The 117702-nt window shown below is 44.7% G+C and overlaps 3 protein-coding genes and 1 pseudogene across 5 annotated transcripts; 2 read left to right on the forward strand and 2 right to left on the reverse strand.

Moving 5' to 3' along the window:
- Positions 1 to 1379: 1379 nt before the first annotated feature.
- Positions 1380 to 12904, forward strand: LOC311138483 (troponin I, slow skeletal muscle-like; the record flags this gene model as incomplete). The annotated part of the gene is made up of 5 exons (XM_084173178.1): positions 1380 to 1415; positions 1521 to 1652; positions 1747 to 1836; positions 4272 to 4448; positions 12800 to 12904. Exons 1-5 carry the CDS (start codon positions 1407 to 1409, stop codon positions 12902 to 12904), a joined length of 513 nt encoding a protein of 170 aa, XP_084029304.1. The 5' UTR covers positions 1380 to 1406.
- A 12158-nt stretch (positions 12905 to 25062) lies between these two features.
- On the forward strand, positions 25063 to 46253 carry LOC311138323 (troponin T, cardiac muscle-like; the record flags this gene model as incomplete). Its single annotated transcript, XM_084173006.1, has 7 exons — positions 25063 to 25173; positions 25363 to 25440; positions 25964 to 26065; positions 26141 to 26253; positions 26539 to 26629; positions 45991 to 46008; positions 46218 to 46253. Exons 1-7 carry the CDS (start codon positions 25075 to 25077, stop codon positions 46251 to 46253), a joined length of 537 nt encoding a protein of 178 aa, XP_084029132.1. The 5' UTR covers positions 25063 to 25074.
- Positions 46254 to 62082: 15829 nt separating this feature from the next.
- LOC311138120 (plakophilin-1-like) lies at positions 62083 to 77799 on the reverse strand. 2 transcript variants are annotated; one of them, XM_084172784.1, is made up of 13 exons: positions 77437 to 77799; positions 73662 to 73753; positions 71609 to 72063; positions 70133 to 70274; positions 69840 to 70047; positions 68375 to 68540; positions 67882 to 67999; positions 67435 to 67614; positions 65440 to 65610; positions 65100 to 65253; positions 64753 to 64939; positions 64473 to 64560; positions 62083 to 63666 (listed from the first exon to the last, which is right to left on the reverse strand). In XM_084172784.1, exons 1-13 carry the CDS (start codon positions 77627 to 77629, stop codon positions 63592 to 63594), a joined length of 2229 nt encoding a protein of 742 aa, XP_084028910.1. In that variant the 5' UTR covers positions 77630 to 77799; the 3' UTR covers positions 62083 to 63591. The 2 variants fall into 2 exon arrangements, with proteins under 2 accessions (XP_084028910.1, XP_084028911.1); XM_084172785.1 differs by having other exon boundaries at positions 65440 to 65580; positions 77437 to 77687.
- Positions 77800 to 107176: 29377 nt separating this feature from the next.
- On the reverse strand, positions 107177 to 113964 carry LOC311138324 (sphingomyelin phosphodiesterase 2-like; annotated as a pseudogene). Its single transcript has 9 exons — positions 113846 to 113964; positions 111823 to 111916; positions 111617 to 111710; positions 110642 to 110720; positions 110434 to 110549; positions 110146 to 110250; positions 109753 to 109953; positions 109483 to 109579; positions 107177 to 107489 (listed from the first exon to the last, which is right to left on the reverse strand). The product of its transcript is annotated as a sphingomyelin phosphodiesterase 2-like (transcript).
- Positions 113965 to 117702: the final 3738 nt, after the last annotated feature.

The raw sequence follows: 117702 nt of genomic DNA on the forward strand, positions 1-117702 counted from the left end.
GGAGGATAACAACCATGATAATGTACTGTAGTAGGTGGAGGATAACAACCATGATAATGTACTGTAGTAGGTGGAGAATAACAACTGTGATAATGTACTGTGTAGGTGGAGAATAACAACTGTGATATTGTACTGTAGTAGGTGGAGAATAACAACTGTGATAATGTACTGTAGTAGGTGGAGAATAACAACCGTGATAATGTACTGTAGTAGGTGGAGAATAACAACCTTGCTAATGTACTGTAGTAGGTGGAGAATAACAACCATGATAATGTACTGTAGTAGGTGGAGAATAACATCTGTGATAATGTCCTGTAGTATGTGGAGAATAACAACTGTGATAATGTACTGTAGTAGGTGGAGAATAACAACCATGATAATGTCTGTAGTAGGTGGAGAATAACAACCTTGATAATGTACTGTAGTAGGTGGAGAATAACAACCATGATAATGTACTGTAGTAGGTGGAGAATAACAACCGTGATAATGTACTGTAGTAGGTGGAGAATAACAACCTTGATAATGTACTGTAGTAGGTGGAGAATAACAACCATAATAATGTACTGTAGTAGGTGGAGAATAACAACCTTGATAATGTCTGTAGTAGGTGGAGAATAACAACCTTGATAATGTACTGTAGTAGGTGGAGAATAACAACCATGATAATGTACTGCAGTAGGTGGATAATAACAAGAATAATGTACTGTAGTGGCTAGATTGTAAACAACTAAATTATGTACGAATGGGTCACTGTAGTTCATTTAACCAAAGGAATTAATAACCAGAAATCTGTAAAACTTTTGTTGTTTTTCAGTCATATTACATGGGTATGATAGATAATTTTCATAAAGTTGACAATATACTGTAGAATCATCCAATTGCTTTGTATATCAATCCATTGAAAGCTATGATGATGTATCAAGGGAATTGAAATGGGAGGCCTAATTACTGTAGACTAACGGTGTCTGTCATCAAGCACTTCAGAAACAAGAGGTTTTCTTTTTTGTCTTCTAGGGGAATCTACATTGCCGAGATGCCGGATCAAGTGTAAGTATATCATGTTTCTGTTTTCTTTTCCAGCAGACCCCTTTAAGAGAAGGGTCAGACAGCACATGGCAGTTATCTTTAGAAACACTAGCAATGACTGCCTGATCAATTCTGCCTGCCACTTTGGGAAGTATTTCAGATACTTTATCTCTTATGCTAAATGACGTTTACACTAAAATGTGTGTTTTTTCTTTACAGACAAGAGGTAAGATCTCTAATTGCATTACATAAATGCTGATAAACTCTGATTAATTGAGACATTATTATACTGTCAATCACAATTTGACTATAACTAAATTAATCAAATTGATTTAATATTTTTGAAGCAAAAGTTGAAGATCTCTGCCTCCCGTAAGATCATGCTTAAGGTGAGTCTATAGCCACACGATGATTACAGCAATAACACTTGACTGTTTGACAACTACCTCAGTCATATGAGGCAATACATTTTCAAAACTGAAATGTGTTTTCAGAGCTTAATGGTGGCCAAGGCGAAGGAAGAGATGGAGCAGGAGACTGTGGATAAAGAGGAGGAGAAGGAGAGGTATCTGGCAGAGAGAGCTCCTCCCTTACAGACAGGTGGCTTGTCCTTTGCTGAGCTCCAGGTACTTCCATCCATACATGCATTCAGTAAACCTGTTGACTGTTTATTGTCCTGGGTGCTGGGTACCTCATTGCTAATTCTAATTTCCCCAACAGGAGTTATGTCAGGAGTTACATGCCAAGGTTGATGTGGTGGATGAGGAGCGATATGACATTGAAGCCAAAGTCATGCACAACACCAGAGAGGTAAGGTAGCCTACATGGTGCTGCTTGAAACATTAAGTACAAGACCAAAAGTATGTGGACAACTGCTCGTCGAACATCTCATTCCAAAATCATGGGCATTAATATGGAATTGGTCCGCCCTTTGCTGCTATAACAGCCTCCACTTCTGGGAAGACTTTCTACTAGATTTGGAACATTACTGCTGAGACTTGCTTCCATTTCGCCACAAGAGCATTAGTGAGGTCGGGCACTGATGTTGGGCGTTTAGGCCTGGCTCGCAGTCGGCGTTCCAACTCATCCCAAAGGTGTTCGATGGGGTTGAGGTCAGGGCTCAGGCCAGTCAAGTTCTTCCACATCGATCTTGACAAACCATTTCTGTATGGACCTCATTTTGTGCACGAGGGCATTGTCATGCTGAAACAGGAAAGGGCCTTCCACAAACTGTTGGCACAAAGTTGGACGCACAGAATCACCTTAAATGTAATTGTATGCGGTAGCGTTAAGATTTCCCTTCACTGGAACTAAGGGGCCTAGGCTGAACCATGAAAAACAGCCCCAGAACATTATACCTCCTCCACCAAACTTTACAGTTGGCACTGTGCATTCGGGCAGGTAGCGTTCTCCTGGCATCCGCCAAACCCAGATTAGTCCGTCGGACTGCTAGATGGTGAAGCGTGATTCATCACTCCAGAGAACACATTTCCACTGCTCCAGAGTCCAATGGCGGCTAGCTTGACACCACTCCAGCCGACGCTTGGCATTGCCCATGGTGATCTTAGGTTGATCTTAGCCGCTGCTCGGCCATGGAAACCCATTACATGAAGCTCCCGACAAACAGTTATTGTGCTGATGTTGCTTCCAGAGGCAGTTTGGAACTCGGTAGTGAGAGGCAGTCCCTAACACTTTGCGGCTGAGCCACTGTTGCTCCTAGACGTTTCGACTTCACAATAACAGCACTTACAGTTGACCGGGGCAGCTCTAGCAGGTAAGAAATTTGACAAACTGACTTGTTGGAAAGGTGGCATCCTATGACGGGGCCACGTTGAAAGTCACTGAGCTCTTCAGTAAGGCCATTCTACTGCCAGTGTTTGTCTATGGAGATTGCATGGCTCTGTGCTCTATTTTATACACCTGTCAGCAATGGGTGTGGCTGAAATAGCCGAATCCATTAATTTGAAGGGGTGTCCACATGCTTTTGTATACTGAACAAAAATATAAACGCAACATGCAACAATTTCAAAGATTTTACTGTGTTACAGTTCACATAAGGAAATCAGTCAATTGAAATTAATAAAATAGGCCATAATCTATGGATTTCACATGACTGGGAGTACAGATATGCATCTGTTGGTCACAGATACCTATATATATATTTTTTATAAGTAGGGGTGTGGATCAGAAAACCAGTCAGTATCTGGTGTGACCACCATTTGGCTCATGCAGGGCGACACATCTCCTTCACATAGAGTTGATCAGGCTGTTGATTGTGGCCTGTGGAATGTTGTCCCACTCCTCTTCAATGGCTGTGCTAAGTTGCTGGATATTGGCGGGAACTGGAAGACGCTGTCGTACACATCGATCCAGAGCATCCCAAACATGCTCAATGGGTGACATGTCTGGTGAGTATCGTGGCCATGAAAAACTGGGACATTTTCAGCTTCCAGGAATTGTGTACAGATCCTTGCGACATGGGGCTGTGCATTATCATGCTGAAACATGAGGTGATTGCGGTGGATGAATGGCACGACAATGGGCCTCAGGATCCCATACCATAACCCCACCGCCATGGGGCACTCTGTTCACAACGCTGACATCAGCAAACTGCTCGCCCACACAACGCCATACACGTGGTCTGCGGTTGTGAGGCCGGTTGGACGTGCTGCCAAATTCTCTAAAACGATGTTGGAGGCAGCTTATGGTAGAGAAATCAACATTAAATTCTCTGGCAACAGCTCTGGTGGACATTACAGCAGTCAGCATGCCAATTGCACACTCCCTCAAAACTTGAGACATCTGTGGCATTGTGTTGTGTGACAAAACTGCACATTTTAGAGTGGCCTTTTATTGTCCCCAGCACAAGGTGCACCTGTGTAATGATCATACTTTTTAGTCCGCTTCTTGATATGCCATAGCTTTCAGGTGGATAGATTATCTTGGCAAAGGAGAAATGCTCGCTAACAGGGATGTAAAGACATTTGTGCAAAACACATTTGTGCAAAACAGTGTACCTTCTGAATGTAGTCCATGTACCCACGGAATGGTCGCCTCCAAGGGTTAACCTTAAAGATGGTTTAGTCTGAGATGATTGATTGATTTTATTTGTCAAAAAAAAAAAAGAATAATCGCCGGGATTGCACAATAAAGTCTGATACTTATTTCCATTGTGGTCCCAGATGTCCATAAATATTGAAACTTTAGTTTTATCTCTATGATTGTCCACCTCTTCTGTCCCACAGATCAAGGACCTGAACATCAAGGTTCTGGACCTCAGGGGGAAGTTCAAGCGGCCCAACCTGAGGAGGGTGAGGGTCTCTGCTGACGCCATCCTGCGCTCCCTTCTGGGCTCCAAACACAAGGTCTCCATGGACCTCCGGACAAACCTCAAGTCAGTCAAGAAGGAGGACACAGAGAAGGTATGTTAGCCCTGGTAGATTTAGTGGGTCCTCATCAGACCAAAGGTAGTAAACAATAGTGTAAAGAAAAGGCTGTCCTGCTCCTCTCCTCTCTACCTAACTTTCCCTCACAGTCCCTTCAGTTTTCCTTAAGTCACGCAAGTTTGGCTGGCGACCGAGTTTTCAGTGTTTATTTTAAAGAAGTGATCTTTGTGTGTGCTAATGTGTGGTGGTGAACTATAGAATGAAACTCTGGATTTGGAACATCTGATTGGTTCTTGGTTCTTGGAGTGCGGTCAGACCAAAGTAGAGTTAAGAGCGTTAAGTCACTAGTGGGTGAAGGCATCTACAGCCAACCGCTCAGACGGATCCAGCTAGAAGTTTTTACATGGCCCATTAAATCACCGGATTTTGACCTGTTACAGTTGAGATGTTGAGGTGCCCCTAACAGGAGCCTGTGAGTCTTGCCAAGAGACGCCTGTCACCACCCACAACCCACAAAACGGTCATGCACCTGAGGAAGATGAGCTGCGAGGCCCTACACAACTCTCTCATCTAAGAGACTACCAGCCCTACTCCAGGCCCCGTCTCCAGTTGGGAGCTGCAGAGGAAATATGAGGGCCTGCGTCATGAGCAAGAAGAGCTCAGGATGGCGTACTTTAGGCCCTGCCGGCCTGAGTCACCGCCGTGGGAGCACCGTTACTGCCGCTACTCTCCTGACCCCGGCTAGAGCCATCGTCACCGCCATGGGAGTGCCATCACTGCCGATACTCCCCAAGTTGGCCCTGCTACTCCTCTGAGAGACACTACTCCCTCCTGGTCTGAGCGTTCACCACCCTCACGGGACCATTGAGACCCCCACTACGTCCCCAGCTATTCAACAGATCGTCGTCACTCCAGGCCCCCCCCGGCTGGAGCCTACGTCGTATCTACCAGAGTGTCGGGAGAGCCACTTCCCCCCGAGGTGATCCAGCCACTCTTCCGACTGACGTCCTTCTAGGCCCCCCTGACCAGAGGCAGCATCCATTACGCTTCTGCTCCCCAGAGCGGCCTAGCTCCCCAGCAGATGAAGACAACTCCAGAGTGCACAGTCCACCACACCAAGGTCTGCACCCCCCTCAGCCAGAACCTTGACTAGCCATAGTTAAGGAGACTCCCACTCCAGTAGTGGAGCCACAGCCAGCCGCAGCCATGGGGCCTGTTCTGGTTGCCGTTGTGGACTCGCCCTCTCCTCCCTGTGAGGAGATCATGCTAGTCGAGACAGATGCTCGGGTGCCCGAGGTTTGACTGTCTGCTGCCCTGAAACCTTCAGCCAGAATAACTTCACCTGATCTCCCTCAGGAGCCCCTCCCTGCTCCTGGCCCAGAGCCCAAGCCCGCAGTGGATTCTTCGTCTGCTCCTAGGATGGAGCAACAGCCTGCAGCTACTGCAGAGGTCAAGTACAGCCCAGACGTTGGGGCCTCTCCAGTCACGGCCTGGTGGGATTAGCCCTGGCCTGTCTTAGAAGTTCACACTGCCGCTGTCAAGTCCCAGCCTGTGGTCACAAGGCCTCAGACCGCTCATGCTGGTGCGGCCCTGTCGGCTCCTGCCTGGTGTGACCTGCCGGTCCCAGGCCTGGGGTCCCTGCTGGTCCCGCCTGCTAGCACCCTGCTAGCTCCAGCCTCGAGGACCTAGACGTAGGATACCTCCAGATCTTCCAGACCTTGCCTCAGGGGACCCTCCAGTCCTTTCCATGGGGGACATGCCAGACATCACCCCAGTTGACCCACCAGAAGGCACCTTTGATATCTCCCCTGACCTAGACGTAGGGTCAGAGTTCCCTGCCTCCCTCATGGGGTTTAAGTTCCCTACCTCCCTCATGGGATTTACATTTCCTGCCTTCCCGGTAGGTCCAGTCTATCCTGCTCCCCTCAGTAGGTCAAGAGTATCCCGGCCCATCGGTAGATCAGATGTATCCTGCTCCCCCAGTAGGCTCTGAGTTTCCGGCCGTACCCGGTCGTCAGTCTCTAGCCCTAGTTGCAAGTTCACACTGGTCTGACTTAGGTTCCCGGACTCCTACCACTACCATACTGCTAGGACCCCAGTCCTCTGTCGTTCTAGGGCCACAGTTCCCTGTACTAGTAGCCCCTAAGTTTGTTGCTCTGCCAGGCCCTAGGTATCCTACCCAGTTAGGGCCCACGTTCGCTTTGTCATCAGGTATGAAGTATCCTGCCCTGCACAGACTGCAGACCCCTGCCTTATTGGGTACGCAGCATCCTAGCCCACCAGGCTTAGAGCCCCCTGCCATGCTAGGCCTTAAGTTAGCTGGCCCGTTTGCAGGTCTGCAGTCTCCTGCCCTGCTTGGATTGCAGCCCCCTGCCTTCATTGCTTTGCAGTTGCTTATCCCGCCAGGTTTAGAGCCCTCTGCCCTGCCAGGCTCTAAGTTAGGTGCCCTGTCTGTAGGTCTGCAGTCTCTTGCCCTGGTCAGATCACAGCCCCCTGCCTTAGTTGGTAGGTAGTTGCCTATACTGCCAGGTTTAGAGCCTCCTGCCCAGCTAGGCCTCAAGTTTGCTGTACTAGGCTCGCTGTCTCCAGACACAGTCAGTCCACATATCCCTAGTCCACCAGGCTTAGAGCATCCTGCCTTGCTGGGACACAAATTACATGCGCTAGGTTCTCAGTCCTCAGCCCTTGTCTGCCCTCAGTCCCTAGCACTAGGTCCTTAGTCTCCAGCTACAATAGGTCTGCTGTCTCCAGCATTAGTCAGCCCTCAGTCTCTAGCCCAGGTGGGTCATCAGGTTCCTGTCCTGCTAGGCTCAAAGGTACCCATTTCTCCAGTAGGCCCAGAACTCTACTGCTCTCCTAGCCCTCAGTCCTTTCCCCTGGCAGTTCCAGTGTCACTTTCCCTATCAGGTTCAGGGTCGTTTTCCCTCTCAGGTTCAGAGTCAGTTTCCCTCTCAGGTCCAGAGTCAGTTTCCCTGTCAGGTCCAGAGTCAGTTTCCTTGTCAGGTCCACAGTCAGTTTCCCTGTCAGGTCCAGACTCAATTTCCCTGGCAGGTTCAGAGTCAGTTACCCTGCCAGGTCCAGAGTGAGTTTCCCTTTCAGGTCCGGAGTCAGTTTCCCTGTCAGGCCTAGTTGGCCCTCAGTTCACTGCTCCACCAGGCTATAGGTTCTCTGCCCCACTAGGTCTGTAGCCTCTAACCTCAGTTGCTCCACAGCCCCCAGCCTCAGTTTGCAAACAGTCAGCTCCCTCAGTGCTACATGCCAAACATCCTGCCCTAGTTCTAGGCCCTTGGTCTCCCGTCCCGCTATACCCGGAGTTATCTGCTCCTCTAGGTGTGCAGTCCCTGCCCCTAGTCAGTTTGCAGCCCTCAGCCTCAACCGGCACCCAGTCGCCTATACTAGCGCTAGGCTACAAGTTCCCTGCCCTGCTAGACCCTCAGCTCCCTGACCTAGGGGATCCACTCTTCCCTGATCCGGGGGGCCTGCTGTCTCTAGTTCTGGGGGGGCCGCCTGCCTTGGGCGACCCTCAGCCCTTCCCAAGTGGGAGGCCACCTGACCTCGTCTCTGGGGCCCAGCCAGCCCCTGCCTCCAGATCCCTGTTGATCCTAGCCCATGGGTCCCCACCTGCTCTACCATGGGAGCCATCGCTTTCAGAAGTGGTGAAAGAGTCACCAGCCTCAGCCGCAGCCAGTGAGATGACAGTTGTGGCCGGCATACCACATTTCTCTGACGCAGTAGGAGAGCCACCTACTTCAGCTGTGGCCAGCCTCCGGCATTGTACTCAGCGTCCAAGGATGGGGCCCAACTGCCCTGCACCAGCTGAGTTAGAGGGCCCTCCGCCACCCGCGTGGCATTCCATGGGGCGGCCCAGGACTGTCCCTGCGTCTCTGTGTACCTCCCTAAGCCCTGCCTGTCCTGCCGGGTAAGATTAGGCATGCTAGGACCAAGCTCCCCCTTCGAGGCCTGTGGCTTTTCAGAGACTTTGGCCTTTTAAGTGCTGTGGCCCCCATTAGAGACTGTGCCATTTAGGTTAGAGGCCTTTTCATGGATGTTAATATTTCCATAAGAAATATTGTGGCGGCTGTAAAAACATGTTTTAAAAGGCCGTCCTGCTGCTCTCCTCTATACCTAAGTTTCCCTCACAGTCCCGTCAGTTTCGCTTCAGTCCCTTTAGTTTGGCTGTTCATCCTACCTTAGTTAGCCCTCACCCATCATAGCCCTGCCATTTCCAACCAATCAGAGCACTTGGAAATGCGCATCCGGACACTGCACCTATCACGCCCTGACCTATAGACTCTAGTTAGTTTGGTCAGGGTGTGAATATATGTGTGGGTTTTTCTATGTTTCTATTTCTATGTTTGGCCGGGTGTGATTCCCAATCAGAGGCAGCTGTCGCTCGTTGTCTCTGATTGGGGACCATACTTAGGCAGCCAGTTCTCCTGCCTGTGTTGTGGGATCTTGTTTGTGTTCTGTGTTTGGCTTGTTAGTGTATAGCCTTCCGACGTCACGTTTTGTTGTTTATTGTTTTGTTTATTGTTTAATACACATGTATTCATTTCACGCTGTGCCTCGGTCTGACCCGTTCTTCAACGACCGTGACAGAAGATCCCACCAAAAATGGACAAAGCAGCGTGCCCAGGAGCAGACATCCTGGACTCAGGTGGGGAAGTCATTTTGGACTTGGGAGGAGATATTGGCTGGTGGAGGACCCTGGGCGAAGGAGGAAGCCCAGGCAGGAGTGGAGCAACGGCAACACAGAAGGCGCCGGCCGAGGAGGAAGCCCGAGAGACAGTCCCAATAATTTTTTTTGGGGGGGCTAAAAGGGTGGTCGGGGAGCGACAGAGAAGACCACTGCACTCGTGGGGGCTCAGGGAGAGTCCTCACGGGAGGAGGACTGTGCGCGGAGAGTGAAAGACTGGTACTGTCGGAGATCTCTAACATCAGTTCCCAGTCCGGTACACCTCGTGCCTGCGTCTCGCACCAAGCTAGTGGTGCGTGTTCCCAGTCTGGTAAGGCCCGTGCCTGCTCCTCACACCAAACTAGTGGTGCGTGTCGCCAGCCCAGTACGCCCCGTACCTGCTCCCCGCACCAAGCCAGTGGTGCGTGATCCCAGTCCGGCCCGGCCCGTTCCTGCTCCTCGCAGCAGACCTGTGGTGCGTGTTCCCAGTCCGGTACGGCCCGTGCCTGCTACTCGCACCAAGCCAGTGGTGCGTGTTCCCAGTCCAGTATGGCCCGTCCCTGCTCCTCGCACCAAACCAGTGGTGCGTGTCGCCAGCCCGGTACGCCCCGTATCTGCTCCCCACACCAAGCCAGTGGTGCGTGTTCCCAGTCCGGCCCGGCCCATTCCTGCTCCTCGCACCAAGCCAGTGGTGCGTGTTCCCAGTCCAGTATGGCCCGTCCCTGCTCCTCGCACCAAACCAGTGGTGCGTGTCGCCAGCCCGGTACGCCCCGTACCTGCTCCCCACACCAAGCCAGTGGTGCGTGTTCCCAGTCCGGCCCGGCCCATTCCTGCTCCTCGCACCAAGCCAGTGGTGCGTGTTCCCAGTCCGGTACGGCCCGTGCCTGCTCCCCGCACCAAGCCAGTGGTGCATGTCGCCAGTCCGGCCCGGCCTGTTCCTCTTCCTCGCACCAAGCCAGTGGTGCGTGTTCCCAGTCCGGCCCGGCCCGTACCTGCTCCTCGCACCAGACCAGTGGTGAGTGTTCCCAGTCCGGCCCGGCCCGTTCCTGCTCCTCGCACCAGACCAGTGGTGCGTGTTCCCAGTCCGGCCCGGCCCGTTCCTGCTCCTCGCACCAGGCCAGTGGTGCGTGTTCCCAGTCCTGTCCGGCCCGTTCCTGCTCCTCGCACCAGACCAGTGGTGCGTGTTCCCAGTCCGGTCCGGCCCGTGCCTGCTCCCCGCACCAAGCCAGTGGTGCGTGTCGCCAGTCCGGCCCGGCCTGTTCCTCTTCCTCGCACCAAGCCAGTGTGCGTGTTCCCAGTCCGGCCCGGCCCGTTCCTGCTCCTCGCACCAGACCAGTGGTGCGTGTTCCCAGTCCGGCCCGGCCCATTCCTGCTCCTCGCACCAGACCAGTGGTGCGTGTTCCCAGTCCGGTCCGGCCCGTGCCTGCTCCTCGCACCAGACCAGTGGTGCGTGTTCCCAGTCCAGTCCGGCCCGTGCCTGCTCCTCGCACCAGACCAGTGGTGCGTGTTTCCAGTCCGGCACGGCCCGTGCTCGTTCCACCGGGGCCTAGTCCAGCACCGGTCAGCTGCTCCACTCCGGAGCCTGAGCAGTCTGCTCCACCGGTGCCAAGTCCAGCTCCGGTCAGCAGCTCCACTCCGGAGCCAGAGCAGTCCGCTCCACCAGTGCCTAGTCCAGCTCCGGTCAGCTGCTCCACTCCGGAGCCAGAGCATTCCCCTCCACCGGGGTCCAGTCCAGCTCCGGTCAGCTGCTCCACTCCGGAGCTAGAGCAGTCCGCTCCACCGGTGTCCAGTTCAGCTCCAGTCAGCGGCTCCACTCCGGAGCTAGAGCAGTCCGCTCCACCGGTGTCCAGTTCAGCTCCGGTCAGCGGCTCCACTCCGGGTCCAGACGTCAGCCCCTCTCTAGGTTCGGAGTCTCCCACACCAGGGTCCGGACAGGGATCGGTGCATCGTGGGAGGACTGAGAGGGGAAGCTCCGCGTTGAGGTCCAGACCGGTCCGGGGTGCAACGCGGAGTCAGTAAGGGAGGAGATGTCACGCCCGGAGCCGGAGCCGCCACCGAGGCTGGATGCCCACCCGGACCCTCCCCTGTTAAGTCAGGTTTGTGCGGCCGGAGTCTGCACCTTTGGGGGGGGGGTACTCTCACGCCCTGACCTATAGACTCTAGTTAGTTTGGTCAGGGTGTGAATATATGTGGGGTTTTTTCTATGTTTCTATTTCTATGTTTGGCCGGGTGTGATTCCCAATCAGAGGCAGCTGTCGCTCGTTGTCTCTGATTGGGGATCATACTTAGGCAGCCAGTTTTCCTGCCTGTGTTGTGGGATCTTGTTTGTGTTCGGTGTTTGGATTGTTAGTGTATAGCCTTCCGACGTCACGTTTCGTTGTTTATTGTTTTGTTTATTGTTTAATAAACATGTATGCATTTCACGCTGCACCTTGGTCTGACCCGTTCTTCAACGACCGTGACAGCACTGGTCCACTCAGGTCAGAGTGTTACCGTCGTCTGAAGAGAGATGATGCACGTTTTCTGAGGACTTTTTATTGTCGACAGTAACACGAATGTCTGAATGTTGTGCGTGTATCGAAATGTAAGTTGCAGTGGGGTTTATTGGGGTTTTTACATGCTGTGTAATAATAGGTAATTACCACTAATTACTTAAAGTTACTTTGATACGTTTCAGCCATATGTTCTACTGTAACTATTCATTAATGTTAGAATTGCCAATACTGCTTTGCGTATTGTTTATCGTATGGAGTATTATTCTGTACTGCCATAAGTCTTATTATTACAATGGTTGCACAAGTACTTTTGCAAAAGTTGTTTAATTGTTGTATTGATAAACATAGTATTGTATGCACATGCTACAGCAGCGTTTTCCATAGTGCTCTTTGTTAAGGTGTTTTATTGTGCTGCCATGGGCAGGCCTCTAGAGTCATCCCAGATGGTTCCTGGAGCTTGCTCATGCACAGAGTAATTTTCGACCCTGAGGGGCCAGGGCAGATCAGATAAGATCTCAGCCCTGGAGATTCTCACACCAGGCTGGAGAGAGAGTGCCATACATCTTGTCCCCTTCTCAAGCCAAGTAATTAGTTTCTCTCTCTCCAAGAGGTGAATGTTTAGGTTTATGTTTATATTGATGCTGTGTTTATAGCCCTTTGTAGACGTGTTATAAGAATATTGCCATTTATTCATGTACATCTATATTGCATAGTTATAACCCTTAACTAATACTGCCTTATACAACCACAACAATAAGATTCCAAGTCATTTGGATTAACCACACATAAAGAACTACCTTCAATGGAAGCAGATGTGTCCGTGCTTGTGTGTGTGTGTGTGTGTGTGTGTGGTGGTGACTATCAAGAGAGTAATGGGCTTCAACATGGTGTTCTGACCGGACAACACTGTAGTGAGCAGAACCTAAGCAATCAGCATAAGTTAATAACGGGTAAGGGCATTCACAGCCGACCGCGCAGACCAGCTCCAGCTAGCCGTTTTTACAAATAGTGTGATGCAATGATTACTTTTGCTATTATTTTTTATAATATACTGTCTGGAGTTTTGTTTCAGATTAGGTCAATATTTCCCTCAGTCTGTACATAAATGACAGGATCTAACAGTTTGTTCTTGTAACTTGAAGCTGACCAGTCGTAGGGCTGATAAACTGACATCCTACTGTCATGATATTGACTGCCATTGTGTGTGCGCTCTGCAGGAGAAGACAGTGGAGGTCAGTGACTGGAGGAAGAACGTGGAGGCCATGTCTGGCATGGAAGGGAGGAAGAAGATGTTTGACGCAGCCAAAGGCCCCGCTCCGTAGACACAGAAGAGAATACTCAACATTTGGATACCTTGTTTCGTGTTTCTTTCATTTTTATTAGTCCTGGACATTCCAAATGTACGAATGGTTTGCCTTTTTATCTCTTGTGAGTGTATCTGCTTCATGTTTCGGTGCCATTAATAACATTGTTTTATTCTTTGTTCAGCGTGGCTTATACAGTACAAACTGTAAGCTAATGGCAATTGTATGTTATTTTGTTATGGGTGAAAAATGGCATGAAGACAATTTCTGCTTTAACCTTACCGATAATATTGGCCTGAGAATAAATGATAAAGTAAAGTAAGCCAGTCTTACTTTAAAGCTGTAGATAATGTAGATGTTTTGCTTGCTGGCTTATCCTTCTACTACAAAAAAATATGATTATTTATGCGAATGTGTTATTTAGTTTATCCAACTATTGTTGTTAGCCTTCAACACCAAATGATTAAGTATCTACTAGAGTGCATACCATTCACACAACTACACTCTCCTGGCTGATGTCCTTACAAAAGTAACAACAAGATCAGAAACAAACATTCATGGGTAAATTATGATTGTCTTGAAATGACTGACGTAAGAAATATAACGAAATATTTCAAAACCTTACTCCAGTCATCAGACAGCGATACTGTAGGACATTATACATACATGAACAAACATGGACTCAAACATGGCATCATTATCTTCAATAGACAGTTGGTACTCCTTGGTATCAGAGTCAAATAGAGAATGAAAAACATTGCCGTACCTCTCTGGCTACTGAGAACTTATTTTGTAGGCCAGGGTACTAAACATTGGCCCTGTTCCGGAAACATTTACATATTAGTCATTTAGCAGACGCTCTTATCCAGAGCGACTTACAGTTAGTGAGTGCATACATTTTTCATACTGGCCCCCCGTGGGAATCGAACCCACAACCCCAGCGTTGCAAACGCCATGCTCTACCAACTGAGCTACACGGAAACAACCCCAGGTTTAGATCTGAAATAATTTGATAGGTATAAGCAATATGGTAGTAGCTCTGCTTTTCCCTTTGATAGGCTATGTGGAACATTACATAAGACGTTTGCTTTTTTACAAGCAAATATCATTTTTTTATGTAAATGGCATGTTATAGAAGGGTCCAGACACTTTTTTTGCAATTTCACTTGTTTTTGAGAAACTGACCCCAACGAGCGATTCACTTCCTCATCCTCTTATCATCGTTGTGCAGTACGGGTGCTTTGAAATAAAAACATGAAGAAAGGCTCCAAAAACACCCAAATACGTCCTAATAGAAATTGAAACATAGTCATAACATGAAAATGACCGTCATGACAGGGTGTGCCTTGTTACAATTGTTGTTACCAGGTCTTAGCCTATTTACCAACCCCGGTATTACTTGTGGAATATTACTTAGCCTCTTAAGGATCTGACCCTTTTTTTTCCATTTTTGCCTAAAATGACGTACCCAAATCTAACTGCCTGTAGCTCAGGACCTGAAGCAAGGATATGCATATTCTTACATTTTACATTTTAGTCATTTAGCAGACGTTCTTATCCAGAGCGACGTACAGTTAGTGAGTGCATACATGTTGTATAATTTTATTTTAAATTTTTAAATCATACTGGCCCCTGTGGGTATTCTTGATACCATTTGAAATGAAACCCTTTGAAGTTTGTGGAAATGTGAAATTAATGTAGGAGAATATAACACATTAGATCTGGTAAAAGATAATACAAACAAAAAAACATGTTTTTTGTTTAGTTTTTTTGTTCCATGATCTTTGAAATGCAAGAGAAAGGCCACAATATAATATTGCAGTTTAGAAGCAATTTAGACTTTGGCCACTAGATGGCAGCAGTGTGTGTGCAAAGTTTCAGATTGATCCAGTGAAGCATTGCAATACTGGACTATTTTGTATCAAGTATGCCCAAATGTGCCAAATTGGTAAATTGATAAATTTTCAAGTACGTAAGTATAGAGAACATACAAAAATGATATGGTAATACAAAATATAAGTTTACACACTCCCAGAAATGTCTTACATGATGGCTCATTAGCTTATACACTAACTTTCACACATCTAGATGGCCGGGCGGGGTGGATGTGGAGCCAGAGACAGCAGGGGTTCAAACTGTAGAACCCAGTTCCTATATTTGAATATAAAAATTGATTTTATCGAACAAAACTATGCTACATTTTATCTCTGGGACTCTTAGGATGACAAATCAGAGCAAGATTACTGAATGTATGTACATTATTTACCTTCAGAGGTGAATGTATCAAACCAGTTGCCGTGATACGTTTTTTGTTGTTGTGCACTCTCCTCAAACAATAGCATGGTATTTTTTCACTGTAAGATTTCTGGTATGTACAATTTGTTAATTGTATTCTTATTTCTGTAACTGTAATAAATGTTATTACTTTTAAATGGATACGAACTTTAGTCTTCACATTTCTGAGTAATATTCCTTGAATTATTATTTGGTGAAATGTCTACTGGTAAATGTTATTCACAATATACATAGCATATATGCTCGGTCTCTAACTGTGCATCTCTGAGCTCTTTGTTCCTTACCCTCTTAATAATTGCATAGCGGTAAACATAGACACGTGCATCATATAGTATTCAGAGTGGTGTCACAAGGCTCGCAACCTTGGCTATACCAACTGGATACGATTATGGGCCTATAGCATTCACATAATAATGGAGTCAGATTGATAAATGTAGTTTATTATTATTCAACATCATTTTCACAAGTCTACATAATGGAAATTCCCATCATCCTCAGTCGATGGGGATTTCCACCAACCTACTGTACATAATGGTTGGATCATTTCCACCACACTATAAATGGTGACTCATCCAGTTGACGGGAATTTTCTAAATGACACATCAACTACAGGGCAGAAACACGATGTAAATATTTGGGGAAACAAGCTTTGAAATGCTGTGGAATTTAGGCGGTGTGAGGCATGTTCTGAATCATAATGTCACATCAGATCTGATACATGTGGGGTCAAAAATGAATAGAGGACATTGGGGTTTATTAACAGATTTGGCAGGGAGATAAAGAATGCTGCTAACATGTTGATTTAAGTGAGGACAGAGGAATAAGACACTGAACAATGGAGGTGCAGCAGAGGATTGTCACGCCCTGACTCAGGGGACTCGTATATGTTGAGTCAGGGTGTGTATATTCCTTGTTGTATATATTCTATGTTGTATTCTAGTATGTATAGATCTATGTTGGCCGGTGTGGTTCCCAATCAGAGGCAGCTGTCGCTCGTTGTCTCTGATTGGAGATCATACTTAGGCAGCCTATTGGCACTGTCTAGTTGTGGGATCTTGTTCCGTGTAAGGTATGTTGTGTGTTCTACCTTGGACTTCACGTTTCGTTTCGGTTGTTGTTTTGTCGTTGTGTTTATAAGTTAATAAACATGTACGTATATCACGCTGCGCCTTGGTCTGACCCGTCATTGAACGTACGTGACAGAAGATCCCACCAAACGAGGACCAAGCAGCGTGCCCAGGCGGAGCAAATAGCCATGTCACAGGTGGGCAATTTGTGGTCATGGGAAGAGATATTTGTGGGGAGAGGACCATGGGCTAAGGTAGATACCCAGGCAGGAGAGGTGCAACGGCAACACGGAGGAGGCCGGTCGAGGAGGAAGGCCGAGAAGCAGCCCCAATAAAACATTTTGGGGGGGCACACAGGGTGGTTGGCGGAGCCTAGTGTCAGAGCCGAGCCAACTCCCCGTACTCACGCGAGGAAGCGTATGACTGGGCAGGCTCCGTGTTATGCGGAGCTACGTACTGTGTCGCCAGTGCGCCGGCACAGTCCTGTACGTCCTGTGCTTGCACCACGCACGTGCCGTGCGAAGATGGGCATCCAGCCAGGACGGGGTGTGCCGGCTCAACGCTCCTGGTCTCCAGTACGCCTCCTCGGTCCCGCATATCCTGCGCCAGTTCTACGAACTGTATCGCCAGTGCGCGTGCACTGCCCAGTGCGTCCTGTGCTGATGCCTCACACATACTTTGCGGAAGTAGGCATTCAGCCAGGACGGGTGGTGCCAGCTCTCCGCTCCAGACCTCCAGTCCGCCTCCACAGTCCGGCCCGGCCTGTGCCTGCTACTCGCACCAAGCCAGTGGTGCGCGTCGCCAGTCTGGCCCGGCCTGTTTCTGCTCCTCGCACTAAGGCAGTGGTGCGCGTCGCCAGTCTGGCCCGGCCTGTTCCTGCTCCTCGCACCAAGCCAGTGGTGCGCGTCGCCAGTCCGGCCCGGCCTGTTCCTGCTCCTCGCACCAAGCCAGTGGTGCGCGTCGCCAGTCCGGCCCGGCCTGTTCCTGTTCCTGCTCCTCGCACCAAGCCAGTGGTGTGCGTCGCCAGTCCGGCCCGGCCTGTTCCTGCTCCTCGCACCAAGCCAGTGGTGCGCGTCGCCAGTCCGGCCCAGCCTGTTCCTGCTCCTCGCACCAAGCCAGTGGTGCGCGTCACCAGTCCGGCCCGGCCCGTTCCTGCCCCTCGCACCAAGCCAGTGGTGCGCGTTCCTAGTCCGTTCCGGCCCGTGCCTGCTCCTCGCACCAGACCAGTGGTGCGTTTGTCCAGTCCGGCACGGCCCGTGCCACCGGTGCCTGGTCCGGCACCGGTCAGCTGCTCCACTCCGGAGCCAGAGCAGTCCACTCCACCAGTGCCTGATCCAGTTCCGGTCAGCTGTTCCACTCTGGAACCAGAGCAGTCCGCTCCACCGGTGCCTAATCCTGCTCCGGTCAGCGGCTCCACTCTGGAGCCAGAGCAGTCCGCTCCACCGGTGCCTGATCCAGCTCCGGTCAGCGGCTCCACTCCGGAGCCAGAGCAGTCCGCTCCACCGGTGCCCAGTCCAGCTCCGGTCAGCGGCTCCAGACCATGACGTCAGCCCCTCTCCAGGTTCGGGGTCTCCCACACCAGGGTCCAGACAGGGCCTGGCGTATCGTGGGAGGAAGGAGAGGGGAAGCAGCGCGCCGAGGTCCAGACCAGACCAGGGGCGCAACAGGGAGGCGGAGAGGGTGTGGTCGTCACGCCCGGAGCCGGATCCGCATCCGAGGCGGAATGCCCACCTGGCCCCTACCCTGGTATGTGAAGGTTGTGCGGTCGGAGTCCGCACCTTTGGGTGGGGTACTGTCACGCCCTGACTTAGGGGACTCTTATATGTTGAGTCAGGGTGTATATATTCCTTGTTGTATATATTCTATGTTGTATTAAGTCGCTCTGGATAAGAGCGTCTGCTAAATGACTAAAATGTAAAATGTAATGTAAATGTATTCTAGTATGTATAGATCTATGTTGGCCGGTGTGGTTCCCAATCAGAGGCAGCTGTCGCTCATTGTCTCTGATTGGGGATCATACTTAGGCAGCCGATTGGCACTATTGAGTTGTGGGATCTTGTTCCGTGTAAGGTATGCTGTGTGTTCTACCTTGGACTTCACGTTTAGTTTCGGTTGTTGTTTTGTCGTTGTGTTTATAAGTTAATAAACATGTACGTATATCACGCTGCGCCTTGGTCTGACCCGTCATTGAACGTACGTGACAAGGATGCAGCAGTTCAAGAGTGTGAAGAACAGAAACAGGCCCATACCCAATCAATCAATCAAATTGTATTTGTCACATACACGTGTTTAGCAGATGTTACAGCGGGTGTAGCGAAATGCTTGTGCTTCTAGCTCCGACAGTGCAGTTATATCTAACAAGTAATATCTAACAATTTCACAACATATACCCAATACACACAGAACTAGTAAGGAATGGGATTTAAGAATACATATATGGACAAGCAATGACAGACTGGCATGGACTAAGATACAGTAGAATATTATAGAATAGAATGCAGTATATACATATGAAATTAGTAGTGCAAGCTTTGACGCACCTGTACTGACCTCGCCTTCTGGATGATAGCGGGGTGAACAGGCAGTGGCTCGGGTGGTTGATGTCCTTGATGATCTTTTTGGCCTTCCTGTGACATCGGGTGCTGTATGTGTCTTGGCAACAATTATTGTATAGAATATTTTCCGATTAGGAACAACAGTAAGACAAAATCAACTGTCAGATTAGGAAAGAAATGTGCAGACCACCCTGTTGCAGGATAACTAGTCCTGCATCAACAGGAAATGTAAATTATTATGTGGGTTATAATTAATGGAAATGTTTGTAGTTCTAAACCTGCGACTGCCTCCTGCCTACTCCTCTCTACACCTGTGACACAGGTACAGGTATGTCCACCTGTCATCAGGGGGATAGGGAGAACTGGTTAGAACTTTATTGACAAAATTGCCAATGTACAGTTTACAATTTATACGGAAAGCTTAAGAATAATCGAGGCATAACTAATTGCTGATGTGAATGTCTAAATACAGTATACACTGACTACTCAAAACATTAAGAACACTTGCTCTTTCTGACCAGGTGAAAACGATGATCCCTTATTGATGTCACTTGTTAAATCCATTTAAATCAATGTAGATGAAGGGTAGGAGACAGATTAAAGGATGTTTAAGCCTTGAGACAATTGAGACATGGATTGTGTATGTGTGCCATTCAGAGGGTGAATGGGAAAGAAAATATTTAAGTGCCTTTCAACGGGGTATAGTAGTAGATGCCAGGCGCACAGGTCTTAGTCCAAGAACTGCAACGCTACTGGGTTTTTCACACTCAACAGTTTCCTGTGTGTGTCAAGAATGGTCCACCACCCAATATTAGGAAGGTGTTTCTAATGTTTGGTATACTCAATGTATATGCATATTATAAATCAGTATACAGTATACTTTACAATAATGTACTGCATATTGTAAAGTATACTGTATACCGATTTATAATATGCATTATTGCTCATTTACTTAGTTGTCCATGCTGCTGTTGTGTTCATGTATTGCTTTCACATGTTCACATGTGGTTGGTAACGTACCTAATGATGTTCCTTCTCTGTGCATGTGGTCAGAAGGAGAGGAGGATATTGTAGATATGTATTACAAACAATATCTTACAGAACCAGTGAATTTAGTAGGCTATTTACTATAAAAGCCCAATAATGTAATACTATTATAATGCATTTACAGTATAATGACATTACTGAATTGTCTGAATTAAAACTTTGAAGCAATTATTAGGTCTGCCACTTCGTTACAATTTTTACACACCTCAGGTTCATTTTAAACAGCTAGAGTCCCCAGAGAGGCTGAATCCACTATGCCCCTGGCATCTCCACTAGAGTGCATATTTTAGGCCTGGGACTATAGCTACCGCCATCCAAGCTTGTGGTATTAGCTTCTGCGCCATACAGACAACTTTTGTCCTTGGTCCTCAGGCCAGGTGGACCACCCTACACTAGGGTGGCCACATTTGAAATACCCAAATGCGGGACAATGGGATGATTTTGTGGGGACATTCATGGGACAGTGTAGCCTACATGAATAAAACACACAAATCTCCCTTTCTCTGAACCGAGTAATTTAACATAGACTACTACTATTTTGCCTCACACAAACGAAACGAGGGACCATTGTGTCTTATGCAAATCTGGGAATATTTGGCCAACTAAACATTTCTGGTTGGTCACAGGGAATGTGAAACACTTTTAAAATGGGATTGAGTGGCGCAGTTGTCTAAGGCACTGCATTGCAGTGCTAGCTGTGCCACTAGAGATCCTGGTTCGAATCCAGGTTCTGTCGTAGCCGGCCGCGACCGGGAGACCCATTGGGCGCCGCACAATTGGCCAAGCGTCGTCCAGGGCAGGGGAGGGAATGGCCGGCAGGGATGTAGCTCAGTTGGTAGAGCATGGCGTTTGCAACGCCAGGGTTGTGGGTTCGTTTCCCACGGGGGGTATGAAAAATACAAATAAATGATGTATGCACTTACTAACTGTAAGTCGCTCTGGATAAGAGCGTCTGCTAAATGACTAAAATGTAAAAATGCTAAATGAGTGAAGAAGTAGCAGCAAATATATTGAATGTTGCAAATAATGAGCATGGAGAGCCTCAAATTTGACAAAATAAGCTTATATCTTTCAGTCTAATACAGCTATTTCCTTACTTTTGTATATATATATATATATATATATATGTATATATATATATATATATATATATATAGTCATAAGCACAACGTGACTGCAAAAGAGCCTGGTTGGAATGTCAATTCTCATCAAAATAATAGGAAGTCTGACTGAAATATGGGACAAATCAATGTTTTTTTCATATATTTCTGGTGTTTTAATTTGTTGATAAAATGCAGGACATGGTTTGCGAGATGTGGGACAAAGAGCAAAAAATGCAGTGACTGTCCCATACAATCCGGGACATGTGTGGGACCGGATTGACTGCCCCCACCCCACTCCCCTCCTCTGCCTCTCTGTCTCTGCCTGCCTCCTTAAGGATGTTCCCTGGGGGATTCTTTCTGTCTTTTACTTGAAAAGTGTGCTGGTGCCTGGGTCCTATCTCTGTTTCTTTCCCATCTTGTGGCCATCCTGTTGGGCTACGGCGCGGCCCAGCTAGGCCTGACTTCAACCAGCACCTGTTTTTGTCTCAACCCCATATCGAGCTAGAGACTTTAGAACTGGTGTTAGAGTGCTATCAGTCCAGAATAGGGGACCCTAGGGAAAAGATGCACAATGCCACTCTTGGTTTGTTGATGTGGTTCATGTTTCCCTCTAAGCAGAGCCACAGAGTTAGTGTTGCCGACCGCTGCACTGTCACTGACACTCTGACTGGGGAATCAATGGTGACCTTTGATATTCAGCCATGAAATGCACTGACTACAACAATGAGAGAGCTGTAGAGAGCTGTATCACTCTCACTGGAGTGCTGCTCACACTGAGGACACCAATCCAACGAGAAGATACATTTCAGCTATGCTGTTACACTCAATCAAGCTGTGAGAGAAAAGGGTTGACAAACTGGCAGAAAGAATTGCTTTGATCCATTGATTCAAACAGAATAATAGAATGCTGTATAGAATTAGTAGAAGTACTACTTTGCTCTTCTGTTAGCACGTTAGTTATGGTCCTACTGTCTTGGCTGGAGAATGCTCTGCTGTGCTCACAATGTGCGCTTGCTTTGCAACAGAGGAGGTGGAGGATGAGGAGGTTGCAGAGGAGAAGGAGGAGGAGGAGGAGGAGGAGGAGGAGGTTGCAGAGGAGGAGGAGGAGGAGGTAGAGGAGGAGGATGTTGCAGAGGAGAAGGAGGAGGAGGTAGAGGAGGAGTATGTTGCAGAGGAGAAGGAGGAGGAGGTGGTAGAGGAAGAAGAGGTGGCGGAGGAGGTGGAGGAGGAGGTTGCAGAACAGGAGGAGGAGGAGGAGGTAGAGGAGGAGTATTTTGCAGAGGAGAAGGAGGAGGAGGTGGTAGAGGAAGAAGAGGTGGCGGAGGAGGTGGAGGAGGAGGTTACAGAGGAGAAGGAGGAGGAGGTAGAGGAGGAGTATGTTGCAGAGGAGAAGGAGGAGGAGGTGGTAGAGGAAGAAGAGGTGGCGGAGGAGGTGGAGGAGGAGGTTGCAGAACAGGAGGAGGAGGAGGTAGAGGAAGTTGCAGAGGAATTTGTAGAGGAGGAGGAGTTTGCAGAAGAGAAGGAGGATGTACATGTCGTCGGGGCATGAACTCTACAAGGTGTCAAAAGCGTTCCACAGGAATGCTGGCCCATGTTGACTCCAATGCTTCCCACAGTTGTGTCAAGTTGGCTGGATGTCCTTTGGGTGTTGAACCATTCTTGATACACACGGAAAACTGTTGAGAGTGAAAAACCCAGAAGAGTTGCAGTTCTTGACACACTCAAACCGGCGTGCCTGGCACCTACTACCATACCCTGTTCAAAGGCACTTAAATATTTTGTCTTGCCCATTCACCCTCTGAATAGAACAAATACACAATCCATGTCTTAATTGTCTCAAGGCTTCAAAATCCTTCTTTATTAACCTGTCTCCTCCCCTTCATCTACACTAATTGAAGTAGATTTAAAAAACAACATCAATAAGGGATCATAGGTTTCACCTGGATTCACATTTACATTTACATAATTTAGCAGACGCTCTTATCCAGAGCGATTCACCTGGTCAGTCTATGTCATGGAAAGAGCAGGTGGAAGCTACTGTATGTAGTGTGTTATTAAAAGTTTAACTGTTTTGTCAGGAGGGTGGGTCCCTGTAATAATTTAATCTGCTCTGGGTTGAAAGAGATACCCCACCTCCTACAATGTATACAATCTGGAAGGGAGAGTGTTTAATCAGGGTGGTAAAATACTGGAGAATCTGTTTCTTTCCCTAGGGGCTCAGGAAGATAACAGCGAATCAGGTCTGGACACACCTAAACCACACCTGCACACCTTTCTTATGTTGTATGACTCACACATATGCAGGCTGAACCAGACAATGCAGTGTTGTTCAATACCACAGTCTTATCTCAACTGATTATCTAAAACAAAAGATTGGCGGTCATATAGCGTGGGTTAACTGCATCGCTAGCTAAATCCATCACCATTGCCAGCAACTGCTTGAAATGCATGACGGACCCTGTGTTAGAAAGGCTTGTAAATGGATATGGGACAATACACCCAGGAGAGGAGAGATGTGAGCTGGGATAGCGGGACTGGCAGGGGGGTAGCAGGTCTGGCTGGGGTGTAGTAGGACTGGCTGGGGGGAAGTAGGACTGGCTGGGGGGTAGTTGGTCTGGCTGGGGGGTAGTTGGACTGGATGGGGGGTAGTAGGACTGGCTGGGGGGTAGTTGGTCTGGCTGGGGGGTAGTAGGACTTGCCTGGGGGGTAATAGGACTGGCTGGGGGGTAGTTGGTCTGGCTGGGGGGTAGTAGGACTGGCTGGGGGGTAGTTGGTCTGGCTGGGGGGTAGTAGGACTGGCTGGGGGGTAGTAGGACTTGCCTGGGGGGTAGTAGGACTTGCCTGGGGGGTAATAGGACTGGCTGGGGGGTAGTATGACTGGCTGGGTGGTAGTAGGACCGGCTGGGGGGTAGTAGGACTGCCTGGGGGGTAGTAGGACTTGCCTGGGGGGTAATAGGACTGGCTGGGGGGTAGTATGACTGGCTGGGGGGTAGTAGGACCGGCTGGGGGGCAGTAGGACTGGCTGGGGGGTAGTAGGACTGGCTGGGGGGTAGTAGGACCGGCTGGGGGGTAGTAGGACTGACTGGGGGGTAATAGGACTGGCTGGGGGGTAATAGGACTGGCTGGGGGTGGGGGGTAGTAGGACTGGCTGGGGGGTAGTAGGACTGGCTGGGGGGTAATAGGACTGGCTGGGGGTGGGGGGTAGTGGGACTGGCTGGGGGGTAGTAGGACCGGCTGGGGGTGGGGGGTAGTAGGACTGGCTGGGGGGTAATAGGACTGGCTGGGGGTGGGGGGTAGTGGGACTGGCTGGGGGGTAGTAGGACCGGCTGGGGGTGGGGGGTAGTAGGACTGGCTGGGGGGTAATAGGACTGGCTGGGGGTGGGGGGTAGTGGGACTGGCTGGGGGGTAGTAGGACCGGCTGGGGGTGGGGGGTAGTAGGACTGGCTGGGGGGTAATAGGACTGGCTGGGGGTGGGGGGTAGTAGGACTGGCTGGGGGGTAGTAGGACCGGCTGGGGGTGGGGGGTAGTAGGACTGGAACAGTTGATAATCAATACCTGGTTATGAGGGGAAGGGAGGGGGGGGGGGGGGGGGGGGGGTTGTTTGAATGTGAAACAGATATTGTTTGGTTGGGAAAACCAGTTTTGCAAGTAGGCCTACATTTTATTTTGTCAATACCTGAAAACTCCCTTTTCCCACTTGGGAAGATGGTACAAAATCTAAACCAAAGTGAGTATATTGAACCAAAAGTATAATGGATAACCTGAACTCCAAAAAGGTTCAGGAGCACATTTCAAAGCCAATGCTTTTGTATCCTCCTCAAACCAGCCGTCATGACTGTTCTAGTGCCTCCCAAAATGCTAGATGGAGAGAAAGTGGAGAGAAAGTGGTCTTTCCCTACCCATATGGAAAACAGCTGTTCTTCGTGGACAGTCTCAGATATTTCTTCAATGCCTAATGGTTAAGTCTAGCATGGGGTTGTAAGGGTTATCTGATCCGAGATCTGTGGTTAAGTGCAACTTCTGACTCAAGCAACTGACTAGGTCCTCCCTGACCTCTCACCCTGTCTTCTGACCTCTCACACTTGACCCTGTCCTGCCTGTAGGATCTCCACCGCAAGCATATGGAGAAGGACCTGACTGAGCTGCAGACGCTTATTGAGGCCCATTTTGAGAGCCGCCAAAAAGATGAAGAGGAGCTCATCGACCTCACTGATGGTATTGTGAGATACTGTCACATTCTGTGTAGGCTACAGATAGCCTGCTGGTTGCTCTGTCATTGCTTCACGTACAGTTCCAGTCAAATACTTGTAATAAGGTTATGGTCTGTGATATAATAGGAATTAAATATCTATGGGATGGGGATCACTGGCTTCTAATCTGTTACTATCCTCTCTGTGCCTAGATCTCAGGATAAGCGCAGGTCTGAGAGAGCAGAGCAGGTGAGGATCCGAACAGAGAATGAAAAGGAGCGTCAAAACAGAACAAACGTGAGTATCCCCATAGCGACACAAGGAAGGGAAGTGAACAGCATGGAACGCTGTATATTAGTAGAAAGTAGGACAACTGTAGTAATGTTGTAGTAATATTGTGGTAATGTTGTAGTAATGTTTTAGTGATGTTTTGGTAATGCTGTAGCAATATTGTGGTAATGATGTAGTCATGTTGTAGTAATGCTGTAGTAATGCTGTAGTAATGGTGTGGTAATGTGGTAGCAATGTGGGGTTATGTGGTGGTAATGTTGTAGTAATGTTGTAGTAATGCTGTAGTAATGTTGTGGTCATGTGGTAGTAATGTGGGGCTGTGTGGTGGTAATGTTGTGGTAATGTTGTAGTAATGTTGTAGTAATGTTGTGGTCATTTAGTAGTAATGTGGGGTTGTGTGGTGGTAATGTTGTGGTAATGTTGTAGAATGTTGTAGTAATGCTGTGGTCATGTGGTAGTAATGTTGGGTTGTGTGGTGGTAATTTTGTGGTAATGTTGTAGTAATGTTGTACGTTTCTCTCATCTCCAGGACGAAAGGGCACGGAAGGAGGAAGAGGAATTTAAGAAGAAACCCGAGGATGACGCCAATAAAAAGAAGGTCCTCACCAACTTGCAGTCCAGCGGGTATAAGGTGACCGAAATCATCCTAAAACACCACTACAGCAGTTATCAGAGCTAATGTCTGTTATTTTTATTATAACTACAGACAGAAAAGAATGGCAGGCCAAAAATGAAAACAGAGCGAGAGAAGAAGAGAGCGATCTTAAGTGAACGGCGAAAGGAGCTGAATATTGACCATCTCAAACAGGACAAACTAATGTAACTGGGTTCAGAAGAACTTTACACTGGCATGTAGTTCTGATAACAGTGTGAGGGACATTCTCCAATAATTAATATGTTAAAATCTTACCTAACCAGATTAACTACTCTCTCATTATTAATTATACACACTTGTACATGTGTGAAATAGGACAAATAAACGCACCAAATTATTATTATTATTATTATTATTATTATTATGCCACAGATGTTCAGTTAACCTCTGAGCAGAATTATAGGCTCTTCCTAATTTCCCCTATGTTATGTTATTTCCACTCCATATAGAGAGAAGGCTGCTGACCTGTGGAAGTGGATATATCAGCTTGAGGCAGAGAAATTTGATCTGCAGTACCAACACTCACGGCAGAAATATGATGTAAGATTTACACATTCTTTTCATTCTAGACTTTAGGCTATAGTGTCAAACTGAGTAAACAGTATGCATAATATAATATGCCATTTAGCAGACGCTTTTATCCAAAGCAACTTACAGTTATGCGTGCATACATTTTTACGTATGGGTGGTCCCGTGGATCGAACCCACTACCCTGGCATTACAAGCGCCATGCTCTACCAATTGAGCTACAGAGGACCACTCGAACCTGCGCATGTGATTCACAACAGCCTTGCTAATACCTGTACTATAAAGTGACATGAGTATAGATGTATATAATGCTTTTGCATAAAATTAACAAAATACCACAAAACCGCACACTCTGAAGTTCGTCCAAGATCTGGAAACTACTGTATATCTCACTTGAATGGACTTGACAGGGAGATATAGAAAAGTCAGTTGGCTGTGATCCAAGATAAACATAAAGATATATGTTGATAAGAAATATGGTCGATGGTTGTATTTACTGTCAAAACTCTTTATATACAGTGAGGGAAAAAAGTATTTGATCCCCTGCTGATTTTGTACGTTTGCCCACTGACAAAGAAATGGTAAGTCTATAATTCTAATGTTAGGTTTATTTGAACAGTGAGAGACAGAATAACAACAACAAAAATCAGAAAAACGCATGTCAAAAATGGTATAAATTGATTTGCATTTTAATGAGGGAAATAAGTATTTGACCCCCTCTCAATCAGAAAGATTTCTGGCTCCCAGGTGTCTTTTATACAGGTAAGGAGCTGAGATTAGGAGCACACTCTTAAAGGGAGTGCTCCTAATCTCAGCTTGTTACCTGTATAAAAGACACCTGTCCACAAAAGCAATCAATCAATCAGATTCCAAACTCTCCACCATGGCCAAGACCAAAGAGCTCTCCAAGGATGTCAGGGACAAGATTGTAGACCTACACAAGGCTGGAATGGGCTACAAGACCATCGCCAAGCAGCTTGGTGAGAAGGTGACAACAGTTGGTGCGATTATTCGCAAATGGAAGAAACACAAAATAACTGTCAATCTCCCTCGGCCTGGGGCTCCATGCAAGATCTCACCTCGTGGAGTTGCAATGCTCATGAGAACGGTGAGGAATCAGCACAGAACTACACGGGAGGATCTTGTCAATGATCTCAAGGCAGCTGGGACCATAGTCACCAAGAAAACAATTGGTAACACACTACGCCGTGAAGGACTGAAATCCTGCAGCGCCCGCAAGGTCCCCCTGCTCAAGAAAGCACATATAGATGGAGGAGGAATGCTGCCTATGACCCCAAGAACACCATCCCCCCCGTCAAACATGGAGGTGGAAACATTATGCTTTGGGGGTGTTTTTCTGCTAAGGGGACAGGACAACTTCACCGCATCAAAGGGACGATGGACGGGGCCATGTACCGTCAAATCTCGGGTGAGAACCTCCCTCCCTCAGCCAGGGCATTGAAAATGGGTCATGGATGGATATTCCAGCATGACAATGACCCAAAACACACGGCCAAGGCAACAAAGGAGTGGCTCAAGATGAAGCACATTAAGGTCCTGGAGTGGCCTAGCCAGTCTCCAGACCTTAATCCCATAGAAAATCTGTGGAGGGAGCTGAAGGTTTGAGTTGCCAAACGTCAGCCTCGAAACCTTAATGACTTGGAGAAGATCTGCAAAGAGGAGTGGGACAAAATCAATTCACATTTACATAATTTGGCAGGCGCTCTTATCCATTACAAATTGGTGCATTCAATTTATGAACTTTTATTTTTTTTTATGGGGGAGGGGGGGGGGGCGGGGTAGAAGGATTACATTATACTATTCCAGGTATTCCTTAAAGAGGTAGGGTTTCAAGTGTCTCCAGAAGGTGGTCAGTGACTCCGCTGTCCTGGCGTCGTGGGAGAGCTTGTTCCACCATTGGGGTGCCAGAGCAGCAAATAGCTTTGACTGGTCTGAGCGGGAACTGTGCTTCCGTAGAGGTAGGGGAGCTAGCAGGCCAGAGGTGGATGAACATAGTGCCCTCGTTTGGGTGTAGGGTCTGATCAGAGCCTGAAGGTAAGGAGGTGCCGTTCCCCTCACAGCTCCGTAGGCAAGCACCATGGTCTTGTAGTAGATGCGAGCCTCAACTGGAAGCCAGTGGAGTGTGCGGAGGAGCGGGGTGACATGAGAGAACTTGGGAAGGTTGAACACCAGACGGGCTGCAGCGTTCTGGATAAGTTGTAGGGGTTTAATGGCACAGACAGCGAGCCCAGCCAACAGCGAGTTGCAGTAATCCAGACGGGAGATGACAAGTGCCTGGATTAGGACTGTGCCGCTTTCTGTGTAAGGTAAGGTCGTACTTTGCGAATGTTGTAGAGCATGAACCTGCAGGATCGGGTCACCGCTTTGATGTTAGCGGAGAATGACAGGGTGTTGTCCAGGGTCACGCCAAGGTTCTTTACACTCTGGGAGGAGGACACAATGGAGTTGTCAACCGTGATGGCGAGATCATGGAGCGGGCAGTCCTTCCCCGGGAGGAAGAGCAGCTCCGTCTTGCCGAGATTCAGCTTGAGGTGGTGATCCGACATCCACACTGATATGTCTGCCAGACATGCAGAGATGTGATTTGCCACCTGGTTATCAGAAGGGGGAAAGGAGAAAATGAATTGTGTGTCGTCTGCGTAGCAATGTTAGGAGAGACCATGTGAGTATATGACAGAGCCAGGTGACTTGGTGTATAGAGAGAATAGGAGAGGGCCTAGAACTGAGCCCTGGGGGACACCAGTGTTGAGAGCACTTGGTGCGGAGACAGATTCACGCCACGCCACCTGGTAGGAGCGACCTGTCAGGTAGGACGCAATCCAAAAGTGAGCAGCGCCGGAGATGCCCAACTTGGAGAGGGTGGAGAGGAGGATCTGATGGTTCACAGTATCAAAGGCAGCGGATAGGTATAGAAGGATAAGAGCAGAGGAGAGAGAGTTAGCTTTAGCATTGTGGAGAGCCTCCGTGAACAGAGAAGAGCTGTCTCAGTTGAATGACCAGTCTTGAAACCTGACTGGTTTGGATCAAGAAGGTCATTCTGAGAGAGATAGCAGGAGAGTTGGCTAGAGACGGCACGCTCTAGAGTTTTGGAGAGAAAATAAAGAAGGGATACTTGTCTGTAGTTGTTGATATCGGAGGGATCGAGTGTAGGTTTTTTGAGGAGGGGTGCAACTCTCGCTCTCTTGAAGACGGAAGGGACATGGCCAGCAGTCAAGGATGAGTTGATGAGCGAGGTGAGGTAAGGGAGAAGGTCTCCGGAAATGGTCTGGAGAAGAGAGGAAGGAAAGGGTCAAGCGGGCAGGTTGTTGGGGAGAAAGAAGTCAAAGCATAGGGTAGGGCAGTGTGAGCAGGACCAGCGGTGTCATTTGACTTAATAAATGAGGATCGGATGTCGTCAACCTTCTTTTCAAAATGGTTGATGAAGTCATCCACAGAGAGGGAGGGCGAGGGGGAGGAGGAGGAGGATTCAGCAGGGAGGAGAAGGTGGCAAGGAGCTTCCTGGAGTTAGAGGCAGAGGCTTGAAATTTAGAGTGGTAGAAAGTGGCTTTGGCAGCAGAAACAGAGGAAGAGAATGTAGAGAGGAGGGAGTGAAAAGATGACAGGGAGTGAGTACGTCGTCAACTTATTCATACTAGCTAGCCATTGCTCACTGCCAACGAACCAACACCTCCTCTCACGGCACGAACACACATTTACATTACATTTACATTTGTCTTATCCAGAGCGACTTACAGTTAGTGAGAGCATACATTTTCATACTAGCCCCCCGTGGGAAAAGAACCCACAACCCTGGCGTTGCAAGCGCCATGCTCTACCAACTGAGCTACAGGGGACTATGTACACACAGAGAGAGCCAAGCTAATGTTAACTAGTCACCCATGTCCCGAATTCCCTTGAACGACTCTGGTTACCATTATGTAAAAACAAAACACAAATAAATGTAGGTTATAACTTACCCTTAGTAGCTACTGTTAGCCAGTTAAGTGCAAAGCTAGCCACTTAATCGATTCAGCCAGTTCGCGTCTGTCCCAACGGAGAGAAAGCGTCTCCAAATATTAAAGCTAGGTCGTTCCAGCTATTGTTTAGTTAGCTATCCAGGTAGCAACAAGCTAGCTACCTTTTGAGTACAGTAGCTACTAACTACCTAACGTTAACGCTTCAGATAATGAGGCTAGAAAAACAGCTGAATGGTAGGTAGCTAGCTGGCATAATTACAGGTACTCTTAAGCGTGAAATTACATTGGAAACAACTATCCACAACTAATAGTTACCAGTAGCTACCCGCTAGCTAGTCCAGGTAGTGGGTTAGCTAGCCTTGTGCTTCACCGGGCTCAGCCGAATACAATACTTACCTACAATAACCTACAATAACTACCTAGATAAACTACCTACAATACCTAACTACAATACCTACCTACAATCCCTCCTGAGATGTGTGCAAACCTGGTGGCCAACTACAGTGGGGAAAAAAAGTATTTAGTCAGCCACCAATTGTGCAAGTTCTCCCACTTAAAAAGATGAGAGGGGCCAGTAATTTTCATCATAGGTACACGTCAACTATGACAGACAAAATGAGATTTTTTTTCTCCAGAAAATCACATTGTAGGATTTTTTATGAATTTATATGCAAATTAGGGTGGAAAATAAGTATTTGGTCAACAACAAAAGTTTCTCAATACTTTGTTATTACATTTACATTTTAGTCTTTTAGCAGACGCTCTTATCCAGAGCGACTTACAGTTAGTGAATACATTTTTTTTTATACTGGCCCCCCGTGGGAATCGAACCCATAACCCTGGCGTTGCAAACACCATGCTCTATCAACTGAGCTACATCCCTGCCGGCCATTCCCTCCACTACCCTGGACGACGCTGGGCCAATTGTGCGCCGCCCATGAGTCTCCCGGTCGCGGCCGGCTGCGACAGAGCCTGGATGTTATATACCCTTTGTTGGCAATGACACAGGTCAAACGTTTTCTGTAAGTCTTCACAAGGTTTTCACACACTGTTGCTGGTATTTTGGCCCATTCCTCCATGCAGATCTCCTCTAGAGCAGTGATGTTTTGGGGCTGTCGCTGGGCAACACGGACTTACAACTCCCTCCAAAGATTTTCTATGGGGTTGAGATCTGGAGACTGGCTAGGCCACTCCAGGACCTTGAAATGCTTCTTACGAAGCCACTCCTTCGTTGCCCGGGCGGTGTGTTTGGGATCATTGTCATGCTGAAATACCCAGCCATGTTTCATCTTCAATGCCCTTGCTGATGGAAGGAGGTTTTCACTCAAAATTTCACGATACATGGCCCCATTCATTCTTTCCTTTAAACGGATCAGTCGTCCTGGTCCCTTTGCAGAAAAACAGCCCCAAAGCATGATGTTTCCACCCCCATGCTTCACAGTAGGTATGGTGTTCTTTGGATGCAACTCAGCATTCTTTGTCCTCCAAACACGACGAGTTGAGTTTTTACCAAAAAGTTATATTTTGGTTTCATCTGACCATATGACATTCTCCCAATCCTCTTCTGGATCATCCAAATGCACTCTAGCAAACTTCAGACGGGCCTGGACATGTACTGGCTTAAGCAGGGGGACATGTCTAGCACTGCAGGATTTGAGTCCCTGGCGGCGTAGTGTATTACTGATGGTAGGCTTTGTTACTTTGGTCCCAGCTCTCTGCAGGTCATTCACTAGGTCCCCCCGTGTGGTTCTGGGATTTTTGCTCACCGTTCTTGTGATCATTTTGACCCCACGGGGTGAGACCTTGCGTGGAGCCCCAGATCGAGGGAGATTATCAGTGGTCTTGTATGTCTTCCATTTCCTAATAATTGCTCCCACAGTTGATTTCTTCAAACCAAGCTGCTTACCTATTGCAGATTCAGTCTTCCCAGCCTGGTGCAGGTCTACAATTTTGTTTCTGGTGTCCTTTGACAGCTCTTTGGTCTTGGCCATAGTGGAGTTTGGAGTGTGACTGTTTGAGGTTGTGGACAGGTGTCTTTTATACTGATAACAAGTTCAAACAGGTGCCATTAATACAGGTAACGAGTGGAGGACAGAGGAGCCTCTTAAAGAAGAAGCCAGAAATCTTGCTTGTTTGTAGGTGACCAAATACTTATTTTCCACCATAATTTGCAAATAAATTCATTAAAAATCCTACAATGTGATTTTCTGGAGAAAAAAAATCTCAATTTGTCTGTCATAGTTGACGTGTACCTATGATGAAAATGACAGGCCTCTCTCATCTTTTTAAGTGGGAGAACTTGCACAATTGGTGGCTGACTAAATACTTTTTTCCCCACTGTACAATAAACTTCTGACCTCTGTGATTGCCAACAAGGGTTTTGCCACTAAGTACTAAGTCATGTTTTGCAGAGGGGTCATGAAACATTGGACCAAAACTTTACATGTTGTGTTTATATTTTTGTTCAGTATAGATCATTCCTATACATACACAACATATCCCTAGAATCATCATTTCCTCCTATACTGTATCTTGTACATTTCATCAATTCTATCAATTGATCATTTCTTCCCTGAACCCTCGACCCAAAATATTGGGCCTAGTTTTCTTCCAGTAGTGTTGCAGCCATTGATAATACCCTGCTAGTTTTCATCCAGTAGTGTTGCAGCCATTGATAATACCCTGCTAGTTTTCATCCAGTAGTGTTTCAGCCGTTGATAATACCCTGCTAGTTTTCATCCAGTAGTGTTTCAGCCGTTGATAATACCCTGCTAGTTTTCATCCAGTAGTGTTTCAGCCATTGATAATACCCTGCTAAGACTGATAAGCCTGTCCCAATGTAGATGCTCACCTTGAGCCTCATCAAGTTTCTGCCCCCTCCTGTCTTTCCATCCCCTCCACTCTCCGCCCGTTCCCAGTTGTTTGAAATGAATCTGCTGACAGCTGCAGGCTGACCCTGAGAGGGGCTGAGAGGGGCTGAGAGGGGCTGGCGCTGTGGGACACCCGGCCCACCTCAAACCAGACAACAAAGGTCTGGGGTTAAAGAAAACTGTATCAGAAGAGAGCAGCCTATAGCTGAACAACCAAAACAACAAATGCACGCACGCCAACATGCACACAACACTCACACAAGTGTATGCACACACAGAAACACACACACACAGGGGGTACAATGGAACCGCAACATCTGAAAGGCCCCAAATCTACCTGTGAGGTCACCACTAGTAATACGCCTTACAATAAAATACAGAACACCCAACACTGGTATTGTAAACATGCCAGCCCTACATGTAGCGTATCTAATAGATTCTATATTTAGGTCTTATCTGATGGTTTAGCTCCCAGGCTCTAGAAAACAATATTAAAAGCCTGGATATTGACTAGCCTGAGCATGTCAGTACTGTATGTACTAAGAAGGACAGGAAACAGTTATTATATGGCTGCGGGCCACACACTGTTGGAATTGTAAGTTAACGGTGTTATACATCAAAGTAGCTATTTCTCACTGGTTTCAGACCTGCACAAACATGCCGGACTCAGTCCCACTTCAATCTGGGTGTAAACCACATCAATACTATCAAAATTGTATAAAACATCAATGTGTATCAAATATCTGGGGAGGTGAACCGAATGCTGACATCCTACATTGTAGCATAGTACATGTGGCCTAGCCAGTCTCCAGACCTTAATCCCATAGAAAATCTGTGGAGGGAGCTGAAGGTTTGAGTTGCCAAACGTCAGGCTCAAAACCTTAATGACTTGGAGAAGATCTGCAAAGAGGACTGGGACAAAATCCCTCCTGAGATGTGCGCAAACCTGGTGGCCAACTACAAGAAACGTCTGACCTCTGTGATTGCCAACAAGGGTTTTGCCACCAAGTACTAAGTCATGTTTTGCAGAGGGGTCAAATACTTATTTCCCTCATTAAAATGCAAATCAATTTATAAAATTTTTGACATGCGTTTTTCTGGATTTTGTTGTTGTTATTCTGTCTCTCACTGTTCAAATAAACCTACCATTAAAATTATAGACTGATCATTTCTTTGTCAGTGGGCAAACGTACAACATCAGCAGGGGATCAAATACCTTTTTCCCTCACTGTAAATATGCCCATTTGGGGATCTGATAGTATTTCTAATTGGCTTAACGCACCACCACTAATGACCTGTGGAGCTTCTCTAAGTAATGTTTTCTTCACCTCAAACAGCAAGCAAACACACAGTGTGAAAGGGAAATATGTCATGCTCTGATCCAGCGGAAAAGTCATAAAATAGGCCTACCTGATTACTTCTTATCAGTACTTGACTTGGACTGAAATATGTTCCGGTGCTCATTTCGGGTGCTGGTACTGTCTATATTTAGGTGCAGGAGCGCCACAATACTTTTGAGCTAATATTCTATAAGAGGAACAGGAGCTCAAGCAGTAGAAAATGTGAAGTGCGGTACTCAGCTCCGGTGAGCTCCTGCCCAAGTCAAACACTACTTCTTATCCCTTGCGCAAATAGCCTACAGCTGTGTTTGTCCAGAGCTCACTGGCGCTGGAAACTCTGAGGGCCCAGAATATTTTATACAATGTTGCAAGTTGGCTAGCGCAAGCTTTGGGCCGGACCCAAGTTAATAGTTGATACAATGTTTCAAGTATCATTTTCATTTAGATTTGGATATAATTTTTATTAACCACAAGACAATGATTTTGAGAGTTATTATAAATTAAATGAAACTGTTTCACGAAAATGTGCATATGAAAACCATAACTGGCACGCAGATCGGGAGAAATGGTAAGATAAATTGGCATTCCACAGGGTTGAATGTTTGCCGACTCCTCGTGTAGACTATTACCGGCAACTTCAGGAGGGTAATGGCAGAATGTGCAAAAGCCAGTAAGAGCGGGAGGAGAATAGTTGGGTCAGGTTTTTTTCTTCTGGTTATCTAGATCTCTGATCGCCCTCTTGAGGCATTTGTCTTATTTAATCAAACAGTAAGCTTAAAGCATCAGACAAGCTCAATGTATATAGTTGATTTCATTTAAACACATATGGCGTGTCTATATATGGAAAAAATACACGTTAAAAAATTTAGACCAATCGATTGGTCAAAAGAACAGATGACTTTCGGGGACAGCCCTTCAGAGCCCTGACCTCAACCCCATCGAACACCTTTGGGATGAATTTCGAGCCAACATCAGTGCCCATCTCACTAATGCTCTTGTGGCTGAATGGAAGCAAGTCCCCTTGGCAATGTTCCAACATCTAGTGGAAATCCTTCCCAGAAGAGTGGAGGCTGTTATAGCAGCAAAGGGGGGACCAACTCCACATTAATGCCCATGATTTTGGAATGAGATGTTCGACGAGCATGTGTCCAGCTTCAACCCCTGCTGAATGTATATTTTTTTATCTTGCTTTGTTTGCTCTTTCCAGTGTTATGTCTATCTCTGATAAGCTACCAAGGAAAGGACTGAAAATAGCCCATATTCATATATGTAGCCTTAGAAATAAGGTTCATGAAATCAATAACTTGCTAACATCAGATAACATTCATATATTAGCCATTTCTGAGACTCACTTAGATAATTCATTTGATGATACAGCAGTAGCAATACAAGAATATAACATTTACAGAAGATACAGAAATGCTTATGGGGGAGGTGTTGCTGTATATATTCAGAACCATATCCCTGTAATGCTTAGAGAATATCTTATGTCGTGTTATTGAAGTGTTGTGGTTGCAGGTTCACTTGCCACATCTAAAGCCTTTTCTTGTGGGGTATTGCTATAGGCCACCAAGTGTGAACAGTCAGTATCTAAATAATATGTGTGAAATGCTTGATAGTGTATGTGATGTAAACAGAGAGGTCTACTCTCTTGGGGACCTGAATATTGACTGGCTTTCATCAAGCTGTCTGCTCAAGAGGAAGCTTCTTACTGTAACCAGTGCCTGTGATCTGGTTCAGGTTATTAATCAACCTACCAGGGTGTTTACAAACACTACAGGAACAAGATCATCCACATGTATCAATCACGTTTTTACTAATACTGTAGAATTTTGTTCTAAAGCTGTATCCGTACCCATTAAATGCAGTGATCACAATATAGTGGCTATATCCAGGAAAGCCAAAGTTCCAACAGCTGGACCTAAAATAGTGTATAAGAAATCATAAAAAAGATTTAACTGTGACTCTTATGTGGATGATGTCAAAAATATGTGTTGGTCTAATGTGATTAATAAGGAGCATACAGATGCTGCACTTGATGAATTTATGAAATTGCTTCTTCCAGTTATTGATAAACATGCACCTGTTAGGAAACTGACTGTTATAACTATTAAGCTCCATGGTTTGATGAGGAATTGAAAAACTGTATGGTTGTAAGAGAGATGGGGCAAAAGGAGTGGCTAATAAGTCTGGCTGCACATCTGACTGGTTGACTTACTGTAAATTGAGAAATTATATGACTAAGCTCAACAAAAAGAAGAAGAAACTGTATTATGAAGCCAAGATCAATTATATAAAACTGTGGAGTACTTTAAATGAAATAATGGGTAGAAAGACAAATTCAACTCCATCTTTCATCGAATCATATGGCTTATTCATCACAAAACCATTTGATGTTGCCAATTATTTTAATGATTACTTTAATGGCAAAGTGGTCAAACTTAGGCAGGAAATGCTAACAATGTACAGTGAGCCATCGTATTCATGCATAAAAAAACAAATAACGAAAGAAAAGCATTGCAAGTTTGAATTTTGTAAAGTTAGTGTGGGAGAGGTGGAAAAATTATTGTTATCGATCAATAATGACAAACCTCCTGGCATTGACAACTTGTAAGCCTTGCCCAATGGACATCCTGGTACTCTACAGACAAGGAAGACTTGTGTGACAAATATAATGTTTTTCTGAAAACACATTTGGAAGTAACTTATGTGGATTGTTATTTCAGGGGGAATGTATCAAAAGAAACCAAAACATTTGAGTTTGAAAGTCTCTTTCCTCACTTGTGATGAGCAACAGCATAGATGACTAAGAAGGTAAGAGGATGACCTTTGTAGTGTTGCAATGGAGGAAACAAAATGCTGAACATTGTTATGACCACCCTTACCCCTTTCAGTAAAGAAAACGTCACCTCAATATTCTAAACATTCGCCCCTGATACACATATCACATAATGCCAAATACAGACCATTTACCTCACAATTCAGAGTTGGGTATCAGGGCAAAACCATCATGACTTAAGACATAACCTGATCATTCATATAATGAAAAACTAAAAAAGTAGGCATGGGCCTGAAACCGAAAAATAAAGGAAATTCACAAGCACCACAATGTGTACTTCACCCATGCCCTACCAAAGGTTTTCCAGCACACAGCTTTGACCTACTAGAGTAGTTACGTATGTTGGTCTATTGTACTTCAAACAATGGGTGTGCAGGTTGCTTAGGATTCAAACCTTCTCAAACAGCCTAATTCATCCTCACATATATATATATATATATATATATATATATATATATATATATATATATACACTACCGGTCAAAACACCTACTCATTCAAATGTTTTTCTTTATTTTTACTATTTTCTACATTGTACAATAATAGTGAAGACATCAAAACTATGAAATAACACATACGGAATCATGAAGTAACCAAATACATTTTTAAAAAATCAAAATATATTTTATATTTGAGATTCTTCAAATAGCCACCCTTTGCCTTGATGACAGCTTTGCACACTCTTAGCTAGCTAGCCAGTTAGCCCTATTGACTTACTATGGACTTACCCATTCACTGAACCTTCCTAATTCTAGCCAGGACAATGGCAATAGAGACGAAACAAGATATACACAAAGTAAATGTTTTACTTCATAACTATCAGCTAGCTATATGTGAATCGTAATAATGTAGCTAACCAGATAGTATAAGAAGCAAAAATGACCTAAAACCAATGTTATCCATGGTAGATGTCAATTCTTCATGGGTAGCTAGCTAACAATTCTTCGTGGCTATCTGGCTAACTAACAGTAGTAGCTAGCCAGTTAGCTCTATTGACTTACTATGGGCTTACGATCTACGTACACAACAGTGGACATTGTAGGCAGGTAAACATGCCAACATTAACACTGCATGTATTTATTAATGTAGCAAGATAAAATATTGTTGTCAGGAAACATATGAGATGTGAATAGGCAACATTTAATTCTGAAGTCGGAGTGTATTTTCTCTCGCTTCCGCTCAAATAATGGCTGCCTTTGATTTCAAGAAAATTAGTGTCATTTTTATGTGGTTGCATCATATTTCTTTGCATACGTTCCGTTAAAGCTTGCATCGATGCATGCTTCAAAATATGTACAAACGGAGTATGCATTCGAGAAGTGCCCTCCGTGCTCCGTTTCGCATACTTTGATTTGGACATACACTCCGACCCTCACATGCTCCAATTTGCGTGCTCGGAGCACGGTAGTATGTATGCATTTTAAAAAACACCCATTGACTTAATTCCTTGACATGCCTTAATTCCTGGGATAAATATATCATTGCACCAATGCATCACATCCAAAAGTGAGAATGTTCTTCAACAGTGCACGGTTACATGATGGAATAAGAGTTTGTCTTAGGACCATTTTAAGTGCATTTATAAACCATTATTCAACCAAGCTTACAATTTGGTAAGCACAAATTACTATCTCACAATTTCAACCATAACTGTTTATTACTTTGTCTAAAAATATTTAATTTAATTTAATTGTCAAATACACCATTAAATGATTTAACAATTTTTTTTCGCGCAAATTGAGGGCCAGCTTGTCAGGATGGGTAATGTGCTGTATAAGTACACATTAGTTAGAAGTAAGTACTCCTCAAGATACAATTCCTTTTAACTATCTAAATCCTGTGTAACAACTAGTATTATTCAACCAAGCTTTGTGTCACACTCGTCGGGTGAGGTTGTGTTTTCTCTAGCAGGAGGTAAGCTTGGCTTCATATATGGTGTTGAGTAAAGCTTAAACCATGTATTTAGATTGTAGGTAGGTATTGTAGTTAGGTATTGTAGGTAGTTTATTTAGGTAGTTATTGTAGGTAATTATTGTAGGTAAGTATTGTATTCGAGTGAGCCCGGTGAAGCACGAGGCTAGCTAACCCACTACCTGGACCAATAAAGCTAGCTAGCTAGCGGGTAGCTACTGGTAACTTTTAGCAACTGTGGATAGTTGTTTCCAATGTTATTTCACGCGTAAGAGTACCTGTAATTAAGTCAGCTAGCTACCTACCATTCAGCTGTTTTTCTAACCTCATTATCTGAAGCATTAACGTTAGGTAGTTAGTAGCTACTGTACTTAATTACAGCTACTGATTGCAGAAGACCAATGTCTTCTTGTCTGCCACCCAGACAGCTGGCGTCGGGTAAGTTTGGCTTTATACATAGCTTGGGCTTTGTCGAGTAAGGCTTAAACTATGTATTTAGATTGTAGTTAGGTATTGTAGGTAGGCATCGTGGGTTGTTGTGGGTAGTTATTGTATGTAATTATTGTAGGTTAGTATTGTATTCGGCGGTGCCGGGTGTAGCACGAAGCTAGCTAGCTAGCTAACTCACCTCCTGGACTAGCTGGCGAGTAGCTATTAGCAACGGTAGCAACTAAATACAATATCCTTTTAGCCAGCTACATTCGTTCGCAGCGACGCCGTTTTTCAAACAAAGTCAACACAGCAGCCATTGCTATCTAGCCAACACTACCAGCTAGCTGTACTGTAGCAGCTAAATACAATATCTTTGTGATAGCTAGCCAACGTTTAATTATTGCTGCGTTATGAAAGGAACTAGACATGGACACGAATTATCTGTTTAGTGTGTTAACACACTATTGGTAGTTTGTTGTAACCAAGTATTGGTGCTAAACTGTGTGTTATTGGATGCTAGCATGCTAGTTAGCTATGGCGTCATAGTTAGCTAGCTGAATAAAGTAAGTTGAGTCTATTCCTTGAAACATTGAACCGCTGTAGTTTACAACAATTCTAATTTCTAAAGTGGAAGTTGGGAGAGTTTTATTCGGGTGGTTCAGTGAAACAATTATAGTTTCTGAGGTGGAAGTTGGGAGAGTTATATTTGGGAGTTTTGGTGAGGGAGGCCCTGCTCTCTCCTTTCCCAGACGTTTAGATCATTTCATTCCGATCTCCTCTGCATTATTGTAGCCATCTGCTACAGCCTGTCAACTATGCCTCTGCCTATCCCTGTTCTCTCCTCTCCGCACAGGCTACACAAACGCCTCACACCGCGTGGCTGCTGCCTCTCTAACCTGGTGGTCCCTGCACGCACCACACACCTGGAGTTCCAGGTCTCAGGCAGCCTCTGGAACTGCAGTTCTGCTGCCAACAAGGCTGACTTCATCCCAGCCTATGCTACCCTCCAGTCCCTCGACTTCCTGGCGCTGACGGAAACATGGATTACCACTGAAAACACTGCTACTCCTACTGCTCTCTCCTCGTCTGACCATGTGTTCTCGCATACCCCGAGAACATCTGGTCAGAGGGGTGGTGGCACAGGAATCCTCATCTCTCCCAAGTGGACATTCTAAATTTTTCCCCTAACCCATCTGTCTATCTCCTCATTTGAATTCCATGCTGTCACAGTCACTAGCCCATTTAAGCTTAATATCCTTGTCATCTATCGCCCTCCAGGTTCCCTTGGAGAGTTCATCAATGAGCTTGACGCCTTGATAAGTTCCTTTCCTGAGGATGGCTCACCCCTCACAGTTTTGGGGGATTTCAACCTCCCTACGTCTACATTTGACTCATTTCTCTCTGCCTCCTTCTTTCCACTCCTCTCCTCTTTTGACCTCACCCTCTCACCGTCCCCCCCTACTCACAAGGCAGGCAATACGCTTGACCTCATCTTTACTAGATGCTGCTCTTCTACTAATCTCACTGCAACTCCCCTCCATGTCTCCGACCACTACTTTGTATCCTTTTCTCTCTTGCTCTCCTCCTACACTACTCACTCTGCCCCTACACAGATGGTAATGCGCCGCCGCAACCTTCGCTCTCTCTCTCCCACTACTCTCTCCTCTTCCATCCTATCATCTCTTCCCTCTGCTCAATCCTTCTCCCTCCAATATCCTGATTCTGCCTCCTCAAACCTCCTCTCCTCCCTTTCTGCATCCTTTGACACTCTGTGTCCCCTATCCTCCCGGCCGGCTCAGTCCTCCCCTCCAGCTCCGTGGCTTGATGACTCACTGCGAGCTTACAGAACAGAGCTCCGGGCAGCTGAGCGGAAATGGAAGAAAACTAGACTCCCTGCGGACCTGGCATCTTTTCACTCCCTCCTCTCTACATTTTCTTCATCTGTTTCTGCTGCTAAGGCCACTTTCTACCACTCTAAATTCCAAGCATCTGCCTCTAACCCTAGGAAGCTCTTTGCCACATTCTCCTCCCTGCTGAATCCTCCCCCCCCCCCCACCCCCTCCTCCCTCTCTGTGGATGACTTCGTCAACCACTTTGAAAAGAAGGTTGACGACATCTGATCCTCGGTTGTTAAGTCTAATGACACTGCTGGTCCTGCTCACACTGCCCTACCCTATGCTTTGACTTCTTTCTCCCTTCTCTCTCCAGATAAAATCTTGCGACTTGTGACTGCAGGCCGCCCAACAACCTGCCCGCTTGAACCCATCCCCTCCTCTCTTCTCCAGACCATCTCCGGTGACCTTCTCCCCTACCTCACCTCACTGATCAACTCATCCTTGACCGCTGGCTATGTCCCTTCCGTCTTCAAGAGAGCGAGAGTTGCACCCCTTCTCAAAAAACCAACACTCGATCCCTCTGATGTCAACAACTACAGACCAGTATCCCTTCTTTCTTTTCTTTCCAAAACTATTGAGCGTGCCGTCTTTAGCCAACTCTCTTGCTATCTCTCTCAGAATGACCTTCTTGATCCTAACCAGTCAGGTTTCAGGACTGGTCATTCAACTGAGACTGCTCTTCTCTGTGTCACGGAGGCTCTCCGCACAGCTAAAGCTAACTCTCTCTCCTCTGCTCTTGTCCTTCTAGACCTGTCTGCTGCCTTTGATACTGTGAACCATCAGATCCTCCTCTCCACCCTCTCCAAGCTGGGCATCTCCGGCGCGGCTCACTCTTGGATTGCGTCCTACCTGACCGGTCGCTCCTACCAAGTGGCGTGGCGAGAAGCTGTGTCCGCACCACGTGCTCTCACCACTGGTGTCCCCCAGGGCTCAGTTCTAGGCCCTCTCCTATTCTCGCTATACACCAAGTCACTTGGCTCTGTCATATCCTCACATGGCCTCTCCTATCATTGCTACGCTGACGATACACAACTAATCTTCTCCTTTCCCCCTTCTGATAACCAGGTGGCAAATCGCATCTCTGCATGTCTGGCAGACATATCAGTATGGATGACGGATCACCACCTCAAGCTGAACCTTGGCAAGACGGAGCTGCTCTTCCTCCCGGGGAAGGACTGCCCATTCCATGATCTCGCCATCACGGTTGACAACTCCGTTGTGTCCTCCTCCCAGAGTGCGAAGAGCCTTGGCGTGACCCTGGACAATACCCTGTCGTTCTCCGCTAACATCAAGGCGGTGAGCCGATCCTACAGGTTCATGCTCTACAACATTCGGAGAGTACGACCCTGCCTTACACAGGAAGCGGCACAGGTCCTAATCCAGGCACTTGTCATCTCCCGTCTGGATTACTGCAACTCGCTGTTGGCTGGGCTCCCTGCCTGTGCCATTAAACCCCTACAACTCATCCAGAATGCCGCAGCCCGTCTGGTGTTCAACCTTCCCAAGTTCTCTCACGTCACCCCGCTCCTCCGCACACTCCACTGGCTTCCAGTTGAAGCTCCTATCTGTTACAAGACCATGGTGCTTGCCTATGGAGCTGTGAGGGGAACGGCACCTCCGTACCTTCAGGCTCTGATCAGTACCTACACCCAAACGAGGGCATTGCGTTCATCCACCTCTGGCCTGCTGGCTCCCCTTCCTCTGCGGAAGCATAGTTCCCGCTCAGCCCAGTCAAAACTGTTCGCTGCTCTGGCACCCCAATGGTGGAACAAGCTCCCTCACGACGCCATGACAGCGGAGTCACTCACCACCTTCCGGAGACATTTGAAACCCCACCTCTTTAAGGAATACCTGGGATAGGATAAAGTAATCCTTCTACCCCCCCCTCTTAAAAAAAAAAAATATATATATATATATATATATATATATTGTAAAGTGGTTATCCCACTGGTTATAGGGTGAATGCACCAATTTGTAAGTCGCTCTGGATAAGAGCGTCTGCTAAATGACGTAAATGTAATGTAAATGTAGTAATTACATTGTACTTAGGCAAACATTACATTTGCTACTAAATTTGTTTTCGTAATCTCAACCAAGTTAACCCAGATGGTACGCTTTATTTTGGGGGCAAGTGCTAGCAACAACACTGAGTGGAGATATATTTTGAACAGTGCACATTCATGGTTAAGTAATTGGAGCCTATTGAGCATATGCTATAATCTCTCAGACACCCAGCGCATCCACAAGGGATCCCAACCTTTGTCACAGTTGTTAATGAATCGGATGCAGCTGAGAAGAAGAGAAACACTAAGTTGGTGAATTTAGTGGAAACCTGCCCATTTGTAACAAGAACGGTAACAAGCATTCATTGTTACACTTCTCTAATCAGAGACCGCAATTACTACCAGGTAAATGTTGTTAGTACATTTTAACTATGAGTCATTAGAGTTAACTATTAATATCTACACACGTTATTACACTGTAATAAGGACCCCTTAAAAGGAAGTGTCACCGAGATGGGTAGAGTTTCTCTCATTTTAAACTCAGGCGATCCCACATGCGGTTGCAACCCCTAATTTGGGAAATGCTGGGTTAAGGTAAGGGTTAGGGTTAGGTGAAATTTCTTTGTGCATTTTTTATTAGGATCCCCATTAGCTAACGCTGTAACGTTAGCTAATCTTCCTGGGTTCCACCACCAATTAATAAGACACTACAAACAATTACAAATTAAGACTTTACAAACATTTAACAAGTAGACAATACAGACAATTAAAATAACTGACAGGTAACACATTTAACATTCAGTTGATGCTTTCTATTTCCTGTCACATGGTTTATCGCATTAGATGTTCTTTTAGTATTTTCTTGAAGGTGGATTTACTTTTTGCCTGAGAAATATGGATTGGTAAAGAGTTCCAGTCAGCTATTGTTCTATATAGAACTGTAGATTTAAGGCGATTTGTCCTTGGCTTGGGTTGTCTTAGATGCCCTGAATTTACCTGTCTGGTTTGATGGTTATGCGTGTTGCTAGTGTGTACTAACTGGTCTTAAAAATACTGTGTTTTTTTTGAAAAATATAACATTCCTAAAGAAAATCAGAAGACTGGATAGTAATTTGTTTTCAACGTGAAGCCCTGAGAGATTCTGATGCATTTGGATAATATTCATACGGATAGAGCAATGAAGAGCTAATCTGGCAGCCCTGTTTTGATAGAGCAATGAAGAGCTAATCTGGCAGCCCTGTTTTGATAGAGCAATGAAGAGCTAATCTGGCAGCCCTGTTTTGATAGAGCAATGAAGAGCTAATCTGGCAGCCCTGTTTTGATAGAGCAATGAAGAGCTAATCTGGCAGCCCTGTTTTGTGCGATTTGGAGCTTTTGTTTATATATTTCTTTGCTGCAGATGACCATATAACTGGACAGCACTCTAGGTGTGATAGGACCAGGGATTGAATCACCTGATTCAGAGTACTAGATGTTACATACTCTGAACATTTTCTTGTAACAGCAATTCCCTTACCCATCTTAATAACAATACTATCTATGTGTTCTGACCATGATAGAGCTGTGTTCAACATGACGCCTAGTAGTTTAGTTTGTTTCACTTGCTCTACATGCGTTCTATTCATCGACAAATTAAATTGGGGATCATCAGCAAGCATATATCTTGAACCAAATACAATAATGTTGTATAGCACACTGTATTACTTATACAACTAATATAAGGACAGGACATGAGACGGGAGTAGAAATTAACGTGGGCATTGTTTTAATGCGTTTCACAGGAAGAACATTTCAAGCATTTCAACCTAGGTAAGCAAGGGGGGGTTACAGGTGCCCTAAAGGGACAAAACTAGAATATCAATACACAACATATTCCTCCCCCTTTACCTTTGATGACTCATAAGGAAAAAGTTAATATTCACAATTTGGCCTATTGTTTTCTTAATGTAAATAAATGAACTTTTCAGAATAACCTTTTCTAAACTAGGGATAGAGGGTTGACTGCCTCAGTCCCCAGACTTAACCCTGGGGTGTATTCTGCCCCAATGTCGGAGGTTAGTCTGTACTAAATAGTCAACCTGTCAGGGGGCCGTCTTTCTCTTGCAGGGTAATGACGACGTACAGGTGAGTCTACAGTCACATTATCTCTGAGTCTGAGTGGTGATGGTGTATGCCCAGACTGGGGTGCAACAGTACCCTGGGTAGGCACTCTGGCTGGTTCAGGTGAGTCTGGAGCACTTTCCACATTGGTAGGTTGCTGCAGTGGATGTTCAGGTGATAGCTCGTAGTCATGGTAGGTCTCCTGTAGCTGATCTTTGTTTGTCACTTGACAGGAGTCATCTCTGAGGTTGGTTCCTGGCAACAGTTGATCCACGTGTCTCCTCCAGATTATGTTTTCCGGTGTGTGAACTGTGTAGGACACAGGCCCTGTTTGTGCAACCACTGTGGCTGGTATCCACTTTGGACCTTTGCAGTAGTTCCGAGCAAGAACTCTCTCTCCAGCTATGAAGCTTCTGTCTTTTGCTTTGCTCCGTCTCTCCACCTGTGCTCTATGTTGCGTCTGTACAACCTGTCTCGTCTTTGGAGGTCTCAGGAGGTCGAGTCGCGTGCGAAGCTGTCTTTTCATCATGGCTGATGTGGATGCCACTTTGGTTGTAGCGTGGGGAGTGTTTCTGTAGGTTAACAGGAGGGTGTTTAGACGCCTATTGATGGAGCCGTTCCCTTGTGATGATTTTAAAGCTTGCTTCATCGTTTGGACAAACCTTTCAGCGAGGCCGTTCGTTGCAGGGTGATACGGCGCTGAGTTGATGTGCTGAATTCCATTTGCTTCAAGAATGACCGGAACTCTTCAGACACCAGTTGGGGGCCATTATCACTAACGAGTTGCGTTGGCAAGCTGAAGCGACTGAAAATTGACTGTAGCTCTTCGATGGTTATCTCCGCTGATGTGCTCTTCATCACTGTGACCTCAGGCCATTTGCTGTGTGCGTCAACTACGACTAAGAACATACCATCCTCCAGTGGGCCTGCATAGTCTATGTGGACCCGCTGCCAAGGCTCCTCTGGGAAGTCCCATGTGTGTAGTGACACTAGCTGAGGCATGTTCCTCATCTTTTGACATGCAGAACATGACTTGACCTTGTCTTCGATAGCTGCATCCAGACCTGGCCACCAAAAGTAGCTGCGTGCAATCTCCTTCATTCGCACCATGCCACAGTGCCCTGAATGGAGTTCTTCAAGCACCTGCCTTCTCAGTGGCGGCGGTATGATGACTCGAAAACCCCATTGCAAGCATCCAAATTGAACTGTGAGCTCGTTTCTCCTCACTAGGTAAGGTTGTAGGCTGTCCGACATCTCTCCTTCTTTTCCACGAGTGACAATGTCCACGACCTCAGACATCACTGGATCAGTGTGGGTGAACTTTTTCACTTGGACAGATGTAACTGGGGCGTTTGTCACTTCCTTGAAGTAGAAGATTTCAGCCTGGGAGTGCTCAGTGTGTGCGACAGGTAAGGGAAGCCTTGAGAGGCCATCTGCATTGCAGTGCTGCTCAGACCTTCTCTACTTGATATCGTACTGGTGAGCAGATAACAATAACGCCCATCGCTGCATACGGCTGGCTGCCAGCGACGGAATACCTGTGTGGGGACCAAAGATGGAGGTGAGGGGTCTATGGTCCGTCAGCAGTGTGAACCGTCAACCAAACAGAAACTGATGATATTTCTTAACTCCAAACACAATGGCGAGTGCTTCACGCTCTATCTGTGCATAATTGCTCTCGGCTTTACTTAAGGTCCGTGATGCGAAAGCAATTGGCCTTTCTTCACCTGATGGTATGATGTGTGAGACAACCGCACCAACGCCATAAGGCGATGTATCACATGCCAACTGTAATGGCAAGTTGGGGTTGAAGTGGGTTAGGGCCTCTGACTGAGCTAAGGCTGTTTTCACTCTCTTGAAGACCTCCTCACATCTGTCTGTCCACTTCCACTGTTTGTTTTTGTTCAAAAGCTCATGCAGTGGCTTTAACATGTTAGCTAGGTTTGGCACAAACTTTGCGTAGTATGTCAGTAGTCCTAAGAATGATCTCAGCTGACTCATGTTCTGTGGGGATGGATCTTCTGCAACGGCCTTCCCCTTCGATGGCACCTTGTGGAGCCCCGAACTGTCGATGACGTGGCCTAGGTACTCAACAGAGTGCTGGAAAAACTCGCATTTGTCCTTCCGGACCCTCAGACCATACTCCTCCAATCTCTGTAGTGTAGCGTTCAGGTTTCTCAGGTGCTCCTGCTCGTCTTTGCCGGTGAGGAGTAGATCATCGAGGTAACATTGGACCCCAGTGAGCCCGCTCAGTATCTGGTCCATAGCTCTCTGAAACAAGGCCGGAGCTGAGGTGATTCCAAAAGGAAGCCTCCGGTACCTGTACAATCCTTTGTGAGTCACTATGGTCAACAGTTCTTGTGACTCTTTGTCCACATGCCTCTGTAGATAGGCCTGACATAAGTCTATCTTACTGAATTTTTGTCCTCCAGCTAAACCAGAAAAGAGGTCGTCAATGAGGGCTAGTGGATATTTTTCAGCAGTCAAGACTGGGTTAATGAGTCTGAGTGATCCACCTTTTTTTATGACTGGAACAACAGGTGTAGCCCATTCACTGGATCCAATACTCCACTCTCGACTAGTCTGTTTAGCTCAGTTTCAACTTTTGGTTTTATGGCGTATGGGACAGGTCTAGCTTTGAAGCATTTTGGCTTGCTGTCTGGTTTCACGGTCAGTTTAACTGTTATGTCCTTCATACTGCCAAGTTCTCCTTTGAAAACATCCGCGTGTTTCCTCAATATCCCTTGTAGGTTTGTGTCCTCTTTTGCAACCATGTGAATTTCCTGCCAGTTTAGTTTGATCTTTTCCAGCCATGTGCATCCTAGCAATGCTGTATGGTTGCCTTTCACAATGTAGAGTGGTAGCTTTACCTTCTGTTTGTTGAGCTCCACTGTAAGCTTTACACGTTTCCTCTCACTGGTGTATGTTTTCAGTGTCATCTTTGTGGGCTGTAGTGTGAGGTGATGTAGTTTCTCCTTGTCTACAGCAAAGATATGGCTGCTCCAGTGTCCACTTGCATCCATACTGCGTTTCCATCCAGTAGCAGTGTCACACAGTACCCATAACCATTGTCTGAAATTGACATAACATGCAAAGATTCTTCCCCTTCAGACAGGGTATCACTTTGTTCATCCTCTGTGTGCTCCATTTTATGCACTTTCTTTTTGTACTTCCTGAAGTCGCTTTTCCTTTGTTCAGTACTTTTGTTTGATTGTGTCTTTTTGTTTTTACATGCACGTTCGATGTGACCCTTTTTACCACAACTTCTGCAGTCTAAGTCTTTGCACCAACACTCCTCTGCGTGGTTTCCCACAGCGATAGCATGGCTTCTCACAATTGTGCGCCGCCCAATGGGTCTCCCGGTCGCGGCCGGCTACGACAGAGCCTGGATTCGAACCAGGATCTCTAGTGGCGCAGCTAGCACTTGCACGCCTTAGACCACTGCGCCACTCGGGAGTAGCGTTTCTGAATTGCTTCGCTGCGCATGCCACACACTAACCTATCACGTATAGTGTCACTCATTGATCGCCCAAATTCACAGTGTTCAGATAACTGTTTCAATACAGCCACAAACTGTGAGATTGATTCCCCCTCCTCTTGATTTCTCTTATGAAACCGGAATCTCTCTGCGATTATCAGTGGTTTGGGAGAATAATGTCCTTTTAAGGTAGCCACAATTTCATCATATGATTTATCACCAGGTTTTTCAGGTGTTACTAGGCTGCGCCGTAGATTGAATGTTTTTCCTCCCATAACAGTCAAAAATGTTGGCACAACGACTTCTGCTTTAATTCTATTTGCCAACACAAAGTACTCGAAACGTTCTGTGTAAGAACTCCATTGTTCCACAGATTCATCAAATGTTCCTATATTTCCAATCAATGCAGACATTTTCGGTTTATTTTTCTTTCTTTTAACTCATGATGACTTCACTTTCTCCCGCAGCGAAACTCTTCCTATCCCTCGAGGCTCTTGTTGCAGTGACATCAAAGGCTAGCTAGCATCACTCGACTGGCTAGCTTCGCGTTATGTTTGCGTCTTTCTACAGTGAGAAAAAAATAAATCACGAATTTAACTCAGACTTTCTGCCGAAGACGATGAGCACAAACGTGAGAATGTTTCTTCCTCGTCGCCAGTGTTGTTGTGTAGCACACTGTATTACTTATACAACTAATATAAGGACAGGACATGAGACGGGAGTATAAATTAATGTGGGCGTTGTTTTAATGCGTTTCACAGGAAGAACATTCCAAGCATTTCAACGTAGGTAAGCAAGGGTTACAGGTGCTCTAAAGGGACAAAACTAGAATATCAATACACAACAAATACATGTCGTTTTAGAAATGTTCAACACCAATTTGTTCATATCAACCCACTCAGACACCATTCTTAGTTCACTACTCAGTATATCTGTTAGCTCATTACATTCTGATGCTGTGCTATACATTGTAGTCATCCGCATACATTACCACTCTTGCTTTGTTCATTACTGAAGGTAAATCATTAGTAAAGATAGAGTAGAGAAGTGGGCCTAGGCAGCTTCCTTGAGTAAAGGTAAAGGCATACAAGTTAAAGGTCCAATTCAGCCGTTCTTCTCTTAATAGCAAATTGTTTCTGGGTAACAATTAAGTACGTCAGTGTAAACATTATCAATTAAAATAGTAAAAAATAAACAAAATAGCTTCTTAGCAAAGGGCAATTTCTCAAGCAGGAATTAATTTAGCTAAGACTGTCTGGGAGTGGGGAGTGGAAAGCTGTTATTGGCAGAGAGGTTTGGAACTGTCTTTCTTATTGGCCTATTAACTAATGTACCGCATGGGGATATCACCATGGAAGGCCAAAACTCCATCCCACCAATAAAGGCTGAAATCTCAGGCAGTCTTTTCAAACAGCTCTTACACTAAAATGTCAGCTCTTACATTTTCAAAAGGTCACAGTATTATTCCTACCTCATAGTTTGGAAATATATATAAAACACAGGAAAATCACATTTTTGACTGCACTGGGCCTTTAACATTGGGTTGGCATATCACTGTCTGACACCATTCATTTTCTGCCAGTTAAATATACACTTCCATAATTAGATAATGAAACACTAACAATGTGGTGCTTCACAAGATCCAGACAGTACAATGCTCTGCCTCTTCCTCGTGTACAGTATCCATGGCTCTATACCCATGGCTGTGTTGGTGGGAACCTGAAGTATCTACTTTAATGATGATTAATGCCATTGTCATTAAAAAACAACCACACCTTCCTTGAAAACCATGAATGTTCAGATCTGGCTAATGTGTTGCTACGGCTGCCAGTGCCAAGTCTCAGTGGTGTCAATCATCTTGGATTGTTTCATACTGTGGTTTTGTACCATGTGACAGTGTAGATATTGTGTTGCAGTGAGGGAAAAAAGTATTTGATCCCCTGCTGATTTTGTACGTTTGCCCACTGACAAAGACATGATCAGTCTATAATTTTAATGGTAGGTTTATTTGAACAGCGAGCGACAGAATAACAACAAAAAAATCCAGAAAAACGCATGTCAAAAATGTTATAAATTGATTTGCATTTTAATGAGGGAAATAAGTATTTGACCCCTCTGCAAAATAGGACTTAGTACTTGGTGGCAAAACCCTTGTTGGCAATCACAGAGGTCAGACATTTCTTGTAGTTGGCCACCAGGTTTGCACACATCTCAGAAGGGATTTTGTCCCACTCCTCTTTGCAGATCTTCTCCAAGTCATTAAGGTTTTGAGGCTGACGTTTGGCAACTCGAACCTTCAGCTCCCCCCACAGATTTTCTATGGGATTAAGGTCTAGGCCACTCCAGGACCTTAATGTGCTTCTTCTTGAGCCACTCCTTTGTTGCCCTGGCCGTGTGTTTTGGGTCATTGTCAATCTGGAATACCCATCCACAACCCATTTTCAATGCCCTGGCTGAGGGAAGGAAGTTTCTCACCCAAGATTTGACTGTACATGGCCACGTCCTTTGTCGCTTTGATGCAGTGAAGTTGTCCTGTCCCCTTAGCAGAAAAACACCCCCAAAGCATAATGTTTCCACCTCCATGTTTGACGGTGGGGATGGTGTTCTTGGGGTCATAGGCAGCATTCCTCCTCCTCCAAACACGGCGAGTTGAGTTGATGCCAAAGAGCTCGGTTTTGGTCTCATCTGACCACAACACTTTCACCCAGTTCTCCTCTGAATCATTCAGATGTTCATTGGCAAACTTCAGACGGGCCTGTATATATGCTTTCTTGAGCAGGCGGACCTTGCGGGAGCTGCAGGATTTCAGTCCTTCACGGCGTAGTGTGTTACCAATTGTTTTCTTGGTGACTATGGTCCCAGCTGCCTTGAGAACATTGACAAGATCCTCCCGTGTAGTTCTGGGCTGATTCCTCACCGTTCTCATGATCATTGCAACTCCACGAGGTGAGATCTTGCATGGAGCCCCAGGCCGAGGGAGATTGACAGTTATTTTGTGTTTCTTCGATTTGCGAATAATCGCACCAACTGTTGTCACCTTCTCACCAAGCTGCTTGGCGATGGTCTCGTAGCCCATTCCAGCCTTGTGTAGGTCTACAATCTTGTCCCTGACATCCTTGGAGAGCTCTTTGGTCTTGGCCATGGTGGAGAGTTTGGAATCTGATTGATTGATTGCTTCTGTGGACAGGTGTCTTTTATACAGGTAACAAGTTGAGATTAGGAGCACTTTAAGAGTGTGCTCCTAATCTCAGCTCGTTACCTGTATAAAAGACACCTGGCAGCCAGAAATCTTTCTGATTGAGACGGGGTCAAATACTTATTTCCCTCATTAAAATGCAAATCAATTTATAACATTTTTGACATGCGTTTTTCTGGATTTTTTTGTTGTTATTCTGTCTCTCACTGTTCAAATAAACCTAGCATTAAAATTATAGACTGATCTTTTCTTTGTCAGTGGGTAAACGTACAAAATCAGCAGGGGATCAAATACTTTTTTCCCTCACTGTATTTGGTGGGTGTAGTCATCCGCAAGATGAGTTGTATGCAAAGAATATATCTCAAGTTAAAAGGTCAAATATTACCCAACTCCATTCCCTATACATTCCTTGTATACACTCTTGGGAAAAAAGGTGCTATGTGGAACCTAAAAGGGTTCTTCGGGTGTTCCCATGTGAGAACCCTTTGACAAAGCCATTTTGGTTCCAGGTAGAACCCTTTTGGTTCCAGGTAGGACACTTTTCACAGAGGGTTCTACATGGAACCCCAAATAGTTCTACCTGCAACCAAAAAGGGTTCTCCTATGGGGACAGCCGAAGAACCCTTTTGGAACCCTTTTTTCTAATATATATATATTCAAACGTGCCCACAAATCTGTACACACCATTGTTTGTTGTTACTTGCTAATCCCAGAGCCATGAATCAGTAAGGTAGAGTAAATACTGGGTGAAAGAAATAAGCTGGTATTTTGCCCACAGAACAGTTTGCACCCTATACCCAGACCAACCACAGCATGAGACAAGACAGGCAGGGTAAGCAAAAAAAATCACAGTGAGGTCATGGGAGTAGACCAGGGCACAGGGTGTGTCTGCTGCCTCTGCACCACCGGCTGTTATTCAGGTGTAGCTCCACCGTCCTTGTATGACCAAGTAGCTATCGGGAGTCGTCTGTGTTTCTGCAGCGTTTACCGTGAATGCGATCTCCGTGAACGTCGGGAACATTGCCTTTAAAAGAATGTAAACGTTTAGACAGGCAGCCCAATTCTGATATTTTTTTCACTATAATTGGTATTTTGATAAATCATATTAGCTCTGAAAAAGGTTGTATGTAAAAAGATCTGATGTTTGGGCTGCCTGTCTAAACGCAGCCCCAGAGTGGTATTCCCCATTTACGGATTTGCTGCCTCTGGTTGTTATGGTTGTGTTAATTCAGGGTTTCCCGAACTCGGTGCTCAGGACCCCAAGGGGTGCACATTTTGGTTTTTGCCCTAGCACTACACAGCTGATTCAAATAATCAGCTAATCATCAAGCTTTGGTAATATGAATCAGCTGTGTAGTGTTAGGGCAAAAACCAAAACATGCACTCCTGAGGACAAAGTTTGGTAAGCGATATTTGAATTAGACATTTAGCAGACGGTACAGGAGCAATTAGGGTTAAGTGCCTTGCTCAAGGGCACATCGATAGATTTTTCACCTAGTTGGCTCAGGGATTAGAACCAACAACCTTTTGGTTACTGGCACAACGCTCTTAACCACTGAGCTACCTGCCGCTACCATGCATTCACACGGTATTGACATTGGCACTGGTAACACTGGTAACGCCCCGCAATAGACTAGCATCCTGTCCAGGGGGTGTGTTTGTACATAAAGATGTATCCCGCTATAGAAACAGGAGATAGAATCAATCAGTATGTGCAAGGCTACATACTGGTATCATCTTAGAACTTATGAACTTGGGGAAACAACACACAAAGCTAACAAGCATCACTACCCTCTATACTCCTCTGTAAACTGGTCATCTCCGTAACAAGACCCACTGGTTGATGCTTATTTACAAAACCTTCTTAGGCCTCACTCCCCCCTATCTGAGATACCTACTGCAGCCCTCATCCTCCACATACAACACCCGTTCTGCCAGTCACATTCTGTTAAAGGTCCCCAAAGCACACACATCCTTGGGTCGCTTCTCTTTTCAGTTCGCTGCAGCTAGCGACTGGAACGAGCTGCAAAAAATACTCAGACTGGACAGTTTTATTTCCATCTCTTCATTCAAAGACTCAATCATGGACACTCTTACTGACAGATGTGGCTGCTTCGCGTGATGTATTGTTGTCTCTACCTTCTTGCCTATATTTATATATATATATATTTTTTTATCCCAGTCCCCGTCCCCGCAAGAGGCCTTTTGCCTTTTGGTAGGCCGTCATTGTAAGTAACAATTTGTTCTTAACTGACTTGCCTAGTTAAATAAAGGTTATACAACAAATACAACAAATAATCATGAACAAATGCTTAGAAAATATTCTTTATCCATTATCCAATGAGATCGTACAAACAGAATAACAGTAATTATCTTTGGCGACACATTACATATACAATTCCTCATCTGAATTTAAATACACAGCAGTGACTAAAATGTCAAGGTTAAACATTGGTGACAATCCCAATATGTCAGTTACAACATCCTGATCATTTCAGTAGCCTATGGCCTAGATTCAGTCCCGGCTGCGGAAGATCCGTGTTATAGCGCAGTTGACATTTAAAGGCAAGGTTTCCATGTTCATGGAGACTGTAATAAACCATCATTTTCATTCAAGCTAAGGGGTCCTATTCAAGCAAATCCCTTATCCTTTTAGTAAAGATACAATATTCTGAACATTCACACCCTGATACAAAATATCACACAATGGCAAATAAAGACCATTGGGTATCAGAGCACAAAAGTCATACATCCTTATGACATAATCTGATCACTCTAGACAACATAACGATATAACACTTCAGCAAGGTTGGGTTGAGGAATGACAGTTAAGGTTAAGGTTAGGTATAGCTTTAGTGAGGTTAAGGTTAGGGTTAGGGAAAAGCATGAATGTTACCATTGGATTAGAGTACCACTGTACCATTCATTTTCCTGCCAGTTAAATAGACTGCCCAGTTCATAATTAGACAATGAAACACTGTGGAGATAGAAGAATGATGTCACAGGGTGGTGCTCCACACGATCCAGACAGTACAATGCTCTGCCTTATGTCTTTGTGACTCTATCCACGGCTCTATACCCATGGCTGCGTTGGTGGGAACCTGAAGTTTCTACTTTGAATTAATGCCATGATTATTACTTGAGTCCCACAATCACACCAGCGTAATTTAGTGCTTCTAAACCCTTTTAAACCATGTGTGTTTGAGCTGCAGATTATTCGATTTATTCTGCATCCATAGATACCTACCATTAGTCTGTGGGATTAATGGCGGCTGAGCTAGAGCTGTGTTTGTGAGACATGGGTGGATCCCGAAGAGGCCCGGGCCGGGTCTTTTTACAAACACGTCTGTAGAGACCGAATGGTTTGAGCTACAAGCTATCTATGAAAAGCTGAGACTCTTTCGACCATGCAGATATAATCTCTATGATGCTCACAAACCACATAACAGTCCTTAGAAGGTAAGGGGTTCTTCTGCATAGAAGATCGTTGGAAATCCCAGGACATAGTGTCTATAATACTGTAATAAGCTCACATAGTTGCTGTCACAAACTCCAAACTCCACACAGTTGTCACTGACTAGTTGGATATTAATTTCCCACTGAGCAATTATAGCATTCTTATAAATTATTTTTTATCAGGTTTTTGCTTGGCAGACCTTCTTTTTTTGTTGTTGCACGCCATTGTTTGTTGTCACTGTACTAATACCTCTTGTTAATCCCAGAGCCATGAATCAGTAAGGTAGAGTAAATACTGGGTGAAAGAAATAAGCTGGTATTTTGCCCACAGAACAGTTTGCACCCTATGCCCAGACCAGGGCACAGGGTGTCTGCTGCCTCTGCACCACCGGCTGTTATTCAGGTGTAGCTCAACCGTCCTTATGTTTCAAACATAATTTGTCTTCAGGCCTCACAGAGTTGCATTCCCCATTTACTGATCTGCTACCTCTGCCCAGGGCTGTTGCGGTGACTGTATTAATACCACACCGGCGCTCACGAGTCATGAAGGCAGTCAAATTCCACATGACCGTTTAGTCACGGTAATTAGGCTTCTTCAAGCTCTGATGCTGCTGATGGTCATTAGTAGCCTACCAAACTTGCTAACTGCCTGGTACTCAGCACTCTATTGTCCCTCTAATCACTCTGACATCAATGCAAATGTATTTGAAAATCTACTCAAACACTTAATGAGAGCCCATGAGCTCATGTTGAGCAACAACTCTATAGTCTATGCAATTGCGGGGAAAAAAACAGAGTGATGGCCGCTAATAAAAAGATGAGGATCCCATCAGCTTTCTATAGGCTAGGCCTACTATAATTTATTTCTCAACTTTCCTAATATTAAGCACATTGCTTATAATTACAACAGGAGTATAGCCTACCTCGCTGGCATTCGCTATTTAAGTGCATGTATATTTTTTCCCGCTGCCCCTGTTTCGATACAGGTGCATGATAATGGTCCATTCTAAATCAAAACAAATGTCACACATATATTATTTAGTATATGTAAATACAAGATTAAATCAAGAATAGTCTGATGGGTAACAATATTAGCCTATCACTTGTGAAATATATATTATCAAATCAAATCAAATTGTATTTGTCACATACACATGTTTAGCATTTGTTATAGCGGGTGTAGCGAAATGCTTGTGCTTCTAGCTCCGACAGTGCAGTAATATCTAACAAGTAATATCTAACAATTTCACAACATATACCGAATATCACTTGTGAATGATGCCCAGCGTAAGAAACAATGTAGCCTAGCCCATTGCCCTATACAGTGGGGAAAAAAAGTATTTAGTCAGCCACCAATTGTGCAAGTTCTCCCACTTAAAAAGATGAGAGAGGCCTGTAACTTTCATCATAGGTACACGTCAACTATGACAGACAAAATGAGGAAAAAAAATCCAGAAAATCACATTGTAGGATTTTTAATGAATTTATTTGCAAATTATGGTGGAAAATAAGTATTTGGTCTATAACAAAAGTTTCTCAATACTTTGTTATATACCCTTTGTTGGCAATGACACAGGTCAAACGTTTTCTGTAAGTCTTCACAAGGTTTTCACACACTGTTGCTGGTATTTTGGCCCATTCCTCCATGCAGATCTCCTCTAGAGCAGTGATGTTTTGGGGCTGTCGCTGGGCAACACAGACTTTCAACTCCCTCCAAAGATTTTCTATGGGGTTGAGATCTGGAGACTGGCTAGGCCACTCCAGGACCTTGAAATGCTTCTTACGAAGCCACTCCTTCTTTGCCCGGGCGGTGTGTTTGGGATCATTGTCATGCTGAAAGACCCAGCCACGTTTCATCTTCAATGCCCTTGCTGATGGAAGGAGGTTTTCACTCAAAATCTCACGATACATGGCCCCATTCATTCTTTCCTTTACAGGGATCAGTCGTCCTGGTCCCTTTGCAGAAAAACAGCCCCAAAGCATGATGTTTCCACCCCCATGCTTCACAGTAGGTATGGTGTTCTTTGGATGCAACTCAGCATTCTTTGTCCTCCAAACACGACGAGTTGAGTTTTTACCAAAAAGTTATATTTTGGTTTCATCTGACCATATGACATTCTCCCAATCCTCTTCTGGATCATCCAAATGCACTCTAGCAAACTTCAGACGGGCCTGGACATGTACTGGCTTAAGCAGGGGGACACGTCTGGCACTGCAGTATTTGAGTCCCTGGCGGCGTAGTGTGTTACTGATGGTAGGCTTTGTTACTTTGGTCCCAGCTCTCTGCAGGTCATTCACTAGGTCCCCCTGTGTGGTTCTGGGATTTTTGCTCACCGTTCTTGTGATCATTTTGACCCCACAGGGTGAGATCTTGCGTGGAGCCCCAGATCAAGGGAGATTATCAGTGGTCTTGTATGTCTTCCATTTCCTAATAATTGCTCCCACAGTTGATTTCTTCAAACCAAGCTGCTTACCTATTGCAGATTCAGTCTTCCCAGCCTGGTGCAGGTCTACAATTTTGTTTCTGGTGTCCTTTGACAGCTCTTTGGTCTTGGCCATAGTGTAGTTTGGAGTGTGACTGTTTGAGGTTGTGGACAGGTGTCTTTTATACTGATAACAAGTTCAAACAGGTGCCATTAATACAGGTAACGAGTGGAGGACAGAGGAGCCTCTTAAAGAAGAAGTTACAGATCTGTGAGAGCCAGAAATCTTGCTTGTTTGTAGGTGACCAAATACTTATTTTCCACCATAATTTGCAAATAAATTCATTACAAATCCTACAATGTGATTTTCTGGATTTTTTTCCCTCATTTTGTCTGTCATAGTTGACGTGTACCTATGATGAAAATTACAGGCCTCTCTCATCTTTTTAAGTGGGAGAACTTGCACAATTGGTGGCTGACTAAATACTTATTTTCCCCACTGTATGTTTTAATAAGGCGTTTATCACAGCTAAAGTGGCCAAATAACTTCTTAAAATTAAGCACATTTATCCACTTTACAATGGGTGTAGAGCCTAACTGGCATATATAAGCAGCACTTGAGTTTCAAGTTTAGGGAAGATAATTTTCACCATAAAAATACACCTTTATAATAAACGCATTACATGCATAATTGCATTTGCAGTCACTTTTGATAATGGTGTTTTCCGATAATGGAACATTCGCACTTATAGCCTACTACCATGTGCGTATTGCTGCGTTTATAATGTGAAGAAATAGCCTAATAGTCTATCAACATTTTAAGCTAAACGTTCTGATCTGTTGCGTCAGCCACATTGCATAAAAACGTTTTTTTGATGCTAGTGGTTGTAATAATTTGGGATCTTTCGCATCCCACAACTGTCCCAGACTATATTTGGAATATTTATGTATTGCACAGAATAGAATAGGTCGACTTCTGTACTATGGGGGATAGTATATTGACATAAGCTAGTGCTTTTGCTGTTCATTAGGCCTACTCATCTTGTTGGCTGACTAAAAGTAAATGTGGACAGTTCTTACAATATCTTCAATATGCACCTCGGAATTGGATAAGGATGAGGCAGTTGTATCCGCGATGTGTCTGTTCTGTAGCCTGTGAGAAAGACCTGATCACCTGACAGAGAGCCATGTGAGTGAGAGGCACTTCGGATTGCGCAGCACACTCAGGGAGAAGGGCACAACGCAGCACTCTAGGCCGCAAAAGAAAATATTTTTTTAGAGTGCATTAAGGCCACAAAGGGGATGCCGCCGTGAAATTCGAGGCATTATCAAGTGCTTGTCAAATTGTGAATGAAAGACTATTGGAGTGTGTACAGTGTGGGGATTTATTTTCTCATAACTAGATGGGATGACTAACTTAGAAAGAATGCAATAATGATTAAAGCATAAAAGGTTTGTACTGTACTGATATTAATTGTTTCACATAACAAGCTGTGATTCATGTGAGGAACGTTAGGGGGTAGGATGAGATAAGACTTGTATTTCTTACAGATAGGAACACTGTCTCTTTGTTGTCTGTGAACGGTCCTTGAACGTAGGTACTTAGAAGTATAGTGGAACGGTGTCTTTTTGGGTGCTGATTTTACAGGTTGTGATGAAAACAACTAGACACCTGGCAACAGGGATGCGCCAAGGGGCTGGGACCAGCCGGTGCGCCAACGGATTGGCTGAGTAAGTCTAAACCACGCTCAGTCTCTACTCTGATTGGCCAGCAGAGAGTGGGAACTATCTCTGTCAGAGTATTTGAAGAAGAACCTGTAACAATGGATTAGTTCTCTGTCTGCCCTGCGTGGTATTTCAGTGAGCCCGTATACGAACCATCATACTTATCCTACATACATTTTGCATATAATAAATTTAGCTTGGCTTTAATATCTCTTGATTATGTTTTCTCTTATTCCAATACCAGATTTGAATTACGCAATTTCTAACAACAGCCTGCGCAAAAACACAAAGCAGAGCTCATGCCATTCAAGCAACTTTTTTCAAATCATCATTAGTCTCATCATGCAGCCTTAAAATGTATAACAAATCTAAACATATAGCCCAACGTTTGTAGAACAACTAAAGTTACATTAATAACTCTAAATTAAGCATATAGGAGTACCTATTTATTTGTTAACCGCTCAACACAGGATAGCCGCATGTGTGCACTCCCTCAAATGTTTGGAGAAAATATTTATGTTTTGTTCAATTGTATTCTTTATACTATAAAATAATATAAAATAATGCCACGGAATTATAAGCAAATATTGTCTGCTAAATGTGTTTTTTGTGTTTCTTCCATTTGCGAATAATCGCACCAACTGTTGTCACCTTCTCACCAAGCTGCTTGGCGATGGTCTTGTAGCCCATTCCAGCCTTGTGTAGGTCTACAATCTTGTCCCTGACATCCTTGGAGAGCTCTTTGGTCTTGGCCATGGTGGAGAGTTTGAAATCTGATTGATTGATTGCTTCTGTGGACAGGTGTCATTTATACAGGTAACAAACTGAGATTAGGAGCACTCCCTTTAAGAGTGTGCTCCTAATCTCAGCTCGTTACCTGTATAAAAGACACCTGGGAGCCAGAAATCTTTCTGATTGAGAGGGGGTCAAATACTTATTTCCCTCATTAAAATGCAAATCAATTAATACAATTTTTGGCATGCGTTTTTCTGGATTTTTTTGTTGTTATTCTGTCTCTCACTGTTCAAATAAACCTTATTTGTCAGTTGGCAAACGTACAAAATCAGCAGGGGATCAAATACTTTTTCTCTCACTTTATTTGAGCTACATGTGGTCCTCTGTAGCTCAATTGGTAGAGCATGGCGCTTGTAACGCCAAGGTAGTGGGTTCGATCCCCGGGACCACCCATATGTAAAAATGTATGCACACATGGCTGAAAGTCGCTTTGGATAAGAGCGTCTGCTAAATGTTATATTTATTATTATTTGTTAATTGTTATTTTTTTGTTATCAATTTTTTACTTAACACTTTTTTTTCTTAAAACTGCATTGTTGATTAAGTAAGTAAGCATTTCACTGTATTCGGTGCATGTGGCAAATACGATTTGATTAGATTATTACATGGATTAATTCGACTTTTTAGAATGGCTTGTAGGCTATGTGTGGAAGCCAGGAGATGCTAAATGAGTTTATGTGTTTATGTTAATTAACAGTAAATTACCGTGAGACCGACAGTTGTTTGCTTGACAATCACCGGCTGACAACATTTCGTGACCGCCACAGCCCTACCTCTGCCAATGGTTGTTATAGTTGTGTTAAGTAAAGCATGCATTCACACAGCATTGGCACTGGTAACATCAGAAGGCCCTGTGATATACTAGTGCATGTCCAGGGGGTGTCCTTGTACATCAAGCTGCATCCCGCTACAGAAACAGGATATAGGCTCCTGCTCCTATGAGCCAAGACTCGTGCAAGGCCATTTACTGGTATCATCTTAGAACTCGTGAACTTGGGGGAAAAAACACAAAGCTAACAAGCATAAACAAATGTTTTGAAAATATTCTTTATCCATTATCCAATGAGATAGTACAAACAGAATAACAGCAATTATCTTTGGCGATACATACAATACCTCCTCTGAATTTAAATGCACAGCAGTGACTAAAATGTCGTGACCAAAAATTATCTAAACCAGGGATCATCAACTAAATTCAGCCGTGGGGCGATTTTTCATTGAGCGGATGATCAGGGGGCCGGAATGTAATTACGAATAATTTGTAAACTGCAAATTGACCGCAAGAAGACCAAACAGATATAATACATTTACATTTTAGTCATTTAGCAGACGCTCTTATCCAGAGCGACTTACAGTTAGTGAATACATATTTTTTTATACTGGCCCCCCGTGGGAATCGAACCCACAACCCTGGCGTTGCAAACGCCATGCTCTATCAACTGAGCTACATCCCTGCCGGCCATTGCCTCCCCTACCCTGGACGACGCTGGGCCAATTGTGCGCCGCCCATGAGTCTCCCGGTCGCGGCTGGCTGCGACAGAGCCTGGATAATATATCACTAAAACATAATAATTTCATACCTTGTTTACATTTGTATACAATCACATACTGTGTGTCTCTCTATTATTCATGGAAAATACTTTGGAACAGATTTCCAAAATTAAAATCACTTGGAGCTGATTTGCTGGTGTTTTTAGAGTATTTTATGGACAACAATTAAAAAATAACAATATATATTGGGAGATCTAAAACATACAGGCATGGACAAAAGCATAAATGTAGCAAACATGCGTACAGTATGGCAGCACTATACAGAAGAACACAGTAGTTACCCAAGGTTAAACATTGCAGTTGTAAATGAGAACCTGTTCTCAACTGGCTTACCTGGTTAAATAAAGGTGAAATAAAAAAATAAAATAAAAAATTGGTGACAATCACAATATTTAAGTTTTGTGATGAGCTTTGTGTATGTTTTAATTGATTCTATGGAACCCAGGAATCCCTGGAAAAAGTGGCAATTGTTACTGAGTGGACTATTCTGGCTAAATAAATCTAAGGAAATGAGTTACAACATCTGATCATTTCAGTAGCCTTCAGTAGCTTTTGGGTAATCAACCATAATTGTCATCCAAGCTAAGGGGGCCTATTCAAGCAATCCCAGTAACCAGGCATTACCAACACAAAATCTACAAAATGTCTACAGTGCAAAAGAAAAACAAATGATTTATAGTAAACACAAAAGAGCCCAGAAACCCACCCAGAAATACAAGATTACAAACCTTTATACTGACTTAAGATGGATAACACAACTTAACATTACAGATAGACAATCTGACTAACTATAAGGTGTTTTGAAATCTAAAGTAAACATTAGTAACCATATTAACTGGACTTAGTCTGACATTTTTACATTTACATTTAAGTCATTTAGCAGATGCTCTTATCCAGAGTGACTTACATGTACTGTAGTAGGTGTATAGTTCATAAGTACATTGGGAGGAGGTGATGTGAGATCCATGCCAGCTGTCTTCTTGTTACTCAATGACCTGCACAGACCTGTGAGCCACGCTGGTGATGTCGTTCACAAAGGAACCCTTATTCATCCCTTGCTGTAGGACAAATTATGAAATAGACATTAGAATCCACCCCTTGATACTGATTGTTTTCCTAAATAATGTCATGGTAACAGTTCCTAGCTTACAGCAGGTTTCTCACTAAGTGAAACTGAAATGTCAAGCAACTGAGGGAAGAGATCTAGACAAAACTATGTTCAGTATCAGGTAAGCATTAAAAGACAAGGGATAAGATGTCCTGCGTGTACAGATAAGAGTCTAACACAGTCGTGTGAACCTGTATCCTTAGATTCCTTGGCTGTACCATTGCAGCAGCACTACAGCTCCTGTGTACATACCATTGTTCAGGTGTACTGTATACTGTATTCTCCCACCAGACAGAACATAATCCCTCCCTCCATCCTCCACTGTTGTAAACAAATACCTGACCGGGGCGTGGACTAGGTTCTTACAACTGAGGAAACAAATAGCACACTTCGCCCAGTACAGACAGATACCAGGGATCTCTACAGCTATAGAAACAGCAAGTAGAGACAACATCAGCCAGACACACTGAGTCATCCTCCTCTGGGGAAGGAAGGGGTGATGAATGATCATAAAGATACCTGTCTTTGTTCTGACTGAGCCAGCCTATTCGGATCCTCCTTTCCTACAAGAGCTATTGCCTCCATTGCAAAAACTCTGCAACCTAATAACGTTGTCTTCGCTGTCATTTTTCAAATGCATTGAAGCCTAAACTGATAGATAAAATGCATAGTCGAAAAAAATGAAAATATCTGCAACAGGGATATCCCATATTACTATGACAGAATTTGTTTGAAATATCGGCTCTCAATTCCTACCTTTTTTAGGAAACTCTGTATGTCCTTCTCTGACCAGAGACTGTAGAGGAGCACACCTGCAGCTTTGCTGGCCTTTGGGAAAAGCCTACTAAGAGAAAAAACGATCCCTGTAAGGCTTGAGTATTCTGAGCCATTACCCTCAAAGTCAAAGCTCTGTTATCTGGCTTCTTTGGAAAGGCCCCAAAGAGGCTGCCCACAATTGTTACATTTTCCAAATGTTTTCTTAACATAGAGCAGATTTTGTACTTTTTTGTAATAAAACATAATGAGCAGGCCTTACTTGTTCTTGCTCAGGTCGTTGAGTGAGTTGACCAGGTTGTTGCTCAGTAGGCGTTTCCCCAGCTCAGGCTCCTTCATCAGAAGGCTGTGGCTGGTTTGGCACACCATGGCCAGGGTGTCGTCAGACTCTGTCCCTTCCTTGGTCCATGAGCTGACGATGCCAACCAGCTCTGGGAGGGTCTGTCGGGCTTCAAGACACATACCATTAGGTAATTCACCTCCTGCCAACGCACTCTATGAAGTGTTGTTCTCAACGCAAACTACACCATTATTGAAACAAGGTAGCCTAACATTCTAGGTTCCATCCATTTCGCTATGAACGGGGTTAAGATTGGTGTCCATGCTCACCCATGATGCTCTGAAGGCGTTGGTTCTTGGCCAGATTTCCCACCAGAGCCACAGCAGTCTTCTGGAGGCTGGAGTTGGAGGACTGCAGCAGGGGAGAGATGTGAGGCAGGCCGTTCAGCTTCTGTACTATGCTCTGGCTCATCACACTAGAAACCTGTGAACACAGAGATTAAGGTCTTATAACGGATCTATGAAGGGTTAAGTGGGACCATGATTTTAATTGTTGTTTTTCTACACACATTTGGTACATGTTTTTCGAAATACATTTTGTGCATTTAAAATAATTTTTGTGTGAAAATAAATAATGAAATAAATAGTCAAAATGCTGTGTTGTTCGTACAATGCCTTGGTTGGCGGTGAGGTTCTGCAGGGCTCCACAGCAGGCCTCCAGGGTGTCTTCTCTCTGGCTGGACCCCAGCAGAGACAGGTAACTCTGCATGGTCTTGGAGTGGAAGAGCCAGCCTGCTCCTGTAGGGTATTGCTGCTCCAACACAGGGTAGTCAAAGTGACTCTACAGGAGTGAAAGTTATTATCAATCATCAGATTTTTTTTTAGGTTGCATATTTTTTCAAATCTATGATAGCAATTGCTATGTGTAATTATTGAAAGTGTTTTAAAACATTCAATACTGTGCAGTACAGTGAGGTAAAAAAGTATTTGATCCCTTGCTGAATTTGTACGTTTGCCCACTGACAAAGAAATGATCGGTCTATAATTTTAATGGTAGGTTTATTTGAACAGTGAGAGACAGAATAACAACAAAAAAATCCAGAAAAACGCATGTCAAAAATGTTATAAATTGATTTGCATTTTAATGAGGGAAATAAGTATTTGACCCCTCTGCAAAACATGACTTAGTACTTGGTGGCAAAACCCTTGTTGGCAATCACAGAGGTCAGATGTTTCTTGTAGTTGGCCACCAGGTTTGCACACATCTCAGGAGGGATTTTGTCCCACTCCTCTTTGCAGATCTTCTCCAAGTCATTAAGGTTTCGAGCCTGACGTTTGGCAACTCGAACCTTCAGCTCCCTCCACAGATTTTCTATGGGATTAAGGTCTGGAGACTGGCTAGGCCACTCCAGGACCTTAATGTGCTTCTTCTTGAGCCACTCCTTTGTTGCCTTGGCCGTGTGTTTTGGGTCATTGTCATGCTGGAATACCCATCCACGACCCATTTTCAATGCCCTGGCTGAGGGAAGGAGGTTCTCACCCAAGATTTGACGGTACATGGCCCCGTCCATCGTCCCTTTGATGCGGTGAAGTTGTCCTGTCCCCTTAGCAGAAAAACACCCCCAAAGTATAATGTTTCCACCTCCATGTTTGACGGGGGGGATGGTGTTCTTGGGGTCATAGGCAGCATTCTTCCTCCTCCAAACACGGCGAGTTGAGTTGATGCCAAAGAGCTCCATTTTGGTCTCATCTGACCACAACACTTTCACCCAGTTCTCCTCTGAATCATTCAGATGTTCATTGGCAAACTTCAGACGGCCCTGTTTATGTGCTTTCTTGAGCAGGGGTCCTTGCCGGCGCTGCAGGATTTCAGTCCTTCACGGCGTAGTGTGTTACCAATTGTTTTCTTGGTGACCATGGTCCCAGCTGCCTTGAGATCATTGACAAGATCCTCCCGTGTAGTTCTGGGCTGATTCCTCACCGTTCTCATGATCATTGCAACTCCACAAGGTGAGATCTTGCATGGAGCCCCAGGCCAAGGGAGATTGAAAGTTATTTTGTGTTTCTTCCATTTGCGAATAATCGCACCAACTGTTGTCACCTTCTCACCAAGCTGCTTGGCGATGGTCTTGTAGCCCATTCCAGCCTTGTGTAGGTCTACAATCTTGTCCCTGACATCCTTGGAGAGCTCTTTGGTCTTGGCCATGGTGGAGAGTTTGGAATCTGATTGATTGATTGCTTCTGTGGACAGGTGTCTTTTATACAGGTAACAAGCTGAGATTTGGAGCACTCCCTTTAAGAGTGTGCTCCTAATCTCAGCTCGTTACCTGTATAAAAGACACCTGGGAGCCAGAAATCTTTCTGATTGAGAGGGGGTCAAATAATTATTTCCCTCATTAAAATGCAAATCAATTTATAACATTTTTGACATGCGTTTTTCTGGATTTTTTTGTTGTTATTCTGTCTCTCACTGTTCAAATAAACCTACCATTAAAATTATAGACTGATCATTTCTTTGTCAGTGGGCAAACGTACAAAATCAGCAGGGGATCAAATACTTTTTTCCCTCACTGTACATTATGATGTCATAGTGTATCTATGTACAGTATCCACCCATCTCTCTCCTCTCTCCCTGGACCTCCTTAGACCTATATGCCTGTCTCACCTCCTGCTCCTGGACCTTGCTGCTCTGTGGGCTGAAGCAGCCAATGGGGCCGGTCTCAGTGGGGGCGTTGGCCCTGCTGGTGGTCCCGGCCAGTGCAGTGATCCGGCTGAACAGGGCCGGGTTCTCACTGTCCAGCTGGAAGCTCAGGTTGTGCAGGACACAGACACAGTTCTCCACAGACTGGCACAGACAGAGGCAAAATAAATGGTTTGGTTCGTTTGGCATTAATCTGTACCTACCATACCATACACATGTCCATAGTAAGATTCTTCAAACACCAAGTTAAAAAGTGTAAAAAATGTAAGCAATGGAGCTGTATCCCATGATATTTTCACATGCAGATAGAACTTGATATTCTATTATTTGGAATTCTGAAGAATGGCATTCCATGAATGCATCCTCACTTGTTTCAATGTTATTTGAAGATATTTCATGTTGAATGCCCACCTTGTCATCTGGCCTCTCTGCAGCCACACAATCCTGGACGTAACTGCCCAGAGAGTCGATGAGGCCTTGACAGTTACGCATGGCCTGCCTGTTGCTTTGCTTTGCACAGCTCAGATTTCTGTTGGAAAAGTCGGGGAAAATGAAGTTAAACTGGTCTTGTCATGCATCAGGTAAAGGCAGGTCAGCATTGTGTAGTCTGACAGATTAGAACAAAACAGTACTTTATCATCCATTTGTGACAGAAGGAGTTTGTATTCTGCCATTCACCCAATCCTCTGAGACAGAAACCGACAAGTTGTCTAGAATAGGCTACAGGTTCAGTCAGTGCAGTGCCCCTGGAGCAATTTTGGTTACCTTGCTCAAAGGCGCAACAGCAGTGGATAGATGGTACTCCTATATGTCTGTCTTTCTGACCTCCGGGCTAACTGCTAGTATGCAGTACATCTGTGCAGTGTGCACCCCTGGTAATACAGTGCTTATTGATGTGTCTCACCGTAGACATGCTGTAGCATGGTAGAAGACCTCCGGGTCCACGTTGTTGTTGGTCTCATCTGCTCCTCCTGTGTAAGGCACTACCACAGTCTCAGTCAGAACAGGCAGAGCGCTACGCACCAGCTCTGGCTTCAGACTGTCTGCAGACGACAGGTTCCAAAGAAGGCCTGGAGCGACAGGACAAAGTTATTCAGTGGCAGTTGAAACAACAGTTGTTCAAATAACTGACGCCTGCTAATGCTACTACTGTGACATGATCATTGATCTCAGCCAGCTCAACTCAAAAACAAAAATGTCAACAAAAGCAATACTGGATAGCCACACAGTGCACATTGATCAAACTGCCATGACACGGGCATGGCATGTACTTCCCAAAGCATAACTAGGAGAGGGAATAAAAGCCCGCAATCCCTGTGAGTCTCCAGGACCAGGGTTGACAAGCTATATGAGGTGTTTCAGTGTTTCACTTCTCTACATCCCTGTACAGCACAGACACTGTAGCTACGTACTGTTGCTAATCAAGAACCAGGGTAAATATTTGATAACATTAGAGCCAATTGATTGAGCACGGCCTCAGGAAGACAAAACAATAGTGAGAGTAGGCTGCTCTATCCTCTAGAACAGCCTACTGTGAGTCCTCGCACATATCAGGGCGGCAGGTAGCTTAGTGGGTAAGAGCTTTGTGCCAGTAACCGAAAGGTCGCTGGTTCTAATCCCCGAGCCGACTAGGTGAAAAATCTGTCGATGTGCCCTTAAGCAAGGCACTTAACCCTAATTGCTCCTGTAAGTCGCTCTGGATAAGAGTGTCTGCTAAATGACTAAAATGTAAATGTAAATATCAAGTTCCCCTGGCACAACACAGCACCATTGAACATTTGTGTGACTGACAGCATGAACTGATTAGGATTAAGGTGACAGGGTTTAGTGAGTCTTTCCCTGTGCTTTAAGGCATGAATGCACTTAAAGCAGAAATGAGCAGTTGAAACAATAAGAAAGCGCACTCCCCGCCCCTGTTTCGGTAAAAAGCAGAGGGATGGGCTGGGAAAATATAACTCTCAAAATAATAGACAGAGCTATGTATGCAAGGACTGATAGTTTTAACCATGTTTTGAGGCTATATAGTGCTTGTTTACTTTATTTACAAACACTGGAGTAAAACAAGCGTGAATTTTGGGTTATGATGCAGTACGACAGTTGAACCAAGCTAATGACGCATTTATAAGTTATATTCTTCAAGAATCAATGGTATAACATTAATTTATAAGTCCAGAAATGGATGTAGAAACTGCAGATTGCCCCTTTAATTTCAATATGCACATTTTGGCATCAGAAAGCAACACAAGCGTGTTTCCCTTTCATACCCGCTTCCATTCACACACTGGTGCACATGTCTGCCAACTGTCAACTGTCTATGATGTCACTAGACAGAGAAGTGTTGTGTATAGAAATAGAATAGTCATCCGTACCTGTGAGTTGTTTCTGTGTCTCGGTAGAGTCTGTGTCTCGGAGCAGGGCCAAGGCCTCAGTGATGCCCCCACAGCGCTGGACCTCCTCCTTGTTGCCCGCGTCTTTAAAGGCCAGGTTCCGCAGGGCGGCCGAGGCTGTCTGTTGGACCTGGTTACTGGGACTCCTCAGCAGGTTCACCAGAGGAGGGATCCCTTTGAGCCGCAACACCTGAGAGACAGGTAAAGCTGTTAGACGTCCTAACAGGACAGTGTTGTTTAGTCCGGGTCCTAGAGACCCACATCTGTGTCCTCACCTCCTGCTTGGCCTTGTCCTCTGAGTAGGTAGAGTGTTGGATGAATGAGGCGCCACAGTGCTGGTAGTTCTCATCTCCACTGGACAGGTACTGCACTGCCTCCGCCATGGTAATATCAGCGAGCTGACCATTATCATTCATCCTGTTGGGAAACCCCATATAGGTACACTACATGACCAAAAGTATGTGGACACCTGCTCGTAAAACATCTCATTCCAAAATCATGGGCATTAATATGGAGATGGTCCCCCCCTTGCTGCTATAACAGCCTCCACTCTTCTGGGAAGGCTTTCCACTATATGTTGGAACATTGCTGCGGGGACTTGCTTCCATTCCAACGGATTAATCTGGGTTTGGCGGATGCCAGGAGAACGCTACCTGCATTAGTGAGGTCGGGCACTGATGTTGGGCGATTAGGCCTGGCTCGCAGTCGGCGTTCCAATTCAACCCAAAGGTGTTCGATGGGATTGAGGTCAGGGCTCTGTGCAGGCCAGTCAAGTTCTTCCACACCGATCTCGACAAACCATTTCTGTATGGATCTCGCTTTGTGCACTGGGGCATTGTCATGCTGAAATAGGAAAGGGCCTTCCCCAAAAAGTTGGAAGCACAGAATCATCTAGAATGTAATTGTATGCTGTAGCGTTAAGATTATCCTTCACTGGAACTAAGGGGCCTAGCCCAAACCATGAAAAACAGCCCCAGACCATTATTCATCCTCCACCAAACTTTACAGCTGGCACTATGCATTGGGGAAGGTAGCGTTCTCCTGGCATCTGCCAAACCCAGATTCGTCCGTCTGACTGCCAGATGGTGAAATGTGATTCATCACTCCAGAGAACAATGGTGGTGAGCTTTACACTCCTCCAGCCAATGCTTGGCATTGCGCATTGTGATCTTAGGTTTGTGTGCGGCTGCTTGGCCATGGAAACCCATTTCATGATGCTCCCGACGAACAGTTATTGTGCTTACGTTGCAGTTTGGAACTCGAGTTTTGCAACTGGGAACAGACGATTTTTACGTTCTACACGCTTCAGCACTTGGTGGTCCCGTTCTGTGAACTTGTGTGGCCTACCACGTTGCAGCTGAGCCGTAGTTGCTCCTAGACGTTTCCACTTCACAGTAACAGCTCTTACAGTTGACCGGGGCAGCTCTAGCAGGGCAGAAATTTGATGAACTGACTTGTTGGAAAGTTGGCATCCTATGACGGTGCCACGTTGAAAGTCAATGAGCTCTTCAATAAGGCCATTCTACTGCCAATGTTTGTCTATGGAGATTGCATTGCTGTGTTCGTGATTTTATACACCTGTCAGCAATGGGTGTGGCTGAAATAGCCAAATCCACTAATTTGAAGGGGTGTCCACATACTGTTGTATATATAGTGTATCAACAGCTGTTCAGAAACATTTGAAAGGCAACTCATCATCAAACCCCAAAGCAGCATTTACACAATATCTCACATTCACTCATTCCACTCACCCTGCTTCAATCTTGCTCTCGACCACTGATATCTTGGGCTCAGCCATGGAGGGGTTCCAGGGTGCCCTCTCAATACGAGCTTGGCTGCTGCTTTTCGTCTGAGGCGTACCAATCCACTGGCTCTGCCTTTTCTGCACCCCGTTGCCGTTGCCGATGACCTGAGAGGGGCCGTTGCAGTTGGAGATGAACTGGCTGTTGCCCCTCTCAGTAAGGAAGAAGTTGGACCTGTTGGATTGGAGCTTCCGGGTGGGGGCCGGAGCCAGGGCAGGACGCTGTGTAGTGGTGTGGAAGGGGTCCATGTCAGGCACACTGCGGCTGCTGTTGCGCTGACCCCTGGCTACGGTGGGGCTGAGAGGTAATCGTCTCTCCCACTGGCTGGAGCTGCTCATGTTTCTCTGGGCTGTAGATCCCTTGAAGGACAGTACCCTTTGCTTGGTGCTCTGCTCGTGGCTGAGCTGCAGGACAAAATCATTTTACTAAATGCTAGCAGACACTTTGGAATCAGGAATATTGCAACGCTTTCACCAGCACCGGGCGGCAGGTAGCCTAGCGGTTAAGAGCTTTTGGCCAGTAACCAAAAGGTCACTGGTTTGAATCCACCTCCCTGAGGTGAATAATAAATACATCTATTGATGTGCCCTTGAGCAAGACACTTAACCCTAATTGCTCTGGATAAGAGCATCTGCTAAATGACTAAAATGTAAATGTAGCAGTTTCAACTTCATTCCAAAATCTTAATACACAAGGCCCACTGTGAGTGAAGATAAATATTGTGTACTGTAGTCCCCTGTAGCTCAGTTGGTAGCGCATGGCGCTTGCAACGCCAGGGTTGTGGGTTCGTTTCCCACGGGGGGCCAGTATGAAAAATGTATGCACTCACTAACTGTAAGTCGCTCTGGAAAGAGCGTCCGCTAAATGACTAAAATGTAATAATGTACTGCATTTAATCAATCTATTGTTATTGATAACTATTGACTTGTCTAATTGGCAGAGGGCAGTGGGAAACAGAAAAATCATACAATATTTGTAGTGTGCACCTCTCCAGAATATGATTTATGTTACATAAACAGCTAGAGGTATTGTCATGACAGGAGAGGACAGGCCGGAACACACTGTATCCAAACAGAACATTTTGTTAAATGCCAGTTTTTTTCACTGACTGAGTTGTATGAGGTATCATACATGTAAGTAATGTATGACAAAATAGTAAGTACTGTGTGACAATAACCTACAGTGTAATCTACATCATATGTTCAGTGTCAATCTAGGTTTATTTCCGTCTTTGTTCATATACAAGAATGAGGAACTCCAGAGCTGGTTGGAAACTTGGCTTGGACCAGATTTCAGTTCCGAGTGCTCATAATGCCTCATCTATGTGAAAGTACATGATTAAGACAGAGGGGTGTGTTACAACAATGAGTCAGATGCCACTATGAGAGGATACCCCTCTCTGGAGTTGTGCTGGAGGAAGCGCTGCTTGGAAAGAGCAACATTCCCCAGACTTCTGGTGACTGGGCAGAAACTCACATGTTGACTCACAGTCCTGTGGTTAGTCAGTCATCTCCAACACCTGCCTCTACCTGACTACTCTAATAATAATAATAATAATATTCCATTTAGCAGACGCTTTTATCCAAAGCGACTTACAGTCATGCGTGCATACATTTTTGTGTATGGGTGGTCCTGGGGATCGAACCCACTACCTTGGCGTTACAAGCGCCGTGCTCTACCAGCTGAGCTACAGAGGACCACATGTGTGACAGAATGTTCACATAAATCTAGTAGCTGGTCACAGTGGATATAGTTCTGGGTTCCGAGATTAGTCTCAGACGTACTACCCTATCACCATGGCATTGCTTTCATATTAAAAGCCATCACTCATTAGGAAAATAATTGTATGAGATCACCACTGATGCTCACTATAGTCTCTAAACGGTATACTACTAAATACAACTGATAAATCTAGCACAGTTATCAAAAACATGGGGCAATGTTTTCTATCTCCGTATGTAGAGGAAAAGGCTATGTGATGTAAAAATGAAAAGCTTCATACCATTTTTGAGAGGCCATTTGTACCATTCGAGAAGGCACTGGGACTGGTAGGTGACTTAATGGAGTCAGTGAATACGCTGGTGTACATAGGACCTGTAGAGAGAATGAGAGATCGTAATGGGCTCTTAAAATCTTTTTTAATATGAGATAGCGCTGTAAAATATTGGGTGTGAGAAAAAGTACACTATTCAATGCTTTTTTTGATGTGATTGAATAGAGGGCAAGAAGCAAGTCTCCAAGCCGTAATGATTCATGTTAATACATGTGAAATCTTTGATTGCCTGTGTGATGTGTGTCAACTGTTAACCTCTAAAAGCCGTTCGGGGGTGGGTTCTACTAAGCTAACATATGGAATTGTTTTAAGATGGTCATACCATGGATCATTTAGCTATTTGATTTTGAATTTTAGGACGCCTTTAGGTATATAAAAACATATTTTATAAAATATTGAATTTGGTCTTTACTACTATATCCCATAGAAACGCTTGAAATAACATATTTATAAGAGGCAAAAAAGACAGTCAAAAAATAAATCATAAGGAATAAGGTTTTGAAGTGTCTGTCCTATATCTAGGAGATATAAGAAAACTCAGGAAATATTTTTGTTTTTTATTTAACCCAAAAATACCTCCATACTTCCATTCATTTGCATGGGTTATATGAGTTCCGTGACACTAGTGTGACGCTCTTCGTGAGAGTCTCCCCTTTCCATAGTGGGGTCATGTTAGTTTGTAGGCTAAAATGTTCGGATGCTAGAGACGTTTTCGTGAGAAGACCAATTTTCGGACTGTCTCATGATCTGACAAACACCGCTGTAGCTCGGCCACATTCCACTGCAGATGCGGAAGGCCGAGATAGCCAAGGAAAAAAAACGGATATCTCTAGTTTAAATTGACTGATTTTTACAGGGATTTTTTTTGTATGTTACTTAGATTGATGCACGGGTGCATCAATAGACTAATATTTAAACATCAAATGTGTTTTGCTTTGGAGGGGCAAAATGGGTAGTCGAATATGTTCCATATGAGCCTGACAACTAAGTATTCTACCTATTTGATGTTTTGACAAGATCAATTGATTGGTAATGTACTTTTAACGTCATTGTCATGTAATCCACAGTGTTTTATGTAGTTTTTAGATGATGAAATGGGAACTATGCATTGTATTGAAATATGTATTGTCGCCCTGTATAAGTGTCTGCTACATGGCTAAAATGTCATGTAAAATCCTTTAGCTATAATACTTCAGTCGTATAATTGCTTATTTGTTGTATGTTTATACATAATTGTCCTGAACCTGCTTTCTTGAATGTTGTTTTATTGTGAGAGCTCTGGTGGGTATTGTTTTTTCAATGTAGGCTACTTATTACGTAGACTACCGTTCAAAAGTTTGGGGTCACTTAGAAATGTCCTTGTTTTCCATGAAAACATACATGAAATGAGTTTGAATAGGAAATATAGCAAAATGAATAGGAAATGTAGTCATTGACAAGGTTAGAAATAATGATTTTTAATTTAAATAATAGTTTTGTCCTTCAAACTAATAGTTGTGTCCTTCAAAGCTTTTGTCAAGAAATCCTCAATTTGCAGCAATTACAGCCTTGCAGACCTTTGACATTCTAATTGTCAATTTGTTGAGGTAATCTGAAGAGATTACACCCCATGCTTCCTGAAGCACCTCCCACAAGTTGGATTGGCTTGATGGGCACTTCTTACCATACGGTCAAGCTGCTCCCACAACAGCTCAATAGGGTTGAGATCCGGTGACTGTGCTGGCCACTCCATTATAGACAGAATACCAGCTGACTGCTTCTTCCCTAAATAGTTATTGCATAGTTTGGAGCTGTGCTTTGGGTCATTGTCCTGTTGTAGTAGGAAATTGGCTCCAATCAAGTGCCGTCCACAGGGTATGGCATGGCGTTGCAAAATGGAGTGATAGCCTTCCTTCTTCAAGATCCCTTTTACCCTGTACAAATCTCCCACTTTACCACCACCGAAGCAAACGCAGACCATCATTTACATTTACATTTTAGTCATTTAGCAGACGCTCTTATCCAGAGCGACTTACAGTTAGTGAATACATTTATTTTTATTTTTATACTGACCCCCCGTGGGAATCGAACCCACAACCCTGGCGTTGCAAACGCCATGCTCTATCAACTGAGCTACATCCCTGCCGGCCATTCCCTCCCCTACCCTGGACGACGCTGGGCCAATTGTGCGCCGCCCATGAGTCTCCCGGTCACGGCCGGCTGCGACAGAGCCTGGATTCGAACCAGGATCTAGGCCATCACATATCACATTGCCTCCACCATGCTTGACAGATGGCATCAAGCACTCCTCCAGCATCTTTTCATTTGGTCTGCGTCTCATAAATGTTATTCTTTGTGATCCTAACACCTCAAACTTCGATTTGTCTGTCCATAACACTTTTTCCAATCTTCCTCTGTCCAGTGTCTGTGTTCTTTTGCCCATCTTAATCTTTTATTTTTATTGGCCAGTCTGAGATATGGCTTTTTCTTTGCAACTCTGCCTAGAAGGTCAGCATCCCGGAGTCGCCTCTTCACTGTTGACGTTGAGATTGGTGTTTTGCGGGTACTATTTAATGAAGCTGCCAGTTGAGGACTTGTGAGGTGTCTGTTTCTCAAACTAGACACTCTAATGTATTTGTCCTCTTGCTCAGTTGTGCACCGTGGCCTCCCACTCCTCTTTCTATTCTGGTTAGAGCCAGTTTGCGCTGTTCTGTGAAGGGAGTAGTACACAGCGTTGTACGAGATCTTCAGTTTCTTGGCAATTTCTCGCATGGAATAGCCTTCATTTCTCAGAACAAGAATAGACTGACGAGTTTCAGAAGAAAGTTATTTGTTTGTTGCCATTTTGAGCCTGTAATCGAACCCACAATTGCTGATGCTCCAGATACTCAACTAGTCTCAAGAAGGCCAGTTCTATTGCTTATTTAATCAGCACAATAGTTTTCAGCTGTGCTAGCATAGTTGCAAAAGGGTTTTCTAATAATCAATTAGCCTTTTAAAATGATAAACTTGGATTAGAAAACACAACGTGCCATTGGAACACAGGACTGATGGTTGCTGATAATGGGCCTCTGTACGCCTATGTAGATGTTCCATTAAAAATCAGCCGTTTCCAGCTACAATAGCCATTTACAACGTTAACAATGTCTACACTGTATTTCTGATCAATTTGATGTTATTTTAATGGACCAAAAAATCACTTTTCTTTCGAAAACAAGGACATTTCGAAGTGACCCCAAACTTTTGAACGGTGGTGTATGAGAAACACAATTGAGTAAGATTTCCAATGTAGGCTTCTTATTACCTACATTATTTTTTACCAGAGTGGTGGATAACCAACTGATAAGTCCTGTTTGTCTAATGATTCTAACCTCGTTATGGCAGTTGATTACATTTGGTTTTGAACATTTAGAACAGGACTGAGTGGTGACAAACAAATGTATATTTTGGGCATCAATAGGCCTAAACATAATTATGAGATCATGGACTGTCCCTTAGCCTATGTTTACTTGATATTAAAATAACACATGTTGCACTTTGTTTACTTAACAGACTTTACAACAGTGGAGTTGCTGATATCTAATGTATGGGGTTATTCATTTACTAATGAATAAATCATTAACAACAATGCAAATCGGATGGGGGTGAGTCAAACCATATTAAACCATAACCTGATTAGGCTTTAGGTCAAATAAAATAGCATACAAATAACTGAATATGATTTTATTTTAATAATGATGCTTACTTGTTGGTGATTTCGTTGGCGACGATAAAGTTCCATTTTTACTGTACTTCGACTTGCCCCTCTTGATGGTTTGCACCTGATCCAAGACCCGCTGCTGTTTGGACCGAAGTTTGTTATCGGATGGCAAAGCAAGAGATGTCTCCTCCACATTCCCGATGGACATGGCCGATTTCAACGGGTCCATTGTCATCATGGTCTGTTTCCAGTTGTAAATCCAAAGTGTGATGGTTCGTAGCCTACTGTACCTTGCTCCGTACAGGTGGCGTTTGTACAGGCAATCAAATATGAAATGCGCACCTCGCCCTGCCCTGAACAATGAACCACGCCCATTATGAATAAAATACACAGTTGTCTGTGTCTGGTGTGTCTGATGGGAATGTTCATATTACTAGTAATTATTGGACTTCCTGTGCAGCTATTGTCCAATGATTCTGTAGAAGACTATAAAATATAAATGACTCAAAATATGAAATGCTCAAACCCATCAAAGAGCCTGCTCTGACATGTAGCACTTGTGGTCCTCTGTAGCTCAGCTGGTAGAGCACGGCGCTTGTAACGCCAAGGTAGTGGGTTCGATCCCCGGGACCACCCATACACAAAAATGTATGCACGCATGACTGTAAGTCGCTTTGGATAAAAGCGTCTGCTAAATGGCATATTATTATATTATAGCCTACTTCTCCTGAGACATTCCAGCTGAGCTCATGTCATGTAACCATTGAGGGAGCTGCTAAATCCTTTCAAACCCTCTTTGGGATTGTCTACCTCTCCAGCACATGCTCTTTTCGGTTTTGTTCCCTTTCCTGCAGTAAAATGACCCAGTGGCCTCATGGGTGGAATGTTATTCATATTTTTCAGAATTTCAGAATTAATAAACATTATTTCAAAAAAGCTGGCGAGTCAAACGGTTTTGTTATAATTCAGTCTCCTGTGATGTATGTAAAGTGTAATATTGTGATGCAAACTGAAAATGTAATACATTCAACTCTATATCAGACATGGTACAGGTGTCTTCTTTTAAGCCCATAACCATGTGTTTGAGGTGTATACTTTTGTTTCAAAGTAGATTTGTTTAAGACTACAAAGAAACACTACGTGTGACCCTGATTTAGCCCACTGCAGTAAAAGGTTAAAATCTGATGGTCATAGGTCTATTGTTTTGTATTTTCTTGTGTGCCAAAAAAAAAGAGTATCATTTTTTTTTTTTTTTTAAGAAACAAATGTTCAGTAGTTAAATGGAGAGCTTGAATGGCCCTTTAGTTGTAGGGCTATAATAATGCAATAATAAAATGTTAAGATTAAGATCACTTTATTGGTCAATTGCATACAAGGTCCAACCGAAATTTGACTTCTGCTTTTAACCCAACCTCTCCGAAAGACATACAGTGCCTTCAGAAAGTATTCACACCACTTGACTTTTTCCCCATTTTGTTATGTTACGGCATGCATTTAAAATTGATTTAATTGAGACTGTGTGTCACTGGCCTACACACAATACCCCATAATGTCAAAGTGGAATAGAAAAGTGGAATAGAAATGTTTACAAATTAATGAAAAATGTAAAGCTGAAATGTCTTGAGTCAATAAGTATTCAACCCCTTTGTTATGGCAAGCCTAAATAAGTTCAGGAGTAAAAATGTGCTTAACAAGTAACATAATAAGTTGCATGGACTCACTCTGTGTGCAATAAAAGTGTTTTGGAATGACTACCTCATCTCTGTACCCGACACATACAATTATCTGTAAGGTCCCTCATTCGAGCAGTCAATTTCAAACACAGGTTCAACCACAAAGACCAGGGAGGTTTTCCAATGCCTCGTAAAAATAAAAAGCAGACATTGAATATCTCTTTGAGCATGATGAAGTTATTATTTACACTTTGGATGGTGTATCAATACGCCCAGTCACTACAAAGATACAGGCACCCTTCCGGAGAGGAAGGAAACTGCTCAGTGATTTCACCATGATTTTAATGAGTTTAATGGCTGTGAAAGGAAAAAACTGAGGATGGATCAACAACAATTTAATTACTCCACAATACTAACCTAAATGACAGATTGAAAAGAAGGAAGCTTGTAGATATATATCTATATATATATATGTATATATTATTATTATTTATTTTTTTAAACATGCATCCTGTTTGCAATAAGGCACTAAAGTAAAACTGCAAAAAAATGTGCCAAAGAAATTAACTTTATGTCCTGAGTACAAAGCGTTAGGTTTGGGGAAAATCCAACACAACACATCACTGAGTACCACTCTTCATATTTTCAAGCATGGTGGTGGTTGCATCATGTTATAGGTATGCTTGTCACCGGCATGGACTAGGGAGTTTTTTTAGGATAAAAATAAATGAAATAGAGATAAGCACAGGCAAAATCCTAGAGGTAAACCTGGTCCAGTCTGCTATCCAACAGACACTGGGAGGCAAATTCACCTTTCAGCAGGACAATAACCGAAAAGTCCAAATATACACTGGAGTTGCTTACCAAGATGATATTGAATGTTCCTGAGTGGCCTAGTTACAGTTTTGACTTAAACCGGCTCAAAAATCTATGGCAAGACTTGAAAATGGCTGTCTAGCAATGATCAACAACCAATTTGACAGAGCTTGAAGAATTGATAAAATAATAATGTGCAAATATTGTACAATCCAAGTGTGCAAAGCTCTTTGAGACTTACCCAGAAAGACTCACAGCTGTAATCGCTGCCAAAGGTGGTTCTAACATGTTTCGACCCAGGGGTGTGAGTATGTATGTAAATTAGATATTTCTAAAAACATGTTTTCACTTTGTCATTATGGGGTATTGTGTGTAGATGGGTGAGAAAACAAATCTATTAAATCCATTTTAAATTCAGGCTGTAACAACAAAATGTGGAATAAGTCAAGGGGCTTTCTGAAGGCACTGTACATATACATTTTTGTATTCTTTCTGTATTCTTTATGAGGTGCGGGGGGCACCACACTAGGCGCCGGTGATCTGTTGTTGTAATAATATGCTCAATAATAACATTTGATAAATACAATTACTGAATTCACCTTGGTGATCACTACATTTATCATAATACCAACATCCATGACAAACTGTGATCTCCACACAAGACCCAGAGCAAGCTAGACAGCTGAGTCACCATGCTATGGTAACTGGTTGAATCAATAATTATGGCTCTTTCCACACCTGTCTGTCTGTACTGTGACGACCCTTCACCCTTTTGTTTGTTTCCAAAACATCATACTGTTTGCAATAAAGCACAAAAGTCAAACTGCAAAAAATGTGGCAAATAAATAAATGTTATATCCTGAGTACAAAGCATTAGGTTTGGGGAAAATCCAACACAACACATCACTGAGTACCACTCTTCATATTTTCAAGCATGGTGCTGGTTGCATCATGTTATGGGTATGCTTGTCTTCAGCATTGACTAGGGAGTTTTTAGGATAAAAAAGAAACGGAATATGATCTGTTTAAAAATGTTTTGGTTACTACATGATTCCATATGTGTTATTTCATAGTTTTGATGTCTTCACTATTATTCTACAATGTAAAAAATTGTAGAAATAAAGAAAATCCCTTGAATGAATAGGTGTGTCCAAACTTTTGACTAGTAGTGTATGTAAATGAGATATTTCTAAAATGTTTTCACTTTGTCATTATGAGGTATTGTGTGTAGATGGGTGAGAAAAAACAACAATTTAATCAATTTTAGAATAAGGCTGTAATGTAACAAAATGTGGAAAAAGTCTAGGGGTCTGAATACTTTCCGAAGGCACTGTACATATACATTGTAGTATTATTTTAGTATGTTTGAGGTGCGGGGGGCTGCCAGACTAGGCACCGGGGATCTGTTGTTGTAATAATAACAATATGCTCAATAATAACATTTGATAAATACAATGACTGATTTCACCATGGTGATCACTACATTCATCATAATACCAACATCCATGACAAACTGTGATCTCCACACCAGACCCAGAGCAAGCTAGACAGCTGAGTCACCATGCTATGGTAACTGGTTGAATCAATAATTATGGCTCTTTCCACACCTGTCTGTCTGTACTGTGACGACCCTTCACCCTTTTGACCCTCAAGATGTTCATGAAGAGATCATTCTGTACTGTATTATTCACTCTCTCTCAAGCCTGTGACACATTTCTAACAAAGCCTCAGTGAAACAACTGGACTGCTATCATCAAGGTGAGATAGACAATAACTATTATAAAGGATCACACGCTATTGTAAAGGATCACACGTTATGGTAAAATATCACACGCTATTATGAAGGATCACACGCTATTGTAAAGGATCACACGCTATTGTAAAGGATCACAATGCTTGCTTAGTGAGTACCACTTCCTCCCGATTCGGCCCATAACTGGCGCGAACTCAGAACCTCTGACTTGCTAGCACATGTGACGTCCTCCTGAAGAATCTTACCAGTCAGTGCCACGCGAAAAGCTAACTATTCGCTGGCGCAAGTTCAGCTGAGGAGTAAGTTTCACACATCCCCATGTGCTTCACTATCATCACAGTGAGATAGACAACAACTTGACTGGTATCATCACAGCAAGAAAAACAATCAGATTTTATGAGGCATGCGTGAGAGAAAGAGTTCAGACTGGAGTAATTACATCCAAATTAATAACATTCCATTTCAGCCTTCAGCCTTCACTGAGTGTTTTGAAAAGCCCTCTCCCAATTATTGAAAATAGTGAACCTACTTGCCAGAGTTGTAGATAACCAACTGATAAGTCTTATTTGTCTAATGATTCTTATTTATTTAGGGCAGTTGATTAAACATACTCCATTTTGAAGAACAATAGCCGTAACAATAGCCTGGGAAAATACCAAGACGGTTTAATTAAATTGTCAGAATGTATGGTGTTAAGCCAGGCCACTAAACATAATTGTCAAAATACACTGGTGTAGACAAAACTGACAAGCACCACACCCATGAGTATCGGCACAGCTTGGCACCACAGTCAAAGTTACAGCTATTGGTGGTGTCCAACCTACACTTGGCAATCTGCACCAACCATTCATTTCCCACCTGGTGAACCCTTGGATGGAATTAGGTGTTGATGTTCAGGCATGTTTAAAGATTCGTTAGAGCAGAGTTTTATTTTTGTGTTGAAGTCACAGCACTTCTATCCTTCATTATGCTATCGATACAGACTAACAGTTTGTAGTTTCCAAATGTCATCAGTAGGCTACATTAATATTACTTTATAATCAAAACTCAATGACAATGTAAACAAGGGCAGACAACAAATACTTTTTAAATAACGGAAGTGAATGTACAAACTTAACAATAGCATTCATAGATCTAGATTTCTCTTGACATATAAAGTACATACATGTTTAAGTGCATTTCCTCCAAAGACTATACCACAGACATAGTAGGATACATCACATGGTACATATTTGAAATATGGATCACCTTCCATTCCTCATTTGTTTAGTTTTGTTTGCCATTTGAATGTGATCGCTATCCACAGATGGTCAGTATCTGTTGGCAACACTGCTCTCTAGTGGTGAACAAGAGACACATGAAGAAATGGCGAGAGCTTCATACTGCATGACTACATTTAAGTCATTTAGCAGACACTCTTATCCAGAGCAATAAGGGCTAAGTGCCTTGCTCAAGTTCACAGATTTTCACCTAGTCAGCTCAGGATTTGAACAAGGGATCTGTCAGTTACTGGTCCAACGCTCTTCATCACTAGGCTACCAGCCACCCCAAATTGAATGGTGCACTGTGACTGTCACAATGACAGATTAGGACGAGTGTTGATACCTCTGTCATCAACAGGATCGTCAGTCATTTACAGATCCAAGGAAGTAGACACACTAGAAGAACACAGGAAACACTCTTTTCACGCCTCTTCGATACCAAGTGACTTTTTCGTAGCAGGCTGTGAGAATTTACGAAGCAGGTTAGAAGACTGAGGTTATGGTTAGGAAAAGGGTTAGTGAAAATGCTCTGCTAACCTGCTACGAAAATCCCTTTGTATCGAAGTGGCGTGAAAAGAGTGTGTCTCATAAGGACACAGGTCACATAAATACAAAATATTAGTATACATGATTTATTACAATCATGTCCTTCATTTGTTAATAAGAATAATCCATATAATCAAGTGGATTAAATACTGTCTGAAATGTTATAGTGGATTATCATGGATTGTTATTAACTAGACATTATTAGCTAGAGTTCAGTTTGAAAGTTTCAACCTAGATGATTCAAAGACAATGCCAGAATACATTTTCAACTAGCCTACATTTGTGAAAATAGACACATTCAATTAGAAGTGTAATATATATATATATATATATATATATATATATATATATATATATATATATATATATATATATATATATATATATATATATATATATATATATATATATATATATATATATATATATATATATATATATATATATATATATATATATATATTTATAAAATGTACAGTACCAGTCAAAAGTTTGGACACACCAACCCATTCAAGGGTTTTTCCTTATTTTTACTACTTTCTACATTGTAGAATAATAGTGAAGACATCAAAACTATGAAATTACACATATGGAATTATGTAGTAACCAAAAAAGTGTTAAACACATCAAAATATATGTTATGTTTGAGATTCTTCAAAGTACCCACCCTTTGCCTTGATGACAGCTTTGCACAGTCTTGGCATTCTTTCAACCAGCTTAATGAGGAATGCTTTTCCAACAGTCTTGAAGGAGTTCCCACATATTCTGAGCACTTGTTGGCTGCTTTTCCTTCACTCTGCGGTCCAACTCATCCCAAACCATCTCAATTTGGTTGAGGTCGTGGGATTGTGGAGGTCAGGTCATCTGATGCAGCACTTCATCACGCTCCTTCTTGGTCAAATAGCCCTTACACAGCATGGAGGTGTGTTTTGGGTCATTGTCCTGTTGAAAAACAAATGATAGTCTCACTAAGCACAAACCAGATTGGATGGCATATCACTGCAGAATGCTGTGGTAGCAATGCTGGTTAAGTGTGACTTGAATTCTAAATAAATCACTGACAGTGTCACCAGAAAAGCACCCCCACACCATCACACCTCCTCCTCCATGCTTCACGGTGGGAACCACACATGCGGAGATCATCCGTTCACCTACTCTGCGTCTCACAAAACACGGCGGTTGGAACCAAAAATCTCAAATTTGGACAGATTTCCACTGGTCTAATGCCCATTGCTCGGGTTTCATGGCCCAAGCAAGTCTCTTCGTCTTATTGGTGTCCTTTAGTAGTGGTTTCTTTGCAGCATTTCGACCATGAAGGCCTGATTCACGCAGTCTCCTCTGAACAGTTGATGTTGAGATGTGTCTGTTTTATATAACTGCCTTAATGTTGCAGGACCCCAGGAAGAGTAGATCCTTAATAAATACAAATACAAATACTTGAACTCTGTGCAGCATTTATTTGGGCTGCAATCTGAGTGCAGTTAACTCTAATGAATATATCCTCTGCAGCAGAGGTAACTCTGGGTCTTCCTTTCCTGTGGCGGTCCTCTTCAGAGCCAGTTTCATCATAGCGCTTGATGGTTTTTGCGACTGCACTTGAAGAAACTTTCAAAGTTCTTGAAATTTTCCGGATTGACTGACCTTCATGTCTTAAAGTCATGATGGACTGTCGTTTCTTTTTGTTTATTTGAGCTGTTCTTGCCATAATATGGAGTTGGTCTTTTACCAAATAGGGCTATCTTCCGTATACCCCCCCTACCTTGTCACAACACATCTGATTGTCTCAAACGCATTAAGAAGGAAATAAATTCCACAAAGTAACTTTTAACAAGGCACACGTGTTAATTTAAATGCATTCCAGGTAACTACATCATGAAGCTGGTTGAGAGAATGCAGAGAGTGTGCAAAACTGTCATCAAGGCAAAGGGTGGCTACTTTGAAGAAGATTTGTTTCACACTTTTTTGGTTTCTACATGATTCCATATGTGTTATTTCATAGTTTGGATGTCTTCACTATTATTCGCCAATGTAGAAAATAGTAAAAAATAAAGAAAAACCCTTGAATGAGTGTGTGTCCAAACATTTGACTGGTACTGTATATCAATTAGTCTTTTTCCATCATTCATTTAGGATTGTAATATATTTAAAAAAAAACATATTGTCGTGGAAATTCTACACCCTGTCGTGGAAATTACCACTAGGGACACTCAAAGTCAATCTTAAATGAATCATTGTTTATTGTCAGCGCGCTGGAGAGGTTCCAACCAACTCAATGCACCATATGTACACATGTCAATCAGGAGCTCTGCTGGGGCAGTCCCAGCATTTGTCTTATATACGGCTATACACAGACAAGTTATATTTGCATGATTTAGCATAATTAATTTCATCATTAGCTTTTTGTTTCATTCATGTGACCGACAAAAACTGGTTCATAACATGTGACAGACCAATACCTCACGAGGCTTCTTCTCTCTAAGCTGAGACCTTGGAACTGAAATATCTTCCATTCTCAAAACAAAGGTCTGGGCGTGCTGCCAAATTGCAGCTGCTGATAGAGGGATTTGTTCAGTCAGTCACTTGCATGTACACAGAAAATGGTTTATAGAAATGCACAAACATAGAACATAGAAATGTCTAGAATAGAAAAGCACAAACATTAACATTTCCATCACATTCCATCCTCTTACCACTTGTGTGATAATAATCATTACATTTTAATGTAAGCATTTAGAATTGAGCTTTCATATCAAAATATTCTATACTCCCAATAAAGTAATGGAAATCAACATAGAAAAAGAACATACACTTCATAATTTCAAACCCTTCATTCTGGGTTGTACAATCCAATTAGTAAGGTAATACTATAATCATAATAAAGGCTATACTTCTATTAATGGGAGTTTCACAAATACACACACATACACAAGGGATCTGTAGATTCAGATGTGAATACATCTCTCAATGTTAACCATTGTTTCCATGTCACAATCGGGTTGGATTGACCTATGCTTTTCACTAACTGTCAATGGAACATCAATTTAGTCCAAATATAAAACCCTGTTGTTTAACAATTCTGCTAAGACCTTCAAAAGGTTGGTGCTGGCTCATCAGCTCAGTGTTCCACATAATGTAAACAGGTTAAGGGTTCAGATGATCTTACCCTCAACTTGTTCAACGAAAACAACCTTCAATCATTATTCATCGTCCATATCTACAGGGGGAAATGGAAGCTCATCCAGAGTTGGCAGCTCATTAGTTTCACCATCCTATGGAGGAGCAGAAAACATGATAGAGGCTGAAATCTTATCAGCCAGAGAGTCACAGATCGACTTACAGCATGTTTATAACATTTCACAGGGAAGAGAGAGAGAACATATGTCATAACATTTTCACACCAACCTTAATAAGAATGAGATTGGGGCAAGGTTAGCCCAAGCTACAATCTAGTGGCTCTCCTCACATTTTAGGGGCATAAAAGCCTCGCCTTTCCAAATCATAATTATAACTATTGATAAATTATCCAACCCAAATTTAGAATGACAGTCCTTAGTGCTTCATGTTGGTTCTATCACTTTAATTTAAGACCCTCAATTTAGCACACACCGATACTGTCCGAATGTACATTTACATTGTCATACAGTAAATCCATCTCATCATTTCTAGCATTACATTTTCTCATCACTTGTGGTAATGACAGATTGGCATTCTTAGTCTAAATTACTATACATTTCAGTGTGCAGACCTCCACAATCAACCTGATACCCCAAATAAACAATTTTCGATAAGCCTAAATCAATTACTGGCACGGTTGACCACCCCCCTCCGTCCCGGCACTCATCCTTTTGGCGTTTCTTCATATTCTTCTTCAGACAGTGTTTCAGTTCATCTTTTTAATGGCACATGTTCAAAGTGGATGGTCCTTGATCATGTCTCTCACCTGAGCCGCCACTGTCCTTTAGAGTCCATTATGTCTTTGTCCATCTTCCTACCAGTACACCAGCAGCATGAGAGAAGCTTGGATGGGATCTCTCTCCATGCTCCCTCCAAGTGGACTCCTGTCGCACTCCTGAGATAAAAAGGCATGAGAGAAAAGGCAGTTGATAGCTTCGACTGGATGCTGTGTACAGGTTGCTGGCTCGGACTCACGGTAGAAGTGGTGAAGGACCATACTGAACGCCATTTTCGCCATTCTTCAGCCGGTTAGAGGGGATGAGGTTCACACTGTTCTCGGCTGAATTATCTTCAGTCGTGGTCAAAAGTTTTGAGAATGACACAAGTATTGGTCTTCACAACGTTTGCCGCTTCGGTGTTTTTAGATATTTTTGTCAGATGTTACTATGGTATACTGAAGTATAATTACAAGCATTCCATAAGTGTCAAAGGCTTTTATTGACAATTACATTAAGTTTATGCAAAGAGTCAATATTTGCAGTGTTGACCCTTCTTTTTCAAGACCTCTGCAATCCGCCCTGGCATGCTGTCAATTAACTGCTGGGCCACATCCTGACTGATGGCAGCCCATTTTTGCATAATCAATGCTTGGAGTTTGTCAGAATTTGTGGGTTTTTGTTTGTCCACCTCTTGAGGATTGACCACAAGTTCTCAATGGGATTAAGTTCTGGGGAGTCTCCTGGCCATGGACCCAAAATTTCGATGTTTTGTTCCCCGAGCCACTTGTTATCACTTTTGCCTTATGGCAAGGTGCTCCATTATGCTGGAAAAGGCATTGTTCGTCACCAAACTGTTGGATGGTTGGGAGAAGTTGCTCTCGGAGGATGTGTTAGTACCATTCTTTATTCATGGCTGTGTTCTTAGGCAAAATTGTGAGTGAGCCCACTCCCTTGGCTGAGAAGCAACCCCACACATGAATGGTCTCAGGATGCTTTACTGTTGGCATGACACAGGACTGATGGTACGTACAGATGAAGTTGTACGTTTGCATAAACCTTAACCAAATACATTTAAATTCAGTTTTTCACAATTCCTGACATTTAATCCTAGTAAAAATTCCCTGTCTTAGTTCAGTTAGGATCACCACTTTACTTTAAGAATGTGAAATGTCAGAATAGTAGTAGAGAGAATGATTTATTTCAGTTTTTATTTCTTTCATCACATTCCCAGTGAGTCAGAAGTCAACATACACTCAATTAGTATTTGGTAGCATTGTCTTTAAATTGTTTAACTTGGGTCAAACGTTTCTGGTAGCATTCCACAAGCTTCGCACAATAAATTGGGTGAATTTTGGCCCATTACTCCTGACAGAGCTGGTGAAACTGAGTCAGGTTTGTAGGCCTCCTTGCTCGCACAAGCTTTTTCAGGTCTGCCCACAAATGTGCTATAGGATTGAGGTCAATGCTTTGTGATGGCCACTCCAATACCTTGACTTTGTTGTCCTTAAGCCATTTTGCCACAACTTTGGAAGTATGCTTGGGTTCATTGTCCATTTGGAAGACCCATTTGCAACCAAGCTTTAACTTCCTGACGGATGTCTTCAGATGTTGCTTCAATATATCCACATAATCTTCCTTCCTCATGATGCCATCTATTTTGTGTTGTGCACCAGTCCCTCCTGCAGCAAAGTACCCCCACAGCACGATGCTGCCACCCCGTACTTCAAGGTTGGAATGGTGTTCTTCGGCCTGCAACTCCCCCCTTTTTCCTCCAAACATAACGATGGTCATTTTGGCCAAACAGTTCTATTTTTGTTTCATCAGACCAGAGGACATTTCTCCAAAAAGTACGATCTTTGTCCCCATGTGCAGTTGCAAACCATAGTCTGGCTTTTTTATGACGGTTTTGGAGCAGTGGCTTCTTCCTTGCTGAGCGGCCTTTCAGGTTGTGTCGATATAGGACTCGTTTTACTGTGGATATAGATACTTTTGTACTGGTTTCCTCCAGCATCTTCACTGGGTCCTTTGCTGTTGTTCTTGGATTGATTTGCACTTTTCACACCAAAGTATGTTCATCTCTAGGAGACAGAACGCGTCTCCTTCCTGAGCGGTATAACGGCTGTGAGGTTCCATGGTGTTTATACTTGCGTACTATTGTTTGTACAGATGAACGTGGTACCTTCAGGCATTTGGAAATTGCTCCCAAGGATGAACCAGACTTGTGGAGGTCTACAATAATTTTTCTGAGGTCTTGGCTGATTTCTTTAGATTTTCCCATGATGTCAAGCAAAGAGGCACTGAGTTTGAAGGTAGTCCTTGAAATACATCCACAGGTACACCTCCAATTGACTCAAATTATGTCAATTAGCCTATCAGAAGCTTCTAAAGCCATGACATCATTTTCTGGAATTTTCCAAGCGTTTTAAAGGCACAGTCAATTTAGTGGAATTGTGATACAATGAATTATAAGTGAAATAATCTGTAAACAATTGTTGGAAAAAATAGTTGTGTCATGTACAAATTAGATGTCCTAACCGACTTGCCAAAACTACAGTTTGTTAACAAGAAATTTGTGGAGTGGTTGAAAAACGAGTTTTAATGACTCCAACCTAAGTGTATGTAAACTTCCGACTTCAACTGTACGTCTACGTGTGGGTGTGCAAGTTGTATATTATTATTTTTTTTCTATTGTTACATCAGATCATCATAATAACCCATTATACTCAATATTATGTTACTTTATCTCTAGTAACCCATTATACATTTGTGTTACATCACAAATTCCTCCTCTACACCAGTGTTCTATTCATACAGGGGTTGAAGTATTCACTTGTGTTCTATTTAACAGCATATTCGGAAATAGTACTCTCTTCTTTGATATCTCCATCTAGAATCCCTATATAACATTATAAATCTTTAGGTTTTCACCTCCACACTGCAGCAAAAATCACAGTGCAGCAGCCCGCGAGGTACACATATCTTTCAATTGCTTCTGTTATGGCTATGGTTCAACCCAGCACTCAGAGAAACCAACACGACAAAGGGAGTGGAAGAAACAAAAATATTTTAATAAAAGTTCAAATTGTCTTAGTCCAAAAACAACTGAAGTAAAGGAACAGAGTGGGCTAGTCGGCTCCGGAGGAAGGAGAGGCTGAGGCAGGCAGGCAGGCAGGCAGGCAGGCAGGCAGACCGACAGGCAGGAAGGCAGGCAGGTTGGGAGGTATGTCCGAACTGAAGACAAAACAAACGACAGGTTAAGGAGAGTGGAGAGCCAGGCTGAAGACAAAGACAAAATAACTTTACTGGTGAGCCAAGTTACCGCTCTGGTAAGAACAACGATCTGGCGCCGGTGGAGAGCCATGCCCAGGAATAAGTAGTGCAGGTTGATGAGAGAATAGGATGCAGCTGCGTAGGCAGGAATCACTGGAAACAACCCGCAGCTGCACAGGAGAGGCAGATCCTGAGCACGCCCCCTGCTCCACTCCAGACACACCCACATAAAGGGGACAAACACACATACAACAGAAAAAGAGGGGACAAAACAAGGAGGAAGGGAAACAGAAAAGGGAGAGACAAGCTGCCCACATAACAGTACCCCCCCCTCAATGGTCGCCACCTGGCGACCCACCAGGCCTGTCAGGGTTGTCGTGATGGAAGTCCGTGATCAGCTGAGGATCCAACACAAAACGCTTAGGGACCCAAGACCTCTCCTCTGGTCCATAACCTTCCCAATCGACTAGGTATTGGAGACCCCTACCCCGCCTCCGAGAGTCCAGGAGCCTACTGACGGTGTAGGCCGGATGGTCGTCAATGAGGCGAACAGGTGGAGGTGGATCAGCCGGCGGACACAAAAGGCTGGAGGACACAGGTTTCAGTTGGGAGACGTGGAAGGTAGGGTGTATCTTCATGGCTGAAGGCAACTTCAAACGAACCGCAGCGGGGTTAATGATGGATTCCACCACAAACGGACCCAGGTACCGAGGAGACAGCTTGCGTGATTTGGTACGAAGAGGTACGTTCTTAGATGACAGCCAAACCTCTTGACCAGGATGAAACACAGGTGCGGGAGTCCTGCTCCTATCCGCTGTTGTCTTGTTCCTGTCGGTGGTCCGAAGCAATGCTTCCCGAGCGTCGCTCCACACTCTCTGGCAGCGGCGGAGGTTCTCCTGAACCGAAGGAACAGCCAATTCCTTCTCCTGAGCAGGAAACAGAGGGGGTTGATAACCCATGGTAACCTCGAAGGGTGAAAGACCGGTGGCAGAGGCGGTGAGGGAGTTGTGGGCGTACTCTATCCAGGGCAGATGTTTAGCCCAGGATGATGGATGTTGAGCAGCCACACAACGAAGGGTTGCTTCGAGGTTTTGATTGGCTCTTTCTGTTTGACCGTTGGTCTGGGGATGAAACCCTGAGGACAGACTAACGGAAGCACCCAAAGCAGAACAGAAACCCTTCCAAACACGGGAAGTAAACTGTGGGCCTCTATCAGATACGATGTCCACAGGTATTCCATGGGGACGGAATACATGTTGGACTAGGAGGTCCGCTGTCTCACTGGCAGACGGTAATTTTGGTAATGCTATATAGTGGACAGATTTAGAGAATCTGTCCACAATGGTAAGTATAGTATCATTACCTTCAGACTTGGGTAGGCCGGTGACAAAATCCATGGCAATGTGGGACCAGGGACGGCTGGGAACTGGGAGGGGTAGCAGCAGCCCCGAAGGGGACTGATGGGAGGCTTTGCCCCGAGCACAGGTTGAACAGGCTGCCACAAAAGCCCGAACGTCAGTTTCCATTGAAGGCCACCAAAAATGTCTCCTAAGCAGCGTCAACGTGCGTCTCATCCCAGGGTGACCAGCAAAACGGGAGGTGTGAATCCACTGCAACACCTGAGACCGGACCGTCTCGGGAACAAAGAGTAGGTTGGGAGGTCCATCACCCGGTCCCGGGTCCGTGGCAAGTGCAGTCTTCACAAGAGACTCGATCTCCCACTGAACAGCCGCCACGACGCATGAGGAAGGCAGGACTGCCTCAGGCTCGCTGGTCTCCGAAGGGTCAGCAAACTGGCGGGACAAAGCATCTGGTTTAACATTTCTTGACCCCGGTCTGTATGTAAGAATAAAGTTAAACCTACTAAAAAACAGGGCCCATCTGGCTTGGCGTGAGTTGAGTCTCTTAGTGGCTTGGATGTAAGCCAAGTTTTTGTGGTCAGTCCAGACCACAAACGGCAATTCAGCTCCATCCAGCCAGTGCCGCCATTCTTCCAGTGCAAGCTTGACCGCCAGCAGTTCCCGGTTTCCAACGTCGTAATTCCGTTCTGTGGGTGACAATTTCTTGGAGAAAAAAGCACAGGGGTGAAGCCTTTGGTCAGTGGGGGAGCGCTGGGAGAGGACTGCTCCCACACCTGAGTCCGACGCGTCCACCTCCACAACAAACTGCAGAGAGGTATTGGGGTGTATCAACACGGGGGAGGTGGAAAACAGTTCCTTCAAAACCCCTACCGCCTGCTCCGCCTCAGGGGACCACCGAAAAGGGACTTTAGGAGATGTGAGTCTTGTAAGGGGTGCCACCACTCTACTAAAACCCTTAATGAATCTACGGTAGAAGTTAGCAAAGCCCAAAAATCGTTGAAGTTGCTTACGGGTGGTGGGTGTGGGCCATTCCGTCACTGCCCGGATCTTCTCGGGGTCCGCCTTCACCTGCCCGCTCTCAATTATGAATCCAAGGAACGATGTAGACTGTTTGTGGAACTCACACTTCTCTGCTTTGACGTACAGCTTGTTCTCCAAGAGCCGTTGAAGGACGTGTGACTCATGCTCCTCGGGTGACTTGGAAAAAACAAGAATATCATCCAGGTATACAAAGACAAAACGGTTCAAAAAATCCCTAAGAACATCGTTCACCATGGCTTGGAAAACCGCAGGGGCATTTGAAAGCCCAAAGGGCATGACCAAATACTCAAAATGTCCCAGTGGAGTGTTGAAAGCGGTTTTCCACTCATCTCCCTTTCGGATTCGGACAAGGTGATAAGCATTCCTGAGGTCGAGCTTGGAAAACACTGTGGCGCCATGCAGAGGTTCAAAAGCTGAGTTGATGAGTGGAAGGGGATACTTGTTTTTAACAGTTATGTTGTTTAAACCCCTGAAATCGATACAGGGGCGTAACGACTTGTCCTTCTTTTCCACAAAAAAGAAACCTGCACCCAAAGGAGACGACGAGGGACGGATTATGCCCGAGACCAGAGAATCACCAATGTACTGCTCCATTGCCTCTCTTTCCGGTCGGGACAGATTGTATAACCGACTAGAGGGCAAGGGAGCACCAGGAAGCAGTTCAATAGGGCAATCATAAAGCCTATGTGGTGGTAGAGACAGAGCCTTGTCCTTACTGAAAACCTCCGCTAAGTCATGGTATTCTTTGGGGACAGATGACAGATCAAGAGGAGCTGAGGGAGGAGTTGGGTTACACTTAGTGGGGGGAACCGCTGACCTCAGGCACTCGGAATGGCAGTTAGTGCTCCAACTGAGAATGGTGTGACGTGTCCAATCAATTTGTGGGTTGTGAAGAGCCAACCAGGGGAAGCCAAGGATTAGGGAGGTAGCTGAGCCAGACATAACTCTTAGCTGAATGCTTTCACAATGATTGCCAGAAATCACTAGGGAAACGGGGGTGGTTTGATGAGTTATCTCCGCGAGGAGGCGCCCATCAAGGGCTGTGACCCGGATGGGGGTAGGTAGTGGCTCCATGGGGATACGAGCTTGTGTAACGAACTGGTGGCTAATAAAGTTATCTTCTGCACCTGAGTCTATGAGAGCTGAGAGTGGCAGGGAATGACTCTGGAAACGTAAGGTTACAGGTACTTGTAATCGGGGAATGATGGGTTCAGGATCTAACTCTGGGCTCGCAAGTAGACCCACCGTTACGAGCGAGCCTTGTCTTTTGGCCGCTTAGGGCATGTAGCCAGAATGTGTGTGGCGTCTCCACAGTACAGGCACTCACCCGCCTGGAGGCGCCGTTGCCGCTCAGCTGGAGGTAGTCGAGCTCGACCCACTTGCATAGGTTCCTCCTCTGTGCTCGGGATGGAATCAGGAACAAGAAGCTGCCGACTCCGGAGAGGCGAGACTCGAGTGGTTGAAGGCTGGGGAACTCGTCCTCCTAGATGTGGCCGATCGCCTCTCTCCCGACGCCTCTCCCGCAACCGATTGTCTAGCTTGATGGACAGGGAAACGAGAGAATGTAAATCATGTGGCTCATCACGAGCAGCCAGTTCATCCTTAATGGCTTCATTCAAACCGTTTAGAAATGCTCCTTGAAGTGCCACATTGTTCCACTTGGAGTCCGCTGCCAACGTCCAGAACTCAATAGAGTACTCTGCCACACTGTTAGAACCCTGCCTCAAATTAAAAAGTATCTTGGAGGAATTACCCACATGGTCAGGATGGTCAAAAACAGTCTTCAATTTAGCAGAGAAATCAGCAAAAGTCAATCCAGTCAAAGTTTGATCTGAGCACACAGCCTCAGCCCAAACCAGAGCTTTCCCTCTTAACAGCCCCAGAACATAATGTACCTTAGATGAATCAGTAGAAAACGACAGTGGTCTCTGCCGAAAAATCAAGTCACACTGAAGCAAAAATCCCCGGCACTTGTCCAATTCTCCATTGAACGGTTCAGGCGACGTGACAGGGGGTTCCCGACGGAACGAAGCCTGCCTAGTGTCCGAGGAAACAACTTGGGGTGCATCAAACTGGGGGTCAGAGAGAGATGGAGAACTGATAACAGACAATTTAGAGACGTGTGTAGTTAACTGAGTCACCTGGTTCAGCAGTTGATGATTATCTTCCACAAGAGTCCGAATCAACTGGTCATGCTGTCCTAGCAACGTTCCTTGAGCCTGGATAGCTTGTTGGAAGCTGTCTTTGTTTGCCCCGTGCTGTTTCTCTGTTGGGTCCATGGCCAGATCGTTCTGTTATGGCTATGGTTCAACCCAGCACTCAGAGAAACCAACACGACAAAGGGAGTGGAAGAAACAAAAATATTTTAATAAAAGTTCAAATTGTCTTAGTCCAAAAACAACTGAAGTAAAGGAACAGAGTGGGCTAGTCGGCTCCGGAGGAAGGAGAGGCTGAGGCAGGCAGGCAGGCAGGCAGGCAGGCAGGCAGACCGACAGGCAGGAAGGCAGGCAGGTTGGGAGGTATGTCCGAACTGAAGACAAAACAAACGACAGGTTAAGGAGAGTGGAGAGCCAGGCTGAAGACAAAGACAAAATAACTTTACTGGTGAGCCAAGTTACCGCTCTGGTAAGAACAACGATCTTGCGCCGGTGGAGAGCCATGCCCAGGAATAAGTAGTGCAGGTTGATGAGAGAATAGGATGCAGCTGCGTAGGCAGGAATCACTGGAAACAACCCGCAGCTGCACAGGAGAGGCAGATCCTGAGCACGCCCCCTGCTCCACTCCAGACACACCCACATAAAGGGGACAAACACACATACAACAGAAAAAGAGGGGACAAAACAAGGAGGAAGGGAAACAGAAAAGGGAGAGACAAGCTGCCCACATAACAGCTTCTCCTGTCAGTGCTCACTACCTGTAGATCGATGGGCAGTGGTGGACAGAACCCCTAGATAACGTTTTAGATCTAAAAACTCTGCTCACGGAACTGGCTGAGGTATTCATCTTTCACGCACTCAGTAATCCTCTTTCACACCGGAGCTAGTCCCCTGACAGCTCTCATTCACTCAGTAATTTATAGCTACATTTCTCAATCAATCTTATTATCCAAATTCCAATCTTAATAGTAAACATTTTAATCCATTCATTCTCAAAATTTTTATCAGACAAATTTCAATCTTAATAGCAATAATTTCCAAATTTCAATCAATCTTATTATCCAATCAGATTAATATCCAAATTTCAATCAATCAACTCTTGTTATCCAAATTTCAATCAGCTTAATATGTAATATCTCACAATCACAAGGCCATTTTCTCAAAAGTGAGATTACAAGTTTATCAACTTTCAAAGTAGAATTACTTTCCCATTGTTCCTCAAATGCAGTGTATGATATACCATTTTGTAGCTTTGTGTCTCTGCTTTTATCCAATGTAAAATACACAATTTAAAATGTTGCTACATAAGACTGAATCAAGTGGTCGGTCACAATTATGTTTTTAGAAATGTTTACAAATTAATAATAAATTAAAAACTGAAATGGCTTGAGTAAATAAATATTCAACCCTTTTGTTATGGCAAACCTAAATAAGTTCAGGAGTAAAAATGTGCTTAACAAGTCACATAATAAGTTGCACGGACTCACTCTGTGTGCAATAACAGTGTTTAACATGATTTTGGAATGACTACCTCACCTCTGTACCCGACACATACAATTATCTGTAAGGTCCCTCAGTCGAGCAGTCAATTTCAAACACAGATTCAACCACAAAGACCAGGGAGGTTTTCCAATGCCTCGCAAAGAAGGGCACCTATTGGTGGATGGGTACAAATAAAAAGCAGACATTGAATATCCCTTTGATCATGGTGAAGTTATCAATACTGTCACGATCGTTTACTGATGAGACGGACCAAGGCGCAGCGTGATAAGCGTACATATTTATTGAAATACACAACACGAACATAACAACAAACAAACGATACGTGAAGTCCTAGGTAGACTAAATAACATACCTATCCGGAACAAGATCCCACACCGACTAGTGCCAAACAGGCTGCCTAAGTATTAACCCCAATCAGAGACAACGAGATACAGCTGCCTCTGATTGGGAACCACCCTGGCCAACATAGATCTAAACGATCTAGAACATGAACATGGTGCGAGGGACAGGAACAGGCCGGACCGGGCTGGCGACGCACACCACTGGCTTGGCGCGAGGGACAGGAACAGGCCGGACCGGGCTGGGAACACGCACCACTGGCTTGGTGCGGGGAGCCGGAACGGGCCGGGCCGGACTGTGGAGGCGGACTGGAGGTCTGGAGCGGAGAGCTGACACAACCCGTCCTGGCTGAATGCCTACTTCCACACAATACGTGTGAGGCATCAGCACAGGACGTACGGGGCTGTGCACTCGTACTGGCGCTACAGCACGTGGCACTGGCGCAGGATATACGGGACCGAGGAGGCGTACTGGAGACCACGAGCGTTGAGCCGGCACACCCCGTCCTGGCTGAATGACCATCTTTGCACGACACGTGCGTGGTGCTAGCACAGGACGTACAGGACTGTGCCGGAACACTCGCGGCACAGTACGTGGCTCCGCATAACACGGAGCCTGCCCAGTCACACGCTTCCTAGCCTGAGTACGGGGAGTTGGCTCTGCTCTAACCCTAGGCTCCGCCAACCACCCTTTTAGCCCCCCCCAAAAAAAATATTGGGGCTGTCTCTCGGGCTTCCTCCTCGGCCGGTACCCTCTGCGTTGCCGCTGCTCCTCTCTATAGCGCGCCTCCACAGTCTCCTCCCAAGGACGGCGATCCATTCCGGCTTGAATCTCCTCCCAAGTCCAGGATCCCTTCCCGTCCAGGATCTCCTCCCAGGTCCAGGCTGTCCGTTCCTGGACACGCTGCTTGGTCCTCTTATGGTGGGATCTTCTGTCACGATTGTTTACTGATGAGACGGACCAAGGCGCAGCGTGATAAGCGTACATATTTATTGACGTAAACAACACGAACAAAACAACAAACAAACGATACATGAAGTCCTAGGTAGACTAAATAACATACCTATCCGGAACAAGATCCCACACCGGTTAGTGCCAAACAGGCTGCCTAAGTATTAACCCCAATCAGAGACAACGAGATACAGCTGCCTCTGATTGGGAACCACCCTGGCCAACATAGATCTAAACGATCTAGCACATCAACATAGAAAATATAACACAGAAACTACACACCCTGGCTCAACATTTCAGAGTCCCCAGAGCCAGGGTGTGACAAATACACCCAATTACTACAAAGATACAGGCATCCTTCCTAACTCAGTTGCAGGAGAGGAAGGAAACCGCTCATGGATTTCACCATGAAGCCAATGGTGATTTAAAAAAAGTTACAGAGTTTAATGGCTGTGAAAGGAGAAATCTGAGGATGGCTCAACAACATTGTAGTTACTCCACAATACTAACCAAAATGACAGAGTGAAACTAAGGAAGCCCGTACAGAAATTGTTTTATTCCAAAACATCATACTGTTTGCAATAAAGCACAAAAGTCAAACTGCAAAAAATGTGGCAAATAAATAAATGTTATATCCTGAGTACAAAGCATTAGGTTTGGGGAAAATCCAACACAACACATCACTGAGTACCACTCTTCATATTTTCAAGCATGGTGCTGGTTGCATCATGTTATGGGTATGCTTGTCTTCAGCATTGACTAGGGAGTTTTTAGGATAAAAAAGAAACGGAATATGAAAAAATGTTTTTGTTACTACATGATTCCATATGTGTTATTTCATAGTTTTGATGTCTTCACTATTATTCTACAATGTAAAAAATAGTAGAAATAAAGAAAATCCCTTGAATGAATAGGTGTGTCCAAACTTTTGACTAGTAGTGTATGTAAATGAGATATTTCTAAAATGTTTTCACTTTGTCATTATGAGGTATTGTGTGTAGATGGGTGAGAAAAAACAACAATTTAATCAATTTTAGAATAAGGCTGTAATGTAACAAAATGTGGAAAAAGTCTAGGGGTCTGAATACTTTCCGAAGGCACTGTACATATACATTGTAGTATTATTTTAGTATGTTTGAGGTGCGGGGGGCTGCCAGACTAGGCACCGGGGATCTGTTGTTGTAATAATAACAATATGCTCAATAATAACATTTGATAAATACAATGACTGATTTCACCATGGTGATCACTACATTCATCATAATACCAACATCCATGACAAACTGTGATCTCCACACCAGACCCAGAGCAAGCTAGACAGCTGAGTCACCATGGTATGGTAACTGGTTGAATCAATAATTATGGCTCTTCCCACACCTGTCTGTCTGTACTGTGACGACCCTTCACCCTTTTGACCCTCAAGATGTTCATGAAGAGATCATTCTGTACTGTATTATTCACTCTCTCTCAAGCCTGTGACACATTTCTAACAAAGCCTCAGTGAAACAACTGGACTGCTATCATCAAGGTGAGATAGACAACAACTGGACTGCTACTATAAAGGATACACACGCTATTGTAAAGGATCACGCTGTTTGCTTAGTGAGTACCACTTCCTCCCGATTCGGCCCATACCTGGCGCGAACTCAGAACCTCTGACTTGCTAGCACACGTAACAAAACTCCTGAAGAATACCCTGGGAAAAAACAGAGACGGTTTAATTAAATTGTCAGATTGTATGGTGTTAAGCCAGGCCACTCATCATAATTGTCCAAATGCGTTTGTGTAGACAAAACCGACAAGCACCACACCCATGGGTATTGGCACAGCTTGGCACCACAGTCACAGCTATTGGTGGTGTCCAACCTACACTTGGCAATCTGCACCAAGCATTCATTTCCCACTTTGGTGAACCCTTGGATGGAATTAGGTGTTGATGTTCAGGCATGTTTAAAGATTCGTTAGAGCAGAGTTTTATTTTTGTGTTGAAGTCACAGCACTTCTATCCTTCATTATGCTATCGATACAGACTAACAGTTTGTAGTTTCCAAATGTCATCAGTAGGCTACATTAATATTACTTTATAATCAAAACTCAATGACAATGTAAACAAGGGCAGACAACAAATACTTTTTAAATAATGGAAGTTGTGATGGAAAATTCTGTTGGTGCTTTTCTATTTACCAATTTCTACGTTCTATGTTTGTGCTTTTCTATAAACCAATTTCAGTGTTCATGCAAGTGATTGATTGAATGAATCCTCACTATCAGTGTCTGCAAATTGGCAGAACCTTGTTTAGAGAAAGGGATGGCTCAGTTTCAAGGTCTCAGCTTAGAGAGAAGAAGCCTCATGAGGTATTGGTCTGTCACATGCATGACACAGTATTGGTCAGTCACATGAATGAAGCAAACGTTAATGATGAATTAATTATGAATAAGCTAAGTGAATGTACAAACTTAACAATAGCATTCATAGATCTAGATTTCTCTTGACATTTAAATGTCCTGTTTAAGTGCATTTCCTCCAAAGACTATACCACAGACATAGTAGGATACATCACATGGTACATATTTGAAATATGGATCACCTTCCATTCCTCATTTGTTTAGTTTTGTTTGCCATTTGAATGTGATCGCTATCCACAGATGGTCAGTATCTGTTGGCAACATTGCTGTCTAGTGGTGAACAAGAGGCACATGAAGAAATGGAGAGAGCTTCATACTGCATGACTCTGAATTTACATTTAAGTAATTTAGCAGACACTCTTTTCCAGAGCAACTAGGGCTAAGTGCCTTGCTCAAGGGCACGTTGACAGATTTTCACCTAGTCAGCTCAGGATTTGAACAAGTGATCTTTCAGTTACTGGCCCAATGCTCTTAATCGCTAGGCTACCAGCCACCCCAAATTGAATGGTGCACTGTGACTGTCACAATGACACTAGTCTCGTTCAACAGGCATATTGACACCATTTTCTTATCATTTGCTTCTTTCAAGTTACTAATTAAACTTAGCTGATGATATGAACAAAATGTATGAGACACTGTAGGCTCTTTCAACCGCTGCAGTGTCAGCGAAGTGTCATATGAGTCGGCCATGCCAGATTAGGACGAGTGTTGATACCTCTGTCATCAAGAGGATCGTCAGTCATTTACAGATCCAAGGAAGTAGACACACTAGAAGAACACAGGAAACACTCTTTACACGCCACTTCGATACCAAGTGACTTTTTCGTAGCAGGCTGTGAGAATTTACGAAGCAGGTTAGAAGACTGAGGTTATGGTTAGGAAAAGGGTTAGCGAAAATGCTCTGCTAACCTGCTACGAAAATCCCTTTGTATCGAAGTGGCGTGAAAAGAGTGTGTCCCATAAGGACACAGGTCACATAAATACTAAATATTAGTATACATTATTTATTAAAATCATGTCCTTCATTTTTAATAAGAATAATCTATATAATCAAGTGGATTAGATACTGCCTGAAACGTTATAGTGGATTATCATGGATTGTTATTAACTAGACATTATTAGCTAGAGTTCATGTCACGCTCTGGCTCCGGGACTGTGTAGTTTGAGCCAGGGTGTATTCATTTGGTTGTGTTGGGTATAGGGTGTGTTCATTTGGTTGTGTTTGGTTTTGGTTGTAGTGTCTTGTCTCGTCATGTGACTCCCAATCGGAGGTAACGAGTGTCAGCTGTCGGCTCGTTATCTCTGATTGGGAGCCATATTTATACTGTCAGTGTTCACCTTAGGGTTGTGGGTTTTTGTTCCATGTTTCAGTCTGTGTACTGAGGACTTCACTATCCGTCATTGTTTATTGTTTTCTCGTTCGTGCACTTTAACTTTAATAAAGTCATGTTCGCTACAAACGCTGCGCTTTGGTCCACTCCTTCCGTAGACGGCCGTGACAGAAAAACCCACCAAAAAAGGACCAAGCAGCGTGTCCAGGAGCAAGGAGACTGGACATGGGAGGAAGCGCCGGGTAAGGAGATCGAGAGGCTGGCGATGGCCCAGGTGGGCAAATCGTGGTCCTGGGAGGACATGCTCGGGGGCAAGGGACCTTGGGGGAGGATCAAGGCCCTGGCGAGAGAGGAGCAACGGCGTCAGCAGGGCCATCGTCGGAAGGACGAGAGGCAACCCCAAAAAGTTTTTTGGGGGGGGCACATGGCTTGGGCGGCTGGGCAGCAGGAGGCTGCCACAGGGAGACGTGGAGAGAAGGCTACCGGATTACGGGAGCCATTGGCGAGTAGAGGGAGGGAAGTAGTGGAGGCACGGCGTGAGAGACTGAGGTGTGTTACCAGTCCGGTCCGGCCCGTTCCTGATCCCCGGTTAAGGCCAGTGGTGTGTGTTCCCAGTACGGACCGGCCTGTTCCTACTCCACGCACCAAGCCCACGGTGTGCGTCGCCAGTCCAGCCCGGCCGGTTCCTGCTCCACGCACTAAACCAACGGTGTACGTCGCCAGCCCGGCCTGTTCCTGCTCAACGCACAAAGCCTACGGTGTGCGTCGCCAGCCCAGCCCGGCCTGTTCCTGCTCCACGCACTAAACCAACGGTGTGCGTCGCCGGCCCAGCCCGGCCTGTTCCTGCTCCACGCACTAAACCTACGGTGTGCGTCGTCAGCCCAGCCCGGCCTGTTCCTGCTCCACGCACAGAGCCTACGGTGTGCGTCGCCAGCCCAGCCCGGCCTGTTCCTGCCACCCGCACCAAGCCTACGGTGTGCGTCGCCAGCCCGACCCGGCCTGTTCCTGCCACTCGCACCAAACCTACGGTGCGCGTCGCCAGCCCGGTCCGGCCTGTTCCTGCCACCCGCACCAAGTCTACGGTGCGCGTCGCCAGCCCGACCCGGCCTGTTCCTGCCACTCGCACCAAACCTACGGTGTGCGTCGTCAGCCCAGCCCGGCCTGTTCCTGCTCCACGGACAAAACCTACGGTGTGCGTCGTCAGCCCAGCCCGGCCTGTTCCTGTTCTACGCACAAAGCCTACGGTGTGCGTCGTCAGCCTGGTCCAGCCCGTTCCTGCTACTCGCACCAAGCCAAGGGTGCGAGTCGTCAGCCTGGTCCAGCTCGTCCCTGCTACTCGCACCAAGCCAAGGGTGCGAGTCGTCAGCCTGGTCCAGCCCGTTCCTGCTACTCGCACCAAGCCAGAGGTACGAGTCGTCGGCCTGGTCCAGCCCGTTCCTGCTACTCGCACCAAGCCAAGGGTGCGAGTCGTCAGCCTGGTTCAGCTCGTCCCTGCTACTCGCACCAAGCCAAGGGTGCGAGCCGTCAGCCTGATCCAGCCCACTCCTGCTACTCGCACCAAGCCAGGGATGCGAGTCGTCAGCCTGGGGAGGCCCGTTCCGGCTCCACGCATCAAGCCTAGGGTGCGTTTCGCCGGCCCTGTCCGGCCCGTTCCTGCTCCCCGCACCAAGTCTGTGGTGCGTTTCGTCAGCCCTGTCCGGCCCGGTCCCGCTCTCCGCACCAAGTCAAGGGTGCACTTCGTCAGCCCGGTCCGGCCCATTCCTGCTCCCCGCGCCAAGGCAGTGGTGCGCGTCGTCAGCCTGGTAAGGCCCGTTCGTCCTCCACGCACCAAGCCAGGGGCGCGTGTCGTCAGTCCGGCTCCGGCCAGCGGGGCTAGACAGGACCAGGGGTACTTTGGGGGGTTGCAGAGGAGGTGGGGATCAAGGCCGGAGCCAGAGCCACCGCCGAGGAGGTATGCCCGCCCAGCCCTCCCTTGTTTAGCCCGTATTGAGGCGCGGTCGCAGTCCGCGCCTTTAGGGGGGGGTACTGTCACGCTCTGGCTCCGGGACTGTGTAGTTTGAGCCAGGGTGTATTCATTTGGTTGTGTTGGGTATAGGGTGTGTTCATTTGGTTGTGTTTGGTTTTGGTTGTAGTGTCTTGTCTCGTCATGTGACTCCCAATCGGAGGTAACGAGTGTCAGCTGTCGGCTCGTTATCTCTGATTGGGAGCCATATTTATACTGTCAGTGTTCACCTTAGGGTTGTGGGTTTTTGTTCCATGTTTCAGTCTGTGTACTGAGGACTTCACTATCCGTCATTGTTTATTGTTTTCTTGTTCGTGCACTTTAACTTTAATAAAGTCATGTTCGCTACAAACGCTGCGCTTTGGTCCACTCCTTCCGTAGACGGCCGTGACAGTTCAGTTTGAAAGTTTCAACCTAGATGATTCAAAGACAATGCCAGAATACATTTTCAACTAGCCTACATTTGTGAAAATAGACACATTCAATTAGAAGTGTAATATACACATATGCTATATATACACTTTCTTTGCACTAAACTGAACCCCTGACAAAAGCATGACAGGGTTAGAGTTCTGTTCTTTTTAAAATGGCATATTGTATTTGCATACGCAGCAATGGTTGCACTGGTCTTCGTTTTACAGTACATTCAATTACAAAATAGGAACATTAAAAGTGTTCTCTTCTTAATATGACTGTAAGTCGCTTTGGATAAAAGCGTCTGCTAAATGACATATTATATTATTATTATTAATGAAGTGCAAGTACCCAAACAACTTGATCTTATCAGCTATTGTGAAACTTTATATAAGTGTGCATTGATTGGTTACCATAAAATAATGATTAGAGCAAGTGACTTGATAAATCAATGGTTTCTAAACACTACATAAAACAAGCGAATGCATCCAAATCTCTCCCTTTGGGACAGTGCACCAGTCAGCGATCTGATCGTCTCCTCACATATATGAAATAAAAGTATTCTGTACAGTTGAAGAGGGGAACTGTGCTTTGTCTCCACAGTTGTTTTGTCCATTTGAAACTGGCCATGTCACAGGATCTCTTGTCCTTCAGGGCACTCAGATGCTGAATTCCTCACCCTAAGACTCTACTCCTTATCCCCTCCTGTAGATCTGAATTCCTCACCCTAAGACTCTACTCCTTAGCCCCTCCTGTAGATCTGAATTCCTCACCCTAAGACTCTACTCCTTAGCCCCTCCTGTAGATCTGAATTCCTCACCCTAAGACTCTACTCCTTAGCCCCTCCTGTACATCTGAATTCCTCACCCTAAGAGTCTACTCCTTAGCCCCTCCTGTAGATCTGAGAGGATTGGATAGGTGGAAGCAATATGGTGACATTTCCACCTAGCCAATCAGAAGGTAAGACAAAGCTACTACCGCAGTGTACCTACGTATCCAAGCCTTTCAGAGCTACAGGAGTGCCTAGGATGGAAGGGCTAATGGTCGATATGGAATTGAGTGTAAGGTTCACACGGACCAAACAAAACATGGCTCCACTAACAGCAGGGGTCAGACATCTTCCCTAAGGTGGGGTAAAGAGGCTGTAAGCTGCTTTAACACTGTAAAGGAATTCATGAAACAGAGGAAAGAATTGGTCCCACCAACACCAAAGTGGTGGAATGCAAGCCAGACCTGAGGAACATCCTTGGCCAATTTAATCTACCTTCTTAGCAGCACTATCAACAAGGCAGGTCCTACAGGCTCTAGTTTTGTCACACCTGGACTACTGTTCAGTTGTGTGGACAGGTGCTACAAAGAGGGATTTAGGAACATTGCAGTTGGCTCAGAACAGGGCAGCACGACTGGCCCTTGGATGTAAACAGAGAGCTAACATTAATAATATGCATATCAATCTACTTAAGTAGTTTTTGGGGGTATCTGTACTTTACTTTACTATTTATATTTTTGACAACTTTTACTTTTACTTCATTACATTCCTAAAGAAAATAATGTACTTTTTACTCCATACATTTTCCCTGACACCCAAAAGTACTCATTACATTTTGAATGCTTGGCAGGACAGGAAAATGGTCCAATTCACGCGCTTATCAAGAGAGCATCCCTGGTCATCCCTACTGCCTCTGATCTGGTGGACTCACTAAACACAAATGCACAGTTAATACTTAAGTATATTTGAGCAATTACATTTACTTTTGATACTTAAGTATATTTAAAACCAAATACGTTTAGACTTTTAATACCTGTAGTATTTTATTGGGTGACTTTCACTTTTACTTGAGTCATTTTCTATGAAGGTATCTTTACTTTTACTCAAGTATGACAATTGGATACTTTTTCCACCACTGTCAATCTCTCCTGGCTCAAAGTGGAGGAGAGATTGACTTCATCACTACTTGTATTTGTGAGAGGTATTGACATGTTGAAAGCACCGAGCTGTCTGTTTAAATGACTAGCAGACAGCTCAGACACCCATGCATTCCCCACAAGACATGCCACCAGAGGTCTCTTCACAGTCCCCAAGTCCAGAACAGACTATGGGAGGCGCACAGTACTACATAGAGCCATCACTACATGGAACTCTATTCCACATCAAGTAGAATCAGATTTAAAAAACAGATACAAATACATCTTATGGAACAGCAGGGACTGTGAAGCAACACAAACATAGGCACAGACACATGCATACACATAACATACGCACCATACACACACGTACACATGGATTTTGTGTTGCAGATATGTGGTAGTGGAGTAGGGGCCTGAGGGCACACACTTAGTGTGCTGTGAAATCTGTTATGAATGTATTGTAATGTTTTAAAAAATGTATAACTGCCTTAATTTTGCTGGACCCCAGGAAGTGTAGCTGTTGCCTAATAATAAATACAATACAAAAATAAATACAAATGCAATCTGCAGGTCTGGACTATAGGAAACAGCTTCAAACATAAGATTAAATGTATATTAAGAATGTGTTTATCACCTGATTGTCGCATGGCCAACTGTCACAAGAAGCTGTCATTGTTAGAGAGGGAAGATGAGTAAATTCAATGCAATCTGAAAATGGACTACTGGAATTTACTGATGCACAAAGTTACAAAACAAAACAAATAACATAGCAGCTAAGCAAATGAGCAAAGCCACACTGAGAAACGTCCTTTACTTTTGGTTCAACTCATTAAGTGAAACCTTATGCTGCATGCTTCTACTGTAGTGAAACCTCAACAGCATAAAGCACATTCAGTCGATGCAGTCCAACTCCAAGGACCTCTTTCAGATCAGTTCCTCACAGTTGATGTTATACCTCCCCTACCAGACCCCATGCCTCCTCCAGCCTCTATTCCATGTATTTCTTCATTCCATTCTTTTACATTTAGGTCTGTGTGTATTGTTGTGTATTGTTCGATATTACTGCACTGTTGGAGCTAGGAACACAAGCATTTCACTACACCCGCAATAACATCTGCTAAATATGTGTATGCGACCAATAAAAGTAGCTTTTATTTGATTTATTCCTCTGGTTCCAGAGGGCAGGGCGGGGTCCTGTCCATCCAGTGGCCTATGCAGGGAGTTCAGAGGCTGGGCCAGGGGAAAGCCCTTCAGCCTCTCCTGGAGACTCCACACTGCCAGCCTCATCTGGTCCTCAGCTGCCTGCAGAGTCTCAACCTCCATGGTGTGGAAGTAGTAGAGTAGGAAGGTGATGAGCAGGATGGCGAAGAACAATGCCCCCAGCAGGTAGAAGGAGACCTGGGGGAAGGGCTGGTTGGCTCCCAAGGCCAGCCAGTGGACAGCAGCGATGGCCAGCTCCAACAGCAGCAGGGCCTGACCCATTGTCACACCCTGGCTCTGGGGACTCTATATGTTGAGCCAGGGTGTGGATATTCTATGTTTTGTATTTCTGTGTTGGCCAGAGTGGTTCCCAATCAGAGGCAACGAGTGTCAGCTGTTGCTGGTTGTCTCTGATTGGGAGCCATATTTATAGAGGCTGTTTTCCCACAATAGTTGTGGGATCTTGTTTCCAGTTGGATTGTTCCTAGTTAGGTTTGTCCTTTGGATGTCACGTATCGTTTGTTGTTTTGTTTCGCTGTTCGTGTTATCATTTGATTAGTAAAGTATGTTCGCTTTCAACGCTGCGCCTTGGTCTACTCACTCTAACGAACGTGACAGAAGATCCCACCATACCAGGACCAAGCAGCGTGTCCAGGAGCAGGCGGCCTGGACATGGGAGGAAGCGCCGGGAAAGGAGCTGGAAAGGTTGGCGATGGCCCAGGTGGGCAAATCGTGGTCCTGGGAGGACATGCTTGGGGGCAAGGGGCCATGGGCTAAGATTAAGGCCCTGGCGAGAGAGGAGCAACGGCGTCAACAGTGTCGTCGTCGGACGGACGAGAGGCAACCCCAGAAATTTTTTAGGGGGGGGCACACGGCATGGGCGACTGGGCAGCAGGAGGCTGCCACAGGGCGAAATGGGAGACGAGGAGAGAAGGCCACCGGGTTACGGGAGCCATTGGTGAGAGGAGGGAAGGAAGTTGTAGAGGCACGGCGAGAGGTACTGAGGTGTATTGCCAGTCCGGTCCGGCCCGTTCCTGATCCCCGTTTAAGGCCAGTGGTGTGTGTTCCCAGTACGGTCCGGCCTGTTCCTGTTCCTTGCACCAAGCCTACGGTGTGCGTCGCCAGCCCGGCCCGGCCTGTTCCTGCTCCTCGCACCAAGCCTATGGTGTGCGTCGCCAGCCCGGCCCGGCCTGTTCCTGCCACTCGCACCAAGCCTACGGTGTGCGTAGCCAGCCCGGCCCGACCTGTTCCTGCCACTCGCACCAAGCCTACGGTGTGCGTCGCCAGCCCGGCCCGGCCTGTTCCTGCCACTCGCACCAAGCCTACGGTGTGCGTCGCCAGCCCGGCCCGGCCTGTTCCTGCCACTCGCACCAAGCCTACGGTGTGCGTCGCCAGCCCGGCCCGGCCTGTTCCTGCTCCCCGCACCAAGCCTACGGTGCGCGTCGCCAGCCCGGCCCGGCCTGTTCCTGCCCTTCGCACCAAGCCTACGGTGTGCGTCGCCAGCCCGGTCCGGCCCGTTCCTGCTCCATGCACCAAGCCTGGGGTGCGCATCGTCAGCCCGGTCCGGCCCGTTCCTGCTCCACGCACCAAGCCAGGGGTGCGCATCGTCAGCCCGGTCCGGCCCGTAGCTGCTCCACGCACCAGGCCAGGGGTGTGCGTCGTCAGTCCGGCACAACCCGTGCCTGGGACACCGGTGCCTGGTCAGGTACCGGTCAGCGGCTCCACACCGGAGCCTAAGCAATCCGCTTCTACTATGTCCAGTCCAGCTCCAGCCAGCGGGGCCAGACCGGACCAGGGGCGCCACGGGGGGATGGTTGAAGGGTGGTGGTCAAGCCCGGAGCCGGAACCGCCTCCGAGGAGGAATGCCCACCCAGCCCTCCCCTGGTTTGTTGATGTTTAGGCGCGGTCGCAGTCCGCGCCTTTAGGGGGGGGTACTGTCACACCCTGGCTCTGGGGACTCTATATGTTGAGCCAGGGTGTGGATATTCTATGTTTTGTATTTCTGTGTTGGCCAGAGTGGTTCCCAATCAGAGGCAACGAGTGTCAGCTGTTGCTGGTTGTCTCTGATTGGGAGCCATATTTATAGAGGCTGTTTTCCCACAATAGTTGTGGGATCTTGTTTCCAGTTGGTTTGTTCCTAGTTAGGTTTGTCCTTTGGATGTCACGTATCGTTTGTTGTTTTGTTTCGCTGTTCGTGTTATCATTCGATTAATAAAGTATGTTCGCTTTCAACGCTGCGCCTTGGTCTACTCACTCTAACGAACGTGACACCCATCATCCCTGTACGGGTTGCCGTGTAACGCATTCTCTCAGCACAGTGCACAGCACAGTACGGGCCTCTGTCACTATGTCCACTAGCTCAGCTTACGAAGGACAAAGAGAAAATCCAATCCTAGTTCCTCACATTGTAACTGGAATGGTATGTTGTCCATAGAGAATGTAGTGTGGTGAATATCGATTATCTTGAAGCTGTTAGAATCAAAATAACAATATTAAACAAATACTAAAAGTTGCATATCAAATCGTAATGGACCACATCTGGACTTAGAATGAGTACCTGCAGCAAAGTCCTGCTCTCCCCTGTGTCGTCCCCTCCAGCCTGCAGCGTCTGCATCAGGGTCTGCAGCTGCAGCTCAGTGCTCAGTGTCTCGTGGTCAGAGTAAGGGAGGGGATGGTCAGGGACAGAACCTTTGGTGGTGGACAGAGACTTACACTGGATAGACACTCTACTTGACCCCTGGGAATGATACAACACACTTTTTAGTGTACAAGATTTACCATCAATTCAATGATCAATGTCTATTTTATTTTGTGAAATGTAGGCACATTTATTGTTCAGTACACATTGGCAGACTGTTAGTCAAATATGAAAGTTAGTTACAAATTAAAACAAAAGCCGGATATCCAACTATCCTTCTCACTCTGTCACCTTGTAGAGGATGCAGTCTATTTGGATGTCCTTCTCAAAGGGACAGAGCTCTTTGGGATTGATGAAAGGGTTATCTGCTACAAGAGTGATGACGTCCTCACAGCACTACAGAGAAAGTATCATTAACAGCTTTTCATTCTAACATAACATTATAATAAGTATTAGAAGCATGTCCACAATTCATACAAATATCATTCCTTATTCACCTCTCCTACAAGATATTTCAGTTACTGTACATTTCAAATAAAAAAAGAACAACACTGGACATCATTAATGTGATTATCATACATCAAACTGAGCAGTCTCTGTATAACTGTCCCAGATGCAACCGGTTGCCAAGGTCCTGGGGATGCATGTTCAGATCTCCGCCAAAAATCCCCAGGTCTTCTCCACTGGAGGTATGACTAACACAATAAATCAAAACAACACCCGTTAAAATTACATTGAAATTAAAATGTCAAGAGAGGCTGTGTGCATTGAGTTTTAGGCTCCTTACCATATACACTGCTGCAGCTCCCATGCCTGTCCCACTCTATGAGGTAGGTAGGAGTCCTTCTCCCTCCAATTACTCAACCCTGCACCTTGACATGGAATCACCGGTCACTTTCATAATGTTTATATACTGCTTTACTCATTTCATATGTATATACTGTATTCTATTCTACTGTATTTTAGTCAATGCCACACCGACATTGCTCGTCCTAATATTTATATATTTCTTAATTCCATTATTTTACTTTTAGATTTGTGTGTATTGTTGTGAATTGTAAGATACTACTGCACTGTTGGAGCTAGGAACACAAGCATTTCGCTACACCCGCAATAACATCTGCTAAATATGTGTATGTGACCACATCAGTGATAGATACATCTCATATACAGTACATGTGAAGGCTCCAGGTAGAGGCTGCCCTTAGTCACAGATCTAGGATCAGCAAACTCCCTAAAATCCTAACCCTAACCATTATGGAGAAATTAACTAAACTGATCTGGGATCAGTGTCTATAGGCAACGTGTTGATGAGAAGTGTGGATATCAATAGTATAGAACAAGAAGGCCCGCACACTGTTAAAGCTCCCAATTCACCGCTTTATTGACAATGTTTAGATCCGAAACGGATCTTCATCAGGTCAAACAGACTGTGCTCACATCCCAAAATATACACATTTCACCTCACATGACCATTGCAGACATGACGCATGGTAGGTGCAAAAACAATTTGTGTATCTCTATTAATTTAATAACAATGAGATGGGTACATGTAGTAGTTCCAGAAAATACTATATATTTACAAAATGACCTAGTAGGTGACCTGGAAGGCAAGACCAATCAAAGTGACATATTCATGTAAGAAATGGTCTGATATCAAACTCTTGGTTCAGACCTCTAGGAGACATGGTACACAAATGGTGAATCCAATACAATTCTCTTCTCAATAATATATTATCAGTATCAGTGTGGATAGCAACACATACATGTGTGACGTAGACGTGTGCTGTCAGTCTGCCTCTGTTTAATATGACCATCCCCACAGCTTTGCCTCCTAACCAGTCTGCATGGTGGACCTGGAATCAGAGGACAGGATACATAGTCAGGAATGAAGAGAATGTCTGACTAACTACCAAAGATCCAACCATCAACCTGTATACACAAATGTCTAAAGACTAGATGACTTACCATGTATGGATAGCCGTTTAATGAATAGCGGCAGAGAAATGCGCCATGGATTCTATGTCTGGAGAACATGGCCAGTCCACTGCCTATGACTCCACTGGATGGAGAGAAAGAGGGAGAAAAAGACGTGTCTGCATATTGCACCTTTAAGGGTAGGCTACCTACAGAAGGACTTTATAACACATTCATAACCGATGTATACCTATGAACTGCTTATGAATAGGGTATGACTCATAATGTCCTAATATAAGTACCGTTCAAGTAAAGTGTTTAGGCTAGCCCTATTAGTGTTATCATGTCTTACAGCTGCAGACTGCTACACATGATAAGACTGCAAACTACACCAGTCCAGATATAGTCAATACGCTGCAAAGTGTATGAGACTTCTGAATAAACTGTAAGAACGAACTGACTAAAATCAGCTGACTTTAACATTTGCTCCACTCTTTTAGTGAATTACTGAGCGGATTAGAAATGCAAGGCCTTTGAACTAATCTTAGTCTGGTGCCTTGGTATAGAGGTCAAACAAGTATAAAGATAAACAGCTAGCTAATCTTCCTGCTTTGAGGTCATTCTATTACAAAATAATTGCCTCACAAATGAATAGTAATGTTTCTTGTGGTTGAGATTAGAATGCAGTGTACAGTGCAGAGCAGAGATCACTGTGTGTATGCTGGGTTCTGATTAACGTAAGGCCTTAGAGCTGGGATCCGCAAAAGGTAAAACAATTGATGTTCTAGTATTTGTTTTGTTTTTGAAAAGGAGGAGATGAGCATCCATCAATGTAATAATGATTAATAACATCAAGGCAAGTGTTGAAAAGCTTGCTCAATAGAAAGGGATTGCTTTGGGGTGAGTTTGTGGTATGGATGTGGTTTAGACGTGGTACGGACGTGGTATGGACGTGGTATGTACATGTATACAGTATTTGGTATGAATACGGCTTTGGCAGAATGCCCAGACATTGGAGGCAGCTGTGAGATTAGTGGAATGGGGTGTAACATAGTGGACCTCCCTCACCAAAATATGAACACAACAGACCAGTGTGTGTGTGTGTGTGTGTGTGTGTGTGTGTGTGTGTGTGTGTGTGTGTGTGTGTGTGTGTGTGTGTGCACCAACCTCTTGCAGCAGGACAATATCATGCTCCTCTCTGCTCAACAACTCTCCGATCATGGCGTAGCGCTGAGGACAGGGCTTGCTGAGGTAACGGACACCCCTGTGAAGAGGAAAGACAGACATCACCACATTCTAGGCCTAAAAGCCTATGTGTGCCATGCAACATGAGATGCTTACTCTACACACTCTCAAAACAACACTCTGTAGACTAGACCATGTGTGGTTAGGCTACCCTCTGTGGCAGCGGAGGTTATAGTCCCTGCTGTGTGAGGATGAAACCACGTCCCTGGTTAGGATCAGGAGTGAGGACTGTGACTGGAACTCCTTCAACAAGACTTCAATGAATTGATTTCAATGAATTTAGCCAGAGAGGAAGAGGCGAAGCGAGAGGGATAACTGGGCCCAAAATCTATCTTCTCCAGCATGTGGCGTTTTTTCCTCTTTTCTTTTCTCACCAAGCGCAGAGTTTTTGTACGGAGATCAATGAGAGTGTTGAAAAAATAGAATGTCTTATTTGCTAGGTGTCTCTTATTTGATCGAATAGAAGTTTCGTAATGATTAAGTGGTTAAGAGTGTACTGATATATACGGAAGTCCAGAGAGGACATATGAATAAAAACATAATTCTCTCTTTATGTCAAGATCACAATTTATTTATCTCATGATCCCGAAATAACAAAAGTTGTTTTGTCGAAATCATGAGATAAACTCTATAAATAGGAGTGGAAGTATTGATGATAGATTGGCAGTATGGCTAAGGTTGCAGAGCCCACAGTGGATCCGCGCATACGTTTTTATTGATCGCTACACTAAGGGATGGTACATTTTATGCTAACATCATGCTTTAATTTGTGTTTGGAGCTCATTATCAGTTTATAAGTTAGAATGAGAGCAAGCTAAATGTCCCTTACCTTGAGCTACTGCTCTTGGGACAGTTAAGCCCTCGTGGGGCATTTAAGCCCTGAATGATGCCTGACAGGCAGCCCTGTCTCCCAGGCTGTGCCACCCCCAAGACCACAGCCAATCGCATGCAAGCAACAACTTGGCCAGTCTTGTCAGAGAGCGATCTAGCTAGCTAGTTAGCTAGGTAGTCTTGTTATTTATTCTGGTTGTTAGCTTGCATAACTGATACATGTATAATTGTAAGGGCACTTCATGTTTTATGGATAATATTGACATTTACAGAGTGGGTGAGCTCCATTCCTGACAGGCTGATCAGATTCAATAGCAGCCTCAGAGGCTAATAAGTCAGGATGCTGTATTGTACATTGTTTCATTCATAAAGCCCATTGCAGGCAGATTAGCAGTCAGTGCATTATGTATATGATGAAGAGTGGATGCGCTCTATTCCTGGCAGGCTGATCAGATTCAATAGCAGCCTCAGAGGTTGATAAGTCAGGATGCTGCCTTGTAAGCTGTCTGCAAGAAGCCTTACTTATCATTTACATTTACATTTTAGTCATTTAGCAGACGCTCTTATCCAGAGCGACTTACAGTTAGTGAATACATATTTGCTTATACTGGCCCCCCATGGGAATCGAACCCACAACCCTGGCGTTGCAAACGCCATGCTCTATCAACTGAGCTACATCCCTGCCGGCCATTCCCTCCCCTACCCTGGACGACGCTGGGCCAATTGTGCACCGCCCATGAGTCTCCAGGTCGCGGCCGGCTGCGACAGAGCCTGGATTCGAACCAGGATCTCTAGTGGCACAGTTAGCACTGCGATGCAGTGCCTTAGACCACTGCGCCACTCAGGAAACCACCTGCAAGGCTGCCTCCTGATTTATCAGCCCCTGAGGTTGCTATTGAATCTGATCAGCCTGCCAGGAATAGAGCTCACCCAGTCTGGATTATATGCATCAGCCTATAAAGCGCTGACAGCTTATCTGCCTGCAAGGAGCTTTACCTTTGAAACAGACTACAAGGCAGCATCCTGACATCAGCCTCTGAGGCTGCTATTGAATCTGATCAGCCGGCCAGGAATAGAGCTCACCCCATGGATAAGATATGCATGCGTCTGCCTATAAAGCACTTTGACAGCTAATCAAATACCATTTTATTGATCGCGTACACATATTTTGTAGATGTTATCGCAAGTGCAGCAAAATGCTTATGTTTCTAGCTTCAACAGTGCAGTAATACTGATGTTACAGGTTTTGTTTTTCTTTTTATATTTCGAGGTAGCACGTTGGTACGTTGGCACGTAGGGCGCACCGATTGGTATCACCTCGATACTAAGTATGTGTTACACCTGTGTTGGCTTGTCCATCTCGTCAGTCGGAAGGTGTTTCACCTGTGCTAGCCCAGGTGATATTTAAAGAGTGGCTGGCCCAGTGCTCCAGTGGAGCTTGAGAGATGTTGGGAGAGCTACCCTTCACGTCAGCTGAGGTGCTATTTCCAGCTCAACCTATTTAAGTTTGAAAGAAGCCTGAGTTTTGGTTTCCCCTGTTTGTTTTGCTCCATATTATTTTTACTCCCTATCCTAAGTTGTTGTGGGTTTTTCTTTTAGTTTGTATTTTCTGAGGTAACCTTGTAGGCATCCATGGTGGGTGTATTTTAGAACCCCTTACTAGTGTCTTTGCCAACTTTCAGTGGGCACACACATTGGTGCCTTTCAGAACCCCTTTTGAACCCCTTTCTGTTTTGTTTTGGTTGTTAAAGTGATTTTCTTTGTTAGTTCCCTTTGTTGTGAGCAACATTTTGAGTTTGCCTTTTGGGAACGTAACACAGAACAATACACACAAATCCAAAAAATTTAAATAAAGAAATATCAGAACAAGCAATGTCCTGAATATAAATGTATATGATGGTGTGTTTACATTTTAGTCATTTAGCAGACGCTCTTATCCAGAGCGACTTACAGTTAGTGAATACATTTTTTTATTTTTATACTGGCCCCCCGAGGGAATCGAACCCACAACCCTGGCATTGCAAACGCCATGCTCTATCAACTGAGCTACATCCCTGCCGACCATTCCCTCCCCTACCCTGGACGACTTGTGCGCCGCCCCATGGGTCTCCCGGTCGCGGCCGGCTACGACAGAGCCTGGATTCAAACCAGGATATCTAGTGGCACAGCTAGCACTGCGATGCAGTGCCTTAGACCACTGCGCCACTCGGACAGTATGGACAGTATATGAATAGGAAAGGTGTGTACAGCAGTAGTTATATAGGATGGGCCTTGACTAGAATACAGTATATACATATGAAGTGGGTAAAACCGTATATGTAAACATTATTAAAGTGACCAGTGTTCAATGACTATGTAAGGTGCAGGGTAGAGTTCTGGGTGGTAGCCGGCTAGTAACAGTGGCTAAATTCAGGGCAGGGTACTGGGCGGAGGCGGCTAATGGTGACTAACAGTCTGATGGCCTGGAGAATCTGTTTTTCAATCTCTCTGTCCCAGCTTTGATGCACCTTTACCTTCTCCGCCTTCTAGATGGTAGCGGGGTGAACAGGCCGTGGCTCAGGTGGCTGAGGTCCTTGATGATCTTCTTGGCCTTCCTGTGACACCGGGTTCTGTAGATGTCCTGGAGGGCGGGCAGTGTGCCCCCGGGGATACATTGGGCTGACCGCACCAGGAGCCTTACCTATGAAACAGCCTACAATGCAGCATCCTGACTTATCAGCCTCAGAGGCTGAAATTGAATCTTATCAGCCTGTAAGGAATGGAGCTCACCACTGTAAATTTAAATATTATCTACAAAACATGAAGTGTCCCTTATAATTATATACATATCAGTTATGCACACCAACAACCAGCATAGATCACAAGTTAGCTTGCTAGCTAGCCAACAAGACTACCTAGCTAGTTCGGAAGACTAGCCAAGTTAGATGCGTTGTTCCTTGCAAGTGATTGGCTGTTGGCTTGGGGGCGGCATGCAGCCTGGGAGAAAAAGCTGCCTGTCAGGCATGTTCAGGGGTTAAATGCCCTACATTGCCATCAACACATTCACAGGGCTCCTTGATCAGGTGGCTGTCCTGCATTTTATCAACAAATTCAAATACCACTTACTTACAAAAAAAGGTTGATTTGTCCATTATTTCAGTCAGTCATTTCTAACCTGTATCTTTTGCAGCAGAGAGGAAGAGGCGAAGCGAGAGGTTAAATTCTCGCCAAAATCTGTCCAAAATAAGTCCAATGCGTTTCTATGGTCTTATTTTGGACTAAACTTGTCGCATGCGTTCCAGCCATTGGGACAACGACTCCCATAGTTAGGGCAGAGACATGATCATCTCGTCATAAACAGATCTCTATTTGCAGTCACTTTGCTCCTTTGACAAGATATATACATTACCAGTCAAAAGTTTTAGAACACCTACTCATTCAAGGGTTTTTCTTTATTTTTTACTATTTTCTACATTGTAGAATAATAGTGAAGACATCAAAACTATTAAATAACACATATGGAATCATGTAGTAACCAAAAAAGTGTTAAACAAATCAAAATATATTTTAGATTTTAGATTCTTCAAAGAAGCCTCCCTTTGACTTGATGACAGCTTTGCACACTCTTGACATTCTCTCAACCAGCTTCATGAGGTAGTCACCTGGAATGCATTTCAATTAACAGGTGTGCCTTGTTAAAAGTTGTAGATTGATGAGGGGGAAAAACAATGTAATCCATTTTAGAATAAGACTGTAATGTAACAAAATGTGGAAAAAGTGAAGGGGTCTGAATACTTTCCAAATGCACTGTATGTGTCTGTGCTTGAGCCTCTGAGAATCTGGGGACATTCATTTTTCCAAAAAGATAGTGTAGCT

This window comes from Coregonus lavaretus, assembly GCF_964263955.1.
Source record: "Coregonus lavaretus genome assembly, chromosome: 12".
NCBI classification, from domain to species: domain Eukaryota; kingdom Metazoa; phylum Chordata; class Actinopteri; order Salmoniformes; family Salmonidae; genus Coregonus; species Coregonus lavaretus.

Excerpts from the sequence above, each read along its gene's own strand:
- LOC311138120 (XM_084172784.1), bottom strand. The coding sequence starts at position 77,629 with ATGATGACAATGGACCCGTTGAAATCGGCCATGTCCATCGGGAATGTG. Across the intron at positions 73,754-77,436 it reads GCCAACGAAATCACCAACAA|GTCCTATGTACACCAGCGTA; the intron begins GTAAGCATCATT and ends TTCTCTCTACAG. Across the intron at positions 70,275-71,608 it reads GAGAGCAAGATTGAAGCAGG|GATGAATGATAATGGTCAGC; the intron begins GTGAGTGGAATG and ends GTTTCCCAACAG.